Source organism: Ammodytes marinus (genome assembly GCF_949987685.1).
Source record: "Ammodytes marinus genome assembly, chromosome: 22".
Classification (NCBI taxonomy): domain Eukaryota; kingdom Metazoa; phylum Chordata; class Actinopteri; order Uranoscopiformes; family Ammodytidae; genus Ammodytes; species Ammodytes marinus.
Genome location: NC_137226.1, coordinates 5,669,270 through 5,805,112, shown reverse-complemented (window position 1 = coordinate 5,805,112; position 135,843 = coordinate 5,669,270). Strand labels below are relative to the sequence as shown.

General features: G+C 40.8%; 4 protein-coding genes across 4 annotated transcripts; 2 read left to right on the top strand and 2 right to left on the bottom strand.

The window, feature by feature from the left end:
* The first annotated feature begins 20,328 nt into the window (after nucleotides 1-20,328).
* sema3c (sema domain, immunoglobulin domain (Ig), short basic domain, secreted, (semaphorin) 3C) lies at nucleotides 20,329-65,469 on the top strand. The gene is made up of 18 exons (XM_080051267.1): nucleotides 20,329-20,490; nucleotides 30,982-31,162; nucleotides 44,330-44,490; nucleotides 45,208-45,270; nucleotides 48,769-48,888; nucleotides 51,835-51,925; nucleotides 53,116-53,235; nucleotides 53,371-53,513; nucleotides 53,598-53,712; nucleotides 54,271-54,340; nucleotides 55,993-56,137; nucleotides 56,785-57,007; nucleotides 58,613-58,701; nucleotides 59,599-59,640; nucleotides 59,890-60,047; nucleotides 61,020-61,087; nucleotides 62,108-62,238; nucleotides 63,531-65,469. The coding sequence occupies exons 2-18, from the start codon at nucleotides 31,027-31,029 to the stop codon at nucleotides 63,981-63,983; spliced, it is 2,328 nt and encodes a 775-aa protein (XP_079907393.1). The 5' UTR covers nucleotides 20,329-20,490; nucleotides 30,982-31,026; the 3' UTR covers nucleotides 63,984-65,469.
* A 1,349-nt stretch (nucleotides 65,470-66,818) lies between these two features.
* cd36 (CD36 molecule (CD36 blood group)) lies at nucleotides 66,819-71,347 on the bottom strand (the record flags this gene model as incomplete). Its single annotated transcript, XM_080051498.1, has 12 exons — nucleotides 66,819-66,989; nucleotides 67,102-67,156; nucleotides 67,526-67,599; nucleotides 67,696-67,810; nucleotides 67,945-68,136; nucleotides 68,414-68,483; nucleotides 68,579-68,628; nucleotides 68,925-69,016; nucleotides 69,155-69,310; nucleotides 70,327-70,471; nucleotides 70,649-70,809; nucleotides 71,225-71,347. The coding sequence occupies 12 exons, from the start codon at nucleotides 71,345-71,347 to the stop codon at nucleotides 66,819-66,821; spliced, it is 1,404 nt and encodes a 467-aa protein (XP_079907624.1).
* A 3,753-nt stretch (nucleotides 71,348-75,100) lies between these two features.
* gnai1 (guanine nucleotide binding protein (G protein), alpha inhibiting activity polypeptide 1) lies at nucleotides 75,101-101,069 on the top strand. The gene is made up of 9 exons (XM_080051304.1): nucleotides 75,101-75,614; nucleotides 90,478-90,520; nucleotides 92,188-92,329; nucleotides 92,787-92,944; nucleotides 95,712-95,840; nucleotides 98,157-98,286; nucleotides 98,812-98,965; nucleotides 99,080-99,313; nucleotides 99,764-101,069. The coding sequence occupies exons 1-8, from the start codon at nucleotides 75,497-75,499 to the stop codon at nucleotides 99,268-99,270; spliced, it is 1,065 nt and encodes a 354-aa protein (XP_079907430.1). The 5' UTR covers nucleotides 75,101-75,496; the 3' UTR covers nucleotides 99,271-99,313; nucleotides 99,764-101,069.
* Nucleotides 79,606-81,959, bottom strand: LOC307268712 (uncharacterized protein; the record flags this gene model as incomplete). Its single annotated transcript, XM_080051448.1, has 4 exons — nucleotides 79,606-79,923; nucleotides 80,930-81,019; nucleotides 81,158-81,313; nucleotides 81,651-81,959. The coding sequence occupies 4 exons, from the start codon at nucleotides 81,957-81,959 to the stop codon at nucleotides 79,606-79,608; spliced, it is 873 nt and encodes a 290-aa protein (XP_079907574.1).
* Nucleotides 101,070-135,843: the final 34,774 nt, after the last annotated feature.

Sequence of the window (135,843 nt, the reverse complement as noted above, 5' to 3'; positions counted from 1 at the left end):
ATCAACGTTGTGTCAACTTATTTGGCGATGGCTTGACTGTAACCAACATTCATTTATATGGAAAAAGTTACGCGCCATAGCTTTACATTTTCTTACCTTTCATTATATTGGTTCAATTCAAGCTTTTATCCAGCCTTGGACATGTTGGTCACTCAGTGTTTTTCATTTCCTGCTGCATGCTTGCCGCAAAACATCTCATTTCTGAAACGTTTATGATATATGATTGTATAGGATGTAAAGGATTTCCTTTTGCGTGATTTTCATTCTCTTTCTCAGCACATCAGCATTCAGCCCGATGCCCAAGCGACCGGTGCTGACTCAGAGGGGGGGGGGGGGGGGGGGGGGAGGGCTGATTGATGACGAGGTGACGACTGTAGTAGTGGAATTTACTTTCAAGACGGAGAGGATAAGCCCTTCGCTCCCTGCCCCGCTCTAACAATGATGATGATGAGTTTTGGGACGTTTCTGGGCACTACTCGACACAGCGGAAAAGAAGCCGGGATTTTGTTCTCGGTATCAAGTCGGACAGCCACTAGCGAGTTCCATTAAAACCTCTGTGTTCCATTTGTAATGTGACAATTCCCAGATTGCATCTCATATTTCTTTTTGCCGGAATCGTAATCCACTTTTGGTAATTGGAACAAGAAAAGTCCTTGAATCTTCTGTCACAAAATGTATACTCAAAATTGTGTTTCCAACATTATTAATTTGTTTGCCTTGTTTCATGAATTTAAATCAAGGCTAGTTCTAAGCCAGCCATTTGATATAGCACTGATTATACCACTGATATATAGGAGACATTTTCCTATTACTGATTTGCAGCCCCTCTTGCAGCATTCCCATTTTAATTGTCTTAACGTGTTTAGATTACTAACTGCACTGCTTCTCTATATCTGCATCTCCCCCTCTCTGATTGAGGTATAGATTTAATAAGAAGTAAATTAAGCTTTTATCTGGGATATTGACTTATCACTAGACGTGATAAAAAATGTATATGTTATTCATTTAGCCGTGCATTATCCCTTCATTTAACATGCAATCAGCAGCAGCTTGAGGCATGTTGAAAGAGCAGCACCAAGTGGCTGTTGACTTAACTGCAGCCATCTGAAACTTTCTGTTCTGTTTATATATTTATTTTACTATGATATTTTCCACATAACTTGCCAAACATGTTCTTGTACCTTTTCCCTATGTGTCTAATGTGTAATTCTAACTATGGTATCTCTAATAGTATAGGTATCTATAGTACCTAGCAAGATAACCAGTTCTGACTGAAAAATTAAGATCTAATTGACTGAGCAGCAATGGCAGTCACTGCAGATAATGAGTGGTTTGCTGCTGCAAGCTGCCATTGAAGCTGAACACAAAGGATTACCGTATATTCAAACTTCACTGTATGTGTTTGTGTCATGCCCCTGCTGTTGTACTGTCAAAAAATATTTGTGAAAAAGTAACATCCTTTCTAAAGTATCTGAAAGATATTTGACTGAAAAGCATGGACCTCAAAATATAATATAATGAGCAATAAAACATATAATCAACTTATTTCTTACCTTAAAAACACAATGAAATGGCCATTATAAATGCATGTTTCTAATTATTACATGCCTGAATGTAACTGTACACACAGTTGATAATGGTTTTAAAAAAAAGATCAACGAAACAATTCATTTGTAATTTAGGTTTGCACCAAACATCTGTATTCATGTGAACATATTATACATGATCAGCTGAACATGCTCACTAGGTGGCAGCATTTCCAAATTTCTCACATGTTATCAGTCATGCTTTTGCCATTTGTTATTGATTTGCTCAGATGTTGTGAGGATAAAATGTGTCCAAAGGGAAAACTGCACTCAACTAATAGTAAACCATGGATTAGCAGTAACACTCTTCTCTTACTCTCTGTCCTGTCTATACGTTGCACACATTGCATTTATAATAATATATTTATGTTAATGATGACACAAGTGGTACTGGTACGCTATTACAAGACAAAAACATATTACACGACGTGGCATTTCTATTTTTAATTGTTCCTTTCTTGAAAACGGCAGCTTAATTAAAACTGACTCTTGTCAAGACTGGAATGTTTCTTTCCTGGTAGATATATTTTGTGATCATCCCCAGCTGAAAACTCAGTTGGTTTAACTGAAGCTTATCAGCTACATATGTTTTCCCCCACAGCTGTCAGACATATTTTTTATGCTTCAATTCTCAGCATGCTGGCAAAGAAGGACCAATAACACATCACAAAGTGTCACGTATATGCCCTTTTCTGCACCAAATTAAACAACTTAATGCCTTATCCATGTGGTTTATAGAGTGTGTGTGCAAGGCAACCTGCCATAATATAATCACTGAAAGATCCAATGGATTTTCCCCTTGTCTGCCACTCACATGACTTGCGGTATAACTTGGCGTTTTCTCCCCGGATATTATGGGGAAATAATTCAGTTTTCTCGATCTCAGGCATCAAACTGTCCGGCCACACCACTGAAAACATTCCTTTGGCAAATATCAGCTACAGTCCATACAGATAGTTTGCTTTGAAGATCCCCTTGACACATCCTTTTGTTCTTTTTGGAAAATGTAGTTTTTTTCACATACAGTCAGTATCAAACCAAATATGAAGAAAACACAGATTGAAAGCTGTGACTCAGAACCTCCAGATGTGAGACTGACTGCATGCTAGGCAGTGATTTATGAGCTGCAGCCGCGGACAGGGTGACCTCATGACAGTGACTTGAGTGGATGATTTAGCAGTTTTCGAGCATCACTAATACCAGCTTATCTGACACCACCCTGCATGGTCTGGAATTGGAGTCTTCAAAACCAAAAAAAACATAGTGCTCTTGAATGCAGCCCGAAAATGGTCCATTCCCCTAATCAAGGCCCTTGTTCAATGCAGCTGTGTGCCATTGTGCCTTAGTATGGCACCTGTCTCTGCTGCATTTTAACAGGTAAACAAAATGCACTTTTATACAACTGCCCATTCATTTGAATGTTTGTTTTAGCTTTAGGATAACCCCCTCACCCCTCACCCCTCCTGTGATAGTGACTTTAGACTCATTACCTCAAACCCGTGGTGGTGAGTAGTAGGCCACGCCAAATATTGTCAGTATGCAGAATTGTGAACCCGGTTAATTCCTTTTTCTTGAATTTTGTAGGTTCACTTGCTGCTCTTTTCCTTTAGCGTTGGTTTACCTTAGCGTTGTTTCGCTCTGAATCTGCTTGCCTTATCAGCATTGTTAATAATATTTAACACAAAAGTAACATCCCATATTATACTGTATTTCCAGAGGTGTCATTCCCCTGGTGGCGTTGTCGGTTCTCCCATCAAGTCTCCCCCTATTGCCCTCGCTACATTCACATATTGTTTGTTTACTTACCAGTTTACAGAGCCTATGTATTAACACCAGATTTTGAGCAAACGTCTACGCACACAGAGTAAGAACAGGTAGTGGATCGTGAGGAGATATTCACTGATGCAATAAAGTTACTTTGATAGCAAGCTTTCTCCAGAATCACTGACTCCACCTTTTAAATCGTTAGGTTACAATTTTACAACTCCTATGGATTTATTTAGCAGATATGTATCTGAAACCACAACTCTAAGCGGGTTCAGTACTGGTCAGTATTTTTTGCAGCACTGTTATTCTAAAGTGGCTAATGTGGTGTGTATAATAATAGTGGTGCATAAAGGAGAGACATTGCCAGCAGAGGGGTTAGCTGGATGAATAGAAAGATGGATGGACAGAGGTGGGATTTGGGAGTGGGTTGCCTCGCTGTGTTTGAGAGCTATAATTACACAGCATGATAGCAGGAGGTCTGCTCAAAACAGCCACCTTTTCTCTCAGGCTTCCAGGAATCAACACATTATTTCATACAAAAACATCACAACAGCTGGGAGACTGTCAGGGGGGAAATGAATTAAAACAGGAGAACAATGTTGTGTGGGTTGTTATTGTCTGATACATTTGGAGTCCCGATTCAAGTCAGCATTTACATTGTTTAAAGCAAAGCCAATACAGCTATCAAAGCCATCCCTAGTTCTGGTACACATCTCAGCTTTCCCACCAAGTTGGTTTGTTGGGCATAACTGAGCATTTGATAAGGTGATGGGAGCAGGAAAGTTGGCAGGCCATGGGAGAGAGGGTAATTGCCGTTACCCTTGCATACTCTTATCTGACATTGTTATGAGGAGGTGCAGGATTCACATGGGAGTTGTGGTATGCTTTGTTTCATCACACTATGGGTCCCTAATTCGATTTTGCCGGTCCTGTAACAGTCGGGGCACTCTCAAGGGAAGCCTCAGTCAGTCCCATGGAACTGAGTGATTGATGTGCTGCTGTGTGGGGATGAGGATCTTAAGGATAGTATGCAGGTGTCTTGTCTCAAAGACTCTTAAGATCTTTTCCATTCCGAGGATCGAACCTGCTCATCCAGAAAGCCTCAAAAGGGGCCAATATAAATGATATTTATGAGAGGATAGTTTTAAAGCTGCACCAATAAATACTTTTTTATAATAAAGTTCAGGATTTAGGAAATATGTTTATTCGCTTTCGTGGCAGGATTTACATTTATTAGGAGCCAGAAAAAGTCCAAATTAATGCAAATATTGGCTCAAATCCACTGGATGTTTAAATAGTAAACCTTTTGCTAACAAGTTAGCCACAACCTTACAGCATGTCAGTTTTTGTTAATCATGTGTTCCGTTGTCCCAATCCAAGTGACCAAAAATCTATTAATGTTGCTTCAAAACAGACTACACTAGTATTCACTAGATCACAGAACAAATGTGGAAGGGTCCTCTCTTTCCTTCTTGCAGTACATAGTAATGTACCATATTGGCAGAAGGCCAAGAAGGCAGTAAATTCACATATAAACTCGTCACCGTTGCAGGAGATGGTAGCTGTGACTAATGGCATATTCCATTTCATGGTCTCCACATAGATCTTTGCCTTGTCAGTTCCTGAAGACAAAAAGGATTGACAGACTATTTTTACAGAAAAAAAATCTTGTAAACCAAGGCACATTGTCATGGGTTGCCCTTATAATAAATGTTCGCTCAATTAAGTCAAATCTCATGTCATGCATACATGGTTTTCTAGCAATATGTCACAACTCAATGTGGTTCAGAGCTTATTTTTTTTACCACCCTGCATCACATAACCAAAAAGCCTTTATTCCCTGTAATAATTTCTTGCATGTTAGCCCGGTGTGGCCACATTAGCAGGTATGCTTTTGATACAAACTCCCATATAAAGTTTCCTTGGAGCATAGTGGGCGGATTGTGGGCTGCAGGAAAGCCATCATGTTATTCTTCCTAATATAGCACTGCAAATTTGCAAACTTATCCTCACAGTGATTTCTGAAACTAACCGTGGGCCAAAGATAGACCCTGGCGGGACTCCGTGGAACCAGATCCTGCCCGTATGAGTGATGAGTAAACGTCTAAGGGACTCGTGGGTGGTTATCCATCGTGTAAACACGTGAAACATTTGATTTCCTCTTCTGAAAAAAGTAAATGTTTGTTGATACTCAGCCTCGCTTCTGTTGAACCTCTGTGATCAATGGAAAGAGATACAGCAGCAGCAGGTGGCTGAGACTCAAACACTTCACTTCAAATGAATCAACTCGACTCGGCTCTCTCTCTCTCTCGCACGCGCTCTCGCTCTCTCTCTGGCACATTTCCCTGTTTACAGAAGAATGCATCATTAAGTGACTCTGAGGCTCAGTGGCCTGCTGTCTTTGTTTTAACTGCAGCCATCTTGCTTTTTGCATAAACACCATCAGGAAACAAAGTGTCGGGATCGGGGAATAGCAGTGTTTGTTTCGGGGAGAGCACTGTGAAATGTGATGCGCTTGCCTGGTGTGTGTTTTTGTGAGGACTTAACTCGCCAGAGGCCGCCTGCCTGCCCCATTATGTGGTTGGTGTCAAACTGACTGTGAAGAAGTATACAGGGCCCCTGGGAGTCGTATACAAACCGTTAACTCACACTTTACTTACGCTCTCATTCTTCCACCAGCTTTGTATATCATCTGGATTACACTATTGGGGTATAATAAACTTTTTCCTGGTCAATGTCCTTGTCCCCTCCTTGACCTTGTAGTGTTAAAACATGTCATTGATTGCTTCCACCCCCTGCGTCGACCCAATTAACTCTTAGGAAAGGCTTTGTTTCCCTACTCAAAGGAAACATGTTTATGAGAAACAAATGATAAAAAAAAACATATATAGGCCTGCAGTGGCATTTTACAGCAGTCCAATTTGAAGGAACAGATGTGGATGGTGACGTAAAGTGGCTTAGCAGATGCGTTCAGTGTGGAATTCAGACAGCGGGCTCCCCTCTGATATGAGGGGTTGAATGTTGATTGCCAATTTTTGTTTATAATTCTAACTCATACGTCGCCTTTTTCCAGATCTACCGACTTTTCTAAGTTAAGATTCACAGCAAGTGTGAATCACAGGTGTGATCTTTTCATCCGGAAGGAGAATCTATAATAGCTGTTTAATGAGCTGAGGTATGCATATAGCTTGTGGGCACGCCTTTCAAAATCCCAGCATATTTGACCGCATTCCTCCAGTGCTGTCGTCTGCTTTCCCACTCAATCCATCCAGCCAACATTACCCAGAAAAAATCCTTGTCTCGTTGCGGTGCTGGATGTGAACAAAGACACTTGGCATGTTTTAAAGATTCTGGTGATCCCATAACACATGAAATCCAGCATAGGCCGCTCTTCTGTGCTTCATTAGTCACAAACACTTTCCACATAATCAAACAAAAATCTGAACTGCTTATGTCAGCTGACTTACTAATTAACATAAATGTAACGGCCTGTCAGCGGTCTTCAGAATTGACCTCATACAGAAAGTTAATTTATATTCTTTTTCAGTACTGTGCATTGCTGGCTTAGTATGCCAATGCCGTGTGTATCCAGAACATGTGATCAATACTTCTGTCAATAAAGCTTCTTACTGTATGTAGATTGATTGTGCAGGTCTTGGCCTATACTAAGTCATCTCCATATATATTTCTACGATCAATTTCATAATTTGACATTGCTACTTCATAAAAAGACACGATTTGTATTGTACTGTTCTGTTGTATCTCCGGACTGCTTCTACTTGCAAATCTCTTAGTTCCATTCTGTTGGTATTTGCGTGTTTGGCAAATGACAGTAAGCCGTTAAGCTGCTGTTCGTTGTATTGCTCTCCACAGATATGCTTGTGGGCAAAGTGTCTTAAGAGTGAATCTGGGTGACTGCGATTGCTTTCCATGCCCTTGTCTTTTGTTGAGTCATTCTATCATGAAAGCTATTAGGTAGAAAAAGTTGACTTTCAGATTTGTTTTAGTCTATGAAGTAGTTCATTGAGTAATAATTTCATCTTCACTCTGTATACTTAAAATCTGTACTATTTGAGGTTGCTGGGTACATGCGTTGAAGTCACGGTGCCTGTCATTTTGTTCGCGAATACGTAGCTACAGCAGAATGGCCACTTTCCTGGTAGAGTGATGGTCCCACTTGTGGCAGATGGACATCCAACCCAATCTACAATTGAGACGAGCATGTCCGCTCCATGGTCCCCTGGGAAAAGGAGTCCACAGGTTAATTCTGAACTAATCAATCGACTTGCAACGAAATTACCTGCGAGAGTTCCTGACTGTCCACTCAGCTAATTAGCACTATTCATCTACAGTCCCATGGCACTCACAGGGTCAAAGTAATTAAATATCTTGGCTCTATATGGCCCCTTCGCTGCTTCCCTCCTCTTCATTTTTAAGTCTGACCAACTCTGTGGGGGTCTGCCGGGGCGTTTCTTTGGGTCTGTATAGACGTGCACTGGGTTTGATTATTGATCCGGACCTGAAGTCTTTTCAGGGGTCGACCCAAGTAATCAAGAAAATGGGGAGTGGCAGGTCACAAACCCCATTGTAATTGAATTGTTGTGTTGCAGACAAAACGACAAACAACTCAAAGTGAATTAGAGTAGGGGGAGGGGCCGGTCACTATGGGGACTCATGACTGTATTTCCATACTGTAGCGATTTGTATTCTGCTGGCAGGCAACGATCGGTTCTGAAATTAAAAACTGACAGTTGATATATGATGGGCGTACGGCTGTGTTTGTTTGTTTTTGACATTTTTGAATATCCTCCAAGTTCCAAATGATACCTTATTCGTGGCCTCTTGTTCACATATGTTTGCCATCCTTGTGGCCTGATTACTTGCCGTAATGACTCCAACCTTGGACACAGCAGCAGCAGCCCCCATATAGGAATGCAGTCGTGGCCATATCTTCCTCCTAAAGTAAAGTCTTCCCTCAGTTTCAGGCTTAGTAGACATTAGACTAAGCGGTATGAGTGATTCAAATCAGAACTGATCGGAAAAGTGGAAAAAATGTATTTCACACAGTAATAGTCGGATGGTAAAAATACTGTATAACCTCCACACCACTCTGGGAGAGGAAACGTCTATCCTTGGCTGTAATGGAAAAAGTAGTTAGAAGTCAAAATGAGACTTCAGATCTTATTGTTGAACTTTATTGAAAGATTGCGGGCTATGTGACTTTTTTCTAAAGGCACCACAAAATACCTTTTATGGAAACTGATTTTTTTTTCTTATATAAACTGATAGAGAGAAAATGGACATTGCAATGTTTCAGCTTTCCTTTAACATTTAAGAGGGTTATTTAAAAGCACTGCCTAGCTCCAGCAAGCAAAGCAGTAGCAATAATTAAGGGGCAGCAGTTATTCAGGTGACATCGTCTTTCTGCTAATCCTCTCCTAGGCTTATTGATTTAACTGTCTGAGCCTCAATCAGTGTGTCAATCAAGGTTTGATTGGTTTGGTCTTAAGGGTCTCCAAGATGTATATGTAAGCACGAATAAATAAAGGTTACTGAAGCATATAGCGACAATAATAAACCATGTCAGCCACCTGCATGACTTCATTCAGTGCAATTTAAACTTATAATGTTAATGGTGCTTATTATAGTCAGTCCAGCTTTATTAAAGAAAGAACAAAAATCTGAGAGAATGTTTTCTAGCAGAGCATTTCTAGAATCTAATCAGATGAGACAAATGTATTTACTGCGATGCTGTCAGTTGCTACTAGCCTATTCATAAGTTTTTAGCCAAGGTCCAGACTAAGAGCAATCCAACATTTATTGGGATATTTCAGTCAGGCCAAAAACAATCACATGCTAAAACTGCATTAATAGATTTGTTTGGCACCCTGGAGGCAAAGAAACGAGATGAAAAGACAACATGTGACCTTATGGACATGTTTAGACAGTAGCTTTTTTACACAATTAACACACTTTGAACCAGTTTCTCAAGCGAATGTTATTCTCACCACCTCCAAATAACAAAACGTAATGCACAAAGTGGCCTACAAATTATTCTGAAATAATGTGTGATGTAACGCAAGGCCAGTTTTTCCGTTTCAGCACTTTCGGCTAATGCAGTGTCTGCAGACTGTAATGTAAGCTTGCTGTTAAAAACATCATCCATCAACGTGAGTAACAACAGGGCCAATTGGGGGCTCTTTACAATGGATTAAAGATAATCGAATTCTAGTATGCAGATGATAAAAATGCTTTCAGATGTTGATTTATCTTGCGATTGGTCATGCTCGTTGGGTGACCCCTCACCTTAGGAAGCATATAAAACAGCAGGAAGTTTACACAAGCCCCAATTAATAAGCGATGGGTGACACGGGGCCAATATACCCTCTCTGTCGCTGCCATAGGCACTCTAATCTGATAAATTAACCTTTTCTTTCAAGTGTTAATACATTTTGAGGTTGGAAGCCTGTAACTGACGTTGTTAATGTGAATCCAAAAAAAAAAAGTAAACATAATTATCTTCTCAAACTGGACACACACACACTTATTGTTGTCAGATTGCTGGTATACATATGAAACACTAATGTAGACAAAAGCAGAACCATGTTATTTTGCAGTGGAAAACAAGCCAACACTTTTGGACAGTATCTCTGGCAACACAGTGTGTTTATAGAGGAGCCTCCCTGTGTAGTCAATGTAAAAACAGCTGTATGAGATCAGCGTTCATCCAGTAATCATACAGATAAAACATTGTTGAATTCAACATCTGCTAAATCCAAAATTGTCTTTCACTCGTCTTTAGCACGCAATATTATATTGGATAAGTCCCTCTATTTCACTGTTAAATAGGTCAACTGTGGATATATTTCTGGCAAAGGTTTCAGTAGAAGGGCAAGACTGGGGTGGTATTTTTTCTAAGGATCACATTCATTAAGTGGTGGACCTGTGTAGTGTTCAAATAAAAAGTCGAAAAAAGAGCTGGTACGCACCATGGAGTTACAAGGCCAGGACAGACTGAAACCATGACCTACACGATGAGACATGATTTGAACCTCTCCTTGTACTATGTGCTTCCTTCCACAGGTGACTGACTTTGGCGGGCGTCTGGGGGCTGGTTGCAGAGAGGGGAACGGTGGGTGAAGGTGAAGGGAAGAAAGCTATGCGGCTCCTCTGGGGGACTGGATAATTTGAGGTGGGTATCTGGGAAACTGAAGGGTTCACGGTTCATGGTGAGTGGTTTGCGGGGATTGCAGCTCCGTGGGGAAGTCTGAGGTGTGTCAAAGGATTTTTTTCTAGTTACCTTTTGCCGTCCCCTTTGCCGACACATGGGAACTGACATCATGCATCTGTGTTTAATGCCAGGGTCGGGTAAGGGATACGACTTGACCCTTGGCCTTTGGTGAAATTCAGCCATTCGTCATGCGTCGCTGGATCAGTGGGCTCCGGCTCCTGGCACATCTGTTCATAATGCAGGTTAGCGTGTGTATGGGGGGGCCGCGGCTTCCGTGAATCCCGAACAATCCGCTGATGTATATAAATTGATGGCAGTTGAGCCATGTGCTTCTAGAACGCTTCCCCCGGCTCTCAGCTTAATGAGGTTGTATATCCTTTGGTGTGTTTTAGCGGAGAGTACTCACCTTTGAACTTTGAAAAAAAGGAATCTTGACATGATATGTTTAGATGCATACATCAAGGGGTTTATTTTGGCCAGTATCCATCTATCTTTACACTTCAAACAATGCCATTATTGTTGCAAAGTGCCCCATTTAGCTGTCCATGGGTGTTTGAAATGATCATGAAAAGTAACCTTTAGGGTACATCAAGTGTTTACATTGTTTAAGACGGATGACGCTATAGCTTCCTTTAGCTTAAACACTCTTTGACAATACATCATGTTTGGCTATATGTAATAATGTCACACTGAACAGAGGTTCTCATGCACTCTTAAGCAGGCTTAAAGAGTTACAGAAGTCATATGAAAATACTTAATTTAGTTGAAAATATTGGTTAACACAATGAGGTTTTGACCTCAAATCTATTCCCACCCAAAAAGACCCTATACGGTTAAAAAATTGTCCTTGTAGCTAATACTAAATGGCTAAATAAAGGCTTAATGTTATTTTATGGACTGGGTGACATTATGCAGTTTTATTGTTATGTCACTGAGTAGAGATATTGGTTCAGCTAAATATAAAAACTGCAGGTAAATTGTAGTTGCTGATATTTTCATGGTGTCTGTGAACATGACATTGGTAGTTTTGTTATTGTAAAATTCTGATCATAGAGTTTAAGCCAGCATAATTTTTTTTCTAGCTGATATTTTTGTACTTTGTGCTGTGATATTACCACTTTTACTTAAGTAAAACATCTGAATATGTCCTCCACCATTGCCAAGTTGTGACAAGGAAGAAGAATGAATATAATTTAAAAGAGTAATTAGAATTGTGTCCACCAAGACTCAGACAATGGCAGCGGAGTACTCTTTTAAAGTTCCTTGTAATTACTGCTTGTGGAACTGACCAAGCACTTCTTAGCCTCTTCACTCTCCTTTGAACCTTCTCAGTGCTTTTGATTAAAACCATTCCTGCCATTAAACGGTCACTCTGTTTTGACTTGTGCAAGGAGTTGCGGCGACAGCAGAAAATCTGCCTCTTCTCCATTTCTCAACCCCGGTCAGAGAGGTCAACCTGTGATTGACATCAGGAGCAGGGTAGACAGGTGACCCCCTGACCTTAAATGAAGGCTCAATCGGACACTAGTGACTCAGAATCGATACTGACGTGATCTGCTTAAAGCAAGGAGCGCAGAATATATATCGCCTCAAAACCGCATAGAACACGATGGCAACTATTGAGTGACCTTGTTGCTCTGAGATGAAAAAAAAAAAATCCCACCGGAGAACACCCCCCCCTCTTCACCTGATTGAAATTCCTGCGGAGGGGTTTGCATGGAGATCTGAAGTCGCCGCACTGATCCACACCGACAGTCAAATTACATGACTTCAGATGAAGGAGATAACGCAAACATCAGTCCTCCCCTCGAGCAGACTTTTATCTCCGTCTCAATCCTAAACTAGTCATTCCAGTCATGTAAATTATGATGAATGGGGGATGGGGTGGAATGCGCTTGTTGCAACAGGCTTTTGCACTTCCTTTTGAGGATTGTCTCCAATTGATATGTCGTCTCTCATCGGTATCAATCACTTATTAACGGGTGTTTACCGTCAAAGTAATCACTGTGAAGATCTTATCCAAGTTTGCATTCACCGGCTAAATTAGCCACATGGCTGATCAGAGAGAGTTTAACCAGAGGTTAAACCAACATGTTCCCAGTACGAGAGAGAGGAAAATAAACTGAGAAGCCAAAAGACTTTACCTACGAGTTGATTTAGTTAAGAAGCATTATTTTTCAAAGGGGTCAAACGGTTACTTACATATTAGTTTGATAAGATTCATATAATTATTTAGTTTATTAAATGTTGTGGTTTTTCTACTTGGAATTTTGCTTGAATTCACGACAGAAGGGGGACATGTTTTACATCCCTATCAATGTGTGGTTGTAGGATACATGTCTGACAGTATTTTCATGGGGGGAAAAAAAGAGAATGGACACAGTGACAATTCGGGTAAATGGGGGGTGAAATTGAATAAAGCACGGCAGAAGGCACAGTAACAATATGGGAACGGGCATGGCAAGTTAATGAGCTGTAGATGATATGCCCCCTTTGTATCGATGATGTCGGGTGAGAATGTAGCAGGACGGGCAAAAGTATTGTCTACAGCATAACATATCGTCTTATCAACCGCCCTATCTTCAAGTCTGTCTTTGTCTCTCTGGCATGCTCACCATTAAAATAACTTATTTAGCTGATAGCATCTGCTGAGTGGCTTTGTGTTTGCACTTTGAATAGCACTCTTTCACAATGAGGAGCATGGAAAGGTTAAGAGTTCAGAGATTAAGTGATATAATGCAAACTCGCACTTACACACACGTACAAAAACAGACAAAAGAATTCTGCCAGATACACATGTTTAATCAATCTTTTATTATGGGGATTACGTCACATTTAGCACACCCTGCCTCTTTAAATACCTGAATCACTCTGTAGTTGGTTAAGCCTCTTGGTGCCTTTTTAAAAGATGCTATGTAAGATGACATTTATGAGTAAACAGAAAGAATTGTGGTGTGTAAGAGTTGCACGCATAACCTGCAGGAGCCAGTTTATAATTATCCATATTTTTCAAAGCACCGCATTGCTTTTCCCCTCCCTTTTGCCTTTAGACTGAACCCCAGGCATTAACCATTGTGACTATTCTATTATCTTAGACATAAAACTCCAAATGTCTCTCTCAATCTTGTGAAGCATTGCCTGGTCCCACTGTTTTGCAAGTTAATTCAGTTCAATTCAATGCACTCTGGTATGCGTCGAGGCGAGATCTATTTCTCAGGCGGACGCTAATGCATTTTGTCACCTGTTTTATATTTGAAATGAAAAGGAGTGCACATTCATCTTTGTCTTTCATTACGAGAGAACACTTGCCAGCTCACCTGTGCTCAATTTTAAGAACACAAATAACAGAAATGTAGCTTACAATATGCCCCATTCTTCTTTGACCAGAATGCCACCTCCTCTTTCCTAGTTTTTTTTTCTACCATAATATGTGTTGACATCCATTTAATTGCACCAGTCGGGGCCGATCTCCCTATCCTCTTCAAAATCACCAAGTCCACACTCTCCCCTTGAAAGAGGTCCCAAAGTAGTTATTTTGAAACGTCAAAAATTCCTCTCCAAAGACTTGCTGCTGCAATGTATGCAGTATGACCTCAAAGCAAATTTCTGTCTTCCAAGGTAACCTGGCAGGAACAAGCCTCTTTCAAGTGACAGTCGTTGACAACGCTGTCTTTCTCAGCCAGCTAGCAATATGACCCTTTATTCTATATTCCCCCGGCCTTCGTTTCCATTACACTCTACAAAATTCTTCCCAGCTTCCAATGAGGCGTCACTGGTGTCTTTTCCTTTATGGCAAGACATGGCCAGCAAAAACCTAAAAATAAAATGTCACGGTTTAATTTTGAGACTTTTGCTTTTTTGCTTCATGTCTTCAAGTATAAATTAATGGTCCAACGTGTAACAATAGGTTTTTAGGTGTTTATTTATGCAAAATGGCTGATACAAAAATGTATTGTTTTACTGTAAGTTATCAACTGGCAAAGTTTCAGGATGATATCTATAAGTAAAAAAAAAAAAAAAAGTTTTACCCTATTCTCCTGCAGTGTTTCACCCTAGGCACCCAACCTCAGTAGCTAGCATCAGATACTCAACCATCTGAATGGTATCCAACCCTGTCAGCCTTCCAAATACCCAATCTCTGTGGGCGTTGCTGCCTTTTCCAGCATGGCATCTCTAACAGTACAGTCCGGCTCTCGACTACTCTCCCATACCTATCATTCCTAAAACCCTCTCCAGTATTGTGAATCTGCTTCCAGGACTCTCCTCCCAGCAGCTGTCACTCGCCCATATCCAAAAACTGGATCCAAACTCAAGAGTCTCCAGGGCCAATTTTCTCATCGTGTCTAATCCCACAGTGATTAGCTACATCCACACTTAAGAGCCAAACATCGACATAACCACTAGTCTTGTCCTTCACACTGTTTTCTGAAAGTCCCTGAAACCAAGGCCTGTTATTGTGATACTCACTTGAATGTTGGTCAGCCCTTTTAAATCAATTTTTTTAACACATGTTGTTCCATGGAACTAGGGTGCAATTTAGCCACCTCATATTGCTTATTTTTACATTGATCACCAACTCTTCACATTGTGGAAATAGAATAGAAGGGAAAAAAATATTAAGGGGATCCACGTCTTTGGATGAGTTGCCCATAAAACATTTGAAGTATCAAATATGTCAGACTGAACCACCGCGAAATTAGTATAAAATGATGTACGACTAGATTTTCTATAATGTGATGCATACATGAAAAAGGCACATGTGTTTATTGTCAAACATTTCTTTCTAACTTGGAATCTACTTAAGGGGGAAAGCTTAAGGTTGGATGTAATGTTTTTGGAAGTAATCTAGCTGATCCCTTAAGAGAGATAAGTATGATTTAAAGCCGTTCAATGTCTGTGTCAGTAATCAGAAGCAGGCAGAAAAATACTGAAATGACCTTCACAGAACACTGCTCTGTCCGGCTTCAGACATTTTTAATATCTGGAAAATTGTTCAGAAACCGGTAAACATATAAATCCAACATGAGGCCTGCTGCTGAAAACCTTGACCGACTTCTAGTAACAGTGGATGTTTTACGTGGACATTTATTAAGTCTATTATAGGCAGACTTTTAAACTTGTATATGGCGTTCTCTATTAAATGTATTAAGATCTATTATCAAATGTTAAATGCCATCATACTGTGGTGCTCGGTAGCATGCAACTACAGAAGCTAAACACAAGAGGCAGCACGAAGTAGGATACAACTAAATCATGACCAGATTCCATTAGTTCCAAAAAACCTAGTAGGAAATCAGCCATGACAACATGATACAACAGGAATATGCTGTAGATCACGAGATCAGTGTGTGCATATTAACCTTAATCCTGAAATTACTTTTTTACAATCACTAGGGAGATTTTATGTTGGTGTGGTGATCAAGGTGAAGGCCACTTGCCCGAAGTGCAGTCCCCCCCCCCCCCCCCCCAACCCCCCACTCCTAGCATTATTTGATTAAGATGTTGAGTTCAACACAAATAGCTAACTCGTAGTAAATCAAATGTACGAGGTTCTCATTGGGAGGCTATTTATCATGTTTGTTGTTCTGTGCTCCAAGTATTGGCAATGTCATACCAGGTGGGACTGAAGGAGATGGAAAGCAATTGGGTCTTTCCCTGCATTTTGGTATTTCTTCCAGCCATAAGAGGAACTCTTGCATGAATGTGATATGTTAGAGGTATTTTAAATGTATTAACTTCGAAAAAAAATCTAATTTTGCTAAATGACCTGGTATCTTGAGTTTGATTGGTTTTGTCCATCAGGGTTATGTTATTTAAAACTGTTGGTTGAGCTGGCATTTGTTTGATGTGGGAATGGGCAATCATCTCTTTGTCTATGAGTTTTTACTTTGTTTAAGCAATTGTTGTTTTGTACCCTGTGTATATTTACATATGGTGGAAACTGGTAAAAACCAGATCTCAGAACCACTGTTGTTGGTGCCATAATAGACTGACATGTGGGTCTAGTTGTGTTTTAGCTTTGGAAGATCCAGCATTTGTTGGAACAAAGATGCGTGCGGGAACACATTAAATTAATTAACACAGTAATGAGTTCAATAATTGTTTCTTTCTATAACCTTTTCCCATTCTATCTCTACCCTCTGTGCTGGACTTTCTGTTTCATCTGCATAGCCATATATAGTGCACCACCAACGTCCTTCCATTATGTAAATATAACCCCTCTCACAGAGAAAGCCATACACTCCATCTCAATTTTCAGCCCCAGTCACTCCACATTACAGTGCAGAGGCCACCTTAGCGCTGCTGACTCCATCAGTATAGACAGCACTGTACTTGCACCAGTAATGTATGGATTCCAGCTGATGACTTCAGACACCGAGAAAGTTGTGCGGAGACATTTCCCTCAAGCTATTTTGACACAGAGCGTGACTCTGGTAGAATTCCTCACCTCTTTTTGCAGCGGTGGCGAAACCTTTTCGATTAATCTCTCGGAGGGCGCTGTTGAAAGTGAAGGACGCTGCCTATTTCTGTTTAGCATTTATCAGATCTGCCCTTTGGCGCGGCTAATTAGCGATCCCATTCTTCACGTCTCCGCCCTTTTTCTTTTTTTTTCTGCTCGCTTTCACTGTTTCACCAGTTACAAGTGCACACTGGCTGCACAGATGGAATGAAAATAATTATGCAAAAACCAGATCAGCTTCCCTGAATGGAGGGAAAAAAAAATTATTTTTAGAAAACGTATGTGTGGCACACTGATCCGTTACCGCACATCAGGCTAGATAATAGCACAATGCTCCTTGATATTTCAATAATCACCATCGTTAACAAGCTCATTGGGATCTCCTTCTGTATTTAACTAAGTGGAATGTCTACGTCTGCTCTCTTTGCAAGTTTAATGGGTTGTGGATTAAATGGAGCATTTTATTGCTGCCCGAGATAACCTCTCAGTGTTAAACAGTCCATTGATCCCAGTCAGAAAATAGCTGTTAACACTGTCGAGTGAAGTACAGGAGATCTTGTTGTGTCCAGCAATTATGAAATCAAAACAAATATTTCCATGTTGAGTCTGAATTTGTCTACATTTAATAAGAGTTGACTGCTGGGGATCTTTAGTAACTTCCAGAAAAACTGCAACATTCCCTGTTTCCAAAGTGTTTAGTTGTATAGTATACATAAGTAATCTGTAAATAAGGACAATAGGAAACAGATTAATCGATTGTTTAGAGTTGAAGCCTCCAAAAGCTTTCAAATGAACGCTATCATGTTCTCACCAATTTTGGGAAATTATTAAGAATAAGTCATTTGAAAGCTAGGAAACATGCAAACCACAAAAGGACACTTTGGACAGCTCTTCTAATTGTTTAGCTTTCAAGTTTCCTATGTTAGGTTGATCAAGTTTCTCAAACTATTTCACAGTAGCCACATGTGAGCAGTAACTTCAAAGTGAAATACTTCAGCGGTGGTGACAGTTTATTAGTAGGCTTCAGTTGTGACTAGATAATATCTTACCAAGAGCATACATGTGAACTATGGCTATACGGCCAGCATCACAGGAGGGCCACCCCCGACCTTGGCCCTGCGCATTTAATGTCGGCGTGACAAATGCATAACATCTGCAGTGCTAACAAGGGACAGGTTGTTCAAAGATACGGCTGAGAGATCAAGCCAGAGAGAGGAGCATTGTGTGCAAGGCAACCGTCCGACAACACCATAAGCCTTGGCAAATGGGAATTGTGTATCCCACAAGTTGCTAAAACAGACTTTTAACATAATGTTCCAAATATATATTTTTTTATTATTATTATTATTTGTGATTACTAACTGTAAGACATGGTTCCATTTAATCTTGTCTCCTGTCAAACGCAACACCTGCGTGGTGATCCCCGGTTACATTCTTTGGTTCTTCAAACTCGTTCAGTTAATTTACTACTGCGGGCTCTGTCAGGGGTATAGTAAAAAAGATGTACGCCCTTGTCTCTTTTTCGCTTTCACTCACCTCTTTCTATTCTTTTTCCACACCTCCACCAATGATGAGCATGCAACGGGGGAGCGAATGAAAAAAAAACCTTCATCGCTCTAGAAGGCCATCGTGACACTTTAATTGGTGAGGCGTAAATCAGGCTCCATTGTCAGGCAAGAAGGGTAATTATTTCGAATCCCCGCTTTACCTCCCCCATTTTACTCTGTCTGTCAGACACTTTCATCAGTGCCATGACACACACACACACACACACACACACACACACACACACACACACACACACACACACACACACACACACACACACACACACACACCTTCCTTCCCTTTTGATGGCTTAGCTGTGATTTTAGTATTATAGGCTCTAATTCTAAAGTGTTAAATCCTTTCCATCCTTGCTTATGTCTGTAGTCAAGTTACATGTGATGGCTCAGGAGAAAATACAAATGCATCCATTCATTAAGTTGGACGGATCATAAGTTCTATGTCTGGGACGGCTAAACCAAATGAATGTTGCTAGTGGCTAACACATGGTAGGAAATACTTTTAGCATTCAGTTACCCGGGCCAAGCCTTAGCAGTCTCCTGACTCCAATGGTTAGGGTTTGTGTCACTGTTGAGGCTACAAATCTGTAGCTGGAATAGCATTTTGTTTTTTATGTAGGTTTGGCATGGTTTAAGCCCTCTACACAGCAATTTAGCTCCCTGTGCTGAGCAAGCTTTCCTCAATAAGCCCTTTCAAAGCAATTGTGTGTTAACAGTCATTTTAATTTTTTTATTTTTTCAAAAGAGTTGAACATGATATCTTCAGGGGTTTGCGTGCTTCTGGTTTGAAACGGAGCGTGCTGCTCTCACCAAAAGCACATTCACATCTTTTTTTTTTTGGCTGACCACGACGGATGAAGAATGTCCTTTGTTATTACTTTGCGTCACCCCAGATCATGCAATCCATCACTTCTGTGGCTAGACTGCTCATAGGAGGATATATGAATAAGCTGAATGGTAACTTTAAGACAGAATGCATCAGCCAAGAAGAAAGGAATAACTCAACTGTTCCAACACGCTAACTGCGTAGCTCTATAGGTATGGCAATGATCCGTAAGGGATCTGACTCTTGATTGGCCCACAACTTTGGACCAGACTGAAATATCTCAACAACTACTGGATGGATTGCCATGACATTATTGGTACAGATCATCATGGTTCCCCAGATCATTTATCCTAATGACTTTGATGACCCCCTGACCTTTTTGATTGTGCCAACATGAAGTGTATGTTTGATGTTAAGACTTGACAAATCTTTTGAACACACTTAAAACCATCATCTTCCTTTTAAATTAACTTTCACATTAGGTAAAAAAAAAATATTTCTCAAAAACGTATTTTTAACAAAAAAAACTACGTGCAAAAATAATGATATTCCCTTCACCCTTAACTGTACTTTGTGTATAAAGTAAATTTTCATTAAAATCATGGAGGGCATGTTGCATATTTTTAGGAACAGCTATTTGACCTTTTAGCCTGCACTCTCTCTCTCTGTGAGCCACTAGCCCTCCACCTCTCATGTTTTAAGCTGTGCATGTTGAAGTTTGCTGTCTAGTTAACAGAGGGAGGGAGGGAGATCATGGGAAGGGAGGGGTGAGGAGGAGAAGGAGGGGGGGACTTGAGCGGAGAGTGTAATAGGACACTAGCCCTCTCTGTCTTTTCGCTCTCCTCTCCTCTCTCCTGTGCTCTCTCAGTCAAAGCCAGCGCTCTACAGCACTTAGATGGAATAGCAGCATTAGTCTTCTCCCTTGGTGGAAACTTGGAGTGAGACTGGAAAACAAGGTGTTATAAGGCGGATAAAATAACATCCCAGTTCCTGGGGAGCTTTTGTACCTGGCTTTGTTCAAGTGGGACTCGGCACTGGAGGAAGCTCCTGAAAAGGTGAGTCCTGGTCCATGTAATGACTGATCTGGAACCTGTTTGTGTAGGTAGAGGTACAGTCTACCTGCTGTATACTGCAATGCACTGTGGAGGAGCAGGAGGTCCCAGTGTGCAGGGAGAGAGAGGGAGAGAGGTGGTGGTAGGCAGGAGGCTAACAGGTGCAAGGGTCCCACCAGGGAGAACTGGTGAGAATAGCTGGAAGTAAACTCAATCTGACTGCTGTAGAGTCAGCCAATATTTTTTACAAATCTCATTCGCTGCCTTTGTAAATCTTGTGCGATGTTACATCAGACCACTATGACTTGGTTGTTATTTCTCTCACATGCTTTGGCATCTATATTAAATACTTAAAATGTTAACAGAATTGTTTGGGTTCCTTTACTGCAGTTCTGAAGCTGATAAAAACATATAAAGTGAGCAATTCTTAAAACGGTAATTTGGTTAGTTCAGTGTTCCTTTTTTTTTACTTTTATTGTGCCAGAAAAAGGCTTCTGGTTTAAGCTTTAACCGATGTTTCTCTCTTACTATAAAAAGCCCTTTACTTGATACTGGGAAAGAAGATCTTCCACAATCACAAGGTTTGAATGCTGCGATCCCCAGAGTCACATGTTATTTAATCAGTAGGTCTAAATACTTGCGTGAACTTATTAAGTCTGAAGACTTGATCATAGAGACTATACCCACATTTGGCTGTTCTTGGCTGTGCCTGTAAGCCTTGCATGTGTGTGGGAGAGGGAACGTGCGGTTGTAACAGAGCCGCTGACAACTGAATGACAGGGTGTGGTATGACAACCCTGTCTCATCAAATTACGTTCCCAGAGGACTATTCGGCATTCTCAATTACGTTTGACCATTTACGTATTTTGTCCATGATTACGTTTTTATGAACATATTCGGCATTCTCAATTACGTTTGACTGAAAAACGTATTTTGTCCGAAATTACGTTTTTATGAACATATCGCAAACAAGTTCGTTCTCAGCCTAGAGCTGTTCAGGATGCTCAATTACGTTTGGCTACAAAACGTATTGATTACGTTTTAATAAACATATCGCATACATTCGTTCTCAGCCTATTTTTTGCCATTTATTTACCTCTAGGATTATGTTTGGTTGAAGTGTGCATTGTCTGGGCGGCTGCCTGAACTACAGCGCTGCAGGAAATTAATATGTTCCATAGATATGTTCACATGTTTCTTCATTCATTCATTCAAACAAACTGGTGAAGGCAATTGACGTTCCGACATGGCCACGCCCCCTTTGGGTGGAAAACAAAGCGATTTTGACTATAATGCAAAAAATTGCGGTCCAAAACAGCACAAAAAGAAAACGATCAGAGGTAAATAAGTTACAATTTGACCGACAGACACAATGTTAAGATCCTTTACAACTTCTCTGCCAGCTAGATAACGTTAAACTAGACACGGAACTACACAGGGCTGCAGGGAAAATAGGGTGACGTCAGACGCACGCCCCTCTACAAACCAATCAGTATCGAGGAATGCTAAACGAGCCTATCGGCAGCCCTGAGCTAAAAAGATTTCTAGCGAGACCTATGTACTTTATTTTCATAATCTTGATATTGCGAATTCATATGATCTGTCTGAAGTCTGATAGGCTAATTCTCAAGAAATGTTCGGTACACAAATAGGCTACGTGCCAAGCTGTTGATCAACTGGACACAATCAAAGATAGCACACACACACACAGCTGACAAGAGCGCTCCCTCCCTCCCTCCACCCTCCGCCGAGTTTTTTTTCCCAGAGCAAATTTTTGAAGTCAAGGGTTATCATGGTGACACAAATACGTCACACTTCAGCTAGTAAGTGCATAAACATATGTTTTGAAAACATATCTAGCGAGAAATACATCAGAATATCATTATATTCGGTAATTGGGAGTATCTGATCTCTATTTGGTTAGTTTGCTGACGTATTTACCACCGTTGCTATGTAATCCTACATTTCCCATCATCCTTTTTAGGGCTGGGTGGACCCGTTGGACTCCTATCAGAGTGTCTGCCGATTCAGGGCGCATTCCATTTACAATTCAGGGCCTCCGCCGTAAAACCACAAGTCAGACATGTTCACACGGCTGACACTTCCGTTCTGCCCCATCATAATAAAAAAAAACTTAACAGGAAGTAGGTTACATTATTCCCCTCCTCCGAAACGTCCCCGTTTCCACACAGAAACATCATAAGGGCCCTTAGGAATAATGGAACCACTTACAGAAACATGCTGCACTACCAAAAAATTAATAAAATAACTTGAATTGAACACATTCTTTATAGGCCTACCCTAAACCTTAAAGCATGTAGGCTCATTGTAGCCTACCCACTATTCTAGGGAAACTATTTCTGTAAGAAAAATGTGTTTTATAGCCTTTGTGGTTGTATAATTTAAAGTTTCTGATCAAATATGTGGCGGATTATACATGAAATTATAAAACAATTAAATGTACAGTTTAAAATGTCATTGAATAGGCTTCTTGAACTTACTAAAGCAGTACTCTACAATGCGTGTGTGTGTGTGTGTGTGTGTGTGTGTGTGTGTGTGTGTGTGTGCGTGCGTGCGTGCGTGCGTGTGTCACATCTTGTAGCCTACCCTGACAGGGATTTGGTTGTTTTCTTTTAGTTAATGATATCAAATGTTGCTATAAATTGTGCATAGCCTACACATAATATAAAACTAGGTGCATATTGAATGTGAATCCTGCAACTGAAAGTATTTGGAAGGAGTAGGCCAGTTACTCAAATGGGAGTAGTTTAAAGATTGCTTTATTCATGATTTTGACCTTAAAAAGGTAGAATTTTAGGCAGTCTTATGAACAGTGCTTAATCAGTGTTTGCGGTGTGGTGTGGCAGTGTTTATTATTTTCTGCATATGCAGTTGACTCAGTATATTGTCCCCTGTCTTAATGGTAAGTGGTCTTGACGGCGGTTTGTCCACCACACACTTGGCATGATATACAGGTGAAATTTGAATATCGTGCAAAAGTTCATTTATTTCAGTAATTCAACTTTATAGGTGAAAATAATATCTTATACAGACTCATTACATACAAAGTGAGATATGTGAAGCCTTTATTTTTTATAATTGTGATTATTATGGCTTACAGTTTATAAAAACCCCAAATTCAAAATCTCAGAAAATTAGAATATTACATAAAATCAATAAAAAAAGGATTTTAAATACAGCAATGTCGGCCCTCTAGAAAGTATAATCATGCATATGTACTAAGTACTTGGTTTGGGCCCCTTTTGCATGAATTATTGCCTAAATGCGGCGTGGCATGGATGCTATCAGCCTGTGGCACTGCTGAGGTGTTATGGAAGCCCAGGTTGCTTTGATGTGGCCTTCAGCTCGTCTGTATTGTTGGGTCTGGTGTGTATCATCTTCCTCTTGACAATAGTCCATAGTTTCTGAGTTCAGGTCAGGAGAGTTGTCTGGCCATTCATGCAGAGTAGCATGGTCAGTCAACCAGTTACCAGTGGTTTATGGTACCATGGGCAGGTGCCAAGTCTAGCTGGAAATGGAAATTGTCATCTCCATAAAGCTTGTCAACAGACAGAAGCATGAAGTGCTCCAAAATCTTCTGGTAGACGGCAGTGGTGACTTTGGACTTGATAACACAGTGGACCAACAGCAGCAGATGACATGATACCTCAAATCATCACTGATCCAAATTAAATGTTGCGTTTCATTTGGAAATCAAGGTTCCACAGTCTAGAGGAAGAGTGGAGGGGCACAAAATCCAAGGGGCTTGAAGACCACTGTCAAGTTTCAACAGTCAGTGATGATTTGAGGCACCATGTCATCTGATGGTGTTGGTCCACTGTGTTATCAAGTCCAAAGTCACCACAGCTGTCTACCAGGAGATTTTAGAGCACTTCATGCTTCTGTCTGTTGACAAGCTTTATGGAGATGCTGAATTACTTTTTCCAGCAAGACTTGACACCTGTCCACAGTGCCAAAACCACACGTAACTGGTTGACTGACCATGGTATTACTGTGTTGATTGGCCAGACAACTCTCCTGACCTGAACCCAATAGAGAAACTATGGACTATTGTCAAGAGGAAGATGATACACACCAGACCCAACAATACAGAGGAGCTGAAGGCCACTATCAAAGCAACCTGGGCTTCCATAACACCTCAGCAGTGCCACAGACAGATAGCATCCTTTGGAAGCGCATTGTGAAGCGCCTTGTGACCCTGGTCTGTGAAGGGCGCTATATAAATAAAAGCTTACTTACTTACTTACTTACATCCATGCCACACCGCATTTAGGCAATAATGTGTGCAAAGGGGGCCCAAACCAAGTACTTAGTACATATGCATGATTATACTTTATAGAGGGCCGACATTTTTGTATTTAAAATCCTTTTTTTATTGATTTTATGTAATATTCAAATGTTCTGAGATTTTGAATTTGGGGTTTTCATAAGCTGTAAGCCATAATAATCACAATTATAACAAATAAAGGCTTGAAATATCTCACTTTGGATGTAATGAGTCTATATAATATATTAGTTTCACCATTTAGGTTGAATTACTGAAATAAATGAACTTTTGCACGATATTCTAATTTTTCGAGTTTCACCTGTATTGATAAGAGATTTATTCTTGTTCTTTTCATACGGGCAGCGACATTCCACGTGTGTATCGCGCTGGACCTGTGGTGTAGCATTGGGCGAGGAAGCCTTGACAGCGCCCTGATTTAATCTGCAAGGTTAAGATCTCTCTATAACAGTTTTTCCAATGACTCTAGCCTATTTTGTTCAAACTGCCTTTGTATTTCACATCCCTCAATTAGCACCTGTCACTTTCACATGGGCCTATTTTAATTAAATATTCAGATGATTCAGCAGATGCAAGGTGTGTCAGTTCTGTGTGCAGTTCACAGGACAGTTTACAGGGACAGGGAACAGGTGGACAGTAGTGTTCGGGCATGGTAGGAGCTACACACCTCTTAAATGTAACCAAGGTTGAGAGATTGATATGGATTTTGGGAGGACCAGGAGGATAGGCTAAATCTCCATTCTGGGAGAAGAGGTTGAGTTGATGGAGGGCTACAGAAACCTGGGCATTTAATTAAACAACAAACTGCATGGAGGGACAGAGCAGACTCTACTTCATGAGCAAATCCTTGTTAACCTGTTTAAGCCCAGTTGGTTGTGGAGAGAATGATAATGCACAAGCTGCTGAAGATGATGGACAGCATCACCTTCAGCTATTTGACCACTACAGAAAGTCATTCCTGATACAATCCACAATAACTGCTGCTACAATGCCACACTTTCCCTATGGCAATAAATAAAGTACATTATCCATCTATAAGTCCATCCATCCATGCAGGTATATTTAAACAACGCCTATGCATATGGGTTCTGTATTATAATCTCTGAAGGACACACCTTTTGGTTTACTATTTCCACAAGAAAACAAATGAGCAAACAAAAAGCTTAATTTTCCATATTGGGCCTTCAAATTTATCAGAAAATCAACCTTGCGGTAAAGAACACCAACTGAATACATTGCTGGAAAGGTGCTAATGTTGAGAGTGTGAAGATTGTACAATTTTACCTTTAAACACACCTACAATTCACCACCATGCTTTTGATTAGATTTAATTTATTTGCACAATAAAAACAACAAAGAACATTGGCCACAGAAATATAAAATATAAAACATTTTTTTAAAGGCAACATATTTTGCAGGTGAGATATATATATATATATATGTATATATATATATATATATATATATATATATATATATATATATATATATATATATATAAAAGTTGTGAATGATATCTTACTTCAAAGATCATTTAATGTAAAATACTGAAGAAAATAGAAGTAATTTAATCCACAAGGTTATGCAGAGGTAAAAAAACAAGCAAAGTGGGTATATGGTTGTAGTTGTCCTGCTTATTTAACTGTAAAGGCCGCCTACAACTCCTTATTCGTGATAACCATCAAACTACATCGTGCACATTTACTGAGTGACGATTGTGTTGCATTTCTCACAAACAACAATGATCATCTCACAACGATTTATGCTCTTCGTAGCTCAGGGCTGCCGCTATAGGCTCGTTTCGCGTCACGTGACATTCCTCGCCATTGATTGGTTTGTAGAGGGGCGTGCGTCTGACGTCACCCTTCCTCAGGTCGGCAATACGTCATCTAGACGGAACTCTCGTGGCAGTAGGCTACTCAAAGACAGCGCGATCATTCTAAATAAGCGTTATAGCTCAACTCTGCAATGTCCTGAGCTGTTTTGTGGTTTACAAAGTAAAAAACAAACATCATGGTTTTATTCCTTTGCCATGCCCCCAAAAATTCCCCTAAAGAAGGGCTGTATGACAGCAGGAAGCTTCCGGCTGCGCTCTGCATTCAGTGGGAGTTTGCTATCGTAACAAACAATTAGTTCACGTGTAATCAGCTTACATAGAGACTCAGTGAGGTGAATATATACATCAGGGCATGATATCTCTGGCCAATGGGTCGGATCATTTCGCCAGCTTGATGCTGAGAGACTACACACATGGTTTTAGATTGATCAAATTAATCATTTATAAGTGTCTTTAACGTTATCTAGCTGGCAGAGTTGTTATAAAGGATCTTAACATTGTGTCTGTCGGTCAAATTGTAACTTATTTATCTCTGATCGTTTTCTTTTTGTGCTGTTTTGGACCGCAATTTTGCATTATAGTCAAAATCGCTTTGTTTTCCACCCAAAGGGGGCGTGGCCATGTCGGAACGTCGATTGCCTTCACCAGTTTGTTTGAATGAATGAATGAATGAATGAATGAATGAAGAAACATGTGAACATATCTATGGAACATATTAATTTCCTGCAGCGCTGTAGTTCAGGCAGCCGCCCAGACAATGCACACTTCAACCAAACATAATCCTAGAGGTAAATAAATGGCAAAAAATAGGCTGAGAACGAATGTATGCGATATGTTTATTAAAACGTAATCAATACGTTTTGCAGCCAAACGTAATTGAGCATCCTGAACAGCTCTAGGCTGAGAACGAACTTGTTTGCGATATGTTCATAAAAACGTAATTTCGGACAAAATACGTTTTTCAGTCAAACGTAATTGAGAATGCAAAATATGTTCATAAAAACGTAATTACGGACAAAATACGTAAATGGTCAAACGTAATTGAGAATGCCGAATAGTCCTCTGGGAACGTAATTTTGATGAGAAAGGGTTGGGTATGAACACACGCCGTCCAGTTAGTCAGGACAGGGGGAGCTTTTTATTAATTTTTTATTTCAAATTGAATTTGTGTTATTAAGTCAAGATAAAGTTAGGAAAGATACAAAACCATTTTTAACTATTAGACATAAATCCATATGGGAGGACTTTCTGCTTTAATGTCTTGTATCTGAACTGTATTCATATGTTTATAGCATTAACTGGAGCAGATCATAGCCGGACAACCACAGACCCAGTTTGGTAGATAGATAGAGAGAAAAATTAGGAATTATTTGCTTCAACAGCTATGCAGTTTTTTTTCTTTTCTTCCTTTTAATCAATATTGTTTTTGAGCAGTTAGGCCTTCCTCTGAAAATAGAGAGATGGAAAATTCATTAGGCTGCCAGCCAAGGAATGCACAATAAACACAATTATCATTGCACCCCAATGGAAATATAACTCTCCCCTTCACTCAAGGCTGACCTCGTTTTTGTGGAGCCATTTAATTGCCGTCGCGGAGATTCCTGGCAGGATCTGCGCCCAAATTTCTGGACTTTGAAGCAGCTCAGACAAAATGATTAGACATATTTATTATTTTTGCTCATGGCAACAAATGCTAATGCACCTTTTTATTATTTGGAGTCTGGTTATTACATGGGAGCCTTGCAGTGGTGGTTGAATTCCAGGGTGTAACGGTGGTGATCTCACTCGTGTCTATGTGAGGTGGATCATCAAATAACTTGGCGGTGTTTGTGAAGCAGAGGAAGTGTTTAAAACCTGAGCCGCTGGGGTGTCATAGGATGCTCGGAGGCAGAGACCAACTCCCCTGACAATGAGTTTAGCAGCTGTGAGACCCAACATTTCCAAAGCCAGAGCCTCCCTTTCTCCCTGGGAGATCCACCATCCCTCTGAGCGTACAGGGAGGAGTGGGTGTGAAAGTCTAAATCTTGAGTTGAAAAGGTCGTTACCCTCAAAATTTGAAGAAAAAAAAAACACATTATCCTTACTTAGCGGTAACTCAATCCTGAGCCCAAACAAGGATGCCAATATTGGACGATTATCTGCAAATGTTGTTCTACGATTTCTGCACATGGCATCTACAGAATGTTTCAGGGTAAGGAAAGATCATGGTTATGGCAGTGAGGTTAAGTTTAGACTACAAAATCCCTTGGTAAGAGTTGGGGAAGCGAGTGTGGTTAAGACTAATAAAAAGAAAATTGGTAATTGGTCTTTGACCGGGTGCCAACGTACCCATCCCCCACAGACGTACAACATACCCAAGCTCCACACCCTTACTTTTAGTCTTGCGACACACAGCACAGACTACTGACTACATTGAGCATTGGGTGTAGATCATGACATGACGAATTATACAATCTGGACATATCATCTAGTACGCTGGCCTGGGTATATCTGCTTATTTTGATATGTTGGCCAGGTTTTAACACATCCTTGTCTGACATTTCTGCTCCCACCCACAGACAAATTCAATTTAGTTAATAGTTCTCACAAGATTTCAGTAACATTTTTCAAAATTCAACTAAATGTCTGTTTATTTCCATGATCAACATTCAGACAAGGTGAAAGTCTTGCAGTTGACTTGGAATTTGCTGCTCGAGACTTGAAGCTTTGACTTTTTTTTTGCTTTTCCGAAAGGACTTAAAAACTCCACCATTACATTTACCTAAACGTTGTCCTTTAGTGGAATCAAAAATCCCAGACAGATATATCAAACTTGAGTATGTGTAAGTAACCACCAAGAGAGTAACATTGTAATCTTATTTGGGTGAACTAACCCTTCAAGAATGGTGATGGAAGCCAGAGCAGCAACGAGGGCCGTCCACCTGGAGGCCTGAAGTGGTGGGAGCCGCCCGAGCTGAAGCAGGCTCTGGGGGAGGGTGTGTGTGCGGATGATGGGCCTGGGTCTGGGTGAGCCCCATGCTGTTTTATTTCTCTCAAGTGCAGCCAAAGAGATCTCCTCTCCCGTTTCCCCATCTGTTATCCCTTTGCACCTGAACTGCGGAATTCCACCTCAGCTGTACATCAGTCGTGCTTCACTCCACACCACAAACATCAGTATCTCACTAAATCTCACCCTATTTGTACACCAGACTGAAGATTTTCAAAGCAATCGTGAAGCTTTTTCTACCTCCTGGCCATCAATTTTTTATTCCACATCTATAAGCCATGAGAGTGGCGATTCCTTCCTTGTTTTTCATGTCTTTGTGCACCTAAATGGAATATTTTCTTTATCTAGTGCAGTTGTTTTTTGGGCGAATGGATGATGTAACAGCTAGTTTTGGGGTGGTTAAAACAGCCTTTTCTACAGCAGTGGAAGTTGTTGCACTGCAGGAGTTGGTGCCCCACAGGCAGTGCGGTACCTGCCTCTATCAATAATTGAGCTGCTCTTGTCCTCTTACGGAAAGGAACAAGGGGAGGCTGAGGCAGATTTAACTCATCCATATTTCACCAAGGTACATCGCAAAGATAGTTCAAGTGAAGGGATTTATCTGACATGCTGTGCTCTCATCTGGGTCTTCATTCGGCGCAGCTTGTGTGCCGCGCTTTACTTCATACGTCAGCATATCTGGCCAAAGTCACACTGTCAGTTATCACTCCGGTGTATAGTCGGTGTTATTTCTGTCCTCTTGCAAAATTAATTATCCTCATAGCAACGGAAGGTAATTGAATTTAAATTAAATAAATATGATCAGCGACCTTGTCCCATTAATATGAATCTAGTGTTCACTTGAAACTACTGCATCCCAGTAAGCATTGATTTAGATTTGCAGATCAAAAGGCAAAGAGCCAGATATTTTTTATCAGGAAATGGTGTAAACCAGACCGGAACACAAAGGAGAGGTAGTTTAGGCCTACTACAAAAAGAGTTTCCTAGCACATTTGTTATAGCTAAATGACCACATTCCAACATGTTGTGTTGCTCTGTTGCTCAATGCTGCACAATTTGTCAGGAAAACACTTCTGGTACACAAGCAGAGATGTTTAAAAAAAAATACATGTTTTTGTATTTTACATTTTCTTTACATTTTCAGCTGCAAAAATGGCAGTTTGGTGGGAATAGGCTAACTTAATGGGGGATTAGCTTTAGCAGTGATATCTAACATAGCTGAAGAGAGAAAAAAAAGAACACATTTGATAAAAATCTAAATGTTGAGGATTTTATTTATCTCTTTATTACGTTGTATTTCCAAAACTATGACAAAAATATTCTCTAAATCTTTGAAATGTTTCTCTTTCAAATCACCTCCAACAGGCAGCGGTGAGCAGTCGGTGGTTGGCTTCCTGAGCGGGTGCAGTCATGGGCAGGCCGGAGGGGTCAGCCGGGCCTTCTCTGGTGTCACTCGTGGCACTTTCCCTCCTGGCTCTCTCTCTCCACTCCACCGAGGTCTCCAGCATCACACAGCCTATGCCAAGAGTCTTTCTTCCCTTCGAGGGTAAGCACGAAATAACAAGCATGTCCCCCCCTGAAACAAATGCAAACTATCAACCTGGCTTTCGTCCACTTGTGTGTGTGTCTCTCTGTAGATGTAATGAGGTTGCACTGATGGCATTTGTTAAGTGCGCTAATGCTGAACAAATCTGATAATCATGGAAAGCCATAGGGGCTACATCATTACAGAGCAGCACATGGCTCACATAGCTGATGCTTTTTGGAAATAGTTATAGTGTATAGTCGTACACCTCAGATTTTGATGCTTCATTCTTGGACAATCCTTCTGGTCCATGTGTTCTCATGCTGTGTGTCAGCAAAAAGTCAGACCTCTGCAGGAGGTGGCACTGCCCGTCACAACTATAGCCTGAATCTGTTCCTAGTTAAACTTTAAACACACCCCTCCACGCTGCAGACATGTGGGCATTGTTCCTACCTCTGTTTTTGATTCTCGTTTATTTTCTTTTTCGTAGACGAAGATTCTTTAATGAATTTTCCACAGTGCTCCCATGAACTGAGTGCAGTGAATGGTAGGGCAGGTTAAGTGTGTGTGTGTGTGTGTGTGTGTGTGCGCGTGTGTGTGTGTTGCTCATGCTTGCTTGCTTGAGTCAGTGTAGATGAGCCGGCCGATCCCTCATGCCATAAGAGTGGTGCAGTAACCTTTTCGCGGTGTCTGGATAGTGTGCAGAGGTGGCTGCAGGAGACGTTTGATCACCTTTCACTACCTCTCGCTGTGGAGTCGGAAGCATACAGCAGCTGAGGCTGTCCGTCAACAAGGTTTTCTGCACTGAAGCCTTACAGTATGGGGCTAAAACAGGTGTAGTTTTCTGATCTTTTCGAGCCCTCTTTTCTGTGACTAAATGGGCTTTAGTTCACTTTCATTCCTTCTCTCTTTCTTTCCCAACAATGCTTTCAGGATTCTCTGAGGCTAATCGTTTCGTTCCAAACATGTGAACCAGCCTGCAGTCCTCTTGAAAGACTAAAGCCAAAACTAATGATGCAATACTAGGGGGGGGGGGAAGCTACACCATCACTATCATGTCGTTGGTTTTGACCAGCCATGTCGCATTATTCTCTCACTCCTCACCCCTTCCAATGTTTGCAAATAGCTGGATTACAAAGGTCAGAGGTGGCCATGCTGAAAATGAGCTAATCCCGTATAATCCTGGAATGCTCAATTCCCTTTCAGTGTGCGGATTAGACTGGAGCTGTTTTACCCCACTGTATTTGTCTTTGGACGCAGGCGAGACCATAAAAGGAGAGTTTGACTTTGGTATCCGCAGTGCACTAATTCTTTAGCAGGCTCTGGACTTTATTCTTAAAGTGTGTTTATCTGTGCGATGAGGTAAATGTTTTTTCATTCAGGGATACATTTAGCATTGGTGTAGATTTCTGGGGGTGGGGGAGTGCAGGGGATATGTCCCCTTCAATATTTAGAAGAGATAAATTTGTCCCCTCAAAATAAATACCAAAGTGTTTTTGATTTAGAAATAATTTTGAACGAGGAGGATGAGGGTCATCCCTCTCTCCACATGTAGGGAGACTCTACTGGCCATTTCTCTCCCATAAACACCGGAGCTCCTTACTGAGAGAAGAATTCGGGAGTTTGGGCTCCATCCAAAGCAGCCAGAAAGATGAATGAAGAGTCATAGAAAGAAGACTTGAAGTAGGCTGTCCCGGAGGGGGGAAAGGAAGGTGGTTTGGCACATGCCGGGTGGCCAAAGGAGTTAGTCCTGAAGTTGTGCTTTATTGTGCTCCCAGATGAGAAGACCTGTTAAGTATAACAAGCTGGAAGAAACTTCAATGAGAAAGTGTGTGTGTGTGTGTGTGTGTGTGTGTGTGTGTGTGTGTGTGTGTGTGTGTGTGTGTGTGTGTGTGTGTGTGTGTGTGTGTGTGTGTGTGTGTGTGTGTGTGTGTGTGTGTGTGTGTGTGTGTGTGTGTGTGTGTGTGTGTGTGTGTGTGTGTGTGTGTGTGTGTGTGTGTGTGTGTGTGACTCTTAGGTTTGTACATGGACTGCTGGAGTATCCTCCCCCTTTTTTTACTCCTGTGTCACCGCTGAAATCCAATCCAGGGGTAAGGCAGGTTCACAGGACTCCCGGCGTACAGCCTCGCGTCCCGCGGAGAAGTTGCTGTCTCTGACATTCCTCTCTCTCTCTCTCTCGCTCACTCTGCTTACGCTCGTGTTCTTCCGAGGTGAACCCCAGCCAGACCACAATCCAAACCGCATAATAAACAGTGAGAAATGCAGCTAACCCAAATAACGAAACCCTCAAGCTCAGCCTTTTCTCTTCGGTGCCTCGGATAATAAACAGTCCCCCCCCCCTCCTTCCGTAATGCAAAACTATTTAGGGATACCCAGCGTGATAAAAGATAATTACTCCTGTAAATCTGCTTGAAATATCTCACGTCTTTCAAAGTTTATTTTGGCCGGGTTTCGTGGCACGTTGGATATATTTGCTGTCAGAATGAGGCTGGAATGCTCGAAATGTTACAACTTCCAGATCATTGTCTTGCTGATACGGCAGAGATTTTGTCAGGTGTTTTTTTTTTTTTCAACTGTAGAATTTTTTTTCTATCTACACCCGTATAAAACACACAATCCTGAAAATCTAGTCTGCTACAATTGGTATAATAGATTTAATCTGATAAGGCAAAAATTTTAAGTTTTCTTTCAATTATATCACGGCATTTTTAGGAAGTGGTTTTCAAAAATTTGAAGAGCCTTTAAAATTTGCATAAAACAAAATTCAACATCAATTAAGTTAATACACTGTTTAAGAAGTTGATAACATTACAGTTACATTCACATAACATTTCTTTCTTTTAATACGTTTCAGTATGTTGTAAAACATGTTCTGCAACAAAGCAGAATGCAGAAAATGACTGCATTACCTCCTGCACATAACATTACTTTAATATTCTTGAAAAATTGAAAAAGGATAAGACTACTACTGAGCACAGCACATTTAATATGCCGCTAATTTGATCTGCTACTGTATCAGAGGTTTTACTGTTGCCAAATAAAATCCCATTCCAGGAACGGCGGGATCAAAAAAATCCAACCTCATTTATCTCTTGAATTTGAACGTCGGAGCAGCGGCCTGTGTTTATGATCAGGATCATTTAACCTCATCAGTGGTCTCACCCTGTTCTGGCAAATCTCCAGCCTTCAGTACAGTATTAACTTAGAAAAATACAGTATGAGGGTCGAACCACCAAAGATGTTTATTTGAAAGTGAGCGGGGCCCTTTGCATGCTTTCGTGTGGATAATGGAAGTGGAGGAGAGATTGATTAAGATGGTGTGTGTAGCTTAATGAGCGCTCCCTCACTCTTGGTACGAGCCCACATGTGCTTCATTCACAGGCTGAACAGAACCAGGCATCAAGAGAACGGATACACCGGCCTACCCTAGTCTCTTTTATCATGCCTCATTACTACCTCCACTCGCCCCCCATTATTCAAACAGCAATGATACTGTTCGTAACACTTTTCAGTTGGATGTCTGTTCGTATTCTGTTGAGGATGTTTACTTGGTGGTGAGGGTTTGCAGAAGCGTAGCTATAGCAGCACACGTCACTCTGTTGGAGAAAGAGTCCGTTTGTCCGTGCGGTAAGTGCCTGCATGTGCATTCCTCCGACCTGATTGCATTTAAGTGCAAAACGTTTTCCGCTGAATCAGTGTTAAGACTGTGGTTTTCCAGGTTTCCAAGTTCTGAAAACAATACAAGAAAACCAGAATAATTTTAAGACATCCATCAATCGGAGCAGGACTGTATTTTCTGAATTCCTTCTGGAGAAGATCTGATTGGTATGTTCTGGGCTGACATTACATAAACTGCTTCTGAAGTAACGCCTCCGATTTAAATCCAATAGTAGTGAAAAGAAAAAAATAAGATGCATTGGGGTCTTCTTTAAGTTTTAACTGCTTCTGTTAAATCATGTCACTAATGTCTTTAAACTGTTCAATGAATATCATCATGATGATCTAGCCATGCAGACACCAGCCTTGGTTGTGTAAGGGAATTGTTAGTCATTGAGGACCAACAAAGGGTCAAAATGTCATGAAGATGAATGCTTACAAGTATCCAGAAGCAGAGCCAGGAAGGCTAGGCCTATATGTCTATGCCTAAAGGTTCATTATTTTCTCACGATGAAACAGCTTTTACATTAGATCTGCACATTAGCATTTCCGTTTTCCTGCCGTAAACATAATATAGCCTGGGAAATAAAATGAGTAATGGTCTGTGATTATGGGGAATTATCGGCGAGGGAAAGCATAGACCTGTCAGCACTGTAGGCATACTGAGGCATGCTACACATAGCAATAGGTTAGCTGTGTGTGTGTGTTTTTTCTCTGAGCCTGAATATGGGTGCATACATGGAGAGCTATTTGTAAGTGTGTGCATTTTCGCCCAGACTCATGCAATTAGATGGACATCTTCAGACGTGAGTTTCAACATAAGACATTTTCTGCCGGAGGGTTTGGAGTGAGCTCCAGCTTGCACCGCCTCGGGGGCTGAAGGTGTGTGAGATGTTTGACAGTCCTCTGTCAGCCAGCCTTTCTCCATGGCTGACCTTGCCTGCCCTGTTGAATGTTTTAGTATCCCCCCACCTGCAACATGTTGAAAGTTAATCGATGGCCATCAATACAAACAAAAGACAGCATCTCCTCAAGGATAGCCAAGGTCAACACGAAAATCCTTGGATTGGAGGTTGGCATTACCAATAATACATGACCTATTCTAATGGAACTATTTATGAGGGATTGTTGTGTATTTTTCTTATCTGAGATAATAAAAATACAAAACAATAACTACTATCATATTATTAATTTTCCATCTACTGAGCAGTCCTTAAAGAGGACCTATGATGCTTTTTGACGTTTATGACCTATAAACGTTGTTATGATGATTCATAGTCATGCTTAACCATACTAAATTATCAAATAATGACTTACATGCATTTCGACGTATTCCCTGCTGACCGTCTGGGGTGTCTGTGCCGAGCACTAAACACTATTCTAGCCAGTCAAGAAGTCACGTGTTCAAAGCGGTCTACCCTTTGTAACTTTGTGACGTCGCATGTAACTTTATGAAGTCACCACGCGGATGTTTCCATTTATGGTAATGCTGTCACTTCCCTGTTCGCGTCTGCCTCGCGTCTGCCTCGCGCCCTTATAGGTCCATGCTCGCGCTTCCCGCCACTGAAAGTGTTCCGGAAGGAAGGTAACCAATCACAACGGAGTGGGGTTTGCAGGAGGGGGGGAGGGTAGCGGAGCTGGCCGATGCACAGGCGGAGGGAGCGGAGATTGCCGAAGCACACACACTCAAGTGTTGACAGGACGTGCTGGATCGCCAAAATAAGAGAAAGAGCTTCCCGAAAATCTACATAGTTTTTTGTGATGTGATTCGTGTCAGGTTGCTCTATAGCAGTGTAAAACAAGAAATTAAGACCAGAAAAGTAGTATAATAGGTCCTCTTTAACATTGCAGGGGTTAGAGTTAGAAGAAGGCATTCACTGGATTTATCTGGCTCAAGACTTAGGACTTGTTATGTCTCCATCATTGGAATCCATTATTCCATTAGAAAGATTTTATTATTTCGTTTGGCATTTTTATGCTTTATTAGGTATTACAGAGATAGATTGTAAACAGGGAAGAGAGGGGATACAACTTGCAGCAAAGGGCCCTGGGCTGGTATCAAACTGTGGCCACTGCAACAAGGACTTGGCCTTAATATTATGCATTTTACCAGTTGAGCTACTGGGGTGCCCTGCCATTATTTCCATTATTAAGCACCTGGATCTAATTAGTATGTTAACAACCTTTGTGTTGGACTCCACAGCCAACTGCAAAGGTTTCAACAGGTGCATTTTTCATTGTTGCCCTCACAGCGAATCTTTACCCTCACTCAACACCCTAGACACAGCCCCTTGACCTCAGCGGCACCATGTCACTGAGGAAATATAGCTTTTTCTTTAAACCAAACACAGTTTCAGCCTTGAAGATGGCAGCGAGAGAGGTCCCACCTGGTTGAGATTTTTCCTTTGGACGTCCTCCATGGCTCTTAAACACATCAACTCTGAGAATCCTCTGACCCATATCTCCTGAAAGCCTCCCTGGGCTCTGAGAGTCTCTTGGAGAGGTTCCCTGACAGTAAAATCACAGAGATTTACTGTCTGCAGGAGGTGAGGAGGCTCCTAGTGTGTGCAGGTGAGAGGTCACGGCTAAAGAAAGGGTTGGTACGGTTGGTTCTGCGCGAAGGAGTGGCTGCTGGTGACATGTGAATGGGAAGCCAGTTGCTAATTGGAGCATTGGGAACGCAAACTAGCCGGCTTGTGGCGGGGCAGCGTGACGGACATGTTGTCATCTCAAGTTTCGGCTCCTACAGGGAATATTAGCCAACACCTTAGCAGGTCAGCCGTGCAATGGAAGCAGCAGTTGACATTGGTGCTGGATAACATCACGCTGCACAAACACACGCACATAGCCAAGGGAGAAAATACACTCCGGGCTCACATGTCATATTTAGATGTGTCATCTGCTTTGGGAAGAAGAGGCATACATAAGAGCTTCAGACATTCCGCCCAGCCATATGATTCCCATTACCAATGTCTGGGTAAAGATAATTGGCGACAGACAACAATAGGAAAATGAGTGGACAGTAAGTCTCCCCTCTCTGAACCAATACTGGCTTATGTCCATGTAGTTGCAGTACAGTTAGTTTGTGCATGCTGTTAGCATTTTGAGTGTCTGCCTGGGAATGTGGAATATGTCCGATGGACAGACAATCAGACGACTCTGTCAGCCGGCGCGAGACGCACTGGGTGGTCTCCACTAACTGGAACAACACCTTAACTTCCCCTTTGGCATATGTATACAGCACCAGTCATTACTGTATACCATCAGGCTATTCCCCAAGGAGAGTGGATGGCAGTCCCATTTGGGGCAACAGTCATTTTTTATTTCTAGCAGGGGGCTTGTCAGTTGCCAGGATAACGTTTTTCACTGGCGCAGTATGTGTGAGTGGGCCAAGGCTGTGTTAGTCAAGTGCAGCCATCCAGAACTGAACCTGAAGAGCTCTTAGCATTGTCCGGTCAAAGAGCGACGGTATTTGGCACCAGGTTTGAAGTCAGGCCTCCATGATGAAACCCACTCCATCTTGTGAGGAGAGATGAATTGCAAGGGGGCGGTATAAGCCCCTGCTCCAATATTTATCAAGACGGGTGATTGGGGTCCTCCCACCAGCTGCCCCTGACAACCACACAACAGGTTCTCCTTGAACTGAATGGAACGCAAGCCTCATTAACATGGAGTTAATTTATTCATGCTGGCCTTTCAGGTAGGGAGCCAACTGATGAGGGCTGATTTGCGTGGGAGACGACAAAGTTGGTTTGTAATTGGCCCACAGTCAAACCCTGAAGTGTTAATTAGGTGCAGGGACCTTTTGGCGTATGTTCAACGGCTGCTGTTAATCAAAAAACCCAACACTCAAGACAGCCAGTCAATTTGTGTGAAGCTGTTCATCCCTGCTTCACTATGGCTAAGCTAACTGTTCTAACTAAATAATCCCATATTGTTGCCCAATGCTGGTTTGATCAGTTGTTCATGTTGACAGTAAAGTCTCTGCAGATGGCTTTTCACGAGGTGACTCATTTGGCAGAAGGCATCTTATAAACTACAGCTGTGTTTTTCAGTCGCAGCCACTTTTCTCCCTTCCACATTTCCCCTCAAAATAAATCATGGCTGCCACACTGTTTCTGTTTGCCTTCTCCCACTTCTAGCTGTCTCCCATCAGATTGGAAGAGGACCCTCGGGCTACTAAAGTGACACCAACTCAGTCAGTTGGCATTGGCCCCTTAAACCTCATTCGCGGGCGGTCCCAAAACTACAGTCTTCTCTCTCATAAAGATCCCACATACTTTCCAGCCACTGTGAATCTTTAATTTTTACGATGCTGCACTACAACAAGCTGCTCCTTGTATGGACATCCCAAACCAGAACCACGGCGCGTTGTTTACCGCTTGGAGGCATCGCTGTAAAACTTGGTTATTTGATCACGCAAACATTTTTGGAGGCCAAGTCTGTCTGTTGGAAACCCGAGTGAAGCTTCCTTGTGGTTGTTGCCTTTCCTCTCATGGCTATATAATCACAACAGAATCAGCTAAGTGAGCACTGCAATCTCCTCTGAACTTTAATTGCTGCCATTCAAAACAGGGGGCACAATGACAGGTCCTTTCCTGTTGCCCACATATATTTTTGCTGTTCACCGCAATTACATAAAAGAGGGTGTTCTTTTTTCTTTTCTTCTCTGTGGGACTTGGTAGCTTGTTGCCTCTCAGGGTTATTACCCTTGAGCATGTCCCCCTTGAACAATCAATTGTCCTACAGTTTGCCGGAGGCTGAATTACCCGCCGCAATGATCAGAACTTGTAGTTTCTCTTTAGATATCTTTGCTCCAAAGCTGTAGTGACAGGACAAACACAAAGTATTCTCTGCTGTCATGATCTAAACGGCTGTATTTCATTTAGTAAAATCTCCCAGGAGGATGTCAGTGGGGCTTCAGTTGACATGTTTGAAGATGAATGCGCCTCTTGTCACAACACAAAGCCAACTCGGCAGATCTGAATTCGATCCAGAGCTGTCACTATTGATTATTGGACATTTGACATTTTTGACATTTGTTTTTGTACGACCAATAGTCCGAAACCCAATTTAAACCCATTTAAAGGCCGAATTGAGAAGGGGCTAAAAGTGCTAGACCACCAATTTTACAGAAAAAGGTCACTTCAGTCCGCAATAGCCTACATTGTAAAAAGTCTTCTTTCCTATTTCCTCTATAAAGTCTAAGAAAAGAACCATGATGTTATCATCAGTGGTTATATTGGGTTGAGCCTGATATTTCAGATTTTCAACAGAAAGCCTGCATTCAAATTGAAGGTTTGAGGTTTGAACAGGATGTGAGTGGTTCTAATAAAAGCTATCAAGTTGCATCATGGGAAATGTGGGATCTGTCAGTTTTGGAGCTTGACCCATTACAGCAACTAAAAGAAAGGATATCTCAGTCTCTGCAATTGCAAGATTCAAAAGTTGCTTAATTTTTTAAAACATTTAGACCATTTAATCAATTGAACCACAAATCATTTCAGGAAAACTTTGATCTAGAAGCTTTTGTTTATTTTATTTGCATCACAGCCCATCCTCCGACATGTGAGGAATGTTTTAATCTAATACGATGGTCTTCTGCAGCAGAATAAAGCAACCTGCTGTTTAATATTGAATGACCGCTGGCCCAACAAAAGGCTTTTGTGCTTCTTCCGCTTGACCACTTCACACAAAAAAACACATCAAAGAGAGAGAAAATCTCAGCTCCCCAGTCACCACCTTGGCCCTTCCGCTAACCCCGCTGCCCCATGGCTGGAATCAGTGTTGATTGTATCACCATTGGACAACCATTGAACCAACGGGGCAACATGGGTCAAAGCTCAAAGTCAAAGGCAGGACTCTGGGGACTGCTGGAAGGTCCGCAGGGAGCGTGTAAGGCCCTCCTGTCCACATACATAATAGAAAACCCGCCAACTGTCAATGCTCAAACCCTGCATCCTCTTTCTCTTTTTTTCCAGTTTCTTTCTCTTTCCAGCTGCAATGAGGACAGAAGTAAGAATGACAAAACACGAAGAATTAGACATTAATAACATTACCTCATCTTTTCCCAGTCCTACTATCAAGTGTGCGGTCCCCACATTCGTATCTGTCCACAAAAAATATCATCCTGTTTTGTTTCACATAGGACTTGTCTTTTAATTTATTGTTTTATATCCATCCACATCCACTAAATGCTTAAATCTGCGTCCAAAAGACAACACACTGCATGGCGATGCCGAAGTAATGATGTCCACAAACCCTCTTGACAGTCTATCCTCTGGGGAAGTTGTGTGAGCTCATCATTGTGGAATGCATATACATAAACATTTGACTAATGAACCACATGTGGTCCATAGAAGTTTCTTCATCACAGACACGAACCCCGACTTTTGTTTTCTGTTTAGATTAACTCTCATTCCCGACGCCTAATATTGTGCAAACTGTGAGGTGTTGGAGTCAGTGAAAAACTTGACAAGATGCCACTGAGGGAAAGAATTCTGGATCAACACTAGTAGCAGCCCTCACCCTACAAAGACCTCATGCGAGATGGTTACGAGCTGGCATGGATTCTGTAAACACTTGGTTCCGGGTGCATATTGTGAATGTCTCTGGAAAAACCTTAATGATTGTTCAGAGCAGCAGCAGCAGCCCCCACTTTCCCCGATAGAGCAGGTGCACCATCTGGCGTGATGTGAACTTTTGATGTTGGTCCACCGTGCAGAGTGGCTTATATGTGTGTGAGAGATTGAAAGCAGAGGCACTGAGAAGATACAGGATCCACTGGTATGTGGGCTCCAGACGGATTCAGTGAATGAGCTGGAGCCATGTGACACGTACCCGCTGTATCCCGTCTCAGCACCGGGCGTAACTGGTCTTCTAGCCTCACGTAGGAAAAAATTAAAGTCTCCTATTTCCCCCCACTGAGAAAACAATAGAAAGTTCACCATAATATGAAGAAGATATTTCACCACACACCACACCCCTCTGAACAATTTGTTCCTCTTGTGGAACGTTATGGAGGGCTAAATAACAAGACTGTGCCATGATTTCGAAGGGAGGGGTTACAAATTAAACACAATGTGAATAAAAACTTCAACAGAAGAAGCTTTATTCCTCTAGCATAGGGAATTTGAATCTCCATCGACTAGTGCTGGTTAACTCACCTGTCTAGCCTATGGGTAAACACAGTTTGAATAATTTTTTTTGTGGTCTGATATTGAACCCTGTTAAGATATGATAGGTGTAAGTGGTTTATACAATTATTCTGTGGTATTCTAATTAGATCAAAAGAAAATCATGTAATTTGCCTCTTTTTCACCTATTGCCCTTTTCACAGGGTTTCACCCCATTCTTGCATAACTTAAAAAGCTGTGGTTCTTTGGCTACAGACGTTGAACTCGACCCACTGAGTTTATTTCTGCCTATTTAGGCAATAATGTACGATTATAAAACTTAAACTCCATGCTAAGACCATCCATTATAAACAGCTGTGTTTTTAATGACAGCTGACACTTTAAACTTCAGGAAAGTAACTTAAAAAAAAAAAAAAAAGAGCGTACAGTATTGTGGCCTATAAAGATTTTTCTGAAACGCCTCCAAGAAATTATTTTGAGAAGATGTATAAAATGCAAAAAGAATGTTGGCAGAATTTGGAGCCTGTGTGTGTTTTTAAATTAGCAGTTGGTGAGTCCATTCGCCCTTGGTGGCTCGCATTCTGGCAGAGCAAGGCGTGAAACATCTTAAGCCTTTTTTCAGCTTAGGGATAACTTTGCTTAAGCACAGATGTCTCTGCTAGGCTATATCTGCGATGCTATCTCCTCAGCTTTGAAGCAGAAGGCTGATGCGATCTTTCTCTCAGAAGTTGCCCTTTATTAAACACATTTCTGCTTGACAGGACCCTGTCACTTTTAATTTTGGCTCTGCGAGTCTAGGTAAAAACAGTCTTATTTGCGTGTATGATCTTCATTAGACGCCAGATGCCGTCCTCCCCTCAGATCATCCAATATTCAAAGCTCCCCTGTTGCTCTCACTTTGAGACATCTACCATATACGGCAAATTAAACAAAACATTGTGAATGTATATAGAGTAATGGGATGTGGGAAACTCGCCTTATGCAACTGAAGTGGTTAACTTGTCTTTCCTTAAAGTAAAACACTCCAACCCTTTGTACATGGAGGACGTGCCAGACAATGGCCCTGTGATCACAGTGAGGGCTGCCACTTTGTCTTTGAGATAAAAGACCCCAGACTCAAAAGCGTATGTCATACAATAATGAAAATGTGACTTCAGCCTGAGGCGTTGAAGCAAAGCACGGCCAAACCTGTTTGTTGATTAGAGGAGGGAAAGCAAAGAGGGCTCAAAAAGGGTCAGTGGAGGGGAGGAAGTGGAGAGCCTAGATCTACATCCCCACACACACAGACACACAATCACACACACACACACACACACGCACATGCACACACACACACACACACACACACACACACACACACACACACTCACTGCTCTCAGTGCAGATTGAAAAAGTGATAAATATGCATGAGTTTGGCTCCGACAGTGAAGGCCTTTGATGGCATGGTCGAGAGTTCTCTGTCTCTGCAGCAAATAGGCTGAAAATAACCGTCTGAGGATGTTTACTTTGTGCGTCTGTGAATAATGTAGGCTTTTTAATGAGTAGGGGAGACTGGGCAGGGAGACTTGTTCATCCAGAGTATATACAGTATCTACCCTCTGCCTTGGACATTAGCTGTCTTTAATGGACAGGATGGGAGTTACAGTAACTGAAATGGGAAGTATCTTAAGCAGCAAATCCTTGTGGGGATCAATTTCAGAGGCAATTAATTCTGTGTTCATTCAGTTTCTCGCTCAATAATGATAATGTGGCTTTGGCATATTTACTAGTCTACTTTTTTACTTGTAACTGCATCTTTTTACATTGTATCAAAATCAACATTATGATTGATGATGTTTTCTTTGAGTCTTATTGTTTATTGCTGCTATGCATGTGTCAAAATTAGTTATTTGTCTTGTTTCATAGTTTATATTTTCAGTATTGTTTGGCCATGATTTGCTGATTCCTGTCTCCGTACATTTGAACCCTCATTGGTTTCAAAACAACTCGCCAAAGGATTGCACTTGGAAAATCAGCCCGCTGGCTAACACTGTAACATTTACAAAAAAGATTATTCATATTTGTTGTCCTTATGACTAGAGCAATTAAAACAATGTCAATAATTCAGATTGTGGGATCACTCATTTGTGATTAAAACAAGATAAATGTCTAAAAGTAGCCATCCAAAACAAAACCTATATAAAATCTGAAAAGGTTACAGTGTTAACTTGTGGGGCCATGCATACAGGCCTAATTTGGAGATCCTTTTTGTTTTGATCAAAGGGAGATTGATGTGGGCTTTTATGTAGCTGTTTCTGTTCGACAGAAATAGGAAAAGAATGTATCTTTTTTTCAATGGTGGAACAGGCATATTTGTTTGTTTTCCTAAGCCTTTTTCCCTCTGTGTCTCTCTCAGACCTGCAGGCCTCCCAGTCCTTTGAACACTACAGTATATCAGAGAAGGCCATGGACTACAGGATCCTACACATGGACGAGGACCAAGACAGGATGTATGTGGGCTGCAAAGACCATGTCCTCTCCATGGACATCAACAACATCACCCATGGCACGCTTAAGGTCCGCATATGCTTGTTATTACCGGCTGTGATTAACATTTTGTCCTTATGCAATGCTGGCATCTAGCCATCGTTTCCCCTAGCCACCACACAGGAGACATTAAAAGGTTTTGTTAAATTGAACGCTGTGTAAGGCAGCTCATAAAAACGGCTGCAGTGCTATTATTCTAATCGGTGCAATCATATGCAAATTATCACACATTTGCCACGTTTAGAGCAATTTTAGGGTTATTCCAAAGAGGCATGAAAATGCTCATCTCCTCTGATAATAACTGATTCTGCATGCAGCGAAAAGAGTTATCTTCAGTGTAATTGACAAGCATGAAGTGCATAAACAGATGGGAAAGCATTTAGGTTCCCCCGGGGAGTGTGTGTACCACATCCATTTTTTCCCTCAGTAAATTGCTTGATGTATTCATCCAGCTAGACCGTTTAAACACCTCTCGTGGTTTTGAAAATGCACCAAAAATGTTTTACACTGATGGTGGTTGGCTGTAATCGCTGACAAATGACACTCATCATATCGAAGCTGAAACTTTTAGAACATTTATTTTGTTAAAATTTCCACAAATGTTCACTGTGATTTCTGTCTGTGTAAAGAGGATACGATCAAAACCCCAACATGAGCATATGTAGATTACATTTCTCTCAATCTGCTACTGGTTTCCAGGGCACATGGCCCCACTTGTCACTTGTGTAAATGCCGTGTACCCCCCAGGTGTTTTGGCCTGCTTCTACAAGCAAGATCGAGGAATGCCAAATGGCAGGAAAGGACCCCACGGTAAGAACCCTCGACTATTCAAAACCCTCCTTGTCTGTGATTTCTCTGGGCCTTTTTAGAGTTCAACCAATAAATAAGAACCAAAAGTTTAATGAAAAGAGATACAGATGTGGATACTCATGTCATCTGCTTGTAGTTACTTTGTCAACAGTAAATATCCTAAAACCTTAATATGTTCATGATTCGCAGTTTAATGGGTTACTCGTGTTTCCTTACCTTGGAGACCAGATTTCTGGTAAATATTTATGAAAAACACAGGTTCAACAGCCGATCCAGCCCCTCTTTGTTTTTCTGTCTGTGTGTGTTATTCTTGTTTGTGCTGATTTATGTGCAATGTCTGTCAAACTCTTCCTCTTATTAAATTATGAAGTTGAATTCATAGCTATGAAATGCACCTTTCCTTATTGAACACACTCAGGTGATTTGCTTCTGGTATGGTTGCTAATGGAAGCCAGCTTCAGGGTGAACATTGCCATATAAAGGGACAATACTGATCACTTTGCTGATTTTCTTCTTCTTTTCTCCGTTGTCATTTAAGCTAGCTTTTAATAGGGCTAGGTATTGGCTAGTACTTCACGATACGATTCGCATCATGATACATTGCGATGCGATTCATATTACTATATTCTACATAGTTCACTCAAAATGTAAAACATATTGCTGTGCCGAAGTTGTAGTTAACTACCCATTTTAAACTTGAAAAAATATATATAACGCTGTATTGATTTTCAAGAACAGCCCTACATTTTAACATGTAACATGTCATTTGCAGCAACAGCAACCACTGTATGGCGCAAAATATGCATATTCTTTTTAGTCTCTTTATAAAAATAACAATAGCTAGTGGCTAATACTGAAGTTAGCAAATGGTAGCTAACATATTGGAAGAAATGACCACCATATCCGCCTCGCCCTCATGCTTTTCCTTCAATGATCGAAATCTAAACTAAAGGTTTTGTCAGCTGGTCCCAGATCCGTTCCTAGTAGTGGGTTTGAAGCGGAACTGTGCGTGCCGCTGTAGCCTTAGCTTTCCCTCTCTCTCCCCCATCTGTGTAAGCTCCAACCACATGTGTAACAGGAGAGCAGATGTCCGCAGGGTCAACGGATGGTCCGGGTGTCCTCCTGGCATCTTCACAGTTTGTAGTGAGGCGTGGGCGGATGGATAGAAGTCCATGGAGTCCATGGAGAGCTGTTGAAAAAATAAACCATAATCAAAGCCTTATGAATGGAACGCAGCTCATATTACGCACCTATTTCATAACCCGGCCTGACTCTGAGCGCGGCTTGTTAAGAGCTGCAAAGCAAGATTTAATGAAGACATACAGAAGGACTCAGCAGGCTGACTCATCCTGCGCCTCTGTTTCCTCTCCTAATTGGGTTGTTGTGGAATAATTACATGAACAGTTGCCCAAAGACGCTGGAGTGCAGAGTACAGGGGAATAGAAGAGAGAAGTTTATAAAGAATAAAACCTCCTGAGCAAGCACTCTACATGAATTTAAAACTCTAATTTTCAAAGTATCATAAAAAAAAATGTTTTACACTACAACCAGTGCGGCGCTGTTTGTCCCACATTCTCCCAACACCTCTCCATCCCCTGACAGCAGCTGGGATACTAGAGCCAGGTTCTCTTTTTTTTCACAACAAGCTGTCACAGAAATAGAAGGGAAGCTGTTTCCAGTCATTGAGTGATTCGCGCCGCTCTGAGTCACGGCCCCGCCGCTGCAGACAGGCTCCCACAAATATTTGGGTGAGCCATCAGGCGTGTGGAGCCACTCAATGGTCCCTTCCGTCATCCCAACTCTGCCAGTTTCTCTTCTTTAAAAATAAATTCTTGTTTCTCTTTCGGTCTTACTATTTTTTCCGCTTTTCTTTCTTTCTTTGGTCACTTTTTCCAACTCCAGGTTTCTTTCTTACCGCAGTATATTTTATTTTCTCTCGACCATAACGCTGTTTTCTTTTCTCATGGGTTTATTTAGTTTATTTGAATCTGAGCCTCCATTCATTCTGTCATGGTTACCGTATCCATCTGTATCCTATAGGTTTTGCTCTTCTTCGGTGGAATCTGCAGTGAAGCGTTGCTCAAGAGAGCTACCGCAAGTTGTTTGCATCCAAGTGTGGCATCCAAGGAGACACATATATAGACCAACCTGGTTGATTAACGCATAATGGCAGGCAAAAAGAAGAATATACTTACACTGTGTGTGGCTCTGAGAGACTTGACATCAGGGTTCAGTAGGTCTCAGACCCGGGTTGGGTGTTCCAGTCAAGGGTTAATGGATAACACAAGTAAGGGATAAGCAAGAGAGACAGGGCGAGATAAAGTAGAGGAATATAAATAACAGAGATGGGCGTGTGACGGTGAAAAATCAGTTGCTTTTTTTTCTTCCATCGATGGCTCTCAGCGGAGCCGTGCACCGACCGTGAGCTGCAGCAGCTGTCCATTCCTGCAGCCAGGGCCAAGTTTCTGACTGCTCCCCGGACACATGTTCCTCTCCTCCAGACTTCTTCCCCTCTCAATCTTCCTTTCTCCACACGTTTTCTGCAGGGTCAGGCTCAATTAGCCAGACAGTGCACCACTCCCGCTGCTGCCGTTTGGGTTTGGGAAGTGAAAGCAGAGTTGGGGGGGGGGGGGGGGGGCACATCCATAACGTGCCTTACCTAGATATATATCACATGTCTATACCACTGATGCTCTTTTTCCACAGGCCTTCATACCAGACCCCATTTGCTCTCTGGGATGGTTTGATTGTGTATAATCGTCATATCAAGTGAAATAAGTCTGTGTTACTCCCTCATATGGAACAGGATACTTCAGGAGACATAAACACTTTCTGTTGTTTACCTTGGATGTATACCAGGAAATAGACTGTTACGCGGCTGTTTCATTGCATTGTGTCATAGCCGAGATTATGAAAATATACAAATAGTCTCTACAGTGCTATAATGGTTGTTAAATACCATTATAATGACACTATGTAATGGTAGCTAAACATGGCCACTTTGGCAACAAGTACACATTATGAGATGATGCTCATTTGCAAAAAATGAACTAGAATCATGTACCAAAATAGAGGAAGAGCCATAAAATCAGCAAATCACTCACTAATGTGCGTTATACAACAATATTTATCTAAAGTTAGATACTAGTAAGATACTACAGTCATACCAGACCAAGTAAGGCTGTAAAGCAGCAAAACCCCTGAGTGTGTTGAGTTGGAGTAGTGCAGTGAGTTGCCTATGAATTCACATTTTTATTTGTAAGAGTAGCACTGTCATTTCTTCTCTTTAAAACGACATGGTCTTGCTATAAAATCCTGTGCGAGAACAATTGTCTATTAAAAAGGCTGCCTAAAACAATAAAATGTACTTTAAACATGCCTTTCATACAACTGTTTACATCTGATTTGGATTTGATGAGTGACATTTCTAGCGTTGTATTTCTCCCCACTGAACTTCTCACGCGTCTCTTTTTTGTTTCATTTTTTATTTTTTTCCAGCACGGCTGTGGGAACTTCATCCGGGTGGTGGAGCCTTACAACAGAACTCATCTGTTCATGTGTGGGAGCGGAGCGTACAGCCCTGTGTGTGTGTACATCAACAGGGGCCGCAGACCAGAGGTGGGCGCACGATGACAGATTCACTTCACTAATATATACAATCACACCCGACCGCCTGATTACTGTATGAGCTGAGAGGCTGGAGACCAAAACTGTACCAAATGTGTCTCGGTAGATTATCCACACTGGTTGTCCATTAAAACACTTGAGGCTAAACTGCATGGCTGTTGAATGGTACTTCACTAATGACATGAACTCAAAACATCAAGTACCTCCATTTATACATAATGTAAGGCTGTAGCATTATTAAAAATGGGACATTTTGTTAAATTAAAAATATGATTAATGCACTTATTACTCAATTTGGACAGTAATCACATTTCTTCTTTCTTCTTCATTGTTAGTGTTAATGTCATCCCAGAGGACAATAGAATCAAACTAGTGCTAATGCTGCCACCCAGAGCAAGTAAACAAAAACTATTTTCTGTGCAAGAGATTAAGCAATCATAAGAAAAATGCCTCAAGGGATGTGAGAATGAAAATAATTTGTTTGTGTGACTAAAAATGTAATAAAAGTTGTTTTTGATTGATAGCTGCAATAATATGAAATAGAATTTCTATACACCACTCTCCACTGGATGGCGTATAACAATTACTGTAATTCAGAGTGATCAAGTGCTGGAAATATAATGGAAGTATAGAAGACAACCACTGCATACAAAACCACCATGATTTCCTCACAGTAAAACTTTTCCTGTAATGAAATTCTTGTTGAACCTCAAATAGCGATTGCTTCTAACAATAGCATATTCTTTGACTGGTCTACAAATAATATACAGCCATAACAATGTGGTGAAAAGAAAAATGTTAGGGACTGCAGAACTGCATAGTTTTTATATATATATATATCAGATTGATGCCATATGAGAAGAGATGCTCGGAATAATATGGGTTAAAAAATGGATCTCCAGTGTCAGGGCTCGAGGGCAGATTTCTGGGCTTTTCTGCACTCCTGTCCGGCCACACAGCTCTGTAAGCGAGAGCAGGGAAACCCTCCAGGAGAAAAGTGCTCAGTGAGTGAACAACATTTAGCCACAGACCTCGCTGTGCTGCCAAATGCTAATAGGCAAAGTGACAGGGCTGCCGACCAGGCTCTTTCCACACTTTCCGCCTTTTCTGTCGTTTGGGGATTTTTTGGGGGTTTTGTTTGAAAGGCAGACTGCTCTGTTTGCAACTTCTTTACTCAAACATGTCAGTGTCTCAAGAATATGCGATCTGTTAAGTACAACAAGCAGATGTAGTGCGAAGTTGACAGCATCTCAATGTGGATCTTTTGCACTGAGAACTTGCCCCCCCCCCCAGACTATAATGCTGTTTTGAAACTTGATAGGATGGTTGCAACAGACACACTTTTTTAATCAATTTCTTTGTATCCTACATTTTAAAAGTGTGTGTAAGATGCATAGTGAATTATACACTGTAATGAATGTCCATCTTTATGAGTCAATTGGTAAAATGGAATATCAAATTCATTTAATTACTATAGCTTGAAATTGTTTATTTTATTAGTTTAGAATAAGCCTTTCCTATTTACATAGGAACAGCGTGCGCCGCAATGTTATACTGCCATGTTTCTACAGTATTACAGAACAAACCTATGCGCCTTGTGCATTTTGAAATATAGTGGGTGTCCGCCAGAAATGCACCTGTTAGACGACGAAGCAGAAGTACAGTAGGATAAATAACTAAACACATCTTCACCTCATCACTTGATATTGTGAAAAGACTTGAGGCAGTGGTGGATGATACCATCTTTAGTAACTAGCTTCTTGTCCTTAAAGGCCTACTTCACCGGTTTGAATATGAAGGTGTATTGAATTCTGAGATCCTATGTAGTATAAATGTGCGAAAAAAATTTAAATCGGTTCATCCTAGCCTGAGAAAAGGCAGAAAGAGTGTTTTTTTAACCCTATATTTATCTTTCTCGTGACATCACAGAAAGAGAAATATAGGGTTAAAAAAAACTTACTTTGTAAATATTACTGTGATGTCTTTTACTGTGTCATCACAGTAATATTTACAAAGTACGTTTTTTTTAACCCTATATTTCTCTTTCTGTGATGTCACGTGAAAGACAAATATAGGGTTAAAAAAAACACTCTTTCTGCCTTTTCTCAGGCTAGGATGAACCGATTTTAATTTTTTTTGCACATTTATACTACATAGGATCTCAGAATTCAATACACCTTCATATTCAAACCGGTGAAGTAGGCCTTTAAAGACCACCGTAGCATCAGCAAAATCTCGGGAGGGGGAGATATGGAGCGTTGCAATCTAGATCTTTCATCACTAGATGACGCTATAATACACGTTATTACACACATTCTAATCTAAATTCTGACATCAAATTTAGATGTTAAAAATGAATACATCTTGCAGTGTAGCGGAGGTTAACATAAGAACCCTGCCAGATGGATTCTGTCCACCTCAATAAATTCTTGCGGGACGGACACATTTCCCTGGAAAAATACTCCTTGGCTCACGTCACTCTCTTCCTATTCAAGGAAGTTGCATCGCCAAATCTAAATAGGATGAAACAGGAGGCCCTATGATTTACCCAGGTTACTGTGAGAGGCGCTTGGACCATCAAGTCCGGCCACCACCTGGAGGGGGTTGTAACTTGGCAGCATTTCAAACTGAGATGCAGAGATGGTTATCCAACTTTTTTGCAGAGAAATTCTTCCCTTCTGCCCAAATGTAGTGTTCTTTTTAATGCCCCCACATGGTACAGTTAAGGTAGACCATGGCCAGGACTGTATCTATGCTATCCTTAAATACAAAAAGGGAGGGAAACGTGAGCATTATATTACAAAATAACATTATACGCTCATACTGTATAATATGCAGTTTTATTATGAAAAAGAACTAGACGGAATAACTTATTACATAAAACTGTCTCCAAAAGCACTGACGTCTTCTTCTCTTCTCTCTCTCTCTCTCTGACAGGAGCAAGTATTTCACATTGACTCGAGGAGTGAATCTGGAAAAGGGAGGTGCTCCTTCAACCCTCAAGTGAATACAGTCTCCGTCATGCTCAGTAGGTGCCTCCTACCTCCACCTTCATGAGTTATGCCTCTTCAAAACCCTGAAGAAAAGTTGTAAATACCAAATCGAAGAATTTTAAGTTTTATTATGTTTTCCACAGTTACAGAGCCCCCTTTTTTATAACTCAAAGTAAAAAAAAATAGTTCACCTAAACTTCAATGGACTCACAGACAGTTTACCAGAGTTTCGTCATCGTTAACCGTTCATTGCTGTGTTCACTTTAGCGCCACAAGGTGCAAGAGCTGCAAATGACTCGGCAGGTATTGCAAAAATTGCCAGCGAGATAGGCTAACTAGACTACACCTTCCAAGTAGAAGCTACTGTATGTAGCCAATACCTTGACACATTTTGAGTAAAACATATTTCATCAGACATCTCGTATTGCAGACTGAATGGTAAAGAACATCTCGAGTTTAATATACCTTTGATCTGCGATTGGTCGTGGGGTGTCAGGTTGCTGTTGACACGGTTACAGGCGACACATTGCACCCTCATCTCTGCTTTCTGACATCCGAGCACGGCCATGTCAGCAGCAGCTTTGCCAGCTTGTACGCGCCCTCGGAGTAAGGAGGGCGCCATAAGGGAGCGTGGAATAACTTGAAGGGGAGGTAGGAAGGAAGGGTGCCCTGCCAAATAGAGTAGAGGTCAAAGGCAAAGCAGTGATGCCGTTTCCCTGAAAATCCTGAGGACAATGAGAGGCTGTGTCCAGGGTCACTTATATGATCTGACCTTCATCATGTCCTCATCCTCATGTTTTGGACCCCTCTTGTGGCATGCTAAGTGCTGTCGACACTCGATCCTTAGCAAACCAGCTTGGACGCGGACCACCTATACCCCTATTCTTCCCATGACTTGCCCTTCACATCCTCCAAAACACATGGTCTGGAACCGATGGGTGATGAGGCGAAATTAAAGGAATGATAGAAAAGCATGAAACAGCTGCCAAGCCGCAGCAGGACACACACAGACCGTAACACCATCGTTAATTATGGGAAAATATGCATCTATTTCCTCCATAGAACATTATCTATCAGAAATATTGGTCTATTTTATCCATGTTATTAAAATAATTGTATTTTATTGGCCTCCAGAAACGCTATGGATTGTTGTCTATTTCTTATGCTCTAAAAGAAAATATTTGAGCATACTGTTAAATGTGTTGTGTTGTGTGTATTCCTATAGACCAGGAGCTGTTCTCAGGCATGTACATTGACTTCATGGGGACAGATGCTGCCATCTTCAGGAGCTTGACGAAGAGAAATGCAGTGCGGACCGACCAGCACAATTCTAAGTGGCTGAGTGGTGAGCACACATTCTCATGAGATTTTGATAGCACATATAGTGATACATTATTTACAGTTAAACCAGTGTTCTTGTTTTTTTCATTTATTGATGTCATTTGTGAAATTATCTACGTATTTCTTTTCTATCATTCAGAGCCAATCTTCATTGACGCCCACCTCATACCGGACGGAACGGACCCAAATGATGCCAAATTGTACTTTTTCTTCCGCGAGAGGCTAACAGACAACAGTGGGAATACTAAAAATATCCACACCATGGTGGCCAGAGTGTGTCCAGTAAGTGCATTTTCCTCTTCCTAAATAAATCAATAGTTTGTCTTGCGTGGTTTCGAGTTGCTATGTGGAGCTTTTTGTCGGCAGACTGACATCGGAGGACAGCGGAGCCTGGTGAACAAATGGACCACCTTCCTCAAGGCCAGAATGGTGTGTTCAGTTCTGGAGGAAGATGGCACCGAAACGCATTTTGATGAACTTGGTAATGAAAACGAAGGAATGAGATTGCTATTGCTGTGTTATATATGTCCTTTATTTGATGAGTGACTTCCCAGTTCCGATTTATTTTCCTGGCCGATGAAACCAGGTTAAAGCAAACTATGCATTTTGGAAAATATATGACCAGAGACCATCCTAATTCCCCGAAAAGCTTTCCATTTTTGTTCCAAGGTTCCAGCGATTGCTTTCTCCGTAAACATCCTTTGTTTGGCCTGGGATTAGGGCTGTAGCCAATCAATCTTCATAACAATTGTTCTGTTGTTTTTGGTTACCTTGTATTATTATGAGTATATTATTACAGTCCTTTCTGAGCCTTAAGCTTTAAAAACTGCAAAACACCACCTCACAGCATTCTACACATGCTTTTCCATTTAGTTCATCAGACCGGTCCGTCTGTCAGCATGTGAAGTTATTTTTAATTCACGCATTTATCACTTTTTTGGCAATCTCACCTGCAGGATGAGGTGATATATTATATTGGATATAGGGAGTTTGTTGAAGGTATCACCCATGTGCATCACATATGTGCTTTCCCTTACAGAAAGTATGTTTTTGCTGGAAACCGATCAGCCCAAGGGTCTTTTGGTGTTTGGAGTCTTCACATCCACAAGGTAAGGCCTACATCAAGGAGGCCAACTGCAACATTCCTGCAGACCTCGATGGTTACGTTCACCACGGACTGGATATCAGTGGAGAGGGGATGTGCATGTCAAAGGGGCCTGTTAAATAGAGTTGTCGTGTGTCATGTAGCGGAACAGCCTCTTCCGATGATGAGCTATCAATTACAACGTCCTGGTGGCTTCACCATATGGCTTTGGTTTTGATGTTCTTTCCTTATGATGGCAAGCAGCAGTGCAATATTTACAGCAGGCACTGAAACAGAATAGCATGTGTTCCCCATGCACAGAGTATTTAATTGCTAACTTCAGATATGAATTCACTCTCAATACTCTCAGATATGGTCACCTAGTAATCTAGTGTATTTTGAATCCAAACGTTCAATGAACAGATAAGCAGAAAGATAAACATTACAACTGACTTATGATTGTGTATCATTTCCTTACATTTATTATTTCATGGACAATGTATAAAAAAAAGATCAAAAAGATCTGTACTACCAAAGTCGCTCATTTTGATGAAATTTCCCTTAACTTAAAAGATTAAGAAAAAAGGCAGCAGAAAGTTTAGGAGGAAGTCCCAAGACAGCAGGTAGCTTTGTTAGGAGCATTTCTCTATGGATTGAAGTCCTTGTCCATGATAACTCTTACAATAGTATTTGATATGATCCATTGTGTTATCAAATGGTTTATTTAGCATTCGCTCCAGATGGAGGATAATTTTCGAAACCCATAAAGACACCCTTAATCCCTCAGTTGTTCTTTTGGGAATACATGTTTTTCTTTGCATAGAGAGGATATGAGATAATATGATAAAGGAGGAATACAATGAATCGTATAATAAAAAGTAAATAGACTCTAATGCTCGTACTTTAGTGAATTCCAGAACAACCACATTTCAACACATCTCAGAATTTATACTTCTATTGAAATTATGTCGAACATCATTCAAACATCATGATCTTGGACATAATAAATGGACAAAACAAAAGTGTAGCACATACTGTTTAGATCTCTGTGGTAATTGAAGAAAGCCACACTGAATACAATTATTTTAGACTATATTCATTTAGCTGAAATTCACAGTCAGCAGCGTGGCGAGGCAAATTTGGAAGTTTTAAGGAATGGTCACTTGATCCATCTGTTCTGATCTGTATTTGAGTTTGTCTGGTTAACCCAAGGTGAAACTGCCACAGGCTCTCGACCCACATATTACCCCAGGATCATAGAAAGGCTACAGTAGTGTATCCTGGCTCAAAGAACACAGCCAAACCAAACAGTGAGGTCCGTCAGGTCTATAAGCTCCATGTTTTTCCAATGTCCATAGTGTGTTCCTTCCTCCTTCTCCACTTTGCAACAATATATGCTTCTGTTCCCTTTTTCAACAAAGCCCCTTTTATGTGTAAAGCCTTGTGGTTTTAAATGACTGAGCCAAACCACAACAGATCAATGAGAGGGGAAGAAGGTAAGCTGTCCCCTCTGGAGAATGGCAGTGGTTCCACCCAGACTGCATGACATCCTTAGAAACAGAGATCTTAATAAACAACTGCAGAATATTTGAACTGGGGCGGTCCTCGGGGTTGTGTGAGTGTAGTAGGTTACCCGTTGTTGTGTTTTATTGAAAAACATGCATTTCATTTCCTCAGCTCCGTGTTTAAAGGCTCTGCAGTATGTGTGTACAACATGGCCGACATCCTCACCGTCTTCAACGGGCCATTCGCTCATAGAGAGGGGCCCAATTTCCAGTGGGTTGCCTTCCAGGGACGCATCCCTTATCCCAGGCCCGGAACTGTGAGTTCATTTCCAGGCCATTCATTCATGCATTTCAGTACATGATTCTAAAACAACATTTTCACATGAAATATTCATATTAACCTTACCTCCTTACACATTCAAACCAGTAAATAAGTAGGCAGAAGGGACATCCTACATCCTCCTTAAAAAATTAATAAGTGACATAAATCAACCTTTTTAACAAACTTTTAAAGTTAACGGCTGCAGATACGTATTCATGCACAATCAATTGCTGAATATTATTGTTTCAGTTCATATTGTCCAATAAATCTTCCTAAAATTCTTGAAAAAAAGGTTTGTATTACTTCTTGTCTGTAACAGTTACTGTGTTAAGCAGCAAAAATAATCATAGGACATTTTAAAGAGCCTTGTAATCTAATGTGTATTGAAATTTGCTTAAAACTGCAATGCACTTGTTTTAAAGAAACAAAGGCCCCAGTATGGACCCTTGTGGGACTCCACATTCAATGTAACCCTCATTAATTTAGAACAATTGTCAGCAACATGCACATATTTTAGTACTCATCTTCTCATCTTAATGTTATATACTGTACATTTCATAGTATTAGGAAATGTCAACATGGCAACAGTCTGCTGAAGGTTATTTTCTATTACAGTACACTCACTCACTTGTTTTTATCCAGTGTCCCGGTGGAGCCTTCACACCTGACATCCAGACAACAAAGGAGTTCCCAGACGATGTGGTGACCTTCGTACGGAACCATCCGGTCATGTTCAACGCCATCTACCCCGTGGGGAGGAGGCCTCTGGTGGTACGGACCAACGCTGATTACAAATACACGTCGGTGGCAGTGGACCAGGTCATAGCTGCCGACGGCAACTACCAGGTGCTTTTCCTGGGCACAGGTATGTTGATTCGAGCAAAGTACAGTTAACTTTTAGTTTTTTTTAAGCCTTTCAGCTTTCTAAAGATATTTTTATTTTGATAGTTTTTTACGGCCACAATGCCAGTTATATTACATTTTTGATTGTATGTTAAGGTTGTCTTAAAATGACAGGACAATTTGTTGACTTTAATTTACATGGTTTAGTTACTAACCCTAATTTAACCCTTTTATTGAAGGAATTTAGACCTCACAATTAATAATAATAATAAAAGTGATTATTTGAAAAATGGCATTTGATTTGTATGCAGTATTACAAGATTTTTCAAAGAATAAGTAGCTTAAATTTAGATCACTTCTTTGGCACTGAAACTATTACATATTTTCACCACCCAAATTACTAAGCAGGACATTTTCAAGGTGAAAAAGTAATCGTTTCAAACATGTTTTTACAATGCAATTCCTTCAGGTCACTTATAAGCAATTACAACATTACGGAAAATAGTAACAACACAATCCCTCTCTCGTATGAGATATTGCGTGTTTCAAGTTAATGATTGTTGAGTGGAGTCCTTCTGCCAAAGTCTCTATCAGATAAACAGATAAGAGAGCGAGTGAAAGGCTGGGGGTGTGGTAACAAATTTGAAAACACAGGCGAGACCGCATGACACGGCAGGCAACATAAATGATGTTGCAAAAAGGTTATAGACAGGGTGACTTGACAAGATCCTTTGAGTTCAATTTGAGGACTTTGACCTGTTACGTTTCAGTTGAGGTTGAGATCCTATCCTGTCTCCTTCCTTTTTGTTTTTAATCAAATGTCAATCTTGATGTTGTCAAAACTACTTGAAACACAGTGGAAGTCACACCTGACTGGTAGAAGGACTGATTCTGAGATAAAATGTTGCTCTAGGGAGCGCTACAAGAGCATATATCTATCTCATTCCCTCTGTCTGTTGTTTCTCAATTACAACATGCTGGTTAAACAGAATAATAAGTGTGTGCGCGTACATAATGAGGCGTGCATTCATTGTCCACACATATGCACACGTTTGCACTCTGGGACTCTCTCTCTCTCTCTCTCACACACACAGCTGCTGGTGTTTATCAGGCAGCAGCCTTCTCCACTCTCTATGTTTTCCCTTACACTGGATTCTTGAAGAATAGCCAGCGCCGTCTAACCATATCTGAGCTGCCCCAAAAAATGCTGCTTTGTCTGAAGGATGAGCGGGGGGACGCCTCTTATCAGGCATTTTCAGGAGCTCTTACTGTAACTCCTTCTCCCCTGCTCAGCTCTGCTCTGACTCCCAGGACGTTAGCGGCCTTATTATTGATGATGGTGGTGGTGTTGTATTTTGCCCTTTCCGTGGCCCTTGTCCCTTCACTGTGCCTCTATTCCCCACTCCTGCCACGGTTGATTTTCCCTCTGAAAACTGGCCATGGCTATCACGCCTAATTCAAAAGCAAACATTGGGCAAAGAATAACAAGACTTGGGAGTTTATTTCTTTCCACAAGGAGCAAAGTATTTTAGTTTCACTGACAGCACATGCATAAGGGCATTACTTTGTTTCAAGTGTGTGTGTGTGTTTATAACCCCATGACATGTCTGCTCTCTTCTACCCACAGACAAAGGTACAGTACAGAAGGTAATTGTGCTGCCGAGCAACCATTCCCTGCATGAAGATCTGATCCTGGAGGAGCTGGAAGTGTTTAAGGTCAGTCGGCTTTTTTTTCTCTTCTCTCTTTCATTCCCTTTTGTTGGCAGCACAAAGGCCAGGGGCAGACAGACAAAAGAAAGGGTGGCATTCAGGAGATAGGTGATCTGTAGTGTAGTGTAGTGCAGAGTGATGGGAAACATGCACACGTCCTGCAAGGGTCTGGTTGTTGCCCCGATTGAACCTTTCGCACATGCTTTTTTTTTTTTTTTTTTTTTTTTTATCTGAGCTCTGAGCCCGCTAAAAGTGTGAACAGCCTGTGATCAAACGTCGAGGCCAGGCCATGGCCTCTTTGATCTTCCACTCAAACTGGACTGAAGCAGCCCTTCAATCCCAGGAGATTTATTCTTTAGTCTACAGATAGACAATATATATGTACATCTTTAAGGAACGTTAAAGACATCTGGCGAGAAGCTGAACCTCTGTGGTTATATTCTCTGCTCAATTTTTTTTTATCATAGAAAAAGTCTGACAAGCTGTTTTTAAAGTTTTTTGAAGGAACTTTTTTAGGTAATGCGCTTATTTACTCTCTTGCCGAGTTAGAAAGAGATCATGTCATGCAGCAAGGAAATTATGAGATTATACACTTGGATTTTTGGCAACAACAAAAAACAATAAATAGTCTTGGAGCATAGACTGTATATAATAGAGGTTTGGAGGTGCTTTTGGGTGGATTGTGGCACCTTAGAGCCAGATGACCTTCGGCGTGTTTCCGACCTTCTTTTTCCGAAGCTAACCTATTTACTGTACAGACATAAAGAGTCATAGATACAAATGTACCCAAATGTTTCTAATTTAACTAACTATTTTAATACAATTTTCTTTATGTTGTTAGCAATAACCGTGAACAATCTCTCAAAGCTCTGAACTTAGCCCTTGTTTGTGCTATTTTTTCAGAATCAAGCTCCTGTTACAAACTTGAGAATATCTCCAAAAAAAGTAAGTTCAACTTGGCTTTCCTCTCATATGAAGTTCAGTTTTATTGTTTTAATATGTTATTAATATAGTCTGTGGTTACTGTGTAATGCACAGAGAAAGAAAAAGAAATCTCCCTTAGAGAATAAGCCTCCCAAAGGGAACGAAAATAATAAGGCATAATTGTTTCGGTGCTCTGCCTCATTTTGCTGTCAGCCGGGCCATTTATTAAGACAAACAGGGCGGCTGACATTTGAACTGTTTACTTTGCAGCAACAGCTGTATGTCAGCTCGGAGTTCGGGGTCTCGCAGGTCTCCCTGCACCGGTGTCATGCTTATGGGGCGGCCTGCGCTGACTGCTGCCTCGCCAGAGACCCCTACTGCGCCTGGGACGGCCTCAGCTGCTCCCGCTTCTATCCCAGCGGCAAAAGGTACTAATACATTTAACAATTTGAGGGTTCATAAGTGCAGTTATTGTACCAGTATTCAGTTTCTTTAAATGTCATGCATATAAGTATTTAAGTGTACCCCAAGGATTGTTACCCCTGCCGAGGCAGTGACGAAGTAACTATGAATGACCATTAAGGTCCCAAAACAAATTTGTAGTTAAGAACTGCTCACAAGTGTTGATAACAGAGCCCATTCATGGGGGCAGCTATTCAAAACTTTCAAGTGTTGAATAAACATATGTGTAGTGCGGTACTCGGAATGGTATACACAGTATTGCTCAATATGCATTGAGAATCTAGTGAGGTTTTGGGCTAACAATAAACAATCAAAGTAGTATCAGCTATAAAACAAATATAAAATTAATGAAGAAAGTTATTTTGAATGGAAGGCAACAGATAAAGTACAATTATTAACACTATGTTAAACCTGGATTAAGAAGAGGGCTGTTTACAACTTGTGAGGGCTGACTTAGCACACAACTGGAATCCTTCAGCGCGCACTTCAACTTAATCCATGTCTCAGATTCAGCTTTCTGTTGTTTCCCTCCTTCCTCCTCCTCCATCCGTCTAGACATAACACAGACGCGGAGGTATATGAGCGACACCTTGCCTTTAAACCGACACTTCTGTGGTCTGTATAAGGACCGGCTGGCCACTTCTTGACATTCCAGTCAGACGCAGGTCACGTTTAGTTTGGTCACAGAACAAAAGCACCCGAGCCCCACGCTTTTTCCTGTGGAAATCGCTGTGAAATGTGTCAGCTGTTTACATGCTCTTTCCTTTCAAGCTGTTATATGAGGTCGCGCCACTGAGAGGAATAACAGTCAGATTTTCCGCATATTGTTTTGGCACTGACTGCTCCTTCCACAGCCTTAATATGAGACTGTATTTCTGTATTTTTGTATTCTGTAGTATATTTATACTTATTGCTATTTCTTTCTTCCTTCTTTTTAGGAGAAGCAGAAGGCAGGACATTATGCATGGAAATCCACTCACTCAATGCAGAGGGTTCAATCTCAAAGGTAATTAAAACTGCAATAGTCAATATTTTGAAAATATCTTAGGATCAAAGGGTTATGTGTTATGTGAAAGGCTCGTGTGGACCAACCCACAGAAGATTTTCAACTAACTTGGCTCCATAGAGCTTACCTTCTTTAAGCCAATTGATTGGATTGTAAGGCCATTATCAGCCAGTGTTAACAATTTGTAATGTGATTATATGTACATTTTGTGTTTCGGTGCCCCCAAGTGTCCAAAAAGAAATTAAAAAATACAGGTTTGAATGTATATTGAAAATTGTCATGTTAGACATACTCCCACAACGAAATCATTCAAAACATTTACACAGACGTTGATGAATTTGCTGTTCTCCTCAAAATAAGTCCACGTTTTGATGGCAAAACTGTCACTGACACAAAATTATCGTAGTTGTTTGGACATAAACTGTAGTTGCAACTGTGGCCATTTTAGATGTGTTTGGGGGCATTTGTGGTTGTTTGTAAGTCCAGGTATACTGCACGACATCCTTCACTAAAAAATTCACATGTGCAACTGTCATGTTGCAGTTTTAATGAGAGGAGAAGATTTGCTCCACAGAGGGGTTCCATTTCAACAAACAGTTTACGTCTCTTATCTAAATTAACACGAGCTCGGGGGAACCGGCCATATGGCCATTAAAACTAATTAGTCACCACCCTGTCTGACATCCAGCTGTGTGATGAGCCATTTAGCCTCAAGGAAACGCGACATGACAAACGACACGAAAATGTGAGTTGGTTCCGTTGCGTTGAAGGTTGTTTTCGTTGGTCTGTAGGAATGGAAGAAGTCGGGGTGGAGTTTGTTATGAGCTGCTGGTGTCTGACTCATCTTTGTGTCGACATTTCCAATCCCGCTGTTGGGACTTGAGACAGATTTGAGTCCATCTGTGGGGTTCATGTCTGTCAGCGAGTGACGTCTGATGGGACCGTGTGTGTGTGTGTGTGTGTGTGTGTGTGTGTGTGTGTGTGTGTGTGTGTGTGTGTGTGTGTGTGTGTGTGTGATAGCCTACAGAAATGCAGTGGAGATGACGCAGTACGGCGTGAAAAACAACACCACCTTCCTGGAGTGTCTTCCCAAGTCTCCTCAGGCATCCATTCGCTGGCTCATTCAGAGGGACAACGACAGGAGGAAAGAGGTCAGTTTTGACATTGACAGAGGTCAAAGGTCAATATTGCTCAAGCTGCAGTTGAAGCCAAGGCCACGATTAAAGGAATCCCTTGGAGCTATAACGGATTGATCAATTTTTTCATGATTGTACATGATGTTGCTCTGATGTTTCGGTCATGCTGTTAAATATTTAATCAAACATTTAACATGTCAAGGCTATCAAATGAGCTCAAGTGCTTGATAAGGACTCGTATGGTCCGAGGAATGACGCAGTGCACACGTACTGGCAGCGGGGAATTATAATGAGCGCTGATACAGATCAAATATGAAATGGACCTTGACTAATGACTGGATCCTCAACGGGGAAACACTTTGCAAATTTGGACAGCCCTATTACACCTTGAAAGGCTTATCAAGATTACTTAAGGCTGAGCGAGAGAGCGCCCGCTTGATAAAGACACATCTTTTATGGATTTAACTTTTCACCTCGCTGCAGTAGACTCAGAGTAATGGCCGTTTTATTGCTGTCTCCCCATAGAGGATAGATGTTGGCCTTAAAATAAATCACTTAAGTTATATGGTGTGTAATCATATGGATGCTTTCCAAGTTAAGGCCTGGATGGATGTAAAAGTAGTCAGTGATTATCTGCTTACCAAATACTATTGTGTTTAAAGTGTCAGAATTGATTTTAATTTTTTATTATTTTCAATTTAAAATTGATGATCCGTTAATTTATTTATATAAATATGTCCAGTGTACATTTTTTGTATTATTTCAGTATTTTCTTGTTCCATTTCATGAAAGATTTACTATCTTGAGTCATTGTATCATCATACAACACAGAAGACTGTATACCAGATCTTAATCGTGATCACTTTTTCGATAATGTGTAATAAAACATTTGATTCTCATGTGCCAAATCTAATGTAACAACACCGAAGGAATAATAATATCACCTCACACTCTGTCCACCTTGCTTCAAAATCGCTTTCGACTACTTGTGACTCCAGCATCTACTCTCATTTTCCCTTTGATTTATCCTCTTGTCTGTACTGTATTTACTGTTTATCAGTGCATATATGAGTTTTGATATTTTCTGGTTCTTGACAAACCATCTTGATGGGTTTATAACACAGCCTTATTTAGAAGCAAGGTCGAATCTTGATGTATTTTCTTTGTTTTTACTATTTCTTAAATGCTAATATCGAATGTCTTAATCTTGTATTTTTAGCCCCTGTAAAGCACTTTGAAATGGCCTTGTTTCTAAATTGTGCTTGATAAATAAACTTGCTTTGCCTTGCCTTGCCCACCTACCGCAGGTGAAGCTGAGCGAGCGTGTGGTCTCCACAGAGCCGGGCCTCCTCATCCGCTCTGTCCAGCTGTCAGACCAGGGCCTTTACTACTGCCTGACCACCGAGAACGGCTTCAAACGCACCGTGGCCAAGATCCGCCTGCGTGTGCTCAGCGAGGCCATGGTGAGCGTGCTGACGGACAAGCAGCAGTCTCCCTGGGCCTGGGCCAGCACGCTGCACCCTAAGACCCTGCTGTCTGCCTTCAGTCCAGCAGAGAGCCTGGCCGTACAGCAATACTGCAAAGAGAGGAAGGAGCTCCAGAACCTCCAGCAGAAGCAGCAACTGCAGCAACTGTCTCAGCCTCAACCGCCCGGCCCTCTCAGGGGGGACCTGGCCAAACTCAAGCCCCTGTTGGACCGCCGGAAGAGCCGCAACCGGCGAAATCACATCCCGGAAGTCCTGACACAAGGGACTGTGTAAAAAAATTAAAAAAGACTAGAATCCAGATCCTAATTTTTACCAACTCCCAATCTCAAACAGCAATTTTTCGAGCTGCACTGTGGACGGTATAAACCAAGAGTGTATGTGTGGGGAGTTTGTTATCCGGGCAATATTTCATTTTGTTTTGCATGAGGTACTGCGACCAGACGGCTGTGACATACACTACTAAACACACACACGCACAGGCACGCACAAGCTGTACATTTGCTGTCGCAGTCACAAACGCAAACTGAAGTAAGTGGCCCCATGTGTATGAGTGCCCCTAATAAACTGTGGTCTAAACTGACTGTCGCCTATACGAAATAATCCACATTGAGACGCAGCGAATGGTCAATGATCTTATCTTTGTTCAAATATTTGAGCGGAAAATTGAACATGCGACGGATATTATCTCACAATGGATATGTTTCTTCACAAAAAGCAGGATCATTTGAAATCATGATCGTAAATAGAGGGACAAAAGAAGGGAGACATGCATGTTTGACAGTGAACGCCCCCCCGGAAGTATTATACTAGTCTTTTATTAGATCCTACTCACATTTCTGTATTTACTTAAAACTAACAAAACTTGCCTGTTCGGTGAAATGACATGTAGGGTAATAAAAAGTCAATTTATGTTGGGGGAAAAACTATCAAACACAGTTCATACAAAGCACAGGTGGCAAGTGGTCTCAATAAAAAAAGTGATATATGACAATTTCGTAAAGTTAGGAATGTATTAGCTCAAAAGCAGAACACAATATCCAGTTGTCCAACTGATGTTGCCCAAACAGAAATAGTTTGGGCAACATCAGAGTGGTGAGAAGACTATAAAACTCTTGTGAGAGCTGGACATCTTACATGGTCCCTCCTGTATTTATTATTGTAAGAGAATATGCCTCACTGCATATTGTACTATACTTCTCTTGTTTCTAGCACAGAAGCATGTTCATAGAAATTCTTCAGCAATGCAAAGGTCAGCAAAACAAGCAGATACGCACATTTTAGTTTAGTGTGAAAACTGGAAATACTGAGACAGTATCCTTCTTTGGATCCACATTCATAACCTTATCTACAGCAAAGTGGGTACACTTTCAATCCAAAAATGGTCATTATCAGTGAGCTAGTCTGGTACATAGACCATTGGACATATGTGAATAGTTTTTTTTTGGGAAGCATAGTTGTTGTAGATAGATATTATTTGTCTCCTGTGTACAGAGTATTTTTGTTGTTGTTGTTGTTCGTTTCATCCTTTTAATTTAACGTCTTGCCAAGTATTGTGAAAATGTGTTTCCACTGTGTATATAATTTCGACATATTTCCCCGACTATGACTGTATCTGCAGATTGCAGAGACATACACAGCATTGTTTTCATTTTTTGAGAAAATACTTTGTAGTTGTACCTTCCCTCGTAGCCTACAGATCTCTGCTCCACGTTTACAGTAATAAAACTGGCTTCAACTCCGTGTAATTTCCCTGTTTTGAGATATACAGTATGTATTTCTATTTATTAATGTCTTGGTATAGCCTCAATAAATCTGTTTGGAGGAATCTCATTTTAATGGAAAAGGTCAGGCATTTTATTTGCCCGATATTTTTATTGCCATCATATCTCAAAATGTGAACTTTCTCTCCCTGTCACTGGTCAATACATCATCCATCTGTGAACTTAATAGATTCCATGGTGGGGCATATCACGCTACCATATGATGACAGTCTTATTATATTGCTTTAAAGGGAAAGGTCAAACTTGTCAATATGTGTATAAATCAATACCTTTAAAAACAAGGATTTGATCTATATTACCTTTAGACAAAACCAGGTTGGCTGTTTTCCCATTCAAACTCTATTTTTTCTGAAATCAGCTAATAAACTGCTGTGATTAGCTTCACTGTTACCGTAAAAGGCAGAGGGACAAAACTCCCCATATTATTTTTTTAATGAAACACTTGCATGTATGTGTCACATCTTCGATTCAGACTAAGATGCAGAGGGTCATTTAAAACCCATTAAAAACAAAGAGGGGCTTCTCGCTGGGCAGTAGAAAAAAACTGCTTTCTTACCAAATGAACCCAATACCACTCATAACCACAGTATAATCATCCCCCTGGACCATTGCATTACTCTTTTGTATTTATGGGTCACTCAAAGGTAAAGAGGAAATCATTTTTGCTTTGGCGTGCACAATGCACAAAAAAGGGTTTGTTACTGCATTCCAATACCCATACTTCCATCCATACTATTAAGTATGTCAGAAAAAGATTTAGGATGTCCCACTAAATGCATGTCAAATGCAGTATGCTCAAAATACCCAGATGCCCTTAGACATCCAATTGCATTTTGCAGTATGCAAACCAGCATATAGTGTGTCATTTAGTAAAAAGAAATGTGATTTGGAACGGAGTGAAAGAAAAATTCAATACGAGGAACAAGTAATTCAATGAAAAAAAAACTCCTTTTCAGCTTTTATTTATTTTGAAGACACTAGTTCAGCAAATGATATGAACATTTGCCTTAGATTAGATTCATTTCTTGTCAAACAAACAGCTTTCTCCTCAGTCCGTATGTATAACCTGACAGGTAAGAGGATTCTCTCCATCAAGAAATCCCTGATTGAGCAAATGTTACAGTGTTTGGCAATTCAAATACTACTTGGCAAAAGGAATTGAGCTCTTAAGCTTTACAAAATCACAGTATTCCTCCCGTTGATATCAAAGGAAGGGTGACATAATAAACACTGAAATTTCAAAAAAGTGCTATATCAAAAGGTGTAATGTCCAATAGCAGCATATATGCACTGTGCCCGGCAACTCGAACAACAACAGACTCTTCATTCACACAGTTGTCTTCTCTCTGCGCCGCACCACACAGTAGGAGATGAGACATGTAACGAAGAGGGCCACTCCTATGCCCATAAACGAATTCTGTATTATCTCCAACATCTTAATACGGGAGAAGAGCTCCCTCTTAAACATGTCTGCCGTTTCCTGATCCAGCGATGCCGTCTGGTTACGTAAATGGAGAGAGAGAGGGGAAAGAGAGAGCGAATGATTGTCATGCACCTTTAGATAACAGACTTAATGCTTCACGACTGCAACGCTCCATTTTATATCTTACCTCATTCATCCAAACAAGAGGGAATATGGTATACTCCTTGACATTCTTTAGCACCCTGCAGGGAAAAAGTTAATTACTTGGCATTCGGTGCATGATTTGGTTATTTGCTTCCTCGCCAAGAGATAGATGAGAAGATACCCTTCTTAGCAGTCCATATAAAGCCAAGAAAATGATTTGGTGCATAGCATCCCCCACCCAAAAAAAAACGATTTTTTAAACTTTAACAACTTTTGTACAAACTAAATAACATAAGGACGAGTTCATAAGTGAGCTGCTCCCTGTCTTTATGCTAAGCTCAGCTCAGCTCAACATTTACATTTACCATACATACATGACATTTGTCTCAATCTTCTCATCTAACTTTTCTTTAAAAAAAAAATCTAAATACCCAAAATGCTTTTTAAAAAGGCAAATTGCAACTTACTTGATGGCCTTTGATGGCCCATACATCATATTCACTTGAATTCTCTTGGCAACCCTCAAGGTGAACCCCGTTATCTGGTGGAAAAACACAGATGCAAAATGCAAAAAAAAATTGTCATTTAAGTCAAAAGTAACAATGGTAAAATTTAAAAAGAAAATGTAACATCTTACAGGCTCCACATCCATGAAGGTGAAATGGTGCTCCTCGCTGGGACTGAGGCCGTGAACGTTCTCTTGCAGATCCTGGCTGCCATAAAGGAAGTGAGGCAGAGAGATGTAGATAGGTCTGCCTGTTTTGGATGGCAAGAAAACAACGACATTTTGAGAAAGGCTAAACATGCTTTGCTTTTTACCAATCCATTCTAATCAATGTTATACCAAATTGATTGGTATGTTGTCCTCAACAATTCAAATGCCAACTGACCGGCTTGACAGGAGCTGATGTCCAGCACTCCAGCCATGGTGCAGTTCTTGGTGACTATTGGGTTTCTACAGAAACATTGGTTGTTTGGATTGACCGTGGGGGATGCCATGGTGTCTGGCTGCAGCGTGTAGCGGTTCACTTCAATCCCTTTCAGATCCATGGTCCTTTCAAAGCTAGCTGACACAGACCTGAAGGCAAAACAACACAGATGACCTAAATGAATACGTACTACCCACAATGCTAGGCTCTACTGTCCCTCTTGATTCAGACTGACACAAGTACATGACTGCGGTTTTGGTATTAGAAAGCTCTGACCTCTGGTGGTTACTAAGAGGAAAAGTGGTTGCACAAATAAAGATCTTAAATCTCTTATCAATGGCACTTCACTTGCCCACTCAATGTTAGCACAGCACAGTGAAACTAGATAGGATGTAACTGCTGGCTCAATATGAAACCCTCCATCACCTGCAGATGTCTGATGCGAAGAAATAGAGGGGCTTCTTCTTGTCCACAAAGGGAGGGAACGAAGAAGCATCTAAACAAAGAGAGGTGGGGAAAAATCGGGTTAAGAAAATGTGAGTTGTCTGCATTTTAGAGCTGGAGATATTGGCATTGCTGCACGGGCCACACCTGTCCCGTTGATCATGTCACAGTATGTGTCGTTCCAGAAGCTCAAGCTCCTGTTGGACAGAATTTAATTCCTTAGACAAACTTGCACAATTCGATTTAAAGGCGCAGTCAGCGATTCTGGATAATGCTTGTTGTCAAAATCCATTTTTGTCAAAATCCGTTAATATCTCATCACAATCCACTATGTACTGTGTGTGCACGCTAAAAGAAACAATCTAATGTCGATACACAGCATAGGCTCTCTAAACGGCTACCTTTGTTGTTTACATACCAGTTTACAGAGCCTAGGTTACCTGAGTAACAGATACAGACTCAGTATCTCCACTTTATTGACAATGGAACTCACCGCTCTCCACGCCACCTGTCAATTATTCCCACTTTAGAGATGTCATCCTTTCCATTGTAGACAGTGTAGAAGCCGTCATAGGTACCATTGTACTAGGGGAAAATAGATGGATTATAAATTCAATATTATTAAAACTTGAGATTGAATAAATAATGTGTGTTGCTGGGAAGATCTTGTTGCTTCTGTATTTAGTATGGGTACATTTAATCCGACCATATCTGGTTACTCACAGGTGAGAAAAAGCCCAAAGTTGTTTTCAACATTGGGTCTTTGTAACCCCACAGCAATTCTTTGATTGGACGGGTCTGGAACAGAGACGACTTGCTCGCCCATATCGCCAAATTCAGCATTCCATGTGCATCTTCTGGAACCAGTGAATAAGCGCCCTGAAAGAAAGAAAAATCCAAAGCATTGATCTTTATGGATGGAAAATTATCAGCAAATTATCATTTTGTTATCAGTGATAGTGTCAATATAAAAAGGCATTAGGCAACAGTGCAGTTCTATTACAATACACATTCAGAATATGCAGAACTGCTGTGCACACAAGGGCTGTTGTTGCCTTAGGAGATAAGACAGAAAGTAACCTTTTTTTATGACTGTTACACCACATAATGAATTACTTACACACACGTTCATTGGAATTGCTTTCACTCAACATTGGATTTGTGCCTTATCAAAGTTGAAAGAGAAGGTATATATATGTATATATACACTACTCTTTGTACTTTACTCTTTGTGCTCAGACAGTTTTCGATTGAAACCATCATATTACTATTTTATTTGGGAAAATAATTGCATGTGATAAAGGAAACATTTGGTGTCCTTCTTGTAGCTGTGGTGGCCATTGTGACTGTGGATAAAGCTAAATTTGCAGCTGCATTTTGTTTTGCTGTAAGTCGCCCGCTAACCAAGCTAACTGCCTGTTCATGAAAAACATGCTAAGTTGTTAATGTAAAAAAACAAAAAGTATGCTGTGTTTGCAATTGTAATAAGCTTCATACTAGTTCAGAGGCTAACCAAGCCAGTGGTGGCAGGAGTTGTGCTGTTGGTCTCTATCAATCAAATAAATCTGAGAGGTCAGAAGATAACCAATGAGGATACCAGAAATGACTTACTGCATTTATGCAATACTAAGTGTGTCTATTGTACAAATATTTCTCTAATCTTTCCTTTTCTTTAAAAATTCTAGATAGTTTTCAGCCTTAATATTTTTTTTTTTTTCAAATCAGTTTCACACGCCAAACATTTTTGGGAACCACCACTAAAACGAGTGTTCGCCAACCAAAGCAACGCGCCACAGGGTAGACCAGCTTGATTCTGCACAGCTTGTCTTGGCCTTAGAACAGAGGTACGGTAAAGGTCTACGGTCGAGCTGAGTCGAGTCAGTCGCATCACTTACAGCCACAGCCAGGTTGAGGGTGGTGATATTGTCTTCCTCGGGTCCCACTGACAAGGATGGTTCAAAGATGGCCCCCAAAGGGAGCATAAAGGACACTGTTTGATTGTCGTTGAAAGTGATGTTTTCTTTGGGAAGATATCTTGTCCTGAAGTTGGGAAAGGATCTCACTTAGACACTCCATCTCATCAGCAGAGAGATAAGCCATTGGATACATTGATTGAAGGCATATTGAGGAAGTGAAAAACACTATATTCGATATTGCATTAGTTTATTAATTTAGAGGTTTTAAAATGATATAAAAAGGCAAAGAAATCCACCTTACCAATATGTGTACGGTCCTTTTTCCTTTACCAGTGGAATTGCGCCTTTCTCCACAACATCCACAGGGTTTTGCAGGTCAAAAAACCAGAACTGCCTGTACACTTTTCCCCCAGTAGCAACCCAATTCTCGTAAGCTGTGGTTCCAGGCTCAATGACGGATTCCTAAACCCAGGCAGACACACAGACATTCTATTTTTAACATGCCTCAAGAAGACTGCCAGCAGGCCAGATGCCCCACTGATACAGGGCGGATGCTCTGATGTATGTATATATATATATATTTATATACAAAAAAAAACAGGTCCACAGCGTTCATTTTTTCCATAGTGTCGAAGAAATTTGCAAACCAGGGCACATTTGCACAGCCTTTTTGAAGCAGCTTTCCAAAAAAAACGCACACCTCTCTTCCCTTCTCGTTTCTCCTGATTCACCTTGATCTCAGCGTACACACACACACACACACACACACACACACACCACACACAGTCAAACACACACCACACACTCAGAGTCACACATTCACACACTCCGTCACTCCCATATTCTCCAAGTCAGGGGTTGAAACCAAGCACCGTACCTTCTTCACGGTCCCCTGAATGACGCTGTCCCCCAGTGGGATGAGGACACCTCCCAGGATGGCTACCAACGCCCCAAACACAGCTCCGGCTATCAGCCCGCACCTCACATTGCAGCAGTCCATGGTGGTGTTGCGTTTCCCACTCCGAATAAGACAGGAACGTCTGACTATCTGTCTGACAGCCTGTGCTCCTTCTGTCTCTCTATTACTGGTGTGTGTGTGCGTGTGTGTGTCTGTGTGTGTGTGTGTGTGTGTGTGTGGGTGTGTGTGCGTGTGTGTGTGTGCTACGGCATGCAGCCTTTCTGTGTTTGTGTCCTGGGTGTAGGCTGTACCATCAGAGGAGCTGACGGAGCAGCTTAGGGCCAGGTAAAGGTACAGACACCTCTGGCCAGTAGCCCAGGTGTGCCCTGATAAATGGGAGTTGTATAATGTCAAGGAAGGTTTAAGGTTCAGCTGAGAGACGGCCCCCTTACCAGATATCATTAAAGCACTATCTGAACCAGGAGATAACAGCTGTAAGACATGCTGAGGTGGAAAGGGTTGAAGGAGGAATTGGCATCCGATGGAGTAGAGCAGTTGATGTTTCTGATTGCAGAGCCACGCCATTGTTGTTGTTTTCTTGCATTTTTTTTACTCATTTTTGTTGCATTCTCACCAAACAGTCTGGAAATGGAAGTCTTGACTTTGAGGCAGAAGCTCTAAAATATCCAATGGCCTTGATGATGAACCTTCATAAACGTTTACAGTATATTCGCGATACATTTTCTTCCCTGCCCTGCATTTTATCGTATGCTTTCTCTATCTTATCATCTCTTATTTTTTCTCCAATGCAATGCTCATCCATCCGCCTTTATTGTTGTTGTTGGCACTGCACACATGCATTACCATAAACTGAAAAAAACTGAGGAACTCGTACATTATTCAGTATATTGACAGTGTGCATAGACAGTAACAAACCTTATCTGTCTTTGAGGTTGTTTAGTTTTGATGGGGGTGTTAAAATGAATTGCTCTCAATCTCTCTTAAAGATACAGTATGTTGTCGTGCTTATCTTGATTCATTATAAATTATTTTACTTCCACGTGGGGTTTTGGAACCTATTCAGCAACCATAAAAGACACACATCGAGATTGACGGATGCCCCATGATATTTCTTTGTGCTCTTTGCCAAGATTGAACTAAACAGTATGTGCTGTCTATCTCCACCAGCATCCAAAACATTGCAAACCATAGTATTTCACACAACAATCACTTAAATGTGCTTTACATAATTAGACCGCACTGATAGGTAATAACCGTTTAAAAGAAAGTACTACACCACTTCCACAACGGTGTGGGACAAGTTCTTACTTGGGTTCGTGTTCCAAAACAATAGATCCTACACTTCCCATAATGCAACAGAATAGTACCTCTCTATTTAAAAATCGGTGAGCGCTCCTTTAAAAAAGGCAACATTTCAAAAGCCTCACTGTCCTGTGTGGGTCTGTGCTATGGGTCAAGAGTAAAGTATTCTCAACCAATACACAGTATGACGCTCTAGTCTCACTGTGAAGTGACAGTTTATCAACACTGGAGGGCAGCACCACCATTGCCTCAGTACGCGCTGCTCCCTCTGTAGAGGTGGCCTGTTTAGAGTCATGTGGATTGTGTCTCTGCAAAATACCTAGCTCCATTTAAAAAAACATTCTTGGTGTCAACAGTTGGAATCTCACCTGACCGAATTTATTGTTGATCTTGCAAGTACATTTGCATTAGATTTCAGTTGGAGCAGGCATACACTTGGCCCATACACTTCCTGCTTCTCTGCCAGCTGCTGTGTTAATATATGTACTCCTTCATTGTAACTTAATTGACCCTTATTTTTAATTTTTTTTCAATTTTCAGTTTACTTCTGTTTTTGACATCTATCTGAAACTAACCTAGACAAATGTCGTGAACAGGCTCTTAGCATGAGGTCCACTTACTTGGCCTGCATTTCCTGACAAGTTACACCTCGGTGTGGGCCTTGTTGGCACATCAGGCCATGGTTTTGCCATTTTGGGGACAATGCACTTCTTGGAAAAGGTGCAACAAAGTTCCCGTATCCCTGCTCCCACAGGTTAGATGTGTGTTTAAGGTTTAACCAAACCAGTTTTTTTTATTATTCACCTGGAATCATTTCCTTGTACACAAAGGTCTTGTGTGCCATCCTTTTACATGGTTCTATTTATTCATACAATTGAATAAATAAATGTAACCCATCCGTAACTGCAGAGCACATAATCATCTAGAAGTGGAAGTTCCCTCTTGCGTACTGTGTATACACTTGCAGACATCAAGCCTCACAAAATGTACCTAGTGTGTACGAAGACTGTCCTCTTCAGAGAACATGAATGTACACCGTGTCTGTGGTATTTTCTATGGTGGAAAAATTGCCCTTGTTGTTTTGCCTATAAGGAATACACCCTCTGGCTTTTGTTATCTCAGAACTAGAGAGGGCCTTTATGAAAAACAAGGTAAAACCTCCAGCCTGCATGGACTCAGAATGGAAAAGGTCAACGCCACACATTTGCATGTACTCATAAAACGGCACATTTGAAATGTAAATGCATGAAACAGCAGCGATTTTAACACCACAGGGATTTGTGTGGAAAATTTTGAAGCGAACACCGGCAACCTTTAGACTGACTGTCGACTTTGAAGACTTCCGCTTGACTGTGTCCGACACAGGCTAAATTATTTAAACCCCAAACAATAGTCATGTACTGGTGAATGGATGGGACACTGCCATGGTTAGAGGTTTGGTTCCCATGGGAACAATTTATGCTAGAATTGTTGACCATGCTGTTATAGACTCAACAGGAAATGTATATTATCAGATAGAGTTATTAATAAATGTGTATATTATCATAGTATTTAATATAACGAGATTCAGTCAAACTCCTGTAATTGATACACAAGAGGCAAATAACCTTATGTGTGTATCATATATCAAAATAAAAGTCACATGAAATAGCTTAAAATGTGATAATGAGGAGCCCATATTTGAGAAGCATAGTAAAGTTATGGGTGTGAAGGTTTGAAATGCGTTCTGCTGTCAAGAATTTTTTGGTATGGGCGTGAACCTTCAAAATAAAAGCATCAGAATAATAAATTGAAAGGTTAGATATTTAATTGTCACACATCAGTGATGAATGATCACACACCAAATGCAAGCTGAGCTTATGTTTGATACACAAAAAAACACATTATGACTTTTTTTTACCTGCATTGACTGAGAATTACCCATAGAACTGTGACAACCCTCAATTATAAATGCATGCAATGTAGGCTATTTTGTAATAGACTCATGCAGGCCTGAAATTCTTGAAAAAACATTAATGTTTTGATTGATTATGAAATAACAGGATGACAAAGTTAACTATATGTTACCTGTGGGAAATGGTTGAACACATGTACAGGAGGTCCTTCTGTGATAGATAATGAGACCGATAATAAGGTCTAGAGGAGGATATTGACATGAATTTGGGGGAGTAACATAATAGGCTATTTGAATTTAAATTAATTATGTACTTATTTTTGGGCACTTTGTCCAACACTGTCACACACTTCTTAGTTATATTTATTTCCTATATGCAAAACAATAACTGAAACAGTCACTTCAACAATGACATGCTTGGTTCTCAGGCTCTCTCCAACAATGCAACACATAAAGAACAGATATAACCACATCAAATATTGCCGAATGTTTGACAATGTTAATAGTTTTTAGTATTTTATTTGTGGAAAATGACACCTTTATTGTAAAGGGTCAGAGCGGAAGTGTGATCGTTGTTGCAGCTTGCGGGCCAGGCCACAGCACCACCGCATCAGCTCGCTCCACACTCAGACCTGAACCTACAATACTGGCAGTCGCCGCCGCAACGAATGGAGGCGAACGGGTGAACGAGGCAACATCACCATCAAGGAATAGTTTCGCTGGTAAAATAGCTTTCCCCTCGAGCTCAGGGCGGATATTAACAACGGAAAATATTTCAACTGGACGAACAAGACGAAAGAAACGCGACGCTGTGTCTTAATTTTTTTTTTAAAGTCCTGTCGTTCTTCTTTCCTCTCCCTGAAAAGATCGATTGCCTGTCATTTAAAAAAAGGGCGTGTGTGTGTTGCCTACTGTGTGCGGAGCGACTGAGGGCAGTTTTATCCCATTTCATGTGGGGCATATAGCCTATGGTGTTTTCATAAAGGTATATTTTTACAAGGCCATTTTGGGGTTTGTGAAGGACATTGTCGAGGATGGGATGCACGTTGAGTACGGAGGACAAGGCGGCGGTGGAGCGCAGTAAAATGATCGACAGGAATCTGCGGGACGACGGAGAGAAGGCAGCCAGGGAGGTCAAGCTGCTTCTGCTGGGTAAGAATGAGTGGGTGGGGAGGGGTTGGGCTATGGTGGACCAACTTCACTGTATGTCAGAATTACGTACATGGCAAGTTCTTTTTCCCCCTATTGTACGCGTTGGATCCATCCATTGAGACCCATTTGAATTGACTAAATCCCATTCAACAATGGCACATTTCCTCTCGTCTAGCAGCCCCGGTCAGTGCTTTGCAGCAGTGAAAACAGGCCGATGGCTCTTTATAATGGGGGGCCCAGGTCTTCACTATTGAGTGTCACACTGTCACACTGAAAACTTTGTTGAGTGACCTCATTTTTTAGCCCATTTCAACATATCACATTACCTGTTCTACAAGTCAAAGTTGAGCCTAATAAGGGGGCTTATGGGACTCATTTCTCTCTCTCTCTCTCTCTCTCTCTCTCTCTCTCTCTCTCTCTCTCTCTCTCTCTCTCTCTCTCTCTCTTCAGTTATCCTGTGTTTTAAATTGAATAGCCTACTAGTCTTGATTCCATCTCAAGTTCAAGAATAAGATGTGTACAGACATGTCTGAATAGGGCAACAATCTTGCACAACAAATGCAGGGAAATTCCAGTAATGAAGTTACTTTAGAAAATTAAAGTCCTAACTTTCTTGGAAGTCTTATGCACATTAGTTTGAAATAGCTGCCCTTTAAACTAAATAGCCTTTGATTAATGGTAGACAGTTTAAAAGTTTGAAATGCTTATGTAGCCTAAAGATAGTTTTCTCATGACCCTTTCATTACACTCAGCAACGGCCAATTTTGACTGCCCTTTGTGTAACCACTTTTACTTCATGTTTGACTATTGCCAAAGCATATGCCATAGGTTATCATGTTGGTAAAGTTGAAATGTCCCTTTTGAAAATCAACCCTGAGAATGTATCATCATGAATGAATGGCAGAGCACACCCATTCGCCTTCTTCAATTAGGTATATTGTGATTTCTTGTGTTCACTACATCGGATTTTGTCATATCATCGCCTCATATCATAGCCTTTCTGAAAAACAGGCCATGCCCACATGAGTTTCATTACCTACTTAAAGTGTGGGGAACCTCTGTTATCCTTGTAAATAGAAGCCATAGGTGAAAAACTTTTCCATGGATCCCGCTGGCTTGGGGAAATGTTGACATGTACACAGACGGTATGTGGGTTACCAGGACACGACAATGCCCCAGGCCAGCGGCTGATATTTGGCAAACACCTGACATTAAAGCTCAGAATTGGAGCTGTTGGTGGCTTTTGTGGCCAGACTTGTGAGCCAGATCAAGATAAACAAGTGGTTTTTTTTTCATGTGCTTTGCACAAATTGCAACACTTGTTGTCCCATTACTATCGTTGTTGACTGGACCACACCTTAAAATGGCCTAAAAAGACACAATATTTACATTTCTTGCAATGTTAACATATAACATTTAATGTAAATGTCACCATTGTTTTGTTTGCGAATGAACATTTTCTTGCTAAAGGTGTTGAGCGCATTCCACAGGTGCTTGGGAGGCCAGACGGGGCCTGCTGATTTAAAAAGTGAGCAAGTTAGGTCAAGTTTCTGCTATGCTGCTGCTGCTGTAGGGCGAAATGTGTTGGTACCCAACAACACTGCACTAATAGCTCAACCGTCCTCTATCTTTTTTTTTTTTTAGAGTGGAATGGCCGTTGTGTTGTTTTCTCTGCGGTGATGGTTGTGGTTGCCAGGTCGTATGGCCCGTACGCGTGGCTGGCATTGGCACGGCCTCCTGCCATGTGTGTGTGTGTGTGTGTGTGTGTGTGATCCATTAGTATGATAGCCTAGTCAAGTTACCGCCTGACACACGGCCAGGAGGAGAGAGGCTGTAAGATGAGAACAGTGCTAATGAGTGAAGCATTAAAAATTAACAAAGGCTCCGCCAGGCGCACAGAAGCACCGGGCTCCAAGTTTAAGAGTTGGAGTTGTTTACCTTGGAGATAAACAGTCAAGGAAAATATCAGTCTTTCAGAATTGTTGATTCGCAAGCAAGCAATTTGGAGTACTAGGCTTGGGCTGGTATCATATTTTGACGGTATGATAACCATTAGCAAAAACACCACGCTGCTACAGTATTTGCGATTATAGCTCTCAAATGTCTTATTTTGAAATGTCTGGGTAAAAAAACAAAAAAATTATTCCGGCTGAACATATTTATTTTTATTTTTAAACAACATATTTAATATTCTGAACATTAATACATTTGTATGATAACAGAACACAATAAATAATCGAAGGGTTAGAACCGGTAGGAACGGTATGACAGTAATAGTGGTTATGGCTTGTTGAAGTCTTTTTGTGTATTGCGTGGGGATGACCACTTCCAAAAAACTGGGTGGATATTATAAACTACAGCAAACCTCTGGTTTTATCCAATGAGTGGCAGACTCATGGCGTGATCATCTTCTGACTCTTAATCATTGGCTTGCTGCTAAATCATTACGCTGACGTAAAAAGAATCTGGATTTGCATGAAAAGTGATTTGAATCTTAGTGAGTTTGAGTGTGAACCGGCTAGCAGGCTCAGGTGATCTTTTGTGGAAAGGGAGGGAATGTGAACTTTTTCTTTTCTATTTTTCCCCCCTGAAAACCGAACATATTATTTCTCATTTAGCTCCTCGTCTCATTTTATTCCCATCTTCTCCGGGACCCAATTATCCTACTACTATTCATATCTCCACGCTGAAATAGATTACAATCTTCTGCTCAGACTAATTACTATTTTCTATGGCTGTGTCGCGTGGAGAAGATCTGATTAATAATGCTTTACCCTTTGTCTAACTTTGGTCTTTCTTCTCTCTTACGCTTCCCATTGGTTTTAGAGTTATGTAACCAGAATTGCCATACATTTAGTAGTAGGCTACAGCATGACTGTCACTCACTCACACTGAAAAAAATTTGGAGTGTGATTTACTTAAAAAAACCTCTGTAACAATTTCCACGCAGAAATTCCTAGTAAATTTAACTGAGGGAGCAAATTATATATAATATGATATTCTCAAGTTAAATCTACTTACCAATGATGATTAAGTTTAACCAAGAAATTCTTGTAAAATTTACTAGCAAATTTCTGCTTTCATGAGTAAATTTTACACAATCTCCTTCAGTAAAATTTACTCTTGGACTAGCACTGCATTTACTTACACATTTCTGTAAAAAATACTACTTTTTTTCCCAAAGCTTTTAATTGGTTGGACCTAGTTCTTGTTTTAGCATTATTTAAGTAACATTTATTTAAGTAACATTTACTTGAAAAAAACCCTGTAACAGTTTTCCACACAGAAATTATTTGTAAGTTTTACTCAGGAAATGAAGTAAAGTTAAGTAACAGTAAGAAACACAAAACATGAAATTACTTTATAAGAAACACTTTTATTTTCCAACACTATTGCAATAGGTAATTGCTTGCAGTATTCCAACACACTGACTGGCATTAGCAGATACATTTAAAAATAAAAAAAACAGTGTCGCCAGTTAGAATACAACAACCTCTCTCTCTCTCTCTCTCTCTCTCTCTCTCTCTCTCTCTCTCTCTCTCTCTCTCTCTCTCTCTCTCTCTCTCTCTCTCTCTCTCTCTCTCTCTCTCTCTCTCTCTCTCTCTCTCTCTCTCTCTCTCTCTCTCTCTCTCTCTCTCTCTCTCTCTCTCTCTCTCTCTCTCTCTCTCTCTCTCTCTCTCTCCTCTCTCTCTCTCTCTCTCTCTCATCCTTGAGTGAGTTTGAAAAAAGAACTGCCTAAAAGTATCACGTTAAAGTGCAATAACTGCAAGTACCATAAAGTGCAATAACTGAAAAAAAAATATGACTTAGGCAATTATGCTATGAGACTAACAATATGTCAGTTACCATAACAGAATATACAAACATGTAATCTTACAAACTGGGCTCAAATATTTGGAACAGGACATTTCTTTATCTAACTAGCTCCCAAGTATTTCCTCTGAACCACAACAATGCAACTGGTTCGTGAACCGGCACAGAAACAATCATCTCATGATAGAAGTTTGTTCTGCAAAGCCCGGACTTTGGGAGACATCTTCAGGATGTCAAGCTCAAGAAAGAGCTTCTGAAACACTTCGAATGTGTATTTCAACTTTGGTGGGTAACTCAAGTTCATTGCATAGATAAAACCCATGAGCAGAAGGCAAGCCTTTGCCACACTTTTACAATCATCAAGAACCTCTTTTCCCTCGATGATGATCAAGACATGGGCAGGGCTGTGGCCTTCCTGTGCAGTACTTCCATGGACGACAACAATCTTCAAGACATGATGAGCATGGTCATCTCTGATGGCTTCTTTGCTGACATCCTGTCAAAAACATGTGAATCAGTGCTTGGAAGTCATTATACTAAAGATATTTTCTTTAAAGTTCCTGAATATGCAAGAGGTGATTTACTGGGTTGGCTTATTTGAGTGGCCATTTACTACTTATACAATAATGCAAAAGAAATAAGACGCTCAGAGCAAGACATTGGTTAAATGCTGGGTATGTATGTACACAAGTACTGATTTTAATTAATTTAATTTTCACATAGATGGACACTTAACTTAAGTTATTATTTATTGAATTTCTTTTCAGATCTTTCTCAGTTCAAGTTAACCCTACTTTGTGCCTTTCATCTATTGGTGTACATTGCGGTCCAGATGTAACAATCGTTTTTTTTTCTCAGAGATGATAAACTGGCATTATTTCAAAAACCCATAAGGTTGTTAAAAACTTTAGATATTTTCAGAATCCTCAAATACTCTTGAAGAAAAAATCATTTTGCTGTACTGTTTTGTTTGGACTTGAAACCCAGGAACAATTAGCAAACAGGTTAAAGACAATTTCACCAGACAATATTTTTTCAGTCTTTTTAGAGTAGTCTTGAGGACTATGAAAACCATGTCAGACTACCAACACATATTTTTAAATATCCTTTTGGGTTTTTCAGACAACACAAGTTAATTATATTTCACAGAATATGTTATCTCTGTGACCCAAAGTAATGCTAATACACGGAGAGGCACAAACCTGGGCCAACCCCTAAGATGTGCTTAGCTCCAAGGACATAAACAGGTAAGTATACTGTATTCAGTGTTGAGGGAAAATGTGAGATTGGCTGTGATTCAACAAAAAAAAAAATAAGAAAATGGGTAAAAATTTAAAAAATAAATTGAAATAAATGAACATTTTTAAACATTTCAGATACAGCACTAGTCATGTATCTTAAGCACCAATTTAAGTTATTGAATTTAAAAGGTTTTTCCCCTTGGAGAAGAAACACATTTTAATATGGTCTGAATAATAATTTCACAAATGTTCAAAATGTACCTGATAGTCTTTGATGAGTTCCTCTGCAGACTCTCCAAGGAACTCCATCAAGCAGCGGATGGTGACATCTCTTCTGCCTTCAGCATGTTGCTGTTACACAGACAGAAGTGAATTTATTGCTGAGAACAAACATATTATCTTTGTTCAAATGAGCTGACGTGTCATCAGTTATCCTATGTATTTATTAGCTCAACATATGACGACAACAATTATATTTTTAAACTTTACCTGGCTGAGTGAATCCAGCATAGGCCTTGTTTTTGTGCCCGGGACCCCGCCCTTTGTCTGAAATATCTCCAGGAGTTTGGTTGAGTAACTGTCCAATTTTGACAAAAAAGTCCGCTCCAGATGAAGAGTTGTGATCCTTCTGAACTCCTCTTTGATCTGAAACAATTACAAATAATAAAAAAAACACAACATGATCATGACAACCCACCTTGCTTGAATAATAAAGTAGTCCACCCAGTTTAATACAATACTACTAAGCAGCAACACAATCTATAGCCTTCAAAATGATGATCAATTTTAAGCAATACTTCTGTTAAAAGATACTTAGTTGCTACATTATACAGTCCACCTTCCCAAAATGAATGTAGTGTAATACCACTGTTTTTGCATGGTGAACTTCATAATCTTGCAAAGTGTATCTTACTTATATTCTTCCAGCCTGTACACACAACAATACAAGCATCAGGTAAAGAAACACAAGAACTGGATTTACCTGAGTTTCACAGAACAGCCCAGGCCATCTCTCCATGAGGTCTTGGACTGCAGGGCACTGCTGGACAACTTCCATTCTTCGATAGGAGAAAGACCTCTCCATTTTCTCACCAATGATCTTCTCACAGTTTTTCTTCTTTACTTCCTGCAACAAATCCACTCTCTCCTTCTCTAAAGAGTTCTGTGTCTCAACAAGTGGCAGTGGTGGCAAGTAATTAACTTCTGCCTTCTTTGGCTTTTTGATGTCTTTGGATGAACCCTCTTCAGAGATTCTTCTTTTCAGGGAGTTAACATCATCATAATTGCCCATTTTGTATTTGATCCTCTGTTGCCAACTATATAAGCCATTAAAAGACCCCGGGTCTTTGAGGCATGGGTACTTTTCAACCAAAGCTTCTACCACAGCTAAAACCTGGAGACCAGTTGGGTATGCTGTATATGAAAATATGGTGTCTGCTAGCCTCTCGAGTATGCTACTCGTCACTTTTGGATTGTTCAACAGTGTGCCATCCTTTTCATAGGCTTGGTTTCCTACTTCCATCATAAGGTCTACATCATGAGGAAAGGCAGGTATTGGAAACGTTGCCGGCCATGGCTGAGACCATAAAGATTGTCCACTTTCATCCGAGGAGGACAGCAGGATTGTGTCCTGAGAATCAGAAGACTGGCCAGCGCTTGTATCAGAAGACTGTTCTGGAACTAAGGATTCGACATGAGATACTTCCACAGGACTGAGAGTTAGGACATTTGGTTGAGTAAATACAAGCTTTAGTGTAGCCTTGTCTTGCACTTCTTCAATGGAGCTTAGATTGAAAAACTGGCCTTCAAAATCCATGTCTTGATACATCACATTAAACGCCCTGGTGATATGAAATGTCTCTTGAATAACATCATTAAGGTCCTGAAGGGAGTTTGGGATGCCTAAAGGTAGAACCAGTTTACGAATGTCATCATCATCCAAGATGATCCGCAGCTTTGCCGGGGTATCCATTTCAACAGGAAGAAGCTGCAGTAATACAGAACAGAGGAATGAATCAACATGAAATAAAGCATACTGTCACCACCACTGTGTTGTGCCAGGAAAAATCCTGCATATGAAATTATTTACATTTAAGAGCAGGGTTCAACATAACTTTTTTTTCCTACTGGCCCGCCGGGCCAGTGGATCTGAGTTTTACTGGCCCCTTGTATATTTTCACTGGCCCTGCACACACTTTTTTTTTCTTCATAATTTAGTGTCAATAATTATAATACCTGTATTAGAAAAATAAAGAAAGATAACCAGATCTAAAGGGAATATCTATACTGTAACAGTATAGATATTCCCTTTAGATTTGGTTATTTTTATTTTAGTTAATTATATGAAATGTTGATATTGCTCATACACATAATATAAAACCAGGCAAACATATTGAATTAGAAGCCTACAACTGAAAGTATGTTGAAAGAGTCGGCCAGTATTTTAAAGTCCAGTAGTTTGATTTTATGATTTTTGATTGTTTTTATTCTTGAATTTGGGCAGTTTAATGAATAGTTCACCTGCAGAAGTCATGTTCAAACATAAAAAAAAAATAAGAGATGAAGGTCTGATCATTCTTTGTGGTGTGGTAGGCTGTTTTTTACTTTCTCTATATGCATTAGGGACATGTGAATGTGTCGACCGAATGACCGGTTTTCCACTTGCGCTCAAGTTGACTTTAAAAATAGAATAGAAATACGAAAATCAGTGGGTTATGCCGTTTTTTTTAATGGGATATTTCACCGTGTATGTGAGTTCACGTCTGGTCGTGAGCGCGCTGCAGGAGCGTCACTTCAGCATGAAGTGTCAGCTTCACATAAGAGTCCGGTGTGGGACCATTTTTTCAAACTATTGATAAAAAACAATGCAGTGCAAAATACGCAGCACAAGTTAAACGCTCGTCTAAGACTATGACGTTAAATCACCTTAGAAACACACAATGCCTTCGTCCGATCACAGCAGCGTTTCACCGTGTGATCTCGCCAGCGAGTGAGCCGCCGCGCATATGAACTGTGGTTTGTGGCTAAAATAATAACCGGGGATATTCTCCCCGTTTGCGATTTCAATGGGAAAGACTTCCGCGATTTGATTGAATGTCTCGAGCCTGAAAACACAGTGCCAAACTGCGCGACTATAGGAACTTTACAGTGAGCGGAGTCCCTCCGTTCGTTTCTGTCTACAACCGACACAATCACCGGAGACGCATTCACAGCGTTTAAATAACGCCTCTCATTTGTATTACCATTGGGGCTTGTATGCAAATACTGTAACATTACGGTGGCAGATAAAGGAAAAGCGCAGTTATCACTTTCTGCACCTCAACCTCTGCTGTGGGAAGAAAGAAAGGGGGCAAAGCAAGTCGATTGATTTGTCGACTCGCAGGCGGACGGTAGGCAGCTCTGCCAACGGAGCGAGAGTGCACCCGCTTCTTGCTCCGCCTGTCAAAACGCCCACGCATCGGTTGTCCACTGGCCTTTCATCAAAAAATATATTTTATATTAGGTTTATTATATTGAGTCTTAAATAAACACTGCTTTCATTACGACTCTCAACGCGCATTTCAATGAACCATGATGTAGTCTACAAAAAGATACTGAACTGTGATTGGCCAGTCACTGGCCCGGGCGGGACAGTGACTGGCCAATCAACTTGCCCTGCATATGATTTTACTGGCCCCGGGCCATCGGGCTATACGTTATGTCGAACCCTGAAGAGGCAGTATTTGTATTTTTTAACATCTTTCCAATTAGTATTTATTTTTTGGCACCTCTTTTACTTGCAATATATATTCCTCTTTTAAAAATACATGTGACTTATTTAAATATATTTCCCTTTAAAAACGTTTAAATGAACTGTATTGCCATTAGGCCTACTGTTTTAAATCAGCATGCAAGTTTCAACAAAGAAAATTAAATAAATCAGACTGTATTTATATCACAATCATTTATGAGTGAATACACTTATAACATACTGACTTCTAAGTCAAATGGGCCATCACTGCTTCACTAACAAACTGCATTTAATGTTACTGGAGTGATAGCAACTTAGCTTGGCTAGCACAATGCCTGGTTTAGTATAGCAGCTAGCTGCCTTTGCGATTAGCATTAGCTTCGTGGCTAACATCATTAACAATCTTTTAAACATTTTAAACCAATTACAATGATACAGCCTGTGCCACAGCGGTGTTAACACTCAATAACTCATACTAGTCTTAACAGAAGTAACATTATCTGAACAAAGCAAGCATTGTGTTGTCAGTTTAACCAACAGGCTAATATCAGCAAGTCAAAATGGTGCCTCCATTCAATGCTAACTTTACCGGACCTCAAAACACAACTGGCCCTAGATGAAAGAGGCTCCTCGCGTTCGGTATCACACACTGTGGCACTGTTATCCCTGCAGCCCTGTTTACTTAAATGTCCATGCTGTTTACCTGTGCTATGTCTGTGTCCATGGACCTCTAAAAAGGACTCATGCAAGTCCAATAGTGTTTTGGCAAGTCCAAAACAGCCTGCGGACGCGGGAAGAGCCATTAGCCGGTTAGCTGCTAAAATAGTAGAACAATGACTAAGCCGACAGACCATTAAAAAGTTAGTTAAGCATATAAGTTAACATACCCCAAGGCTCCACGTCCATGAATTGTCTCATCAGATGAGCACCGAAACAATCCCCCAGTCGAAGTGTGTCGTCCAGAAGTCCTGTTAATGCCTAGTTCCTCTGAATTCAAAATGTACTGAACTCATCCACTGAGCATGCGCAAGATTGCAAGCTTACATACTATATTTGTATACTATCTATGCCTATTATCTAAGTAAAGTTTACTTGCTTATGTTAGGCTGTACGGTCAATACAGTTGTTATGTTAATATTACTTGGAAGGATGGATAATATTTACATATAAAAATGAGGATACATAATTACAAATAAAAATCAAGTAACACATTAAATAAAGGGTGACATTTTGAAGTAGAAGCACTGAAATCATATTTCCTTGTAAAATGTAATCAAATAATCAAGTAATAATTACAAGCCCAAAAAATCATTTTTTTCAGTGCATCGCATTAAACACAGGACAACCAAAGCAGTTCAATTGTATTGTTCACATTCCTTTATCGCTGTAAGGCATTGTCAGACGTCTTGGAGAGTAGTCTGTGCCACTGTGTGTGTGTGTGTGTGGGAAACCATCTTTTAGTCACCGATTCGCTTGTTGTCAAATCGATCCCAGTGGTCATTTCCCCCCGGTGGGCTGCACCGCATGTACTCTGCTGGAATCTTACATGAGTAAGTCATTCTTAAATCCTCAAGAGAGAGAGAGAGAGGGCTGGATGGAGAGAAAAACAGAAGAGAGGAACTGGATAGTGTAGGAATATGAATGATAAATTGTAAAGGAAGGGAGGAAGAGAAGACAGGCTATGGGGCAAAGAAAGGCTGGAGGGCAGAAAGAGATAGAGAGAGAGAGAGGGAGAGATGGATGGATGGTGTTTGGCTCATGCTGTTAATGTGGCATCACTAATGCGGTTAGCACATTGTGCCAAACCTCATAAGCCCCACCATTCAAGTCCTTCAGTCCTAAAAGTGGGCTTGTGGGCCCGGTAACTTGGCTCTATAAACCTCTTCTGAACCGCAACAACGTCATCTTCTTCATGCCATTGATTGGACCCTGAAGCCAGCTACAGCGTGACAACGAGCCTGGGAAGGATACAACGTCATGTTTACTTTGACTGTTGGTTGTCACCCGTTGTTACTAGCAAAGAGAATTAGCAGCAGTGGCAACAAATGGTTAATCTATAAATGGAGAAAGGCCATGTGGCATGGTAGCCATTTCAATCACATTCATCTCTCTTCCAAACTACCGTTGTCATAAAACATTCCCCCGTCCTCTCTCTGCCTTCCTACGCGAGAGGGGAGTGGGTCTCCAAGAGGAAAAGATGTTGCGGTCTGTAGACAGATAGGAACGGCCCTGTTCTCTGCGGAAGAATTTTCACTGGTGAGGGTTAGCTGGGATTTTCCTAAAATAGTTTTGAACCGCTAGAAACAGAAAGCAGCTGCTCCAGTGGTTTTGAGTGTGGGCGTATCAAAGCCGTGGGTGTGTAACATGACTCTGCATGAGGAGCAATGGGTCAGGCCAGTGGTGCTGTGTAACCCTTAAAGTGTGTGTGTGTGTGTGTCATAGTAAGTTTGTACTTGTAAAGGCATCTTTTTGAGGACCAATTTAAGCTTTTAACCATCCGAGTGAGGACATTTCCCTGGTTTTCGCTTCTTCAAAGGCCTGTTTGAGGGTTAAGTGTGTTTCTGTGTGTGTGTGTGTGTGTGTGTGTGGAGTCAAAATCTGGACAAGTCTTTTGTTTCCTATTCCTCAGACCTAAGAGGCTTTTAGAGAATCCACACCCTAATGATATCACTGGTGTCGAGAGGCCAGAGCCAAGTCACATGCTTAAACACATAGCTCACGTCTCATTGATTATAATGGAGAAGACTTAGACACCGAATTTATGGCCTTCGTCCACGATTAACCACTGGCATGCTTAAATGAATAGGCAGGCTTATTTTCACAGCAGTTGTTGGCAGCTGCTAATTTCAATTTATGTCAACCGTCTTTCCTAGAGGGCTCTGTACTGCGAAAACTTGCTGCTACATTTTTCCCAATTGCAGTAGATTCCCACAATCACTCATCAAACGTCACTGTTCACTCTCTCTGTCATCAAATGAGTTTTTCTTTTTAAAGTTGAAACACTTATCCTGTTCCTCCTCTAAATTCATTCTACAGTCCAGGGAAAACGATTATAAATTATTTATTTTTGTCGAAAAAAATCGATGTTGAAAGGGCCGCGACTGTATTATTTTAATTATCAATTTTACAGATTATTTTTCAGATTTCATCACTGTTCGCTCTATGAAAAGTCCACAAATAGTTAATAAATGAGTCAAAGGTCACATTTGAAAAGTAAGAAAAAAATATTCAGTTTAGGCCTTAGGCCTACAATGATTTAGTATCATAAATCAGGAAATGTGTGGTATTTTTTTCTAGATAAATGGCTGTAAAAATAAATGAATTAACAAAATAATTGCCGATTTAGCTAACTAATCGTTGAGGCTGTAGATGCGAGGTGAATGTATTTTCTGTTTTGTAACACCCTCTCAATATGGTGTACTTTGTGTAAACAAAGCCATAAAAAACCCGAAGGGAACCATTGTGAAGTCCAGTAGTTTAAAAAAGTTCCCTTCATAAGACGGCCACTCTGTACTTCGGTGTGAGTTCACAGCCCGCCTGGAGTTGATGTTAATGTAGTCCCACATCGAGAGGCATTGCGTCAGTGTGTGAACTGTCTGTGACATTGTAAAAATGCCTTTTGGGCAGACTGTGCCGGCTCACGGGGCCAGCCTGTGCCCCAGTCTAGCTTGGTTATCTGCCGTCTATCTGCAGTGTCCCATCGGGGGATTTCACCCAGCCAGTGAGTTTATCCTAAGAGCAACTTTACCTCCAGGGGGTTCCGGCACACCGAGGGGTGACACATAATTAAAATAATGTGTCCTCAGGTGAATCTCTTCAATTATATACTGAAGGTAAAATAACAGGTCTGTTACTATCAGCACGCAGTTATTGCTAAGGGAAGGAAAGCTTGAAGGGATTTCAGGCTGAGGGTGTGCACAGTGTACACACTGCTCCCGGATGCATATATATCTATATTTTAATTAATATTTAATTTATTTTACCTTTTATGTAACCAGACAGGTCCTTAAGCACAAATACTTATTACAGAGACAGCCTGGCAAACGCCTTTTTAAGGGGCGGAAGGGTGGGGGCTGAAAAAAAAGGTCACATTAAATGTTCAAAGGACACACAGCAGCATATACCCAGATCATCTCAACACTTCGAACACACTAAGAGACGACCAGAGGCACACAACACACACATTTTCAGCACAGTCAAAAAAGACAGCAAGTGGAACTACAAGTGGCACGTTTCCAAAAATGCACTATTTCTTATTTTTTTGCACATCATGGAAGGTGGAAGTAGATAAGGCGGACGATTTTATTATGCAAGAGTAAACCATCTTGCCCGTTGCTGACACAGTTTCACGAGGTAACACATAATGGAGGCTTTATCTAGTGCTGTATGATTCCACTTCCCCTTCTTCTGTTTCTAGAGCGGAGAGAGAGAAGCTGGGGGTGTTGTTTACTCACGGGGAAAAGCCGGTCTCGAGTGGGTTGAAAAAATCTTCCCTTGTGGCATAGTTAGAGGAACGTTACATCAGTGACAACTGGCCAGTTGCTTCGCTCGCTGTGTCCAAGTCTCCACTGCTGTAATATGAGGACGTTAAGTGCACACTTGCAGTTCTAATGTAGTTTATGAGAACACACATTTGGAGGACAAGAGTGTAAGGATGTGGCTTATGAGGACACATCTGATGACTTTGATTGTTAAAGCTCTACTATGAGAGATTTTCTTTTGAGTCTCTACTGTCTTCCCCATAGATTCGCCAGAATCACGCAGGAACCCAGGAAGTAACGTGGAAATCAGAAATGTGGGCTGATACTAGGAGCAAAAATAAACACACACTTTGGATAACTATTCAGCTAAATAATTGAAAGAAAGAAAGAAAAACGAACTTCCAAGCTAGTGGTAAAGGGGACTGGGGGAAAACAGCCTCAGATGTATTATTCATAATGGTCTTGGACCGGTGGAAGAGCCAACATGTCACACACTCTTGCTTACAACCACAAAGCCTCCTCAGGTGACTGCTGTGGCCTCACACTACACTAGAGATGTCCCGGATATAACCAGAGCAGTGTTGCCATGGTGGCACCGTGACGTTTTTTTTGAGAGACCCGCGAAGCTAAAAGCCGTGCCGACAGTCTGATTCCTCTAATGCTCTCCCTATCCATCTATCCCTCCCTCCCTTCCCCTTTTGCTCTCTCCATCGTACCATCGCTTCCACTACAACACTGCCAATCGAATTAGTGGCCGGCGCAGACGAGTGCCCTCCCATCCGCAAGTGACACCTTGTACTTAGCTGCCTCACCGCACAGTCAATAATAATCTGTTTTTATCGTCACTGTTACGGCCAATGAGGCTTGGTGCTGATGTGTTTTTTTCGCATAAAATTCCACACACAATTTGGCTTATACAGTGCGAGAGTCCGTAACATTAAACTAGAGCAAGCTCAGCGCTGCAATATAATCAGTATATTAGAGCTGGAACTGCCTGGAGCGGCCGGCGGCTAAAGCAAGAGGTTTAAAGACTGCTTTTAACTGGAACACTCAAGTCATACACACACACTCTCACTCGCTTCTCAGTTCTCCTTTGGTTGACGCGGTTACGCTTAGGTTTCAGTTTCACGGTTCCTCGGCACGCCATTTTTGTCAAAAAATCAGTGAATATCTCCTCACGATCCTCACCTGTCCGTACTGTGTGCACTGAAAGAGATCTGGTTTTTGATACACAGCCTAGGCTCTGTAAAACGGGCCTTTTGCTAGCTACGGTAGGCCCCTTTTTGTTGACATACCCTTTGATCACAGAGCCTAGGCTGTGTATTAACACCAGATTTGTTTCTGTACAGACAGGTAGGAGATCATGAGGAGATATTCACTGATATTGACAAAAAAACTCATTTTATCAACACTTGCGTTCTCCAGAATTGCTGACCTTTTTTAAAACTATGCAGATAAAGGAAGTGAGCAGGTTGACATCAGTGTTCAAATGGAAAAGATAAAACACTGTGCTGCAGCTTGTTAAAGGCAACATTAACCTCTTGAAATATGTACACCCTCTAACAAGCCTCTCTTTCTTCTTCTCTCGTCTTTTCCAGGTGCTGGTGAATCAGGGAAAAGCACAATCGTCAAGCAGATGAAGTGAGTTCAAATTGCTCCTGTCGCATTTCATCATTTTGCTCTCTGAACAATCAAAACAAACTTGTTATTCCTTCCCTTTTTTCCCTGTGCATCAATAACTTCCCTTGTCAGATAATCATAATGGCGCCGATAGAGTATTCATTTTCCACAACACAAACGGGGTCAAACACCAATCATGTTTTTAAAGCACCTCTCTGTGTACAGAACATGTACCATGTAAATTCATAGATCATGAATACAAGCCAGGGGGAATACATTCATGTAGGCCCTGGCAGTATATCATCCACATGATGTGTGTGTGTGTGTGTCGTTAATTTGAATGACATTTTTCATGAATATCCTTCTGAATACTGTCATCAAAAAGCAGACACGTCACATACACAGCAATATGACATGCAGTTATGATATATACTATCTACTGTTCCCGTTGAATTATGATTTTACTGACAATGCAATGTCATAAATTTACTAGACTGCCAGTGTGCAGATATAATGGCACATTGTCTGTCTGATTTATTTTTTTACAGTATATACATATTTCTGTTGCATTATACAGCTGTCAGATTACATTTACATGTTGCAAGCTTAGAATGAAAGCCAAGCGATATTCTACTATATTTTTCTTAAATAACATGAAATTGCATAAAAAGACCAAATCAACAATGATTTGATTTAACTAACATTTAGATCTGAAACAACAATTCAAACACTCAATAAGCTGATCGATAGAAAAATGTTTTTCCGGAGCTGTTTTCAATAAATTGATCATTTGATTATCAATGCCAATCATTCTCAAGGCTCAAGCTTCTCAATTGTGAGGATTTGCTGATTTTCTTTGTATGTTGTTGTGGTAATCAATTCAATTTCCGGGGGGGTCTTAAAACAGTTAGTCGAATAAAACAGGCAATTTGAAAAATGTCACCTAGGGCTTGAGGAAATCCTGAGCGAAACATCTGACATTTTATTGACCAAAAAATTTCAATAAGCATTTGGAACTGATAATGAAATTAGTCGTTAATCAATTGTGCCCCTCAAACGGTGAGATATACTTTACTCCTCCTCCGGTGCCATAGACCTAAACATTTTCTTCTGAAAAACCTAATAAATTCACATCACTGTGATCACCACCGTTTCTCTGTATTACAATGAATATGGGCCATAAAGTTTTATTTTGATTCCGTCCCACGTTTAGTCTGCTGCCATAAATACTCACTAGCACGCCACACTGAAACCCAAGTGAAAGTATGAATAATGTCTCAAATAAGTCCCAAGTTCATACATTTCGGCCATAGTACGCATTCAGCTGCTGCTTTTCTACCCAGAGTAACTCAGCCTCATGAGTTCATAGTAAACAGCTACTTGTCCTGGATGACCAGCCACACATAAGTAGCCTTCAGGGCCATTGTGAACTGACAATATGTCTCTGAGGTTACAGTGACTGAAAAATAAGGTCAGAGTACTAAAAGAGATATGGAATGAGCGCCGAGGAGGATAATAAGTCATTTCTAAGAAAGCTATGAAAGGATCTCAGTGAGTTTTCTGTGTGTGACGGTAGCATCCCGAAAAATTGGGTTGCTGTCGGTTTTATTGCTGTGTCAGGCGAGGTTTTGCGGTGTCGGAAAAATGTCCCATTTGCTCACCATGTTTGTCCCCTTGTTTTCTTGCAGGATCATTCACGAGGCGGGCTACTCAGAAGAGGAGTGTAAGCAGTACAAGGCCGTGGTCTACAGCAACACCATCCAGTCCATCATCGCCATCATCAGAGCCATGGGCCGCCTCAAGATCGACTTTGGCGACGCCGCTAGAGCCGTGAGTAGTGACCCAGATGTGTGATTTGTGGTGTTTGCTAAACATTTAATAGTTTGCCAATATACCGCTATGACTGTGTGTGAATGAATGATAGCTGGATACCTGTAAAAGCGCTCTGAGTGCGAGAAAAAGCGCTATATAAATCCAATCCATTATTATTATTATTACTCCTGGGAAAGTCGTCTTTGCTCTGAATAAAGTTTTTTTTTAAGGTAGTCTTAAGGTTGTCCCTAAGTCATTCAAAATATATTTGAATTTGAGTCCCACCCCCAGCCTCCCCATGTATTTTCATTTTTGCAATGTTTTTTGCACTTGAAATGACCCTTTGAGTTGTAGCTGTCTACAGGATTTATTTGTAACGCTTACACTGACATTTTAGCCTGGTAGCAGTTTATTTCTTATTAAATAATGGTGGCCTTATGGCATTGATGCTTAAGAAACTCTACTATTCACTCAGGACGATGCACGGCAGCTGTTTGTGCTGGCCGGCTCAGCAGAGGAAGGCTTCATGACGGGAGAGCTGGCTGGTGTCATCAAGCGACTGTGGAAGGACGGAGGTGTTAATGCCTGCTTCAGCCGCTCCCGCGAATATCAGCTCAACGACTCGGCAGCATAGTGAGTCACAAACACACACACACACACACACACACACACACACACACACACACACACACACACACACACACACACACACACACACACACACACACACACACTCTCTTGTACTTCTATTTTTGTTAGGAAACTCATTGACATAATGCATTCCCTGGCCCCTTAACCTAACCTTAACCATCAGAAATAAATGCATAACCCAAACCCTCACACTTACCCTTAAATAAACCTGATTCATACCTGGACCTTAAAACCAAATCTTAACCCTTAATCATGGGCTTTGAATGTCCCCACTTTCAGAAAAAAATTTCCTCACTCCGATGGTTAAAGCTATTGGTCCCCATAAAGACGCCTGTACACACACGCACGGACACACAAACAACCGAGGTCACAGTTGAGGTGTCCGCCAGAATTGTGAGTCACCCACTGAAAAGACTCGGTGGTCCCACACACGCACACACACCCACACACGCACACACAATAATGTACTGTATGTCAGCAACTTTTAATGACAAAGTCCTCGCCAACAGTTGCATTCCACTGAAAACACACACACAAAGCTGCTGCTGCCACTAGTTGTTTGAGCAATGCCCAGGAGAGCAGTAAAGCTACAGTATTAAGCATCTGTCTGGACTTTTACACTGTCAATATTTGCACTCCTTCCACCAAGCCAGAAGAGCAAGAGCAGTGGCTGGAAAGAGGATTTAATCTTTGACCGTCCTCCTCAGCACGGTAACATTTGCCACATCCTTTCAAAAGAAGAAGAAAAATGAAATCCACACTGCAGCTACACTGACAATATCCTTTATACATTGTGCAATAGCCCTATGCGTTACAACAAATAATATCATCACAAGGCAGCTGCTATGGGTTTTATTTTTATTTTTTATGGGGGGGGGGGGAGAAATGGCCGCTTGTTTTGCGGTTACATCGCCGGCCAAGCGAGCTGTAGTCATTGGCAATTTTTCCTAATTGGTTCCTCTAATCCTGCTGTCCAGGGGCTTTTTTCATGAATAGGAAAACACCATTGCTAAAGCTTGTGTGTGTTTACTTGACCTAATACCTTTTTAAAGACAAACAAAAGGCTTGTATGCATGAAGGGGAGATTACTTTGGTTTGGTTTTGCTGGCAACTAGCACTAATCTTTTTCCCTTGTAATCTATCAACTGTATCCTTGAAGTATTAGCTGCGGTCATGCTACCTCCAGAGAGCGTGGACATGTAGCTTTATGTGGGATGTCCTTGTATGCGTACGAATAAGTATCCCACAACTGACAACACATATTATACAAATATTAAAGCTAAGACCATGCTCTGGTGGAACAAATAAGATATAGGAAATGCAAAACATTTTGTCATTTGTTAGAGTTTGAAATGATTTACTATGAATGTTTACGGTAGCATTTGACATTTGAGTGGGCTCTTTAACCTTATGAATTTCACTCAGTTGCATTGTGTAAAATATTACCCTCAGGAGATGTTACATATAGCTGACTTTAAACAAAGTTCTCCTGTCTAGATGGTTGCAGCAGCAATATAATACTCGGAATTGAGTTGTTTTTGTCCAAACTGATACCAATTAATATTCCCATTAACGATCATGAGAGCACTAGGGCCTATCCCAGCAGGCTTTCAGCATACATGTGGGGAAGCACCCTGGACAGACGGCTAGTCCATTACGGGGACTAACTGAGACTTACAAACACATTCACACTTGCTGGAAGGGAGTTTCCACAGCTGCATATGCTTAGACCCAGGGAGGAACCCAGACAAGGTTTCAACAAAAAGAGAAAACAATGCAGAAATGACCCTGGACCTGGCTACTGTAAGGTTACAGTATAGCTTCAACCACCAAGTCATTCCGCCAAAGTTACAGAACGGATACAGTCTTTTTCCATTTTTTAAATAAAAAATAAATACTATGTAGGATCTTTAAAAATGCATTTTTGGCAGAGAATTTATTAAAAAAAACAAATGTTGAGATAATGGCCGTTCCATATTACCCTGGAAATCTAGACTCGCTGCTTTCAAATTTTTCATTTTCATTTAACTTTTATTTATCCTCGAGAGACCAATTGAGGGGTGACCCTCATTTTCAATGACGTCGATAGAAATTTGCTCTGCATCCAGACTAGTTACAGGTGGTTGTATAGGAAAATATACAGACAAACAGACAAGGTTTAGTAAAATAAACACCTACATGTACATTTTGGACCCTTTTTATTCATGAGAGAAAACAAGTTAGGGAAGCAAACTTATTATTTTTATTCTCTTCCTCAATGTCTTTTTATCCTAGAACCTATTAATCTCGTTTGGTTTGTTGTGTGTATATATGAGTGTGTATTTATCTTTTTGTACATGTTTTTTTATTAGTATGTATTTATTTGATTGTACTTGCTCGTATGTATTTTGTTAAAGCACTTTGTAAACCATTGTTTTTGAAGGTGCAATACAAATAAAGATATTATTATTATATTATTATAAAAATCTCAAAATTTACCTGTCAACATTTAGTCATAAATTTCCTGCACTAGTTTTCTTGTGGGATATTGTCCCTACAAAGAAGTCAAATGTCTCTAACAGAAAGGTTGAACTATAAATGGGATCACACTTGCTTTATCAGTCTGAGTGCACTGGGAGTTTTCACTTGACCTTGACACATTTCTCTCCCACTTGTCTCTCTCCTGCTCCCTTTTTCTCCACCTCCCTCTTCTTCCATCTGTCTTTTTCGTTTGTTTTTCATTGTCCCTCTCTTTGTGTCCCTCTCTCAGCTACTTGAACGACTTGGACAGGATATCCCAGGCCACCTACATCCCGACCCAGCAGGATGTGCTGAGGACCCGGGTCAAAACCACAGGCATTGTGGAGACACACTTCACATTCAAGGACCTGCACTTCAAGTGAGAGAACTTCTTCCCCCGCTAACAGCTGGCTTAGACCTTAAAAGTGTTCAAACACGACAGACGGATTAATTAGCTTTCCATCCTGTTACTGACTCAGTCACTTCCATTTAATAAATAATACAAATTCCCTTTGTACATGTACAGTTGTAGGTTGTGACACAATGTGTGAAGGCGTTGTGCACATCAGCGGTGACTCAGTTAAAAGCCCTCTGTCTGAAAAAAAAAACCCAGACAGGAAGTGGGGGCAGCAGGTTTGATGATGTCATGATACCAGAAGTTTGTTTTCTGTTGCCAGTGTCATTTCGTGAGGCCACAAAATAGAACTGAGAAATCCAGTATTATATGATCCTTAAACACACACAGAGCCATCCTAATGTTTCAGTGTTTACTTTGTCGTTTTTTTTCTGGACCATTTCACACCGCAGCTCAAACAGTCATGCTGACACACCATTATTGTCACTGTGGTATATTACCACACATTACAGCTCTTACGTAAGGCTAGCCATTGCGCTATGTAATGTCAGAGTTACACGGTTGTGGCTAAGAGCTCTATCTGAAAGCAAAGTGTGTCTATTTGTGGTTGCATCAGTTTAATGACTAACTTTTGGAGCTGTGTCGGTAAACAGAATGAAAGAGAGACTGATCTGCTGAGCCAGGATGCCAGTCTTTCACATGTGAAAGTCAAATTTTTTTATTGCATTTATTTTAGCCCTAATGATATATGAATACTTTTTTTTTTTTTTTTTCGAAAATCCCCCTCCCCTGCACCTGCCTTTATAAAAAAAAAAAAAAACACACATTATTTTCAGACGAAGCCCTTTGCGGTAGACCAATTAGTAGACCAGCAGGTATCAGCATGTTGGTGCTCTGAATGTGTCACAGATGCATGCATTTATTTCACAGTGTCCCTTTTGGAATCTGATTTGCGGTGTGCTTTTAGTCTACAGGTGAAAAATTAGAATATCGTGCAAAAGTTCATTTATTTCAGTAATTCAACTTAAAAGGTGAAAATAATATATTATATAGACTCATTACATGCAGAGTGAGATATTTCAAGCCTTTATTTGTTATAATTTTGATTATCATGGTTTACAGCTTATGAAAACTCCAAATTCAAAATCTCAGAAAATTAGAATATTACATGAAATCAATAAAAAAGGGATTTTAAAATAAGTAATGTCGGCCCTCTAAAAAGTATAATCATGCATATGTACTCAGTACTTGGTTTGGGCCCCTTTTGCATGAATTCTTGCCTCAATGCGGCGTGGCATGGATGCTATCAGTCTGTGGCACTGCTGAGGTGTTATGAAGCCCATGTTGCTTTGATAGTGGCCTTCAGCTCGTCTGTATTGTTGGGTCTGGTGTGTCTCATCTTCCTTTTGACAATAGCCCATAGATGCTCTATGGGGTTCAGGTCAGGAGAGTTGTCTGGCAAATCCAGCACAGTAATACCATCGTCAGTCAACCAGTTACTAGTGGTTTCTGGCACTGTGGACAGGTGTCCAGTCTTGCTGGAAAAAGTAATTCAGCATCTCCATAAAGCCTGTCAGTAGAGAGAAGCATGGAGTGCTCTAAAATCTCCTGGTAGACGACTGTGGTGACTTTGGACTTGATAGAACACAGTGGGCCAATACCAGCAGATGACATGATGCCCCAAATCATCAGTGGTCTTCAATCACCTTGGATTTTGTGCCCCTCCACTCTTCCTCTAGACTGTGGGACCTTGATTTTCAAATGAAACGCAACATTCATTTGGATCAGTGATGATTTGGGGTGCCATGTCATCTATATATATATATTCTAATTTTCTGAGATTTTGAATTTGGGGTTTTCATAAGCTGTAAACTATGATAATCAAAATTATAACAAATAAAGGCTTGAAATATCTCACTTTGCATGTAATGAGTCTATATGATGTATTATTTTCACCTTTTAAGTAGAATTAATTAAATAAATGAACTTTTGCACGATATTCTAATTTTTCCGAGTTTCACCTGTACAGTATATGGCCCTACATTAAACATTTTAAAACAAGCATCAAGTGATACAATGTCCCACATTTTGTTTCTAAACAAATAGAACACTGTGCAAATGTAGTACTCTAGTCTTCGTTGCACTGCTTACATAAAAGTTGAAAGACACAAGAAAGTATATTTTCTTCTCTCCTCATTACTTAACCCTGCAGCAAGAACAGAGCAGCCAGAGTAACTCTTCAAGACATTTATCTATGCCGAGGGTTTTCATAGAATTGCAACACACTGCTCGTATTGTGCGCGCGTATGTTACATATGTTTACTTCTGTCCTCCCTCCAGGATGTTTGATGTTGGCGGTCAGCGGTCAGAGAGGAAGAAGTGGATCCATTGCTTCGAGGGTGTGACGGCCATCATCTTCTGCGTGGCCCTCAGCGACTATGACCTGGTGCTGGCTGAGGACGAGGAGATGGTGAGCGCTTCATATCACAATCCGTATCAAAATTTGAATACAGTTGCTCCAATTAAGAATACAAAACACACATGCAGATAGAAACAAGTGTAAAAATATTTGCTTAAGGCCACAGGGTTAAAACCGACAATACGGCTATCAATATGTTAATATAAGAATAACAAGTAAATAAGTAAGTGAGAATATTCTTCTACTGTATGTACACAATGTAGGTACTGGAAATAACTTGAGTGTATGAGATGTGACATCAGAAAAGTGTTACAGTGTAAATACTGGACATAACTAGAGCATATGAGATATGTTATACGTTATATTTAATATCAGCCCCCTGACTCACCGGAAATAACATAATAATAGCAGGCACTGTTTCTGTTTCTTTGTTTACTAGAATCTTTATTGTGGTCGGAGGAGGATAGAATATAAAGGATAGGCTATGTTTCTAGATCTTTCCTCCGGCGTTCATCAATCACTGAGCTAAGCACAATGATCACAACATAAGCTTCCGGTTTTCTCCTCCCTTTTTAGAACCGGATGCACGAGAGTATGAAGCTGTTCGACAGCATCTGCAACAACAAGTGGTTCACGGACACCTCCATCATCCTCTTCCTGAACAAGAAGGACTTGTTCGAGGAGAAGATCAGAAAGAGCCCTCTGACCATCTGCTACCCAGAATACGCTGGTAAGATTCACAACATGAAGCCGAAGCGCCATGTCAATAATGCCATTTCAAACAGATTCAAAGCCCTGGTGCTTTTCCGATGTTGTAAACTCTTGGATTCTTTTTTATCATCAGGCTCCAACACGTACGAGGAAGCAGCCGCCTACATTCAGTGTCAGTTCGAGGACCTGAACAAGAGGAAGGACACCAAGGAGATTTACACCCACTTCACCTGCGCCACAGACACCAAGAATGTGCAGTTTGTCTTTGACGCCGTCACCGATGTAATCATCAAGAACAACCTGAAAGACTGTGGGCTCTTCTGAGGGGAAAAAAACGACAAGGAAGATGACAACCATTTTTTTCTTGGTAAGGAAGTCTTAATCATCATCCCCATAATCATGCCTTCTTCATCTTTTCAAGCGACCAAACGTCACTGAATGTGTGCTTATCATAGCATTTGGGTTGCGAGTGGGAGGTTGCTGAGGAAATCCTTATGTGCCTGTGCATTCTAGCTTTTTTCCCCCCTTTTCAAATGCCTGTAACAAATTGGCTTTAAAATGGGTCGTTTCCAGAGCTTATGCCTTTTCCGAATAATGAAGAGAACATAGCTGGAGTCGACCACAAAGATGCAGCGTAATCCATCGTAATCAAATGCATAGTTGAGTCACTGAGTCGCTGAATTTTTTTGCCGCCTTCCATCAAACACATTTTCTGCTCCATTTTAGATGCTCGGGAAATGATAGCAGTATGGTTGAGCGCTCGGAAACCTCTATTTAAAATGTTCATATTTTCTCTCTCTCTCTCTCTTGTCCCCAGGCAGTGGAGCCACTTTATTGTGCATCTTTGGTGGGGAAGATGAGACGAGTCGGGGAGGATCAGTCACGGACCAGTGCTGTACTATATGCCACTTTTAACAGCTTTATTTATGTTATGTTTTTTTTTTGTCTTGGAAAATGTTTGAACTAGCGTCACGACATTCGTGTAGGATGTTTGTTTCATTGTAAAGGCGTCACACCGCAGATTTTCCACACATTTTTATTTTATGTACTTTTCCATTTCAATATCATATTTTCGCTGTTCCTTCTGCCCGCTGTCTCTGGAAAAGGAAACTATGCCGTTGGTGGAGATAACTTCTTTTCTTCCTTCCCTACAACTAAAAAAAGGGAAGAAAAGGGGTCCAACTTTTGAGTCCAGTTTGTTGGTACTTGTGCCTTCGCATGCCTTTTTACTGCAGTCGTAGTGTCCCCAAATGCTTGTTCTGTTGCCTGCTGAATTGTTCTGAACATAAAGAGGTAAATTGTTTTCATACGTTAGTGTCCCCTGCTATCTTCTTTGTGCACACCCACTGATCTATGGGAAGGAGGTAGATTTCCCCTCTGGTCTGAACGGTACATGGGTCGCCATGGTGACCAACATGTAGCCTATACAGTCCTCCCCCTCCCCTCCATCCAGCCCCCCACCCACCATGACATTGGAAGGCCTACTGGCCAACCACGCAGTACAATACTGAGATGTATATGGTTACATTCACCCCCAAAGATCTGGGGTTTTGGTTTTTAAACAATGTACAAAATATCCATTCTTCACCAACCATTCGAAAAATGGTTAGTTGTGGCGGTGATCTTATAATGCGCTCAAGTGTTCATAGTATAAAAAGACCAGAGTATAGGCACATTTTAATGTATTTGGAGAAGGTGGTTTGGTGTTAATGAAATAAAGAAAACTGAACCACAGAGAAGAGGTTTGTAAAGTTGAGGATGAGGTCTGAAATGTTTCAAAGGGTTCGGACATGGTTCTTGGATCCGGTCCGGTGATGGGTTTTGAGAGTTGAGGTGCTGCTTGAAGATCCACCAAGCTTTTTCATTCAGGTGATGGAAAGGAAATAAAGATGGTCAAGGGAGCCTGGTCTGTGATTTGAGATCAGTACTACTTTGCCAAGAGTAGTGATAAAACAGTAAATACGGTCCTGGATCGGTTCATATATATACATATATATAAATAAATATATATATATATATATATTTAAAAAATAAACTGCCACAACTGTCAATGTATGTGTATGTTCTCCACGGATGGAGAATCTTTGTAGACTCATCTCCCTTATTTTGCTAATAAAAACCATTTACAAACCATGCAGAGTTTGCTATGTCATTATATATATCTCCAACGGTTACTGAAGCATTTTACACTAATTCAACGCTTAATGATTGCGCTGCTATTGATTAGCTGGATAAAGAAAACACATTGTAAGTCTGATTCATTGTGCTCCCTCTTCCAGTCTCTTGTATCCTTGCCTTAAAAGTCATGCTATCACATGCTCTCCTAATGCATGTGTGATATTGGCCTGAGAGGGTTTTCCTCTTCAATATACTCAAAGATGAACTGTTCTATTCTATCAACGGATCTCGAGATGCAAAATCTACTTTATTTGAAGAAGATGATATCATATGTCATGCCTGCATGCTTTGATGCTTGTGTATTTGTCAGGTGCTTCCCAGGTACTGTTACACATCCTGTATGCATTTATTATCAAGCGAGGTTCCTTGTTAGGCTTGTTTGGAGGAAAATAGATCATGACTGTCTCCAAACCGAAACTGTTTACTCGTGTGTGTAGTGATATACAAAACACCTTTAATGCAATAATCATATTTGCTACAGACTGTAAAGTAAAGCATTCATACAGCTGTCTCCACACTGTTTATCTTTTGACGTCTGCCGCCCTAACACAATTTGCATAGTAAATTTACTGGGACATGACCTGGGAATACCATCGGCCCTGCCTTTCTAACAATATCTCTTCAGAGGAAAAATTGGAAGGTGGAATCTCTTATCACTTTGTGTAGAATGCAAATGGGCAAAGCTGCAAAAATATGTAGCCTATCCTGTTATTTTATCTGATAAGTCACGTGGGTGGGTGCTGAAAAAGTTGTAGACACAACACTGGAATTACCCTCCAAAGTTGATATGACAGCAAGCATTAGTTATCATTTGGCAAATCTATATCCAATATTCACTCCTTTTTACTTTCTCAGAAGGAAAAACTTGGGACCCTTTAGCCAAAAGTTTCACATGTTCACAGTTCACGTTTCATGGTTCTGGGCTGGTGCTTTGAAGTTGATGAGAGCTGTGAGACCAATTTGCAGCCCGCGAAAAAAATAAAACAATCCCCATTTTGGCCGATTGTCTACCAGGCATTTAGGGGAACCAAAGTTGCGAAAAATCGGTGAAACTGCTGACTGCTGGTGGAAGTAGAGGTTCATCTCTCCAAGAGACATCTTCAAATCACAGGTAGACATTTAATCGTTGTTAATATGAAAACATTTATCATAAACAGAGGATTGGGACTGACAACCTGCTGTTGGTTAGCTGCAGGCTAATAAATGGGGACATAAAGCAGGCTACATTGCGCCATACCTTGTTTTAGGCTAGGTCACCATACGTGTCAAACCTCTTCAAATAGCTTGGACTGAACTTTCTTCATGATTTCCCTCACTGTAACATATCAGACCAAATTGGACAAGGAAGTAATTGCAGTAGGCTAGGCTGGCTAGCCTACAGACAGGTAAGCTAACCTATTTAGCTACACTCTTGTTTCTGCTGTGTCTGTGTGAGTTTATGCTGCTGCTAACGTTATGTAATTAAATGTAATGTAATGAGGTGACTGTGTGTTAATGTGGCCGCTGCCAGTATGCTTTTTTTATTTGACTGTTTCCATAACTGCACCACAGACCACTGAACTCTACATGTTTAACTTTAAATATGGTCGCCAGTTGACTCGCGCGCACACATTCTGAATACCGGCTAGTGGCAGGAAGTCGTGGTGTAAATATTGTAAATACTGTATTGTGTAAAGAAATTAATAGTTGCCAGTGAATGTTTTGGTTCATAACAAAGCATCATCATTAATAAGCTCTTTGTAAAGTGTATTTTATTTATGGAAACTAAAGCTGTCCATTAGGCTAATTATAGTGGAGTTAAAAGTGCAGCATTTCTCTCTGAGATGTTGTGGAGTATGAAGGCTAATGTCACTTAATTAAACACTTAGGATTCAACAAGTAACATTATGGTGACATTTAGTGATGGAACGTTACAAAGTACATTAACTTAGGGATTGTACTTTGAGGTACTTGTGTATTGTCTTGTGCAAAGTCAAAGTTATTGCTGAAATGAATGAATTCATCTTTAATTCGTGAGAGGAAGAATGTGTCCTTTCCGCTCTCAAAAGTGAAGTCTGGCTTTAACAGGAAGTTTCGAAAGTAAATATTGCTTCAACCATTCCTTTTGCTTCTCCCTACGTTAGGGATGCCCCATTTCAGTTGTGCAATGCCAGTGAGGCGCCAGGAATACTTTGCATGTGTGGCTCCTTTGCACACTCTAGCACCTCAGATTTGCATGTGCGCTGGCTGGCACACTCCTTTCCTTTGCCGCAGCGTTAACCCCGGCATCTCCATGTTTTAGCCCCTATTACAAGTTGACAGAAAAGGTGGAACGAGTCTGGGCGAGATAAATGAGGGCAAAGAGTGTTCGGCTGGGTGTATGTGTTGCCATGGGCTATAAAAGAGTGAGGTTGGCACCTATGTGTGATGCCAATTTGGAGAAATATTAAGTGTGTGCATGTGGGTGGGGGGCATATGCTTTATTTATAGCACATATAAAGATGACGACAGAGGTGACTGGCCATGATGTAGCAGTGTTAAAGCAACACGGGTAAAACTGTTGAGTTTCTCTTGAGCTTTAAACAGTGGTGTGTGTGTGTGTGCAAGAGGCAGAGATGAAGGTGGAGGAGTAGGGCGTGATTAGATGGAACAATGGAGGCATTATATATCAGTGATTGTTCCGGCGCTATGTTTACTGGCTGTTCTCTCCCTGGTCACTTTTTCTCTCTGGGGCAGGAGCAGCAGTTGGCAGCCGAGATAAGACAAGCTTCTTATCAGCTCTGCAGCCTCATGTGTGTCGGTACTGGATGCAGTGTATCAACCAGCCAGTCACACTCTCAGTCAGTGGCCCATGCACATTCTCCCACACACTTGTATCTTTCACTGCGTGGCAGGCAGCAGTCGTCATGTGTCTGCACTCTGCAGTGGTCTGTCTCTGGAGCCAGCATTGAATCATGGAGATTATTTTTGGTTGACTCTTCTTCTTATCTCATCTATTTTCCAAGTAATTTTCTATTTTCCACTGTTTTGGCATGCCGTGCAATCTGTAGTGCTGTGGGCCCTTGCCCTGCTAACCAGATCCCTTACATAGATAAATTATTCTATAATGTAATAATCATTCATTATTTTTTTTATCATTATTTTAGTTTGTTTGCTTGTTTTTGTCCTTTTGCTTTTAAGCCCTGCATACAAAAATCAGTTGGCCTCCACTGTATTGAGTTGGTGGGCACGCATATCTCAGGGTCTTTCGGTTTTTGTTGATGAAAGCGGCACCTTTGGAAAAGCGGTAGTGTTTTTAACGACACCAGCACCCATATGTGTGTGCAGTCAGCGCGTGCATTTGTTTAGGAATCAAGTGAATACGTCCGAAGATGAATCGTGATGAGGGAATGTACGTATGTAAGATCAATAATGGTAATACGACGATGTTGAAACATAGTAAACTTTGATTTAATAACGTTTGGGAAATGCAAGATGTTCCGGTCCCCGTACCCGTAACAAAACGGACCCATTAAAACACATCAGTGCGTGCAGTTTACGATTTCAATTGTTGTGAGAACTACTAAACATTTTAACATCAAAATCAACAACAACAGTGCATATGTGTGTCTTATCAAAATTGTGTGTGTGTGTGTGTGTGTGTGTGTGTGTGTGTGTGTGTGTGTGTGTGTGTGTGTGTGTGTGTGTGTGTGTGTGTGTGTGTGTGTGTGTGTGTGTGTGTGTGTGTGTGTGTGTGTGTGTGTGTGTGATCAATTTTGTGTGTGGGTTGCTGAGTGGGCGGGTGGAAGGCCATATATCTGCTTGATGTGTTTACATCTGTGTGCCACATACTGTGTGTGTGTGTGTGTGTGTGCATGTTCGTTTAATGTGTGTGTAACTTGCTGGTTGCTGTGCTGTGTGCGCAGTACGCTCCAGTTGGATGCCTGCCGTCTGTGCTTCTGCTCGTCACCTGATATTTGCTGGCCATGTTCATTCAGTCCGCAGATTTCGGCTTTCATCTCCGAGCACACACACACACACACACACACACACACACACACACACACACACACACACACACACACACACACACACACACACACACACACAATCTTCCCTGTGATGTCATTGATTCCCAGCTCCATGGCAACAGTGTGCGAGGAAGCAAGAGAGGAGGGAGAAGGAAAAGGGAGAGGGATACAGCAAAGAGACCCTTCCTTCATAGTGAGGGATGAAGTCGTCATAAATAGCTCCTTGATCCACTACAGTAATGGTGGGTGGTTTTTTTAGGGGGCAGCGGTGGGCATGTGCGCTACAGGGCTGATGTGTTTCACCCAGGGAACATTGTGTCTTTGTCAAGTGGCAATTTCAGAGCACTCAGTGACGCCAGCGGTTTCAGTCAGGCATTTGGGAGAAACTTTTCAGAAATAACATTCGTTATATTTCACACGCTTTTATCAATGTGGTAGGCGGAGCAGAAAGTAGAAAGCGCTCTGAGTCGAAGAAGCTAAAAATGTCTCCCCGGCTGGCATGGATACCCCTTATACGCTCCGTTCATTTAATGACTTTATTATTCTTGTCTGTCCTCAATCATCTCCCTTTTCTGTATCCATGTGATTAGTTTTAATTCCCTCCAGCTCTCTGATTCGTTCTGCCTCCTCCCCGGTTTCTCTGATGCTGACGCTGTCGTGTTAAATTCACTGTGGTATCTTCCTGAAGGCAGCTCTCTTGTAAGCACTGCAGTCGGTTGACGTGTGTATCTTATTGTCTGTATCTTTTGATTTTCAGCCCTCTGTAAAGTTTACGAGGTGTATTTGATGAGTCATGAGTTGATGAACAAAATAAGAAAGAAGAAACAATTTCTTTTTTTTAATGATATTCTTTATTTTTAACATGTTTGCCTTTTTGCTTTTTTTCTGGTTCTACATGTATGAGAGTGCCCCTCAAACATAAATTTCTTTAGGAATTCACATAGCTCTAGTGTTGTGCTGAATAGCCAGGTTTTCCTCCAAATATATCACACATTTAACAGAATTTTCAGAAAATCTTCAAAAGATATTGCTATTTTTTTAGGAATTGGTTCATTGGAATAAGCAGTAAATGGTGCTAAAGCTCCCGTCTGGCACTATTATATTACACAACAGGTGATTTAATTAAAAGAGCACCAGTCAAATTCATGATTATCCCGATAATGGCACTTCACCATGATCAACATATTGTGAGTGTTAAGTTAATTTACTTTATTAGTCAATGGTTACATTGAAAAGTGTCTTTCCGCATATATTCCTTCTCAAGTTATCACACTTCGAGGGGGTCAGAGTGCAGGGTCAGCCATAGTACAACGCCCCTGGAGTAGTTTAGGGTTAAGTGTCTTGCTCAAAGACACAATGGTAGAGATTGTGGGCACCGTATACATAATACCAGCCACTACTAGTTTTACAACAAACACCCTCCTGTCCGGTGCCTGGGATCGAACCAGCGACCATGAGGTTACTCTCGGCCACCTTTCCTCTAGGCAATAGATCGCCATTTGAATCGCAATTTGCAATAAAACCTTATATCCTCCCATCGCTCGCAATTTAATTTGGGGCGACTGTGGCTCAGTTGGTAGAGCGGGTCGACTGATGATCAAAGGGTTGGAGGTTCGATCCCCGCCCTGCCACCTGTGTCATGGTTGTTGTGTCCTTGGGCAAGACACTTCACCCACCTTGCCTCGTGTGAATGTCGATAGTTAGCCTGCTATCGGTGTATGAATGTGTGTGTGAATGGTAACGTGGGAAAGGAAAATAGGTCTCCCTTGTAAAAGAGTCTTCGGTCTCAATGGGATTTACCTGTATAAATAAAGGTTAAAACATTTATTTTTTTAAATAAGTACACCAACTGCTATGAAGACTGAAAACAATGTTTTTACATGTGTATTCATTCTAAATGAACCCTGTCTACAGGTAATGGGCGCAGTAAGTGTTCCCGCTTTTTCTCCCTCCTTCATAGTTTGAACAATGGACCAGTGAGTGCAGCCATGAAGGCTTTGATGAGGACGTGTGGGATTAAACAGTGCATTTCCACCCTCTTAACATTCCTGCGTGCCCACTGCTGAAAAACAGTACAGGTCTAGCCCCAGTCACATGAGCCTGAACTTAAACAACTACACTATACCTAAATAGCAAAACACAAGTTCCAATGTCCCCTTACCAGGCAACAAATAAGTTGAAGGTGCAGTGTTCAACAAAGATGTATTTTGGCCGCATCCAGTGAGCATCCATTCTACGGTGGCCCTCAGGGAAAGGAAGCTAGTTACTAAAGGGCATCATCCAATACTGCCTCAAGTCTTTCCAAAATATCAAGCGATTAAAGATGTTTTCAGTTATTTATTCTATTTTATTTCTTCCTCGTCTTCCCTATATAAAAAATTCATAAGGCCGGTACGTTTGTTCGTTCGATGCTACTGTAGAAACATGGCGGGGCATTATGGGGCCACTAATAATAAAAAAATGCCATACATAATGCTAAACATATTTTTCAACCTTCCTCCTCCACTAATAATTTGTGTACAGCCCCTAACTTGGGAGAGCCAGTAGGAGCACAGCGATTCCACGAAGACTATACCAGATGCATGATATATTTTCAAATACAATAGTAGTCTTTTCTCCTTTTTCAACAATTTTTAAGTTTATAATGCAATACGTTTATATTTTTAAATTCTTACTTCAACTCATTAATTGAGTTAATTGACCTTAACCCAACACAAGAAAAAACCTAAATATTCCATATTTTAAGCGACACGATACATGGCTGTTCACAACGGCTTTGATGCAGCTTCAGACTTGTTCCTTTTGTGAGTACTGTCTGCTGAGTGGAGCCCGACCTCCTCCTCTCAGCCTGTCCGTGGGCAGAGGCCTTCTGCCACTCTCACTCTGAATGAATCACTCTCCTTATTCACAAGACCATCGGCACAAAGTTGTTGTTTTGTTCCACCTCTTCTTGCAATTAAGACAAAACGCATTTACCATATGCGCGCGTCTGTCGTTGTGGTGTAGGAGCGTCTCCTGATCTGAAGATAAGAAGAAGAGTGTGTTCAGGTTCGCCCACTCTAAAATGCACAAATGTTTTCTACGTACAGTACATATGCTAATGGCACTGCTTTCTACTGAATACATGTTGTCTGCATTCATCCGCTGATTATGTGAAGCATAAAAAGAGATATATAGTTGTTCATTGTGGGGGCTTGCACTCATCTATATTTAATCCTGTGTAAATGGTCATTTTAGAGGCACTTCCGGTGCCTAATTACTAAGGAGGAAAAAAAATCTCCCTGAAGCAAAGCACATAATCAATAGGAACCGTAATTATCAGCCTCTCTCTCAGCCTGTGTCTGTGTCTTTTCAAAAGCATTTTCTGTTCCCCACATTTTTTTGCCAGAAAACTGGTTTGAATTATTTATCCCTCAGTGATTGCTCACCCGCAAGTCCACACACACCGTCACCGCAAGCACGCACACACACACACGCGCCTCATCTTTGTGTCCGGAAATTGCTGTCAGTGTGGTTGAGCCGAAGCAGTCTGTGATCTAACAAGGAGAAAGGGGAGGAGGAGGAACTGACTGTCAACAGTAAACAGTGTCAAAGTGGATACATCACGGCCAGCGGCCACTTAATGGCGTTATGTGGGGTCATGCACGGCATATTAGCAGGCTTGCTTCACTGCAACAATATCCAATTAAACCAATCGTTTAATTGAACTCTTAACAATTTATTATCTTACTTTTCTTACAAGGCCAAAGGCATGCAAGTTTAATATATTGCTTTTATAATGTACCTATGTACATTATAAAATAATTATAAAAAATTCAAATTAAAATCGGTCTGTTTGGAAATAAATAGTGAACCATTTGAAAACAGTAGAAACAAATTGAAACATGCTGATTTTCTAAATTCAATTGAAGAAAATTTGAAAGTCTTTCATAAGAAAATTGCTTGTTGGTTATTGTTCTGCCCAAAATATGACGCATCAAAAATAGTTAGATAGATGGATGTTAGTTAGTTGTTATAGTTAATAGATGCTGGACATTGTGGCTCCCTCCCTTTCCCTACATGCAGCACCATCAGCATTCAGACTGTATACTCATAGCTCCCTCTAGAGATATTTGTGCAGCACTGCATCTGTGAAGCGTGAGCTCACACTGTGGTTCCCAATTAGTGTGAATTTCCTGAGCTGTAATAGTATAACTGAGGCAGTATCTCATAGGCAGTTAAGATCCTATTGGATTAGACTGTTGTCATTTCCTACGTTTGTAGAAGATGCAGCTGATGTCAGGACACCTTAACGTCATTGACACAGCTGACGGACTAATGCTTTTCCTGCATGAGTCAGAGCCAACCCACAACTGTGTGTGCGTGCGTGCGTGCGTGCGTGCGTGCGTGCGTGAAGTAGACACAATAAATATAGTGACTAAAGTTTAAAAAAGTAACGAATAAAGGTACAAAATAGTGTACTGGTAATTAAATATGTCTTTGTTCCTAATTTGTTGAGGTCCTCCAAATGTATATTATGGACAGTCAGAATACATTAAGGAATTGTCAAAACACCAACACACTCTTTCTGCATGATTCTGACATTTTTATATCAAAGAATTTTGAAGTCAAAGATGAAAAAAATATTTATTAAACCATTGCACAGTGGAAATGCACTTTTCTTCCACCAAACATGAATATAGCATATATCTGACTATACTCAATATTTTAGACAGTCAAAACATAAAATCTAGAATACTAATAATAATCATTGGAACAACAATTATTTTAGTACTACAGTACCAGTGTTTCTATGAAAGGTCATGACATGTATGTAAGTACCGGTATAATTTACCATTTATAGAAGAAAAAATCTACACATGCTGGTACATTTGTATTGTCTTAGTAAACACAACTATACCAACAGCTAGGCGCATAAGGAGATTAGGGTGGTGGAGGAAGCACGACGGCAAGAGCACAAGTCTCAAATTACAAAGGCACCTGTATGAATACCGTATGATTGCATGATGCTCATTAGATGATGATGGTGAAGCTTGTATGTAGCGGCTGATTACAATCAGAAATATATTTTGTGTTTTGCAATTAGTCCATCCTCATCAACCATTTCATTTGTCTTGCGAGTCTCCCGTTGTCAAGATCACTTTTTCTTCTAACTTTATACTGCATGCATAGACTGTAAATTGTCTTAAAAATCGATTCCCTGTAGCCTCAAGCAGCTTATTTGAACACTTTTTATATGCAGAAAGGGGCATTGATCAGATTTAAAATTCAACTGCAACAACAACAACAAAAAAAAAGCCCAGTTATCAGACACTAAGCAGGGTCAAAATGGACACACAGAAAAACAAGGCGGATGCATAAGAAAGCCATATGAAGAATGTGTAGACAGGCTGTAAATGATGCCGGTACAAATAGAGTCGATGGTGTGAAAAGAAACTCATGAACTCGTTGTCACCTTCACCTTGCCTTGAGTAATACATGTTTTGTTCAATTGAATTGCATTTAAAAAGGAACCACGTTATTCAAAGACCATTTTTAGTTATTAACATGTGAGCAAAGGTCTGCACTAGCACATATTAACACTCAAACATCCACCATGCAAGGCAAAATGTAATACTCAGAACAATGCAGCTGAAAGCTCCACCCCGTGGGCTCTATAACCGCCAATTAACCCCCAGTTGTTTTGCTTTGTTTTCGTGTAGGAGGGAGATAAACTCATGATTGGGGAGCGTGACTCAACCAAACACTGCATAAAAATCGGGTTTGAAATTAAAATGTCCTTGTAAATCTGAGAGGCTGGATCCATTTCTCTCTGGGTATGTTTGTTGTAAAAACTGTCATACATTCACAATAAATTAGCAAAGGTGCAGCCAGGCACCAATTCATTGTTATTTCTAGTATTGTTAGGATCATTACTGCACTCTTACCACCTTCACAGTGTTAACTAGGCTAATAAACTCCACTGCATCTCCCTTTTTGTCAGTGTGCTAATGACCAATACAAAGTTCAACTGAAATTAAAAAATAAATTGGATGTGTACAGTACTCTATGTTCTGACATGTTTAGCCAAACTAGCAGTGGGTCTCTAGAGACTGGACTATTTAACTATTTATTGGATTGATTGCCCTTAAATGTTTGGTCCATTGAGGAGGTAAGCCAAATATTCTTGTGAATCTCTGACTTTTACATTTGAACTATTTGCAAGTCAAAGTTTTGAAGCACTTGAAGTTCAAGCGTTAAATGAGGTTGACATTTGAAACTAAAAGTAAAATGTTTCAACTAGAATGGACTGCTATGAAATTGGATACAGACAATTGGAAATTACGTCACACAACTGAGCCTCCGAATGAGAACAACCAGCGATGCACTGGATATACAAGCAAAAGAGTCAAGTTGAAGGCACAATGTAATGAGGAAATATACAAGTATAAGTTTGTACCAAATATATGCATACTGCATTTGAACTTTGAACTTCTCTACTTGAACTGGACAAAAGACTTAAGGTGTTTTATGTCTAGATCTTTTATCTACTGTTGAATGGGTTTGTATTACCAGTACACATTGATGTGTTTGTGTCAATAACTTCTAATTGTGTATTTTTACTTTTACCAGCACACACTCTCTCTCTCTCTCTCTCTCTCTCTCTCTCTCTCTCTCTCTCTCTCTCTCTCTCTCTCTCTCTCTCTGATTCATTCAAACTTTCCCCTTATCTGATCGTGAAGCACTCTTTGTGGCTTTGTTTTGAACAGTGTTCTATAAATAGGTATTATTATTGTGTCGGTGACGACACCGGCAGTTTGAGTGTTTTCGTAGAGCCTGGCCTATTCGTGTGCTCATGTGAACCGTTGATGGCTATTTAAAGAAGTCCTGCTCTGGCATAGCCCAGCACTCTGTGCAATGACGGAAAAAAATCTGTGTTGCTGTGGAAACAGGCACATCAACCAAGGACACGCGTGGTTGGCATCTATCAGACGATGGGTCTGTGTGTGTGTGTGTGTGTGTGTGTGTGTGTGTGTGTCTGTCTTCATGAGCCCCTCCCACCTGCTTCACCACAATAACATTTTAACACAGTGAACAAACGGGGTCGGCCCAACATTTTCTTTCTTTTTTTTTAACAGATGTCCCCTTCAAGTACAATTTTTTTTTTAAAGTTACATCATTCACTTCCTGTTTGCCAGAGCCCCCTAGGGATTTGGTGGATAGGATCAAGTTTAACGGAGGATTCCCTGTGCCATAAATAAGCGGCATGGCTCCAGGCGAGCAGTGTGTGATGGGATTTAAAGTAGCATTATCCCATGAAACTATCAGTATCAGTCAGTCTCCAGAAATCAATGTCTTCCCTGGCTTTCTTCTCAGAGTGTGTGTGTTTGTGTGTATGTGTTAGTGTATACCAGTATACGGTATTACCGTCCCGGTATTAGTGTGTGTGTGTGTGTGTGTGTGTGTGTGTGTGTGTGTGTGTGTGTGTGTGTGTGTGTATGAAGAAGGAAAATAGATTTGTGTAAGAGACAGTGAAGCGACTGATTGAATAAGTGAAACAAACAAAATGGGAGTTTGTCCCCCAACTTCCTCCCGTCCTCCTGCCCGCGTGTGTCGCTTTGCAGATTGTCAGATAAGCCGCTGAAACAAGCCCAATCGATTTGCGCCGCGGGATGCGTTTGTTCCACCCCACCCCTCTCTCCCCCACTGATGCGATCGTGCCTCGAAACAACGCACCCGTTGTTTGCTCACAGAGGGGATCATGTCTGACGGCTGCATATCTATCCAAACCGCCTTCCCATTCGCAACGATCGTCCTTGGCTCCTCTTGTCAGGCAGACAGACTCATTGTAAGTCATGTCACGGGGCTGCCCATAGGCGATTGCAGGGGAGGGGCGGCGTTAGTGGTGGTGGGTAGGCCGTGGTGTATAGCCTGTGTTATTAGTTGTTTCAGTATGCTGGGCACATCTGGAAGGGGGGGAAAAAGGAATTCAATTATGTTGGTTCCATTTTTTTTCACGTCACACTCCAGTAATTAGGGAAGCATAAGTGGATTAAGCTGTAGAGAGCCCCAGGCTTGTGATATGGCTGTGAAATGTATTTTTAATCAGCTGGCTGATAGGTCGATCACTGCCGCCACCGCGGCGAGAAGAAAGAAATCAATAGAATAAACTAACTATGGCGCAAATTTGCCAGGCGAGGTGAGGAAAAGCTTCTGAACCAATATGACAGTCACTCAGCAGCACCTTTAGTTGCTCTGTGACATGAATGTCACATTCAGAGTGTGTGTGTGTGTGTGTGTGTGTGTGTGTGTGTGTGTGTGTGTGTGTGTGTGTGTGTGTGTGTGTGTGTGTGTGTGTGTGTGTGTGTGTGTGTGTGTGTGTGTGTGTGTGTGTGTGTGTGTGTGTGTGTGTGTGTGTGTGTGTGTGTGTGTGTGTGGCTTTAAACGTAGTTGATATAGCAGAAGTCTACTTCTGACATGCAGGTGTGAGTTCTTTTCATTTTTAACACCTGCATGACTATTTTTTTATCCGCTACGGTGCAACAGATTACAAAAGCATCAATTTACTGTCTGGCACCTAACTGGTCTTGTCCACCGCTAGATGGCAGCATGACTGCTCCCTCCACTGGAGCTACCAGAGATATTTTTCGGCTGTATCAGAGAACACAACACTGAGTCACCTTACACGTCCTCTTTTTGGTCTTTGAATCATTGATTTTGCAGGTTATGTTTCTGATTTTGAGCTTTAAAGCTCCCATATTATGCACTTTGCTGTCAATTTTTTATGGTCTAAGACTTAAAAAAATAAGTATTAGGGACTAATACTTATTTTTTTAAATGTTTGCTGAAAAACCCGTTCAGATCATTTATTGTAGCAAGCCTCTATACCCTGATGTTCCTCTGGTCTCAGGATGACCTATATTGGTGTCTGCAGCCTGCGATCTGACTGGCCCCTCCCACCGTCTCTGCCGTGCTCTCGTGATACTAAAGAGACACTGCGTGACTGCAAACACAGTGTTTACCCGGAGCGAAGCCATACTTTGAACAGTTTGACATGACCTGACATGATTAAAACCAGTGAAAACAGTAGCTTCACAGTTTGATTTCTACAGGAATAACTTCCCACCCTTTGTGGTGTTAAAAACGAGGCATTATTAAACTGCAATGGGAAAGCTAAGTTAGTGTAATAGAAGCAAACGTTGGGTGCTATTCCCGAAGCTACATGCTACACTACGTAAATAACAGGCAAACAACCATTGAGGAGATTCCTTTTAGTTTCACCAATGGAATTACTACACAAGTAGCTCCCTAAGCTTTGTCTCGTTATAAACGCGGCATTATTAAGACTGCTGTGATTAAGATAAATTAGTGGATTATGAGCAGAATGCTTCTGTGTTGGTTTATGCAACACTCTGCATGGTTTGCATACTACGGGCATCTTGTCGCTTAGCGGGGAAAACAACATGGCTGTCGCTCGGAATATTTTTCAGAGAATCTCGGGGCCGTGGACCAATAAGAAATGGGGGGGGGGGGGTGGGGTTATCTACTGCACGGTGGAAGTTTCTGGTTACTAATGTGGGGGGGAAGCATGGACATATAAAGAAAATATGGGGAAGTGGCTTCTTCTCGCTGTGACGACATATCGGGAAGAATTCTGAACGGAGTACATTGGGGGGGAAGGGTGGGGGTTTCAGAAAGGGGGAGAGTGAGAAAAGGAGAGATTGTTATTTTTTTTATATTTTGGCAGTCTCTAGGCACACAGTGGACCCATGGATATGTTAGAACACATTTAAAAAGTGCATTTAGCATAATATGGGACCTTTTAAAGAGAATATATTTGTCTATATATTGATTGATCCAACTACTGTAGATGGACTCAGCTAGATGGGTTATGATAGGCATGTCAATAGAACAAGACTACAAGGATGTGTTCAGGATAAACATCTTGAAATATAGCATCTAGTTTTGAAGGAAGCTCAGTATCAGGGAATATCCTCATCAATATTGTAATATTGATCGTTCTGTAATGCCCTAATGTAGCAGAATTATATGATAGATTTCCGCTGCTGAGTTTTTTTCTCCAATCCTCGGAGGTCACATTTTATGGAATAAGAGGTTAAAGTCTTTTTCTGACCAACAGTGTGTAGATTTGGCTGCCTGCCTGCTTGTCCACAGTGTTTTTCATGCTTCAGCGGAGCGTGAGAAGTTTTCTTCATTTGAGGAACTAGTATACACACACAACACAACACAGCAAAAACACAACAGACATCATTTGAGTGCCAAACTCACACCAACACAGTGAGAACAGTGTGTTGCTCCTTGCACTCAACGCACACTTTGTTATTTTGGGCAGCGCTTTGTTTTATAATCCGCCTAAGGCTGTAATGACTTTGTAATAAGCAGAGGTAACTTGCGTAAACAATATGGATTTGCCCCGTGGAAGCAATTTAGACACTGCAGTGCATCTCTACCCCATCTGTGCCAACTAATATGGTGGTTAGAGTCCTAAAACTGAATGATGTAAAAGTGAAATAATCATCTACTCCTATAGTTGGACGTTTTTCACCTTTTTAAACAGCTTCTCAGGGCCTCCCCCAGGATGGCTTGTCAACATGTTAAGCAGTTATGGAGCCAATTTGCCAAAATGTAAACTAAATAGAGGCTGAAAGAATGGAATTGAATGCATCCCCAAAGCATAATGGGAAGTGTGGTTCCAAACTTTTGTATGATTATCCCACTAATTGAAGCAGGTTCACAACCAGTTTAAAACTTTAATTTTCTTTCTTTCAGAGCTGGAAATCGATACAGATCTCAGGAAAATAAATATCCAGATATATTGACATTTTTAAGCACAGCCCTAATGACAGGGTGTTGTCTCACTTTTTTTGATGAGTGGGGGCCCAATGGATTGTGAATGTATTCAAATGAAAAGATAAGAAGTAATGTGCCTATAGCAGTGCATGTAAAACACGCCTCTGCTAATACATGATGTCTATTTCCTCACCTCCTGCACCCTGCTGTGAAAAGAAACAGCTCCTGTAATCTTCAAGTACAAGAATAAGCTCAGTGGGACCTACAGTCGCCCACAGCGAGAGTGACGAGAGATCACAATAAAGATCAGTAATGGGTTTCTCACAGGGACAAAGGGTGTGTAGAGGTGCACGAGTTAGAAGATGGAAGCCAATGAATATAGCATCACTGCGCTAAGTGTCACCTCTCTGTACGCCTGGGATAAGGATAATTTCCCCATCCCAATTGGGTCCTCCCGACTGCTCTTGATTCGGGTCGAGTCATGGCTCTGATTCTGATCCCTTATATAGTAGTAATCTCTGTGGACTATAGCACTGACTCACTTCGATGAGCTGTCCGCTTCTGCCGGAGAGGCAAAGACCATGGCAGAGTCTTGGAGTATAGTTTAAGATGGTGACACACATACAAACAAGTTCTTGAATGAATAACGAACATGACACATTGGCTCTTGTCACACTGTAAATATCCTCCTCACATATGTTGTGTACACTCACCGGCCACTTTATCAGGTACAGCGGTTCATTTTCTTGTTAACACATGTAACTAATCAGCCAATCACATGTCAGCAACTCAATGCATTTACGCATGTAGACCTGGACGGGATAACTTATTGAGGTTGAAACCAAGCAACAGAATGGGGAAGAAAGGGGTTTTAAGTGACTTTGAACATGGCAAAGTTGAGGGTGCCAGGAGGTCTGGTATGAGTATTTCAGAAACTGCCTATCTACTGGGATTTTCACTCTAACCATCTCTAGGGTTTACAGAGAATGGTCCGAAAAAGAAAAAATATCCAATGAGTGGCATTTGTGTGGACGTAAAATGCCTTGTTGAAGTCGGAGGTCAGTGGAGGATGGGCATACTGGTTCGAGATGATAGAGAGGCAAGAGTAACTCAAATAGTCACTTGTCACAACCAGGGTACGCATAATACCATCTCTGAATGCAAAACACGACCAATCTTGAAGCAGATGGGCTACAGCAACAGAAGACCCCACTGGGTGCCACTGCTAAAAACAGGAAAACGAGGCCACAATTCTCACAGGATCACCAATATTGGACAATAGAAGATTGAAAAATCATGCCTGGTCTGATGAGTCTCGATTTCAGTTGCGACAGTCAGATGGCAGGTTCAGAATTTGGCGTTTAAAAACATGAAAGTATGGATCCATCATGCCGTGCACCATCAACCACGCCATGTTCAAAGTCACCTAAACCCCCTTTCTTCCCCATTCTGATGCTCGGTTTGACTTCAGTACATTGTCTTGACCACGTCTAAATGCATAAATGCATTATATTGCTGCCATGTGATTGGCTGATTAGCTTTTTGTTTTTATAAGCCATTGAACAGGTGTACCTAAAAAAGTGGCCGGTGAGTGTATTAGTGCATTAGTTGATCTTTGGCCAAATCTGGGGCAGCAAAACAAGCTGTAAATTAAAGGGTTAATGAACAAAGAAGAAAATTGTCCATGGAATATCTGATGGCAGGATTAAAAGGGGTCATGTATGTGTAAATGATGTTTAATTGACGTAGAGATGAGCAGAAGCTGGGGTGGCACGGTGTGGGGGGTTGCAGTCACCATGCAACAATCAGACGGTGTCCTATACTGAAAACAATATTGGCCCAAAGCAATAATTCTCACACATTCTGACACACTAAATGATGATTAGAAAAAAATTTAATTTGAAATTAACTTGAAGGTCTGTCCTCCAACTTTAAATTCATAGTCCCCAAATTTAAGGGGGGTGGGGGAGTTAGATGCTTCAGCAGGTGGAGACGAATGATACTCCACTTTGCCGATTTGAGAATCAATCCAAAACATCAAAACTTTATTATCCTCCACAGATTTAAAGAAGGTCATTCAAGCTTGTATATCACTACTCCAAGTATCACAGCTTTTTTTTTTTTTTTAAGGAGTTCTCATGTCTCCAGGCCATTAAGAATTCAGGAGCTGAGGGTTTTAATTGGTGCCATTTATCCCCAAGTTTTATTATCTCTTCACTGCCGACCAGGCGCTGTGAAGAGTTGGGAGTTAAGATTTTACAGATCACATTAAAAAGTCCGGCAGAGGGCTGCTTTCACATGAGCGGGAGCCTTTTGTATATGGCCCCTTGTGCCTGCATTTTAACATCCGGTTTACGCTTTTAGAAATGTTATGTTATTTGGGTTCTTGAAAATGAAGACTATATTTCCTAAAAACAATACTGCCAACCAAATGCCACTGAGACCATGTCGTTGTAAGGGATCAAGCATATCATCGCATTTCCCCTGAAACCTCTAACCCATTAGTAGAGAAGTTGAAATGTAATGTAGCAGGCCCAGAGAGACTACCAGTCCTATCCGTAATGGTCTAGTTTTCACACTTTAATTATTGCGTGGAAGCAGAAGAGCTGATGAGATTGAAGCTTACTCAGAGACACCCGACACTGGCAAGTAACTTTTTAAAATGTTCTCTCAAATTCTCACATCAGCTTTGATCTGTATCCTAGAGACCATAAGTGTCCAAGGGCTTTCCGATTGTGTTTGTTTTAGTTGTCTTAATTGCAGCTTATCCTTGTAATGGAGAATAGATAGATAGATAGATAGATAGATAGATAGATAGATAGATAGATAGATAGATAGATAGATAGATAGATAGATAGATAGATAGATAGATAGATACCGGTAGACTGATTTTAGGTTTTTCTGAAACACGTACACACATAACGAGTTTCAGTATTGTCCTTATTTGTATGTAATGTTTGAACCTAATGCCTTTGTGCATCTTTGTAAAGCACTTCAGGAACTTTTATTGATTTATTATTAATCTTATTATGAGTTATTGCTATGTTATCTTATGTTTGCTGTTGCAGGAAGATCTCTTCAACTGTACGTTGCAGCTGAGTGTCCTCGGGGTATAGGCACCCCTCTCCCCTGAAGGCCATGGGTGTTAGACGGTGGTAAGAACGCTCACAGCAGATGATAAATGCATCAATGGGTAATTAATTAGCAAGCTCTTGTGTTATCAGCCCACACAGCGACCGGAAGCGCTGACAGTCAAGGGGAGAGAAATCTGTCATCCTCCCCTCCTTTTTGTTTCGGGGTGACACATCCTCTTTGTGTGTGTGTGTGTGTGTGTGTGTGACCATCCACAGTCTATTTGAAGTTATTTAGTGTGAGTCATATCTCATCTCAACTTAACCTTGTCTGTTCTTTCACCTTGTGTTCTCTTTTTAAAAAAAGAAAAATAAATAAAGATTGGGAAAAGCTTAACTGAGCTTTCACCCTCTCTCGCCGTGTCTTACAAACAGAACCTCACCTGGCCTTTCATGGAGACCCTGTGCGGAAAATATCCACCCTTGAAATATGGCTTGATTGAGACAGGAAGTCGCTGGATATATTTCCTTTTTGTTTAGTTCTTGTATCCCGTTGAGATATAGGTACCCACAAAAGTACCGGATAAAAGAAGCACTGGGCACAGACTGCATCTGCCTTCTTCATGGCAAAAGAAAAAGAACACACAGTCCCAGCCATGCACTTGTGTTCTCATTCAAATGCACTTTCACATTATTTTGCGACTCATCTTTTATACATGGACCCGTTGCAACATTTGCCATCCGGCTCTACTTTAGATGGCAGCGGGATGGCACTCGGGGGAAATGTTGCTTGTTGTGTTGGCACCCTGAAGAGGACTGAAGTGGAAGCAAGTGGTTCCTGGGCAGACAATTTTGCACCCTGACAGTGAGCTTGGAGTCTAGTGACAGAACCTTTTACGATCAGCGCTCAATTTGACCTTTCGCAGGCTGTGTTGGACGTTACGGGACAACTGCATTTTGCATGAATGGATCGACTGTGCACAGGGGTAATGTTAAAAATAAAAAAGCCCAGCTAACATGAGAAATAAAGGAACTGAGATTGCATTAGTCACATAGTAAAATCATCCAAATCGGACATCCAGCAGATTACTCATCTGAAACTATGTAGCTGCTATTAGAACCCTTTGAAGCACTTTTTGATTGATTTCCAAACAACTTGTGCAACCCAATCTTGGAAATCCTTGGACGGGGCAGCAAATATATTATTATCTTGGCACTTTATTTTGGTGGTAAATCAACAAAAATACACCCTACGTTGATAAGAACCAGTCAGTTTGTACAGTTTGAATATTTGCTTTTTTGTCTTTTTACTAAGTCTGAACTACTGTGCACTCCTGTTTTTTTTGTAATAGAAGACTTTTTATTTAGTGATGTTTACATGGTACAAGATGTTAGCATTAGACTTCGCAGGTACTAAAATGACAAAAATATAAGATAGACCAATAATACCCTTTTGATAGTACTTATTGTGTAGTGATATTAAGAAACAGCATTCTCATGATTTCCAGTCTTGGAAATGGTATTTCTGATCCTGAAGTGGATATCCTGTGTATGCCAAAGTAATCTTTCCACTTGACCTTTGAAATCCCTTGACAAGTGATATTTCTGTTTACTTCAGAGTGAAGCATGAGCTGGTGAGTCCAAATTACCTAAGGTATCTCACTACTTACAAGCAACCGAGTTAAAGCTCCAGCGGTCTTATCTTATATCGCCAATGCTTGCACACATAGCCGCAAGAAGAGAAGAGTACAACATAGAAATGTAAAGAAGTGACAGAAAACATACTCAGTAGGAGGAGAGAATAGATTTTTGCAGGAGAGCAACAAATATACTGTAGGCGGCAATGTAGCTCCATTCAAGTGACATGCAGGTGAAAGGACAAATGAGGCCTTTCAACATTTCCTTGATAATGAATTGCCATCTCACACACACTCACACTCTTTTGTCTTTATGCCTCTCCATTCCTTTTGCAACTAGTGGAATGGCACCCACTCATGATGCTGTTAGCCTGAAATCACCTTGTTCCTGATGCTTGACTAGAGAGCAGGAAAGCGCATTGCGATGCTTTCAGGTGGAAATGGAAAACAATTATGCCTGCATTTAGGGACTTGTTTAGCCTTATCATATTTGTGGTGTCAGGACCCAAGACTCTGGAGGGAAACATGAAACACTACTCTTGAAATATGTAACTTTGTCAACAACACCAATGGTTCCTTTTGAATGGAAGTTTAGTTGCATGTTGAAGATAAAAAGTATTGTGACAATTCCAGGGCTCTAAAAGTCAACTCATTATGAGCTCATGATTAGTTTTGGGTCCATGAATTTGACCTTAAATGCAACTTCTGCAAATACACTTTTCACATGTGGTGCTCTAGTGAGTATGTATAGCTGCAGGATGATGTTTATGTGATGGATTCCAATTAAACTACAGTGCCCAATGTTAATCATGAGGATGGAACCTGTTGCCCAGTGTAACAGTGTTGCTTACTAATGTGATTTGCTGGACAACAATGGATGTGTAAATTCAGCAAATCTGGAAAATGCTTGCTATCAAAATAGAATATCTTCTCCCGATCTGCTACATGGCCGTACTGGGCACTGATAAAAACTCCAGTTTTGATACACAGCCTAGGTTCTGTTAACAGGTATGTGAACAAACCCTTAGAATGGACAGTTAGCGGATCATGAGATATTCACAGGTTTTGACTGACTGATTTTTTTGAAGCGTTCTCAATCGCTGACTCCACCTTTATACTATAATATAACTTTAATTGTTAATCCTAGCATGTGATATCATTGTGGTGGACACTTTCAATACCATGAGCACTGTGTCAACACTTTTGCACTTGTCATTCAAATGAAGACAGTGAGGCACTGCTGAGATTCAGCTGCAAATAACACTTTATTGGAAAAAGTTCCAAAACTGTTTCACTCTGCTGCAGCAATATCCGTTTGGCAATAAGGACTCATTACCAAGGGGTGTTTTCTTTATGAGACTCAAGTGCAACTTCATAATCATCTTTTTGCCTAATATACCCACTTATCCCCCGACCGACAGTCAGAGTGAGAACTGCAAAGAGGTCTCTCAACCTCAATACTTAATTCCAGCGTCTTATTGCCGCGCTAAGTAGGGACATCAGAGCCCATCTAGAGGAAAGAAATTAGAGCTTGTTTTGGCTGCAGCCCTAGTTATGAATTTCTCATTAGAATTCTTGCTTTGCGTGTTGGAAGTCAACGTTAAAAGCCTTGGCTACATGAGAGCCTGACCCAAAATAATCCTCAACAAACAGCTGTGCATTGATTTATTTTTTATTCCATTTTGAATCACCCATTTGAGCATGCAAGTTGTCCCCCAGTGCACGATACTTGGACCCCACCCATTTCCTGCCTTGCATATTCTAGCGCGACTGCTTCTGCTTCTGCTGCATTGTGTTTGCTGAGCTCTTAATGTTGTCACAGTCTGTTTTTAATCACGAGCTGTGTTTGTCCAGACCCAATTCAATTATTCGTCATGTTTGCTCAACAAGCCAGTCCACTGCCATGATAGCATGGTTGTGAATTACTAAGGAAAAGGGACTTGTGACCACTACCAGTTTTGGCGTGGTTAGAGAGGTGTTATCATGTGTTGTTCCATTGACAAACACAAACAATATTATACATATATTATATATAAATGAATAATCTGATTAATATATCAGATTGAAGAAGCCAGTGTTGGCCCTATGGACCAAAGATAGATAGATAGATAGGTTAGAGGTGCTGGTGAGCAGCTGGAATAAAGTATAAATACCCACATGAAATATGCAAACTGTACGTGAGTCAATATACTGAACACACCCTGAGAAATGAGAGTGGAAAATCTCATCTTGATACTTCAACTCTGTCTCTTATCCTCACATGAGATGTCATTCATGCATTGTCCCACTTCCGGCAGCCTTTTCTCTGCAAGTAGGTCACTTAAAAAAATAAAATAATAATAAGGTTGTAATTATGAGAGAAGTGCAACTTTATCGTGGCTTTCCACACTTTTCCTCCTTAATTGAGAAAGTGACAGCCAGAGTGGCAATCGGTGCCTATCTGTGCTTGCATACTTGCCTTTGTGTCAATGTCTGTATTCAAAGTTTAGTGATACGTTCCAACTCCCTGAGGGTTTTTTCAAACTTTCTCAATCTTCGTCGATCCATATTTTCATAAATCTGGCTGTTACTACAGATGCAATCTTGCACCGCACACTGTCAGACAAAGATATTTTCAGAATGATAGATTCTGCCAACTAATAATTAGGTCTACCAGGGCGTGTGTATCTGTGTGGGGTAACGGTTTGCTAATGCTCATAATCCATTCAAAATCCCTCTCATCTGTTTCTTGCATTGAGTGCCATGGGGGAGAACACGCACCCTCTACTTACTCTGCACCAAATTACTTTTCTGTACTCTGTAGCTACACAATTAACTCTATGAGCCCAATTATATATAATAATACAATTGCAGACATATTATTATAATGTTTTTTTTTCCTTTCTTATCCGTGCTTTTGATTGCACACACTTTTAATATGAACCCAACTGCATCACCAAGCACGACCTTTTTCTACAATGGTATATTTGTCCTTTCAGTACCGTCGTACTTCTTTTATTCTAAAGGTCAAATGTACGTTTGCTATTCAGGTACATTTCAAAAGCATAAATTAACCTTAAACTGTGTGCGTGTACAGAAAAATCGACAGATGGAGGCCATAAGCCAATATCTTTCCTATTACTTTCGTTACAGTTATAATGAGTAATTGTTTGGCCGTACCGGGTATACCATGTATCCTGTTAGATTTCCAGATGGTAAACTTATTTATTTTAAAGGTAAGGTAAAGTACCTGGTACATAATTTGTGTGAAATTATTATTGTCCATGGTTGTTTTCTAATTTCTTAATACTTATGCTGACGAGACGAGGGCTTAAAATTTAAATGTGTTCAAAATCACTGCATTAAAAAAGTTAAAGCCGACAGTTAGTTGACAGCAAAGCCCTCGGCTGTTCTTGTGTCAGACATTTCTCTTTCTCTCACTCTCGCTCTCTCTCTCTTATTATTTAACAAAGTCACACATTTAACTGAATTAAGTCGCACTCGTTATGCTCAGTCCAAGTCATCCAGAAAAAGTATGTGTGTTATGATACGCTGACATCCACTGTTGTGCTCTGCTGTGTGATGACGAGTGTGTTCATCGCATTAGGATACACTGTTGTGGATGTCACGCATGACTTTCCCTGGGCACTGACCGTGTGTGTGTGTTGCTGTGCATGTCACAATTTGACTTTCGCTGCCCACCATGCTGACAGGCGTCAGTTTCGGCTTTGTCTGTCAGATTTTTCTGCATGTCTTTTTCAAGCAGTTTGGGGGGAGAAGGGGATGCTAGTGTGTGACGGTTGACAGAATTAGCAACCTACCATCACTCCTGCTGATTTGGCAAGTAATTTTTTCAGCATGGTATTAGGAGGGGACATTTCTCTCATAACTGAGTCTGCTGCAAGATTGTTATTCTTGTATGGTAAGTACTGACTGATAAAGATGCAGAAAGGCCGTCAGAGAGAATGTGTGTTTTGTATCTTTGTGAATAAGATATGAACACAAATAAAAGGAAGCGTGTTGCATATTTCACCGGGATCAATGTAGTGATTTTCAATTTGGCCTTTTTCTCTGGAATGAATGTTGATGTAACAAACAGCACAACATCTTTCTTTGTTCCTTTCCCAACTGTATTCCACCCACAGCTGAGGTAGGAAACCTTCATAGCTCTGATAAAAGCCACCATTGTTCACTGGATCACCACCATTTAGCCCGCAATACTTCTCTACTGTTCTACGAACAATTCAGTTCTGTGACACTAAATGGTTGGACCCACGCTTTAAGATAAGGCACAAAGACCCCCCAATATGTTGTATCTGAGCTCCTGGAATGAAGCTGGTTGCTCATGAGCTGGATCAAAGCATAATCAGTGCTGTAGCATCCAGCCAAGGCATGTGATCCGCTGGCTGTCGGGGCAAACTCAGGTGAACTGAGCCTGAATGCAAAAAAATAATGGTAGAAAATTCCAGAGGTTCCTATATTGAAAATAAAGATGTCAGGTTTCACTCCTTTAAGGGTAGGTAAGATCCACTTAAACCCTTAAATCTGTGGCTATCTATGAACTGTTAATCTATATTTGTGTAATACTACTGGAACAAAATTAGTGCAGTGTAAGAAGGGGTCACTTACTGTATATCAATGAACGCACAAACAACCACTTACTAGCACCCCTAAAGCTCACAAATGAACACTTTCCAAAATCTCTGCAGGTTGTCTGACAACTAGAAATTCTCTGACACACTCTTAAAGCCACAACTTTATTTTTTACACATAATTAAACAAACAATAACAAACTAAGCAGCTGCTGGCTCCAGCTATAATGCATACCATCTATGTCAAGAAAGTGAATAAGCCTTTTCTCAAAATGTTGGTCGAAACTATTCCCTGACTATTACCGGCAAATTAGGGTAGATTAGATTAGATTACATCCTATAACAGTCTGCAGGAGTAAATAACAAAATCTATGTGTATAGAGATGTGTATAAAATGTGCATTCATGCTTTATTTTTTAACTACTTGCATAATCAGATTCAGGGAAGAACATCTGTACAAAAATGTGCCAACAGTGCCATTCCTCTGATACTCTGTGGATCCAGAAATGGAGGAATCAGTAACATTGAGAATGCAAATAAATAACAACCACTGGTGCCAAAGCTGCTGGTAAAGCCACACTAACAAGACAGGTCAGGTACATCATAATTGCTCTTTAAGGAGACCACCTGGATCCCTGTCCCTGTTTGCCTCCTTTCAATTCATGAAGGTTGAAAAGAGGGAAAAGCGGACACAAGCTGACAGTCTTGCAGTGTACCTGTCACCCTGAATGACGCCATCTCCTCGGGCAAGCTCATTGGTAAACATAAAGTGTGTGTCCGTAGCCAAGTGAAGAGTACGGGAGACTATCTGCTCCCTCTCTCGCTGGCTCACGTATCAGCTTGACTAGATAAGAGAGGACCCAGACGCAGGAGCCCATTTTAAGGAGTTTGATGGACCTGGAGTAAAGAGAGTCCTTGTATGAACTTTATTGGCTCGCTCCTCAATTTACTCAACTTTCTACCATCCAACTGTGATCCCTGGTGCCATTTCCCACCCATAGGTGTCACATTAAATCAATCCAAAACCTTCTGCAAGGCCCTTCATTGTTTACCTCTTACAGATCCCGGATGATGCCCGGATTTTCAAGTTATAGGTTTTCCTGCCTTCAACGCTCCGTGTAGAATTTTGATTTGGTTGACGCTCAAGGCTTGGTCAGACAAGGCAATAACTCATCCTGTTTGAATGCTGATGGCACAGAGTTGAGCCTTGTGTAAAACACCGGGGGTACGACTATCGAATGTTCAAATAATCTGCTTAGCTTTAAGGTTAGGTCCATCACACGTCGTATGCAAATGTAATGATAGTTTGCAAAAGTTTGACATTAATTTCGCTACATTACGTGTCTGTTCCACTTCCTTAACTCGTTTGACATCCAGCCAACAACCACCAAACTCAAATACAATTTTAGAAAGGCAGTTTACACTGGGGATTGAGTTTGAATTTTAATTGCTTCCTAAATTGTCCACACAGCTGCCTTAATCCAGTTGAGATGATCATGCACTCATCTATGTGCAGCCCTCCAATGAATACCCTGCATTGACAGAAGTAAGCGTTATGAGCAGCAACACGTATTGTTGTTTTTTGCCCTGTGGTTTACCTCTGAGGCAATAATTCAAACCTCTGATGTACCTTGAATAGTATCTTTAACGCACCATACCAAACACATTATTTTCTGAAAAAGGTATTACAATGTCATCACCATTTTTTTCAGGTCTTAAAATCATCCTAATACGAGTAGTTTTGTGTAAATTACTTGGAGTCAAAGTTAAGTACTTTTAACACAGTTAGCTCTGTTTTATCTGCCTGACATGGGCTTTGGCAAATCTTCATCAGCTCAAGGGCTTTATTTATACATTTATTTATATATTATAGATTTAGTCAAATCTCCCTTGAACACTTCCAACTCCTCCACCTGCAGCTGTATCTATCGACAACCCCCTGGTGTCTGCTTAAACCCACATCCTTATCATTTAACAAATTCATTACTAAGCAAGCACCATGTTTTGGGAGTTTTTATTTTTCATTTACACAGCTCTGTGAGAGGTCTGCCTGATGTGCTTTAGCGGTGAAGAAACCCTTTGATCTTGCCATCATCCCTTTTGATAAATATTCATCAAGATGGTAATCCTGTCAACTCCTGTGTTTATGCTTGATGGATTTCTTAGTTATTTTAATTGCCTTTCATGAATTTCCCACACTGATTCATAAGGCATAATAGTGGTAAGCAGTAGGAGGTGGATACTGCTAACCACTGAAAGTTGGATGATGTACTGTATATTTGCGGTTGCAGCTTCCAGGAAGCTGCTCTCTTCTGAGTGACTGACGGTTTTGGCTGAAGGTAAGAGGACTAAATCTTGTGCCAGTGATTACTCTTCCCCACAAGCGGGAAGCATAAAGCATGCTGTTATAGCACTGACAAGGCCACAGCTGTACAGGTTTTGAACTTAGGGGAGACTCCAAGCGGATTTGACCCCTCTGGCATGGAACGCTCCGACGACCCCCACTCCATCTTCCAAATAAACAGCAGCCTACCAACCTTGATCAGAGTTTACACCTGTCGCTCAGACAAATGGTCAAGGTGAGGATTATGTCAGATAACATGTCCTAGATGAGCGGGTTTTCAGGCACACTTCATTCCTGACATACTCGGGAGGTGACCACACAACATGCACTGGTAGTAATGGGCAGGATTGTGGAGTCTACTGTGCTACCCAAAATAATTTTCAAAGTGTTCAATTATAATTATGGAATACGCTTAAAAATCGAATTAGGAATTGATTCATTAAATTGGTGTTTAAATTATGCATTACAAAAAGATCATTACATAGGCGTATCAGTTGTTCTGTTGTTCTAGCTCCTGATGTTGCTCTTTGGGTTGGACTTCATTACATATTTGGTGGCTTACACAGCTTCACATTAAAGTACAAGGTAGAAGGATGTATAAGGAAACATATTGCTTGTAAAATGTAACAATCAAAATGCAGTTTATTTCTATTAACATTAATCAGTATGAATGATAGATAATGTGAATAATATCACGTTTTGTGTAGAGGCATTTGAAAGCTGAGGGAAAGGTTAGAAAGTAAACCTTTTGTTATTTTTTTCTTCCTATTTATAAACAGCTTTATTGATTTATTAATTATTTCAGGAACAAACTATTTGTGCTAGTGCACATTCAAGCTGTTAAATTATGATCAAGGATCTTTAATACAAATGAGTAACACAGCTCAGTGCTTCAAGATCCTGTAAAGGTACAATGGGCAAAGTTACTTGCTAGCAACATCCCTGTTGACAGAGCTTAGGCTATGTTTTAACTCTGGATTTTTTTGTGTGCACTCAGTACGTACAGGTAGCGGAGCGTGGGAAGATAATCACTGATTTTGACAACAAGCCTTCTCCAGAATTGCTGACTCCACCTTCAAATGCTTAAAAGTAATTAGTGATGGAAGAGTCAAACTGATCACAAATTAATGTTTTTTTCTGGTGGCACATTTGGGAATCCATACAAAGGTTTGAACGCTGTGTAAGAACTGTCTCATTGGAGAAGCTACAATTCTCCCAAGTGTTCCAGCACAGGGAAATGGCCCTTCTAACTTCCTCAACTGAAGAGATGTGTGCCCAGAGGGAAGTAAAAACCAGACCGCACTGTACAGCAGGGGTCACTGTTGAACTAAAACATAAATGTCGACAGCAGCATATTTTCCTTTGTCCCTCCTTCCTTTCACTTTCACGGAAAATGTAGCATGCCAAAGCTGAAACAATAACTTGATTTAATATCTAGGTCAGGCAAAATCTACTAATCTTAGCAAAGAGAATATTTATTGACTTGGGGGAGGAGTGACTTGCAGAACAGGCTTCTGTTAATGGATAGATTGGGGATGAATAATTAAGTTGCGGGCGGCATCTGCATTACAGAGGAGGTGCATACAGTGGTAGGTTCCACCTTGTCAAGAAAAACAAAAAAACAAGTGGGAGCAGAGTGATGAATTAACATACGGGCTTTGATTAATGGCGCGTTTGGAGAGGATCTGGTTTGGAGTTTTGTAGGTCATGGTAGTAAGTCAAAATGGGATGTGAGTGCCTAACCTACAGGTGAGTTTATTAAGCATCAGGGATGTTCAGATTGCATAGCATTGCCTCATGCTTTGGAATTTTGTCTGAAAATGTTGTCGAAAACATCAGACTCATTCATTCTACATAAAATAACATTGGCAGGGCTGTGAGAAAACTGTGGCGAAATCTATCAGCAGTAGGCTGTAAGACATTTTTACAGGTCATAATAGAAGCACAGGTGTAAATAATGAAATAAACATCCTGGTGTGGTGTAATGCTGTCACACTGTCATGGCTCACTTGGAACCTTGAATACAACAGAGTCATTCCATTGTTAAGGTCAGTATTGTCTTTATGTATTTAACAAAATTTAAGATATATGAATGGGTGAGATTGTTTCACTGATTTCGGAAGGAATTTGAGGCAAATTCTCGAGACTTTCAATATCTCTGTGAATGACAAACATTTTAAAAACATTGTGAAATGAGAAAGGCACTGTGGCCCGGCCAGTCCCCTTATAAATCAAATTACCATTTATGTACTGACACTGATGTAACAGTTACCCCTCAATGAACAAGAAGAGAGGATCTTAAGGAGCCGCTGATCAATGAGGGTCTTTAAACTGGGGCTTTGTGAACAGAATACCGAAAAGGCCTCTGAGTAAAGCACACCCACGGCCGTCTAATCATTCGGCAGCAGACCCTGTCCGTTAGCTGGTGGGGAGGGGAGAGAGCTGTCTTTTGAAACACAACCTCCTTCACTCAGGGTGCTGGCGAGGGCAAAGGGGCACTAGCTTGTATCGTTTCAAGGTCTGAATATTAATTAGAAGGATAGTGAAAGCTCCACTAACCTTTGAAACCCTACCCTGCTGTTATTTTCTAAACATTGAGATCAGCTTTACTCTCTAAATCCTCTTGCCTTCACAGAGGGGCAAGTCGGTGCAGGCGATACATGACCTCTCAGCCCTCTGCTCGAACTTTGGATGCCCCTTCTGTCACAGCAGTTGTAGGTGGATTTAGGGTTCTAAACCGTGGTGCTTTGGTTGTTTTTTGCGTGGTGGATTAAAGAACATTGCTGATTGCCCAGACTTGAGTTTTGGATTATGCAAGGCTTCGATGAAACACCCACGGTCAAGTGTGTCTGTTAAAGAAAGGACAGTACAATGTGTTTAAGTATTCGGACTGGCATGGAACCACTAAAAGATTATCCTAGGTTGGTTTCCCAAAGAACAGTTTTGTATTATTAAAAGCAAAATCATTTTCTCAAGTCGTCGTTCATCATTTGATCCAAGCCGTATCCCCAGTTCTCCAACTGTGAGTCAACATTGTCTGGATAGGTTTTTTTTTTAGCTCAAAGTACCTCCTCCCACTTACTCTATTGGTTTGATAGTGATATTATTGCTTATTCATGATGTATGTCCATAGTGGATTCTAATCCTTAAAATGTAGCTATGGGTATTGTATCTGGATTATATCTTCAGAGTGAAAATAAAAATGAAAGCGCTGTTTGTTCCTGCCAAATAAATTGAATCAGGTAAAATGAATAACCGTATAGCCACCAAATAGTTCCCTGTCTAAGGTTAGGGAATTACAGGCAGCTTTGAGTTGTTTATCTTTGCAAACGATAAGCATGTCACAGACAACAAGTTATTGCTCTAATCTTTGGCATTTATCGTAACTCCATTTAGAACTTTTTAGATGCCTCTAGGGCTTTCGATCGCATCATTCATGAAAAGGTTTTTCATAAAATTAATGCAAAGGGAAAACGTAAATATCTTTCCCCTAGAAACAAGAATACACAATATACAGCTTGCCATTTTCTACAGGTTAATGTACTTTTGATTTCTATGTATTCAGTCAATATATTGATGCCTTTCAACATCTGCAGTAGGGCTGCTTGATTATGGCTAAATGCATGATCGCAATTATTTCGATTGATACTGAGATAACGATTATTGAACACAATAATTATATTGACTTTGCAGACATGTACTTAGTAACTTTTTTGAAATGTATTTGAAAAGTTGTCTTTAACAGCGGATTTCCTTGAATTTAAATATATTTTAGTTCAACAGTAAAATAAAAGCATGACCTGGCTCAGAGGCTGGACCTGACTTCAAAACATTATCTTGTAATAAGTCGATTATCTTATATTCATAATTTTTGGAAATCGAAATTGCGATTGAAATTCAATTAGCTGCATAGCCCTAATTTGCACATTAACATTGTCTGACCAGGGTCTGCTGTGTATGTGGTGCAGGTATAAAGAGGAGTAATGTAGGGTGTGTATGTATATTCATGCCACGGTTTTGTAATGCTAGTCATATGTCTTTCTGCATAAATGTGCCGACGTGTCAGGCAGTGATAAGGGACCTAATGTATAAATGTATGTGCAGATGGGAGAAAGTAGGGGAGCAGAATAATCGATCTGGTAAATCCAACTAGAAGCTGCACAAGTTATACTTCAAAGATATGATGATCCTGCTGAGGATTGTTTGAAGTGTGGGATTTTGATGTGTAATGTTCTGACTTTTAACTAATGGTCCTACTCTGAAATTAAGCTGACTAAGATAAAGAAAAATATGTTCACTGAGTTGCCATTATCTAAATAGCTTGTCTGAACCAACATACAGCACGTTTCTTTGTTTATGGGGGATGTCTGAATGCTTTTATTGAGTGCTTCAAAAAAACTTTGTGCCATAAAGACTGAGATACAGCATATTCCAAATGTTGAAGAACATCCAATCAACCTTTCACAAACTTGCCATCTGTTTTGTTCTCCCATCCATCCACCAACCCAAAAAACCCAACATGCAGACAAACAAATCTGGTATTACTTAACGCATTTGCCAATTTTCTGAGAAGATAAAGTTGCATTTTGTAAGGATTGCCTTTTTTGATTCTATTTGAAAAAATATTGGAAATAATCTCTAACAGACTGAATGCTACAGTAGGCTACTGTTTTCTAGTTTGATAACCTGCTGTCTCTTCTGGTATTGTCGGATGTGCTTTGCGACGGGGGATATGAAAGGTGTTCTCGTGAGAGTCTATCAAGCTGTCACACTCCTGATTGCATGGCAATAGTGTCATTGCTCCGCGTCTGATGGATGACGGACCCTATGAAGTCAGACCGGTGAGAGACGAATGACTGACCGTGATAGCCTGAATGTAACTTTCCCCCAGAGAGACGGATGTAAAGCCTGGCTTTGCCAGAATGAGCAGCGGGACTCTTTCCAGGCTTCGAGGCAGTTAAAAGCCCTCACTGTGGGAGAAGGTACTTATCTGTCTGAGCTGATAGGGAAGGGAGGGAGGCCAAAGTGGATAGACTTTGACGTTTCTGTAGAATGCTTTTTGTCAAAATCACTTTTTGGGGCTTCAAGGAGGAATACTTACGAGCCACAACATCTATTGAGTTGTTCGTGTGGATGCTAGATTAATAGCTTGTTTTGTTTTACATTTTGTTGCTTATTGTCATTTATATAGCAAAAAGCACTCTCCAGAATCTCTGACTCTTTAAGAAGGGATGGTTTCCCCAGAGCCAGCCTGAGACTTCGCCTAAATCATTTGCTGTGAAAACAAGAGAGAGGATATTAAAAAATCAGACAGCAGAGCATAGAGGAGACAATCAAAACCGGGGTCACAGCTGAAGGTAAAACAGCATTATAATCAAACGGAGGTCAATCAAATCAGACCAGAGAGACAGAAGCCCTGAATTTCACCCTGAGGTGCTTTGATTTACTGGTTGTGATATTAGGTGCCTAGACAAATAATTCATCAGTGGAGCTGCACAGGAGGACACAGCTCGTATCGTAACTTCACTTGCACTTTTATTTTGAAGGGGGCCTCTTCATGCCTAAAAAAAATACTTTGAGCATACGCAACAAGTCATTGTGCAGGGGATATGTCCACTCCCCCTCAATATTTAGAAGAGGTTAATTTGTCCTCCTCAATAAAATATGAAAGCCAAACCCCCTTCTCCCCAAAAAAGGAAACAAATAACGGGGTCGAAACATTTATAGATTATTATTCTACCTATAACCATATTTGTATAAAATACGCAGAATAAATGCAATGTAGAGAATTTAAAAAAATACAGAAGCAATAAATAACAATACAAATATTGAATGATAAGAACCAAACCAACAGATCAATTTAAACAAATATATTCACTTGGATCGAAACTGGATGAATCGGACTGAACTCAGGTAGAGATGACTGGACTTGGACTCTTCTTTGGTGACTTGGACTGGAACACTGATTTCTGACTACACTACAACACTCATGCCACAGTCATGTGTCTCACCATGGTACCAAAACCATTAAGAACTGCTTGTGAATATATGAAGATGGGTCCTGCTAATGCCTCAACACTATTTCTCACATTGTGCAGCATTCCTCAACCTTTTGCTGCCAGTACCAGCAAAGTCATGAGATGCTTTTGGCAGTAGATCAGGTTCAGCTACACATCTCTTGGCATTGGCACACCTTCGCCCTTTGGGGTTCAAGCGAATGAGAGATACAAAGGGACGGACTGGACCTTCCCTGGGCTGCAAGGTGGAGCAGATGGCAGCGAAAGAAACAAGTCAGATCCCTCAGACGGATTGGCCCGATTAAGACAAACTTGGCGGCTCGGAAAGATCACATCCTATTCACTCACTCAACCCTGTATCGGGTTTGACATTGTAAAACAAGCAGCCAAATTGCCCAACAATGACTCCGCTGGAGCTCGAATGGCAGCATTCGCTCAGACAAAGTGGATAATAACTTCCCCTTTCATCGGCAGCGGAGGCCATCATCAGGCAATTTCGCTTTATTCCTGACCAGCTTTAATTATCCTGAAACGAGGCCTGTCATAACCATTACATCATGTAGCAGAGCAGCGTAGCAATCCCAGAGGGCAGCGTCGCTGGCTGAGCCAATGAGCTCCCATCTGGTCGTGTATAGATGTGACTGATGGTTGAGCAGAATGATTTCCTGCAGTATAAATCTGCGCAAAAAAAGAATTGAGGCTGCTGTGTGTGTACCGCGTGTCACGTTTCCAAGATAAATTATAGTTATATGAACATGAATTGTGAAAACGTTGTTCTCTAAAACACACAAGACATGTTTAATAGTTGTTTAGAAACCCCAATTCTCATCAACCAACGCTTACGGGCTCACTGTGCCAGGCCCAAGCAGCCCACCTAGCATACCTCGTACAGAATCCCACACTGTTTTTCCAGGCCTTTCATTCCGTGCACTGCTGATGTTCTCTCACTCCCCAGCACTTATTCTGCCACGCGCAGAGCATTCCTCTCCTTGTTCAAACACTAGTGCCTCCACTGTTCTTGCCCCTGCCTTGTTAAAACACTCCCCCTTCTCTCTTTCGCTTTCCTTTCTCTCTTTTTTAATTTTAACTCCCAAAAGTCTGGAATGCTCCCACGTCTGGAATGCAGAGCAGAGGCCCTTTTCCAAATCAAATGATGCATTGTCTGTCAAGGCTCAAGTTCAGCAAATTTGCTTTGGGGATAAACTTGATTGCAAAGCAGTGTCGAAGCTGATCTTCATCTCACAACAAATGTCTTTTTGATATCGGCTTCCTCCTTTATTTAGAGGCAACTACCAATGGACTGTGCCACCGACAGACATTTCCCTTCTGACATGGGGGGAGTTTAAATGCTTATGCTTAACATTAAATGCTGTATTTGACTGTTGCTGACTCCTGTATTTTTACTATGAATATACTTCAACAAATTGCTCAACATTTTGAGAAACATGCTTAGTCACTCTGTTCCTGAGAGGTTGATGGTCTGTAGTAAATATCCAGCAGCTGGTTAGCTTAGTTTAGCCTAAATACAGAAAAAAGGGCGAAACGGCTACTCCCACTCATATCCAAAGGAAAATCATGAACAGAATTTTTTCAAAATCTTCCTAATTCAATATCAGCTCATACTATCCTTTAACCATAGTACTTGTCATTTGACCGTTTGATCTTTCAACTTATATCTTCATATGTGAGTGAAGTTGTATGGTTTAGAAGATCAGGCGATGACAATTCACATGAGTAATCTCTGTTTGCTGATGAAATCCAGGCCATGTGGGAGATTGACCTTGATTTGAGATTATGTTGAGTGTCAAACCACTCTTCCCAAGTCAAGAATGAGCTTTGATGCTCAAAAACACAATTTTGTGAAGCAGAAATATGGTTTTCATTCACCTTTATGCTATAACTGTCAGAACGTAGTGAGGTTTGATACCCATGTCTATAAAGGCACCACTATGTGTTCACCAGATTTTTGGATCTTGCTGTGTGGATATGACAGCATTAATACCTGCATTATATGAAAAAAAAACAAAAACAAAACAGCACTGTTCACACACAGTTGGATATTTTCTTTGAACGAGGCACAATAAAATGACACAAGAAATAAATCTCTTTGTGTGGGAAACAAGTGCACTTATCGCAACTCATTACTGGGACTGGAAAAAGAAGACATTTAGTCTCAAAAAAGGATTAACTTGCGACAAGAGATAACTTCAATGCAATGTAGCATAGCTATTATCATGTGCGTATCTATGCAATTATGGCTGTGAAGCAGTAAACTGTCATTACAGAAAATGAGCTCTGA

Coding starts and splice junctions, on each gene's coding strand:
- sema3c (XM_080051267.1), top strand. CDS start 31,027: ATGGGCAGGCCGGAGGGGTCAGCCGGGCCTTCTCTGGTGTCACTCGTG. Junction 48,889..51,834: donor ACAGGGGCCGCAGACCAGAG/GTGGGCGCACGA, acceptor TCTCTCTGACAG/GAGCAAGTATTTCACATTGA. Junction 60,048..61,019: donor TTCTATCCCAGCGGCAAAAG/GTACTAATACAT, acceptor CCTTCTTTTTAG/GAGAAGCAGAAGGCAGGACA.
- gnai1 (XM_080051304.1), top strand. CDS start 75,497: ATGGGATGCACGTTGAGTACGGAGGACAAGGCGGCGGTGGAGCGCAGT. Junction 92,330..92,786: donor TTGGCGACGCCGCTAGAGCC/GTGAGTAGTGAC, acceptor CTATTCACTCAG/GACGATGCACGGCAGCTGTT. Junction 95,841..98,156: donor TTCAAGGACCTGCACTTCAA/GTGAGAGAACTT, acceptor TCCTCCCTCCAG/GATGTTTGATGTTGGCGGTC.